The sequence below is a fragment of the Ranitomeya imitator genome, chromosome 1, assembly GCF_032444005.1.
Source record: "Ranitomeya imitator isolate aRanImi1 chromosome 1, aRanImi1.pri, whole genome shotgun sequence".
Classification (NCBI taxonomy): Eukaryota; Metazoa; Chordata; class Amphibia; order Anura; family Dendrobatidae; genus Ranitomeya; species Ranitomeya imitator.
In genome coordinates this window covers 335,422,303-335,566,481 of record NC_091282.1, presented here as the reverse complement: position 1 = coordinate 335,566,481, position 144,179 = coordinate 335,422,303, and the positions used below count along the sequence as shown (strand labels likewise).

Here is a 144,179-nt window from a genome sequence, read left to right as displayed (position 1 = left end):
TCCTTCTCACAGGTGGACTACCGCGTGTTTTCACACTGGCAAATCTTCTGGGCCCAGGCATAAGAAGTCGTCGAGGTAATGGATAATATGTGCCGCCTTACAAACGTCCATGACGACACATTCGAGGAAGCAACTAAATGCCTCAAATAGTGAGCAGGATATGGAGCACCCCATGGGCAAACAGCGATCTATGTAGTATGCTCCTTCACAGAAGCAGCCCAATGGTAGGGCACTATTCGGAGGCACAGGTAGTAACCGGAACGCCCCCTCAATGTCTGTTTTGGCCATTAGGGTGCCCCTTACCAACTTCTTGACCCACCTTATTGCCTCGTCAAAGGAGGTACAGTACATAGTACTGTACTTGGTTCCACGTCGATGTTGTCGTTTACTGACCTGACCCTTGGATATGACAAATGGTGGATTAGTCTGAATGTATTGGGTTCATTTTTTGGCACAACTCCCAACGGGGGTACCACTACGTCTTCTAAGGAAAGTGTTCTGAATGGACCCTAATTCTACCTAAAGATATTTCTTTTTTTATTTTTTTTGTCAAGACGTCTGGGTGTTGGTAGAGTGAGTTTAGATTTTTACTCCAGCCTTTCTTGATTTTAGAAGGGCATGACATGCCTATATCTGTGTCTCCTCCTCCACCTCTTTTCTTTTCGCATGACTATATGTAGTTGTGACTTTTCCATGTTTGTTGTGTCTTCTGAGCAGTTTGTCAGCTTTTGGACACCTTTTAAGGTGTTTTCTATGTGTTTTCCATGTGTTTGTATGTGTTTGTGTTTGCCTGCCATTGGTTTCAATGGGGTTCGATGAACAATTCGGCGAACACCTCCCTGTTCGACGAACCAAACTGAACCTGAACACTAGGGAGGTGGCTCAACACTATGCATTACCTATAACATTGCTACACACTATACAAAAACACATTCAATTTCACATGGCACATTAGATCACAATATTGAAAAATACACAGGACACTGTTCACAATATACAACTTTGAGGCGATTGGTGTCTTCAGGGTTAGGAAAGAGACAGCCATAGTCAACCACACAAATAGTCAACAGGGTTGAAAAAAACACATTCGGAAAATAAGACACACATTAACTACCAAAGATGTGAGAATAATCAAACTTGAAGGGACCAAGAACCCATCATCCTCCAGTGATGTAATATTCCAGGACTGCAACCTCCCTGGAGTGCCCAGAAGTACAAGGTGCTCAGTGCTCAGGCCAAGGTAAGGGAGGCTGAAACCTGACCACCACTGTAGCAGACACATTAGTTGAAACATCATGACTGGGTCAAGACATTTCCAAAGACAGATTTTTCAAAGGCTTTATGGACTGATGAGATGAGAGTGACTCTTGACAGACCAGATGGATGGACTGTGACTTGACCAGCAATGGGTACAGACCAACACTTCAACTCAGATGCCAGCAAAGTAGAGGTGGGGTTTTGGTATGGGCTTTTATTATTAAAGATGAAACAGTTGGACCTTTCAAGTTTAAGATGGACTCAAAATCATCTCCCAATCCTACTGCTAGCTTTTAGAAGATACTTTTTTAAAGCATTGGTACAGGACAAAAGCTGCATCTTTTAAGAAAGCAATGATTTTTATGCAGGACAATGCACCATCTCTTGCATCGCAGTACTCCACTCCTGTAATAGCTGGAAAATGCCTTGAAGATAAAAGAATAATGACAAGACCCTCTTCTTCATCTGAGCTAAGCCCTATTGAGAATTATGGACCTTCTTAGTGAGAGATTTCCAGTGAGGAAAAAACCTACAAAAAGTTGATAATTAACAGATTAAAACAGTGACAGGCAGCATGAATTTAAGGCTTATGACTGTTATTGAAAAGAAGATTGGCAATAATGAACACTAAACATTCTTCTCAAATGTCAGAAATGTATTTTTGTCCATTTTGAGTTGTTTGGTTATTATTGTCACTGTAGCAGATGAAAATAAATAATTGAAATGGAAAAATGCATGTTTTTCATTTAGTTGTATAATAACTCTCACACTAAAAGTTGCCAAATAATTCTGCACATATATATTCTCCTAAGAAAGGTAAAACTTCACCTTTAGTTACTTAAATATTCAGGTTTCAGATTTCCTAACCTTTTTGATTTACCGACAGCACATACAAATTACCTAATAATTGTACACACAGAGTACAACCACACTGGTATGATTTAAAAACTGATTATAACAGAACCTACCATATATACTCGAGTATAAGCCGACCCGAGTATAAGCCGACCTCCCTAATTTTGCCACAAAAAACTGGGAAAACTTATTGCCTCGAGTATAAGCCTAGGGTGGAAAATGCAGCAGCTACCGGTGAATTTCAAAAACAAAAATAGATGCTCCATACCATTCATTATTGCCCCATAAGATGCTCCATATAAAGCTGTGCCACATATAATGCTCTGCACCGTTCATTATTGGCCCATAGATGCTCTGTATAAAGCTGTGCCACATATAATGCTCCATATTGTTCATTATTGCCCCATAGATGTGCCATAGAAAGCTCTGCCATATAGTGCTCTGCACCGTTCATTATTGCCCCATAGATGTGCCATATAGTGCTCTGCACTGTTCATTATTGCCCCATAGCTGTGCCATATAGTGCTCTGCACCGTTCATTCCTGCCCCATAGCTGTGCCATATAGTGCTCTGTACCGCTCATTATTGCCCCATAGCTGCCATATAGTGCTCTGTGCCATTCATTATTGCCCCATAGCTGCCATATAGTGCTCTGCACCGTTCATTATTGCCCCATAGCTGCCATATAGTGCTCTGCGACGTTCATTATTGCCCCATAGCTGCCATATAGTGCTCTGCGACGTTCATTATTGCCCCATAACTGCCATATAGTGCTCTGCGATGTTCATTATTGCCCCATAGCTGCCATATAGTGCTCTGCGCCGTTCATTATTGCCCCATAGCTGCCATATAGTGCTCTGCACCGTTCATTATTGCCCCATAGCTGCCATATAGTGCTTTGCGCTGTTCATTATTGCCCCATAGCTGCCATATAGTGCTCTGCACCGTTCTTTATTGCCCCATAGCTGTGCCATAGAAAGCTGTGCCATTGCTGCTGCTGCTGCTACTGCAATAAAAAAAAAATGCCATACTCACCTCGCTGCTTGCAGCTCCCAGCGTCCGGTCCCAGCGTCTCTCTGCACTGACTGATCAGGCAGAGGGCGCCGCACACACTATACGCGTCATCGCGCCCTCTGACCTGAACAGTCAGTGCAAGAGGACGCGAAGACAGAGCGGCGCCCGGCGTGTGGAACGTGGACAGGTAAATATTACATACTTACCTGCTCCCGGCGTCCCGCTCCCTCTGCCTGTCACACGGTCTTTGGTGCCGCAGCCTCTTCCTCTATCAGCGGTCACCGGCACCGCTGATTAGAGAAATGAATATGCGGCTCCACCCCTATGGGAGGTGGAGCCGCATATTCATTTCTCTAATCAGCGGTCCCACGTGACCGCTGAAGAGGAGAAGAGCTGCAGCACCGAAGACCGTGTGACGGGCAGGGGGAGCGTCAGGATCGCTGGGACTAGGTGAGTATGCCTCAGCGCCCTCACCCGCTGACCCCACCGCCGACCGTGACTCGAGTATAAGCCGAGAGGGGCACTTTCAGCCCAAACAAATACTGTCAATCTGCATCAGATTGCAATAAAGCATAAAGCATATTAGACTCAAGATTATTGTAGATGTGCCCTTAAAGGAATTCTGTAAAGATGTAGTGCTCCAAAAAAAAGGCTGCGCATGACAGAAAAGATCCGTTCTGCCTGATTGTTAAGAGGGAAGGTGTTCAAAGATCGCCACATAAAGTAATAGGTGCCATAGAATAGAAATTACTGCATAGTTTATGAGCAAATATTGCTAAGGAATTTAACAGCTTTTCTTAGACTGACCCTTTTATTTATATTGAAGCATTTCCACCTAGACTAATCATAGTGTAAAAACCTATTTTCGGCATTTTCCTAATAACATTTTTGTTCCTATTAAAGCTATAACATTTTCACTACTTCTTATGAAGTAACTTTTATGATGAAATATGATTGCGCTGTAAAACTGACATTTGACAGCTCTACGATTATGAATAATCAATACTGGAACTGCCTGCTGTTCTTGTAACAACATAGAAGAAATTCTTGGCTTGGTAATTTTTTTAATGTCGGCCTGGTTGTGAAAAATATCAAATGAAAATATATAGAGTCATTTATTGATGTAAGGAAAATAGAAAAGTAACACACGCACATATAGCTTGATGATATCAAGAAAAAGTAGCTTCTACGCAAGTCATATACAGTAGAGCAAAATCTATCATATATTGTTTCCTTACCGCTCACATTGAGATCCTAAACAGAGGCTGGAATAATTTAAATCAGGAATCAACTTTAGAGCAGCAGTATACATCTTCATTTCATTGATTGGCTTTTCAACAAGTTCAGGCCATAGTACATTGAATAATTAAGCAGATTTTATTAACCAATAAAGCCCTGGCAATTTTCCAATTTTAGGCTGTGGACACACGTTTAGGATTTTTCGCATTTTTTCACAGTTTTTCGCTATAAAAACGCGATTAAACTGTGAAAAAAACACGTACATTAAGCATCCTATTATTACAATGCAGTCCGCAATTTTTGTGCACATGTTGCATTTTTTTCCGCGGCAGAATCGCATTCCGAAAAAAACCGCAGCATGTTCACTCTTTGTGCGGATTCCGCACACATAGGAATGCATTGATCCGTTTACTTTACGCATGTGGCTATGTAAGTAAGCGGATCATGTGAGGTACCCAGGGTGGAAAAGAATTAAAATAAAAAATCTTGATTTTCTCACCTTTCCGGCATCCCCGGCAGTCTTCCCGCTACTCGCGATGCTTCCGTTCCCAATAATGCATTGCGAAAATTACCTGTGATGACGTAGCGGTCTCCTATGTGATGTATATACACTAGTTTCAGTGTTTCCTATGTGATGTATGTACAGCACTCCTAATGTATCATATGTCATGTAAGCACTGCAGCAGTGTCAGTGTTTCCTATACTATATATGCCGTGGTCTCGCTGTCTCCTATGTGATGCATGTACTGCAGCCTCAGTCTCTACTACATTGGGGAAAATAAGTATTTGATATACTGATGATTTTGCAAGATTTCCCACCTACAAAGAATGGAGAGGTCTGTAATTTTTATCCTAGGTACAGTACACTTCATATGTGAGAGACAGAATCTTACAAAAAATCCATAAAATCACATTTTTAACCCCTTCACCCCAAAGCCTGTTTTCACCTAAGTGACAGGGCCAATTTTTACAATTCTGACCACTGTCACTTTATGAGGTCATAACTCTGAAACGCTTCAACGGATCCTGGTGATTGTGACACTCTTTTCTCGTGACATATTGTACTTCATGATAGTGGTAAAACTTCTTCGATATGACTTGCATTTATTTGTGAAAAAAACAAAAATTTGTCGGAAATTATGAAAATTTAGCAATTTTCAAACTCTTAGTTTTTATGCCCTTAAATTAGAGAGTTATATCACATAATTTAGTTAATAAACAACATTTCCCACATGTCTGCTTTACATCAGCACAATTTTGGAAACATAATTTTTTTTTGTTAGGACGTTATAAGGGTTAAAAGTTGACCAGCGATTTCTCATTTTTGCAACAAAATTTGCAAAACCATTTTTTTACGGACCACCTCACACTTGAAGTGACTTTGAGGGGTCTATATGACAGAAAATGCCCAAAAATGACACCATTCTAAAAACTGCACCCCTCAAGGTACTCAAAACCACATTCAAAAAGTTTATTAACCCTTCAGGTGCTTCACAGGAATTTTTTGAATGTTTAAAAAAATTGAACATTTAACTTTTTTTTCACAAAATTTTTACTTCAGGTCCAATTTGTTTCATTTTACCAAGGGTAACAGGAGAAATTGGACCACAAAAGTCGTTGTACAATTTGTCCTGAGTACGCCGATACCCCATATGTGGGGGTACACCACTGTTTGGGCACATGGCAGAGCTCGGAAGGGAAGAAGCGCCATTTGACTTTTCAATGCAAGATTTGCTGGAATTGAGATCAGAGCCCATGTCACGATTGGAGAGCCCCTGATGTGCCTAAACAGTGGAAACCCCCACAAGTGACACCATTTTGGAAAGTAGACCCCCTAAGGAACTAATCTAGATGTGTGGTGAGCACTTTGAACCTCCAAGTGCTTCACAGAAGTTTATAATGTAGAGCCGTAAAAAAAATTTTATATTAATTTTCACAAAAAATGATCTTTTTGCCCCAAATTTTTTATTTTCCCAAGGGTAACAGGATAAATTGGACCCCAAAAGTTGTTGTGCAATTTGTCCTGAGTACGTCAATACTTCATATATGGGGATAAACCACTGTTTGAGCGCATGGCAGAGCTCGGAAGGGAAGGAGTGCCATTTGACTTTTCAATGCAAAATTGGCTGGAATTGAGATCGGACGCCATGTCGCATTTGGAGAGCCCCTGACGTGCCTTAACAGTGGAAACCCCCCACAAGTGACACCATTTTGGAAAGAAGACCCCCTAAGGAACTTATCTAGATGTGTGGTGAGCACTTTTAACCCCCAATTGTTTCACTAAAGTTTAGAATGTAGCATTGTGAAAATTAAAAAATCATTTTTTCTTTCCACAAAATGATGTTTTAGCCCGCAATTTTTTTTCCCAAGGGTAACAGGAGAAATTGGACCACAAATGTTATTGTCCAATTTGTCCTGAGTACGCTGATACCCCACATGTGGGGGGGAACCACCGTTTGAGTGCATGGCAGAGCTCGGAAGGGAAGGAGCACCGTTTGAAATGCAGACTTAGATGGATTGGTCTGCAGGCGTCACGTTGCATTTGCAGAGCCCCTGATGTACCTAAACAGTAGAAACCCACCACAAGTGACCCCATATTGGAAACTAGACCCCCAAAGGAACTTATCTAGATGTGTTGTGAGAGCTTTGAACCAACAAGTGTTTCACTACAGTTTATAACACAGAGCCGTGAAAATAAAAAATATTTTTTTTTCCACGAAAATGATATTTTATCCCCTATGTTTTTATTTTCCCAAGGGTAACAGGACAAATTGGACCCCAAAAGTTGTTGTCCAACTTGTCCTGAGAACGCTGATACCCCATATGTTGGGGGAACCACTGTTTGGGTGCACGGCAGAGCTCGGAAGGGAAGGAGCGCCATTTGAAATGCAGACTTAGATGGATTGGTCTGCAGGCGTCATGTTGCATTTGCAGAGCCCCTGATGTACCTAAACAGTAGAAACCCCCCACAAGTGACCCCATATTGGAAACTAGACCCCCCAAGGAACTTATCTAGATGTGTTGTGAGAGCTTTGAACCAACAAGTGTTTCACTACAGTTTATAACGCAGAGCCGTGAAAATAAAAAATATTTTTTTTTCCACGAAAATGATATTTTATCCCCTATGTTTTTATTTTCCCCAAGGGTAACAGGACAAATTGGACCCCAAAAGTTGTTGTCCAACTTGTCCTGAGAACGCTGATACCCCATATGTTGGGGGGAACCACTGTTTGGGCACACAGGAGAACTCGGAAGGGAAGGAGCCCTGTTTTACTTTTTCAAAGCAGAATTGGCTGGAATTGAGATCGGACGCCATGTCCCATTTGGAGAGCCCCTGATGTGCCTAAACAGTGGAAACCCCCAATTATAACTGAAACCCTAACCCCAACCCTAGCCCTAACCCTAGCCCTAGCCCTAACCCCAGCCCTAACCCTAGCCCTAACCCTAACCCTAGCCCTAACCCTAACCCTAATGGGAAAATGGAAATAAATACATTTTTTTACATTTTATTATTTTTCCCTAATTAAGGGGGTGATGAAGGGGGGTTTGATTTACTTTTATAACGTTTTTTTGGCGGATTTTTAGGGTTGGCTGCTGTCACACACTAAAAGACGCTTTTTATTGCAAAAAATAGTTTTTGCATCACCACATTTTGAGAGCTATAATTTATCCATATTTTGGCCCACAGAGTCATATCAGGTCTTGTTTTTTGCGGGACGAGTTGACGTTTTTATTGGAAACATTTTCGGGCAGATGACATTTTTTTATCGCTTTTTATTCCGATTTTTGGGAGGCGGAATGAACAAAAACCAGCAATTCCTGAATTTCTTTTAGGGGGGGCGTTTATACCGTTCCACGTGTGGTAAAATGGATAAAGCAGTTTTATTCTTCAGGTCAGTACGATTACAGCGATACCTCATTTATGTAATTTTTTTTATGTTTTGGCGCTTTTACACAATAAAAACTATTTTATATTAAAAAATAATTGTTTTTGCATCGCATTATTCTGAGAGCCATAACTTTTTTATTTTTCTGCTGATGATGCTGTATGGCGGCTTTTTTTTTTGCGGGACAAGATGACGTTTTCAGCGGTACCATGGTTATTTATATCCGTTGTTTTGATCGCGTGTTATTCCACTTTTTGTTCGCCTGTATGATAATAAAGCAATGTTTTTTGCTTTGTTTTTTTTTTTTTGCGGTGTTCACTGAAGGGGTTAACTAGTGGGATAGTTTTATAGAGCGGGTCGTTACGGACGCGGCGATACCAAATATGTGTACATTTATTGTTTTTTTTTACATAAATAAATGGATTTATTGGGAAATGTTTTTTTTTTTTAATTTGGGGATTTTTTTTTTTTACACATTCTATTTTTTTTTTTTAACTTTCTAACATTGTCCCAGGGTGGGACATCTCTGTATTAGATCAGATCGTTGATCTGACAGGCAGTTTAGCTGGCTTTCCAGCGCCTGCTCTCAGCAGGCGCCGGCTAGCCAGGTCACTTCATGACCCGGAAGGAGTCCGGCGGCCATCTTGGATCCGGGGACTCCTTCCGGGTCACCGGAGCAACGCGATCTCATTGCGTTGCTCCGGTGGGAGAGCGCAGGGAGCCCCCGTCCCTGCGCGATCCCCCTCTATGCCGCTGTCACTACTGACAGCGGCATCAGAGGGGTTAACCCCTTTACCCCCAAGGGTGGTTTGCACGTTAATGACCAGGCCAATTTTTACAATTCTGACCACTGTCCCTTTATGAGGTTATAACTCTGGAACGATTCAATGGATCCTGGTGATTCTGACATTGTTTTCTTGTGACATATTGTACTTCATGACAATGGTAAAAATTCTTTGATAGTACCTGCGTTTATTTGTGAAAAAAACGGAAATTTGGCGAAAATTATGAAAATTTCGCAATTTTCCAACTTTGAATTTTTATGCAATTAAATCACAGAGATATGTCACACAAAATACTTAATAAGTAACATTTTCCACATGTCTACTTTACATCAGCACAATTTTGGAACCCACATTTTTTTTTGTTAGGGAGTTATAAGGGTTAAAAGTTGACCAGCAATTTCTCATTTCTACAACACCATTTTATTTTAGGGACCACATCTTATTTGAAGTCATTTTGAGGGGTCTATATGATAGAAAACACCCAAGTGTGACACCATTCTAAAAACTACACCCCTCAAGGTGCTCAAAACCATATTCAAGAAGTTTATTAACCCTTCTGGTGCTTCACAGGAATTTTTTGAATGTTTAAATAAAAATGAACATTTAACTTTTTTTCACAAAAAATTTAATTCAGCTCCAATTTGTTTTATTTTACCAAGGGTAACAGGAGAAAATGGACCCCAAACATTGTTGTACAATTTGTCCTGAGTATGCCAATATCCCCACATGTGGGGGTAAACCACTGTTTGGGCGCATGGCAGAGCTCGGAAGCGAAGGAGTGCCATTTGACTTTTCAATGCAAAATTGACTGGAATTGAGATGGGACGCCATGTTTCGTTTGGAGAGCCCCTGATGTGGCTAAACATTGAAACCCCCCACAAGTGACACCATTTTGGAAAGTAGACCCCCTAAGGAACCTATCTAGAGGTGTGGTGAGCACTTTGACTCACCAAGTGCTTCACAGAAGTTTATAATGTAGAACTGTAAAAATAAAAAATCATATTTTTTCACAAAAATTATCTTTTCGCCCCCAATTTTTTATTTTCCCAAGGGTAAGAGAAGAAATTGGACCCCAAAAGTTGTTGTACAATTTGTCCTGAGTACGCTGATACCCCATATGTGGGGGTAAACCACTGTTTGGGCGGATGGGAGAGCTCGGAAGGGAAGGAGCGCCGTTTGACTTTTCAAAGCAATATTGACAGGAATTGAGATAGAACGCCATGTTGCGTTTGAAGAGCCACTGATGTGCCTAAACATTGAAACCCCCCACAAATGACACCATTTTGGAAAGTAGACCCCCTAAGGAACTTATCTAGAGGTGTGGTGAGCACTTTGACCCACCAAGTGCTTCACAGAAGTTTATAATGCAGAGCCGTAAAAATAAAACAAAATTTTTTTCCCACAAAAATTATTTTTTTAGCCCCCAGTTTTGTATTTTCCTGAGGGTAACAGGAGAAATTGGACCCCAAAATTTGTTGCCCAATTTGTCCTGAGTGCGATGATACACCATATGTGGGGGGAACCACTGTTTGGGCACATGGGAGGGCTCAGAAGGGAAGGAGTGCCATTTGAATGCAGACTTAGATGGAATGGTCTGCAGGTGTCACATTGCGTTTGCAGAGCCCCTAATGTACCTAAACAGTAGAAACCCCCCACAAATGACACCATTTTGGAAAGTAGACCCCCTTAGGAACTTATCTAGATGTGTGCTGAGCGCTTTGACCCACCAATGGCTTCACAGAAGTTTATAATGGAGAGCCGTAAAAATAAAACAAAAATTTTTTCCCACAAAAATTATTTTTTAGCCCCCAGTTTTGTATTTTCCCGAGGGTAACAGGAGAAATTCGACCCCACAATTTGTTGTCCAATTCGTCCTGAGTGCGCTGATACCCCATATGTGGGGGGGAACCACTGTTTGGGCGCATGGGAGGGCTCGGAAGGGAAGGAGCTCCATTTGGAATGAGGACTTAGATGGAATGGTCTGCAGGTGTCACATTGCATTTGCAGAGCCCCTAATGTACCTAAACAGTAGAAACCTCCCACAAGTGACACCATTTTGGAAACTAGACCCCCTAAGGAACTCATCTAGATGTGTTGTGATAGCTTTGAACCCCCAAGTGTTTCACTACAGTTTGTAACGCAGAGCCGTGAAAATTAAAAAAAAAAATCTTTCCCCCCAAAATTATTTTTTAGCCCCCAGTTTTGTATTTTCCCGAGGGTAAGAGGAGAAATTCGACCCCAAAAGTTGTTGTCCAATTTGTCCTGAGTACGCTGATACCCCGTATGTTGGGGGAAACCACCGTTTGAGCGCATGGCAGAGCTCGGAAGGGAAGGAGCGCCATTTGGAATGCAGACTTAGATGGAATGGTCTGCAGACGTCACATTGCGTTTGCAGAACCCCTAATGTACCTAAACAGTAGAAACCCCCCACAAGTGACCCCATATTGGAAACTAGACCCCCCAGGGAACTAATCTAGATGGGTTGTGAGAACTTTGAACCCCCAAGTGTTTCACTACAGTTTATAACGCAGAGCCGTGAAAATAAAAAATCTTTTTTTTTCCCACAAAAAATATGTTTTAGCCCCGAGTTTTGTATTTTCCCAAGGGTAACAGGAGAAATTGGACCCCAAAAGTTGTTGTCCTATTTGTCCTGAGTACGCTGATACCCCATATGTTGGGGTAAACCCCTGTTTGGGCACACGGGAGAGCTCGGAAGGGAAGAAGCACTGTTTTACTTTTTCAACGCAGAATTGGCTGGAATTGAGATCGGACACCATGTCGCGTTTGGAGAGCCCCTGATGTGCCTAAACAGTGGAAACCCCACAATTATAACTGAAACCCTAATCCAAACACATCCCTAACCCTAATCCCAACAGTAACCCTAACCACACCTCTAACCCAGACACACCCCTAACCCTAATCCCAATCCTATTCCCAACCGTAAATGTAATCTAAACCCTAACTGTAACTTTAGCCCCAACCCAAACTGTAGCCCTAGCCCTAACCCTAGCCCTAACCCTAGCCCTAACCCTAGCCCTAGCCCTAACCCTAACCCTAGCCCTAACCCTAGCCCTAGCCCTAACCCTAGCCCTAACCCTAGCCCTAACCCTAACCCTAACCCTAGCCCTAACCCTAGCCCTAACCCTAACCCTAGCCCTAGCCCTAACCCTAGCCCTAACCCTAGCCCTAACTCTAACCCTAGCCCTAATGGGAAAATGGAAATAAATACATTTTTTTAATTTTTCCCTAACTAAGGGGGTGATGAAGGGGGGTTTGATTTACTTTTATAGCGGGTTTTTTAGCGGATTTTTATGATTGGCAGCCGTCACACACTGAAAGACGCTTTTTATTGCAAAAAATATTTTTTGCGTTACCACATTTTGAGAGCTATAATTTTTCTATATTTTGGTCCACAGAGTCATGTGAGGTCTTGTTTTTTGAGGAACGAGTTGACATTTTTATTGGTAACATTTTCGGGCACGTGACATTTTTTGATCGCTTTTTATTCCGATTTTTGTGAGGCAGAATGACCAAAAACCAGCTATTCATGAATTTCTTTTGGGGGAGGCGTTTATACCGTTCCGCGTTTGGTAAAATTGATAAAGCAGTTTTATTCTTCGGGTCAGTACGATTACAGCGACACCTCATTTATATCATTTTTTTATGTTTTGGCACTTTTATACGATAAAAACTATTTTATAGAAAAAATAATTATTTTGGCATCGCTTTATTCTCAGGACTATAACTTTTTTATTTTTTTGCTGATGATGCTGTATGGCGGCTCGTTTTTTGCGGGACAAGATGTCGTTTTCAGCGGTACCATGGTTATTTATATCTGTCTTTTTGATCGCGTGTTATTCCACTTTTTGTTCGGCTGTATGATAATAAAGCGTTGTTTTTTGCCTCGTTTTTTTGTTTTTTTTCTTACGGTGTTTACTGAAGGGGTTAACTAGTGGGCCAGTTTTATAGGTCGGGCCGTTACGGACGCGGCGATACTAAATATGTGTACTTTTATTGTTTTTTTTTTTTATTTAGATAAAGAAATGTATTTATGGGAATAATATATATATTTTTTTTCATTATTTTGGAATATTTTTTTTTATTTTTTTTTACACATTTGAAAATTTTTTTTTTTACTTTTTTACTTTGTCCCAGGGGGGGACATCACAGATCAGTGATCTGACAGTTTGCACAGCACTCTGTCAGATCACTGATCTGACATGCAGCGCTGCAAGCCTTCACAGTGCCTGCTCTAAGCAGGCTCTGTGAAGCCACCTCCCTCCCTGCAGGACCCGGATCCGCAGCCATCTTGGATCCGGGGCTCGAGCAGGGAGGGAGGGAGGTAAGACCCTCGCAGCAACGCGATCACATCGCGTTGCTGCGGGGGGCTCAGGGAAGCCCGCAGGGAGCCCCCTCCCTGCGCGGTGCTTCCCTGCACCGCCGGCACATCGCGATCATCTTTGATCGCGGTGTGCCAGGGGTTAATGTGCCAGGGGTTAATGTGCCGGGGGCGGTCCGTGACCGCTCCTGGCACATAGTGCCGGATGTCAGCTGCGATAGGCAGCTGACACCCGGCCGCGATCGGCGGCGCTCCCCCCGTGAGCGCCGCCGATCGCGCTGGACGTACTATCCCGTCCATGGTCATAGGGGCCCACCCCACATGGACGGGATAGTACGTCCGATGTCAGAAAGGGGTTAAATGCCCGCGATCGGCGATAGCGCCGATCGTGGGCATTGCTGCGGGGTGTCAGCTGTCATATACAGCTGACCCCCGCACCCGATCACCGCGGCGCTCAGCGCGAGACCGCGGTGATCGGTGCGCCGTACTAGTACTGCTGCTGGCACTAATGCAGTGCCGGCAGCGCAGTACTAGTACGGCGCATGGCGCAAAGGGGTTAAATATTTAATGAAACATGTTGTTAGGGGTCGAGTTCCTGCCTATGCACAGGGGGAATCTTAGGCCATCTCCGCTGCGGTCTCCCATTCGTCTCCTGCCGCAGTGGAGCTTGCTCAGCGGAGACGGCAATCCCAGCATCTCGCTGAGTCTGGCTCTGTGCTAAGAGTTAATGCTGCATTTCCTGCTTCTGCCATTGAAGTCAGTACTGGGCAGCGGCGAGCAGACGCTTCTGGGACTAAGTCCTGCTTTTCACGTTCTGAGCATGCCCAGAGTAAGATCTCTCAGTGGAGATCGAGGGTCACATGATCAGATACTGCAGCTAAGGTCATTGGTCATTCTTGGAAGGTCCTTTAAGTGAAAGGTCTAAGTCCTGCTTTGCACACACTGAGCATGCCTTGGGCAATATCTCTCAGTGGGGATTTAGGGTCACATGCTCAGGTATGGCAGTCTCTCATTGGTCCTTCTTGGAAGGTCTTTTACTTGCTGCAGCTATATAAGGCTCGCATGCGCTAGTATCAAATGTGTTTTGGCTTATGCCAGTGGATACTATACCACTCAATTCTTATGTGGTGTGAAGCTGTTAGCATTGGGACTGTACACTCAGGCAGGCAGCTAGCGTCAGTGGGGGCAATTAGCCTAGTTAGGGTATTAGTTATTGCGTACAGCGCGACTCTGTGAGGCAACAGAGTTCGCTACCAGTTCACACGAGGTGAAGCCTAACCCACGTGTGAGCTCAGAGTCCATCCGCCATTACTTAGCAGCAGATATCTCTGCACGGTGGACCCTGGGCTGCGAACGCACTTTGTAGCTACCTACTCATTACTCGGTGCGTTCAGCTAGCCCTAACATAATACTAGCACCAGGGTCTGGCTAGTAAATGGTGGACATTCAGCAATCTTTGAGGTATATCCAGCAGCTGGAGGGTAGGTTGGCGGCTTTCGAGAGCTCAACCTCAGCTGTGGATGTTACCGCAGTTGCTGTACAGGCTGCTAGCGTGGCTGCAGCAACCTTGTCCACTGCCACCCCTTTTCCGACATTATCTCGCCTCCCGCTGCCAGAAAAATTTTATGGAGATAGCAAATCTTGTAGGGGATTCATAAGTCAGTGCTCTATTCACCTCGAGCTCCTGGCTGCACGTTTTCCTACAGAGTGGGCTAAGGTGGGATTTATTGTGTCTCTCTTGTCGGACAGGGCATTGGAATAGGCTACGCCGCTGTGGGAGCGTGGTGATCATGTGGTGCAGAGTGCTCCGCTGTTCCTGAGCACTCTGAAAAAGGTCTTTTTAGGACCTCAAGTCACCCATGACACAGCGCTCCAACTACTGGCACTAACTTAGGGTGAGTCCTTGGTCAGCCTTTTTTCCGTCTGCTTTCATACTTTAGCTTCTGAGCTGGAGTGGTCAGAGGGGCCTGGCTGATCATGTTAAGGACACTCTGGCCACTAGGGAGATTCCTGCCACACTGGAGGAGTTAATAACTGTCTCTACTCGAATTGACCTCCGTTTTAACAAGCGGAGGTTAGAGCGAGCCCAGTGTAGGCAGAGGTTTCGGCTGGCTCCCACCATCACCAAACCTCTGGAATCTCCGGTCCAGGTTACTGAGTCACATGAGGCCATGGAAGTGTCACAAGCGGGATCTAAGTCCCGAACCGCTAGTGCACTCAAGGTCTGTCATGTTTGCCAGCAGTCAGGACATCTTGCCACCAGATGTTCCCAGCGGTCGAGGAAATGTCAGCATCTAGTGGTAGTAGGTGAAGATACATTAGACACGGCGACGTTTGCCTCCAAATTGTCATTTAAAGGAACAATTATAGGCTCATCCTCCCACTTGGTAGTGCTCTGCGTTGATTCTGGGGTGGAGGGCAATTTTATGTCTTCTGCCTTCGCCCAACGGCACGCAATACCCCTGGTTATGCTAGCTCAACCAGTAACAGTTCGAGTGGTGAATGGGTCGACACTGCCCTCACAGATAACACACCAGATAACATACCAGACCATCCCTTCTACTCTGTCCATGTCGCCATCCCATCAGGAGATTATATCTCTGCTCATCATTCCTGAGGGAATTGATGATTAGGGACTCTATAGCGACGGGGTCTGTTCCGCAGGACTGGCGCATAGCAAATGTGGTGCCAATATTCAAAAAGGGCTCTAAAAGTGAACCTGGAAATTATAGGCCAGTAAGTCTAACCTCTATTGTTGGTAAAATATTTGAAGGGTTTCTGAGGGATGTTATTCTGGATTATCTCAATGAGAATAACTGTTTAACTCCATATCAGCATGGGTTTATGAGAAATCACTCCTGTCAAACCAATCTAATCAGTTTTTATGAAGAGGTAAGCTATAGGCTGGACAACGGTGAGTCATTGGACGTGGTATATCTCGATTTTTCCAAAGCGTTTGATACCGTGCCGCACAAGAGGTTGGTACACAAAATGAGAATGCTTGGTCTGGGGGAAAATGTGTGTAAATGGGTTAGTAACTGGCTTAGTGATAGAAAGCAGAGGGTGGGTATAAATGGTATAGTCTCTAACTGGGTCGCTGTGACCAGTGGGGTACCGCAGGGGTCGGTATTGGGACCTGTTCTCTTCAACATATTCATTAATGATCTGGTAGAAGGTTTACACAGTAAAATATCGATATTTGCAGATGATACAAAATTATGTAAAGCAGTTAATACAAGAGAAGATAGTATTCTGCTACAGATGGATCTGGATAGGTTGGAAACTTGGGCTGAAAGGTGGCAGATGAGGTTTAACAATGATAAATGTAAGGTTATACACATGGGAAGAAGGAATCAATATCACCATTACACACTGAACGGGAAACCACTGGGTAAATCTGACAGGGAGAAGGACTTGGGGATCCTAGTTAATGATAAACTTACCTGGAGCAGCCAGTGCCAGGCAGCAGCTGCCAAGGCAAACAGGATCATGGGGTGCATTAAAAGAGGTCTGGATACACATGATGAGAGCATTATACTGCCTCTGTACAAATCCCTAGTTAGACCGCACATGGAGTACTGTGTCCAGTTTTGGGCACCGGTGCTCAGGAAGGATATAATGGAACTAGAGGGAGTACAAAGGAGGGCAACAAAATTAATAAAGGGGATGGGAGAACTACAATACCTAGATAGATTAGCGAAATTAGGATTATTTAGTCTAGAAAAAAGACGATTGAGGGGTGATCTAATAACCATGTATAAGTATATAAGGGGACAATACAAATATCTCGCTGAAGATTTGTGTATACCAAGGAAGGTGACGGGCACAAGGGGGCATTCTTTGCGTCTGGAGGAGAGAAGGTTTTTCCACCAACATAGAAGAGGATTCTTTACTGTTAGGGCAGTGAGAATCTGGAATTGCTTGCCTGAGGAGGTGGTGATGGCGAACTCAGTCGAGGGGTTCAAGAGAGGCCTGGATGTCTTCCTGGAGCAGAACAATAAATATTGTATCATACAATTATTAGGTTCTGTAGAAGGACGTAAAACTGGGGATTTATTATGATGGAATATAGGCTGAACTGGATGGACAAATGTCTTTTTTCCGCCTTACTAACTATGTTACTATGTTACTATGTTACTATGATGAGGTCCTGTTGGGGATACCTTGGCTACGGTACCACTCTCCTCATATCGAGTGGTCCTCAGGCAGAATTCTGGGATGGGGTGAATCTTTTGGGGGTAGGTGTCAGAGGGAGTGTGTTCAGGTTGCTACTACAGAGGTACCCGCAGATCTATCTTCTCTTCCCAAGCAATATTGGTCTTATGCAGACGTGTTCTCCAAAAAGGCGGCGGAGACCCTTCTGCCCCATCGCCCTTATGACTATCCTATTGATCTCTTGCCTGGTGCTGAGCCTCCCGGGGGTCGAGTTTATCCGTTATCTCTCCCGGAGATGGAGGCAATGTCTCAGTACATTCAAGAGAATCTGGCAAGAGGGTTCATCAGGAAGTCAGTGTCACCTGCTGGGGCTGGGTTCTTCTTCTTGCAGAAGAAGAATGGAGAACTGCATCCATGGATAGACTACAGGGGTCTTAATGCCATCACCGTTAAGAATAAGTATCCTTTGGCCCTGATATTTGAGCTCTTCGATAGGCTTCGGGGAGCAAGGGTGTTTACTAAACTAGATCTGCGGGGTGCTTACAACCTGATTCGCATCCGTGAGGGGGACGAATGGAAGACAGCTTTTAACACCAGGGATGGGCACTATGAATATCTGGTGATGCCCTTCGGGCTCTGTAATGCCCCAGCCATTTTCCAAGACTTTGTGAACAACATCTTCCGGGATATGCTTTCCACCTTGGTCATCGTCTATCTGGATGATATTCTCATCTACTCTCCAGATATTGACTCCCCCCGGAGAGATGTTTGCAAAGTCTTTGACATCCTGCGGGCAAACTCCCACTATGCCAATTTGGAGAAGTGTATGTTTGAGCAGGAGTCCTTACCTTTCCTCGGCTATATCATCTCCGCCCAGGGATGGGCTATGGATCCTGCCAAACTACAGGCTGTGATGGACTGGCAGGAACCCCATTCTCTTAAAGCGGTGCAGCGCTTTATGGGGTTCATAAGTTGTTATCGCCAGTTCATTCCGCACTTCTCAACTTTCGTAGCTCCCTTGGTTGCTCTCACCAAGAAGGGGGCAAATCCCAAATTGTGGTCTGAGGAGATCTCCAAGGCCTTTGTCTCCATAAAGTCACACTTCACAAGCGCTCCCATCCTACATCACCCTGATGTAGATAAGCCATTTATCATGGAGGTGGATGCCTCATCTGTTGGTGCTGGAGCAGTCCTCTTCCAAAAGGATGCTCAAAGTTGGAAGCATCCTTGCTTCTTCTTTTCTAAGACCTTTTCATCAGCAGAGAGGAATTATTCCATCGGGACAGGGAGTTGCTAGCCATGAAGTTGGCTTTTTCGGAGTGGAGACATCTCTTGGAGGGAGCTCGTTTTCCCTTCCAAGTCTTCACAGATCATAAAAATTTGGTGTACCTGCAGACAGCCCAGCGGTTAAATTCTCGCCAGGCCAGATGGTCCTTGTTCTTCTCCCGGTTCCATTTCACCCTTCATTTTCTTTCTGGGGAGAAGAACATTCATGCCGATGCTCTCTCTCGCTCCGTTGTGTCATCTGTGGAGGAGGAAGAGGAGCCTCGGCTTATTGTCCCCACCGAGAGCCTGAGAACTGTGGCCCCGATTTCGCTAGAGTCTGTGCTTCCGGGCAAGGCTTTTGTACCACCCAGTTTGCGACCGGAGGTTCTCTCTTGGGCACACTCGTCCAGGGTGGGTTGGACATTTTGGTTCCAAAAGGACATCTGAGTTACTGGCGAGGACATACTGGTGGCTGCATATGGCTCGTGATGTCGCAGACTATGTTCAGGCATGTGTCTCTTGCACCAAGAACAAGTCCCCTCGGTAATGGCCAGCTGGTTTGCTTTATCCTCTGCCGGTGGCGGACAGGCCCTGGGAGATGGTCGGGATGGACTTTGTGGTGGGCTTACCCAAGTCTCGTAGTTGCACCATTATCTGGGTGATCACCGACCATTTTTCCAAAATGGTTCATTTGGTGCCTCTTCCACGGCTACCATCTGCACGGGCTCTGGCAGCCTTGTTCATCAAACATATCTTTCGCTTACACGGTATGCTGGACAAGATTGTCAGTGACCGGGGTCCCCAGTTTGCATCTCGATTCTGGAGGGAGCTTTGTCGTCTACTCAGTATTGAGTTAAATCTCTCTTCGGCTTATCACCCTGAGACGAATGGGTTGGTTGAGAGAGCCAATCAGACTCTGGTCATATATTTGCGACATTTTGTTTCTGCTAGGCAGGATGACTGGGCATCCTTGTTACCGTGGGCAGAGTTTGCCCTTAACAACGCTGTAGCCAACTCCACCGGTCAGACTCCTTTCCTCCTTAATTACGGCCAGCATCCGCTGGTTCCTGTGCCTATGCCCGTGTCCTCTGCTGACTCCAGGGTGGCAGACTGGGCTGTGGAGGCACGGGACATTTGGGACTGCACTCAGGATGCCATCCGAGCCTCCAAGGAGAGAATGAGGTCCTCCGCCGATGCACATCGGCGCCCTGCCCTGACCTTTGCTCCTGGCGATTTGGTGTGGCTCTCCGCCCATAACATCAGGCTGCGTGTAGAGTCCACTAAGTTTGCACCTCGTTACTTGGGTCCCTTCAAGGTCCTCGAACAGGTTAATCCTGTGGTCTACCGTCTAGCTCTTCCTCCACGCCTAGGTATCACCGACACCTTTCATGTGTCCCTCCTTAAACCCATATACATGTCCCGGTTTTCTGAGTCATCGGCAGGGACATCGGGTTCGTCTACGGACGATTATGAGGTGAACGCTATTTTGGGGTGCAAGGTGGTTCGTGGCAAAAAATTTTATTTGGTGGGCTGGAGGGGTTACGGCCCTGAGGATAGATCCTGGGAGCCTGCTGAGCACATTCGGGCTCCGCAGCTCATTGCTGCCTTCGAGCGTAGCGAGGCCCAAGGAGGGGGGGTAATGTTAGGGGTCAAGTTCCTGCCTCTGCACAGGGGGAATCTCGGGCCATCTTCGCTGCGGTCTCCCATTCTTCTCCTGCCGCAGCGATCCCAGCATCTCGCTCAGTCTGACTCTGTGCTAAGAGTTACTGCTACATTTCCTGCTTCTGCCATTGAAGTCAGTACTGGGCAGCGGCGAGCAGACGCTTCTGGGACTAAGTCCTGCTTTTCACGTTCTGAGCATGCCCAGAGTAAGATCTCTCAGTGGAGATCGAGGGTCACATGATCAGATACTGCAGCTAAGGTCATTGGTCATTCTTGGAAGGTCCTTTAAGTGCTAGGTCTAAGTCCTGCTTTGCACACACTGAGCATGCCCAGGGCAAGATCTCTCAGTGGAGATTTAGGGTCACATGCTCAGGTATGGCAGTCTCTCATTGGTCCTTCTTGGAAGGTCTTTTACTTGCTGCAGCTATATAAGGCTCGCATGGCCGCATGGCCATGCGCTAGTATCAAATGTGTTTTGGCTTATGCCAGTGGATACTATACCACTCAATTCTTATGTGGTGTGAAGCTGTTAGCATTGGGACTGTACACTCAGGCAGGCAGCTAGCGTCAGTGGGGGCAATTAGCCTAGTTAGGGTATTAGTTATTGTGTACAGCGCGACTCTGTGAGGCAACAGAGTTCGCTACCAGTTCACACGGGGTGAAGCCTAATCCACGTGTGAGCTCAGAGTCCATCCACCATTACTTAGCAGCAGATATCTCTGCACGGTGGACCCCGGGCTGCGAGCGCACTTTGTAGCTACCTACTCATTACTCGGTGCGTTCCGCTAGCCCTAACACATGTATATGATACAATAGAAAAAGAGAATGTAATATTCAGTACAGAAACCTTTGTTTTACAAATTACAGAGGTCAGACATTTCCTGTAGTTCTTGACCAAGTTTGCACATACTGCAGCAAGGATTTTGGCCTACTCTTCCATACAGATCTCCAGATCTTTCAGGTTTCAGGGCTGTTTGCTGGGCAACATTGAGTTTCAGATCCCTCCAATGTTTTTCTATTGGGTTAAGGTATGGACACTGGCTTAGCCACTCCAGGACGTTGAAATGATTCTTAAAGAGCCACTTCTTAGTTGCTCTTGCTGTGTTGGTCGAGTCATTAAAAAGCTGGAAGACCCAGCCACAACCCATCTTCAATGCTCTTACTGAGAAAGGAGGTTCTTGGCCACAATTTTGTGATATATGATCCCAACCATCCTCCCTTCAATACAGTGCAGTCATCCTGTTCCCTTTGCAGAAAAGCAGCCTTAAAGTATGATGTTTTCCACACCTTGCATTTAAACATTTGTGACGTGTTCTCTGGGTTGTACTCATACTTCTTCCGCCAAACATGGCGAGTGGAATTGATTTCAATAAGATCTATTTTGGTATCATCTGACTACATGGCCTCCTCCTATGCCTCCTCTGGATTATCCACATGGTTATTGACGAACTTTAATTGGGCCTGGACACGTGCTGGCATGAGCAGGGGGACTTTGCTTGCATTGCAGGATTTTAATCCATGATGACATGTTGTGTAGCTATAACTTACAGTAATGTTTGAGACTGTGGTTCCAACTCTCTTCAGGTCATTGACCAGGTCCTCCCATATAGTTCTAGGCTAATTGCTGACCTTTCTCAGAATTATCGTTACCCCGCGAGGCGAGATCCTGCATGGAGCCCCAAATGAAGGAAGATTGACAGTCATCTTCTGTTTCTTCCATTTTCTAATAATTGTGCCAACAGTTGTTGCCTTCTCACCAAGCTGCTTGCATATTGTACTGTAACCCATCCCAGTCTTATCCAGATGTAGAATTTTTTCCCTGGTGTCCTAAGACAGCTCTTTGGTCTTGGCCTTGGTGGATAGGTAATGAGTGCAGAGAAGGAGAGCTTCTATAAAGAAAAACTAACAGATCTGTGAGAGGCAGAGTTCTTGCTAGTTGGTATGTGACCAAATACTTATTTCATGCAATAAAATGCAATTTAATTATTTAAAAATCATATAATGTGATTTTCTGTTTCTTATATTTAGATTCTGTCTCTCACGTTGAAGTGTACCTATGATAAAAAAATTAAAATTACAGACCTCTTCATTCTTTGTAGGTAGGAAAACTTGCAAAACCAGCAGTGTGTCAAATACTTATTATCCACACTGAATTTTATATATACAGGTGCTTCTCACAAAGTTAGAATATCATCAAAAAGTTAATTTACTTCAGTTCTTCAATGCAATGAATGAAGCTCATATATTATATAGATTCATTGCAAGCAGAGTGATTAATTTCAAGTGTTTATTTCTGTTAATGTTCATGATTATGGCTTCCAGCCAATGAAAACCCAAAAGTCATTATCTCAGTAAATTAGAATAAGTTATAACAGCAGTTTGAAAAATGATTTTAAAATCCAAAATGTTGACCTACTGAAATATTTGTTGAGTAAATGCACTCAATACTTGGCCGGGTCTCTTTCTGCATCAATTACTGCATCAATGCAGCGTGGCATGGAGGTGATCAGCCTGTGGCACTGCTGATGTGTTATGGAAGCCCAGTTTGCTTTGATAGCAGTATTCAGCTCGTTTGCATTGCTGAGTCTGGTGTCTCTCATCTTCCTCTTGAAAATACCCCATAGATTCTCTATGGGGTTAAGGTCAGGTGAGTTTGCTGACCAATCAAGAACAGTGATACTGGTGTTTTTAAACCAGGTATTGGTACTTTTGGCAGTGTGGACAGGTGTCAAGTCCTGCTGGAGAATGAAATTTCTGTCTCCAAAAAGCTTGTCAGCAGAGGGAAGCATGAAGTGCTCCAAAATTTCCTGGTAGACGGCTGCGCTGACTGTAGTCTTGATAAAACACAGTGGTCCTAGACCAGCAGATTATGTAGCTCCCCAAATCATCACTGATTGTGGAAACTTCCCACTATACTTCAAGCAGCTTGGATTGTGTGCCTCTCCACTCTTCCTCCAGACTCTGGGACCTTGATTTCCAAATGAAATGCAAAATTTACTGTCATCTGAAAACAACACATTGGACCACTGAGCAACAGTCCAGTTCTTTTTCTCCTTGGCCCAGGTAAGATGCTTCAGGCGTTGTCTATTGGTCATGACAGAAATAAACACTTGAAATAGATCACTCTATAATGACTCTATATAATATATGAGTTTTACTTTTTGTATTGAAGAACTGAAATAAATTAACTTTGTGATGATACTCTAATTTTGTAAGGCGCACCTGTATATATTTATACACCAAGTTTAATGTATTCTATGTGATATATACATCATTCATAGTGTTTCCTGTGTGATGCATACATAGCAGTCTATGTGTCCAATATGTGATGTATATACTGCTGTCTCAGCTTCTCCAATATGATGCATATAGTAGTCTCAGTATATGTGACATTATCTCGCCAGTCGCCACTCATTGTATCCTCATTGAACTGCCCTGACAAAAATTACTAATGACTTGCAGCCAAAGCTAACAGACAGTTCTCCATCCTCCTCCTTCTCGATCTGTCCTCTGCTTTCGACACAGTCGATCACTGCCTACTGCTACAGATTCTTTCTTCCCTTGGCATCAAAGACCTTGCCCTGTCCTGGATTGCCTCATTCATTTCCGACCGCACATTTAGCGTTTCCCACTCCCACACCATCTCCTCATCCCGCCCTCTCTCTGTTGGAGTCCCTCAAGGCTCTGTCCTAGGGCCCCTACTTTTTTCCATCTATACTCTTGGCCTAGGACAACTCATAAAGTCCCACGGCTTCCAGTACCTCCTGTATGTGGACGACACTCAGATCTACCTCTCTGGCCCAGATGTCACCTCTCTGCTGTCCAGTATCACAAAGTGTCTGTCAGCCATATCCTCCTTCACCTCTCGCTTCCTAAAACTCAAGTTAGACAAAACCAAACTCATCATCTTTCCCCCATCTCACGTATCCCCCCCTACATGACCTATCTATTATGGTAAACGGCATCACGCTCTCTCCCGCACCTGAAATCCGCTGCCTCGGGGTAACTCTCGACTCTGCCCTGTCCTTCAAACCGCACGTCCAAACTCTTGCCATCTCCTGTCGCCTCCAACTCAAAAATATTGCCAAAATCTGTTCCTTCCTCAGCCCACAATCTACCAAAACTCTTGTGCATGCCCTCATCATCTCCCGCCTCGACTACTGCAACACCCTCCTGTGTGGTCTCCCCGCTAACTCTCTTGCACCACTCCAGTCTGTCCTCAACTCTGCTGCCCAGCTAATCCACCTCTCTCCTCGCTACTCCCCTGCTTCTCCCCTCTGCAAATCCCTCCACTGGCTCCCAATTCCCCAACTAATCCAGTTCAAACTACTAACACTGATCTACAAAGCCATCCACAACCTGTCCCCTCCCTATATCTCTGAACTAATCTCCCAATATCTTCCCTCACGTAATCTCCGATCCTTCCAAGACCTCCTACTCTCCTCCACACTTATTCGTTCCTCACACAACCGCCTCCAAGATTTCTCCCGAATATCCCCCATCCTCTGGAATTCCATGCCTCAACACGTCCGACTATCGACCACCCTCTGCTCCTTCAGACGGAACCTGAAAACCCATCTCTTCAAGAAAGCCTACAGCTTGCAATAACCATTCTGCCGCTTTGCCATCGCCAGAGCCGCTGCCTCGCCATCGCCAGAGCCGCTGCCTCGCCCCTACCTTCTGCCTCTTCCCCACTATCCCATAGAATGTAAGTCTGCAAGGACAGGGTCCTCTCCCCTCTGTACCAGTCTGTCACTGTAAATTTGTTTACTGTAAACGATATCTATAACTCTGTATGTAACCCCTTTCTCATGTACAGCACCATGGAATTATTGGTGCTATATAAATAAATAATAATAATAATAATAGGGATGCAGTGAGTGACAACTCAGCCATCCTATGGATTGCAGGCACATGCCGGGATGTCAGTACTGTGAGTAACAGCTCAGCTGTCATATGGTATACAGAGGTGTGCTGGGCTGTCAAATTTGTGTATGGGATTTCCCTGCAGCCCAATTAGGCCTGGCCTGCTGGAAGTTCTCCAAGTGTCACCCTTTCAGGATGATTGTCCAGCTATTTAGCTGTATGGTTATGCTTGGACCATTGTCAATTGTAAGTCTTGCACGGTGGTTGGTGTGTGCTTTGTGCTCTGAATTCTCTAACTCTGATTTTTGCTGCCAGACCTCAGATTTACCCTCTTTGACCATTTTCTCGGATTGCCCCTTTGCCTTGACATTCTCTGACCATCGGGCTCACTTCTGGCTTTGATTTTTGGTTCTTCTCTGTCCTCATGCTTGCTGTGACCTCTGGTACTTCATCTCACTGTTTGTTGTTGACTTTGGCCTGTCTGACTACTCTGCCGCCTCCTGGTGGTGCCCTGCACTTCTGCACCGAAGTGCTACACAGTAAGTGCAACCCTTTTTCCAGCAACAGCGCCCCCTGGTGGTGGCTGAGCACAACTGTTCCAGAGTTGCATTACATTATCACTGTCCAACTAGATTTTAAAGGGGATTTCGCACTTTTTTTTCTCTTGTATGGATCCGCTCTGTACTTTGGCATACCAGGTGGCTGACCTTACTCAGATAATGAAGGAGTTATCTGTGGAGCACAGGGCATTTGTTACTTCTTAGAAGCAGGTGCAAAAGGAGATTGCTGAGACAGTTAAGTTAACCCGGGGGACCTCCTCTATCAGTAAGTCTGGTGGGGTGACTGACGTGTCTCTGCACTCTCCTGAACCTTCAGTGAAACTCCCTAATACCTTCTCTGGCAAGAGGGACAAGTTCTGCATGTTCAGGGAGGGTTGCAGATTATTATTTTCCCTTAGACCCCGATCTTAAGGGGATGAGAGTCAGCGGGTGGGGATAATTATATCTTTACTGAGGGAGGGTCCGCAGTCTTGGGCTTTTTCCTTACCCCCGACTGCTCCTGAGAGAATGTCTGTGGATCATTTCTTTGAGTCTCTGGGCCTCATCTATGACAAACCGGACCGAGTCAGACTGGCAGAGGACACTATTATGGGTCTCTCTCTCTCAAGGAAAGCTCTCTGCTGAATGGTACAGTTCGTAATTCTGGTGATATTCTCCAGAGGTGTCCTGGAACGATTCAGCACTCAGGTGTCAGTTCCGCAGGTGTCCAACTCTCTGGAAGAAGCCATAGATCCGCATAGTTCGCATAGATCGGAGGTTACGGGAAAGAGGAGTCCTGCAACGGGAGGCTCCTTTCCTTCTGGTTAAACCAGAGCCCTCACAAACTGCTGAGCCCATGGAAGTGGGGGCCATTACCTTCAAGGAAAGGGAGAGGAGACATCGACAGGAAGGCAAACTTTGTTTTTGCTGTGGTGCTCCAGGACATTGGAAGAAGGACTGTCCCTCCTGTCCTCCTACTCCTAAGGTGTCGGGAAACGCCTAAGTCTGGTGACTGCTACGACTCATGACCGTTTACTCCCATTAAGTGACACACGACAGTTATCAGAACTTTTAAAACTTTTATTGGGAAATATAATCATAACATTTCCATCTTTTACTTTGGGTAAATATTTTGGTCGCAGCTTAAAACAGGCGATATCTGCCAACAAATGGGGTGTAGGGAGATTAACTGCCTTCCAGTCTCCCGGGCAGGTATCTTCACCACCAACAAAACTCCACCCTTCCGCAGCTGCAACTGAACCAACGTCTAACCAAAAGGGGAGGGAGGGCGTTAAACAGGTCTGGGTCCTGGGATCCGGATGTGGCTTTAGCACTTCCCAGTGCCAAGAGCAGGGGATAAGCCCCGCCCCCTCCACGGGGAGTTAACCCCATATTCAATTTGGACTCACTCAATGGGAGATCTCTATCCCAAACAAGGGGGGGGGGAGGCGCAGCAGTCAGGGGACAGCGGCATAAGCCGCAGTGTCCCAAAAACTGCCGAGGAGGTTGTCCAGACTCATACGTACCATTTTCCTCATTCCTTGAAGTACTGTTAAAAGTGGAACTTGGTGTTGATAACTGCTTCACTCCCACTTTGGCCTTTGTGGACTGTGGGTCATCCATGAACCTGACTGATTCTAAATTGGTGGCCAACTGTAAGTTAGGGACAGTTAGGTTGGGGACTCATATTAAGATCATGGCCATTGACTCTACACCCCTTATCAAGGGTGGGGTTAATTTCAAATCTAAAGAGTTCACCCTAGTGGTGGGGGCCCTACACCAGGAGCACATTTCATGTTTTGTCTTGGATAATATCCCTGCTGGCCTGGTGTTGGGGTTTCCTTGGTTGCAACTTCATAACCCGGTGATTGACTGGGGGTCCAGGGATATTGTGAAGTGGGGACCTAATTGTTCAGAAGCTTGTCTCACTACTATGTATATGTCATCTGTCAGTCTTGAGGTATTCTGGAGTACCTGAAGTACTTTACAGATGCATTCTCTGAAAAAGAGGCTGAGGTTTTGCCACCACACCTCCATTTGATTGTACCATTGATCTTGTTCCTGATGCTAAATTGCCCAAGGCCCGTTTGTATAATTTATCCGGTCACAAGCGTACGGCCATGAAGGAATACTTCTCTGAGAGTCTTCGCAAAGGTCACATTCACCCTTCCATGTCCCCTGTGATGGCTGGGTTCTTTTTTGTGAAGTAGAAAGATGGTGGTTTGCTCCCATGCCTCGATTTCCGAGAGTTGAATAACATCACTGTGAGAAATACTTACTCGCTCCCACTGATCCCTGATTTATACAACAAACTGTCTGGGGCTAAGTTGTTTTCTAAATTGAATCTTCTGTGGACATACAATCTCATCCGTATATGAGAGGGGGATGAGTGGAAAACTGCGTTTATCACCTCTGAGGGGCTGTTCAAAAATTTGGTTATGCCTTTTGGGTTGACTAATGCGCCGGCTGTTTTTCAAAATTTTATCAACCATGTCTTTTCTGACATTATTGGGCGGCTTTTGGTAGTGTATCTTGATGATATTCTGGTGTAGTCTGTGGAGAAGCAGGCCCACATAGGTCATCTCTGTGTGGTTCTCCAGAGACTCTGGGAGAACTGTATCTTTGCTAAACCAGAGAAATGTCTGTTTTTGGTTCAGGAATTGTCCTTTCTGGGGTTTACCTTGTCGGCTGAAGGGTTTTGCATGGACCCATAAAGGTTCAGGCCATTGTGGACTGGGTGCCACCCAGAGATCTTAAGGGTCTTCAGCGGTTCGCAAATTATTATAGGAAATTTATAAGGTGGTTTTCTCAGATTGTTAAACTTCTCACTGACTTGACTCAAAAGGGGTCGGATACCAAGAATTGGCCAGATTCAGCCGTAGCAACATTTTCTACGTTGAAAAAATGTTTCATGTCCGCCTCCGTATTAATTCAACCAGACCCATCTGAACCATTTATTGTGGAGGTTGACGTTTCGGAGGTGGGGGCAGTATTGTCTCAGGGACCGTCCACTTTAACCAATTAACTAAGACCTTGTGCTTTCTTTTACAAAAAGTTCTCTTCTGCTGCGAAGAACTATGATGTGGGTAACAGGGAGTTACTAGTCATTAAATTGGCGTTTGAAGAATGGAGGCATTTTTTGGAAGGGGCAGTCCATTGTATCACTGTGGTTACAGACCACAAAAATCTGGCTTACATTGAGTCTGCCAAAAGGTTGACATCGAGACAGGTGAGATGGTCACTTTTTTTCCTCACGGTTTCAGTTTTTACTTTCCGGCCCGGTTCTAAAAATACCAAGGCCGATGCCTTGTCACATAGTCTGGACCCAATATTCTCCTCCCAAACCTCCTTCCTCCATTCTTCAGCACAGTGTGGTTCTGGCTGGGGTTTCTTCAGTATTGGAGCGGAAGGTGTGTGAGGCTTAGTCCCTGACCGCTCCGTCTTTGCCAGTTAATAAACTTTTTGTGCTTATTCATTTGCATCTCAGAATACTCAGAGAGTTTCATGACTCGGCCGTGAGTGGGCATCTTGGGATCTCGGCTACCCGCAGAGCTATCTCTAGGTTGTTTTGGTGGTCTTTGTTGGCCTCGGATGTGGTGAAGTTCGTATCGTCCTGTGATGTATGTGCTCATTCGAAAAACTCTCATAATAGGCCGGCCGGGGAATTGGTGCCATTGCCAATTCCTGATAGACCATGGATGCATTTGTCCATGGATTTTATCACCGATCTTCCTTCTAATGGGAAAACGGTAATTTGGGTGTTGGTGGACAGATTTAGTAAGTAGGTACATTTTGTACCTTTGACAGCTGTGCCTAATGCAGAGACGTTAGCTAAATTTTTTGTTGAACATGTGGTACGGTTGCATGGTGTGCCTGTGGGTGTGGTTTCTGACAGGGGAGTGCAGTTTGTATCCAAGTTTTGGAGGGCCTTTTGTTAAAGGTTATTTGACCTGTTCTTCAGCATATCATCCTGAGACTAATGGTCAGACAGAAAGTACCAATCAGTCCTTGAAACAAATCTTGCATTGTTTGACCACTACCCGGTCAGACGATTGGTATTCCTCTTTAACTGTGGCTGAATTTGCTTTTAACAATCGCATTAATCAGTCCACGGGTGCCTCCCCTTTCTTCTGCAATTATGGGTGTCACCCTCATTTTTTGGAGTTTTCCTGACTGGATTCTGGGTGCTCTGAGGCTGATCTAGCTGTGTAACCTTTGGGGGAGGTGTGGCAGGAGGTTCAGAGGCATATTGGGGAGGTTCAGGGGAGGTATAAATTCTTTGCTGACAAAAGGCGGTCTGTGGGGCCAGTGTATCGGGTTGGGGATAAGGTTTGGTTGGCCACCAGGAATATTAAGCTTAAAGTTCCTTCTGCAAAATTGAGGCCCAGGTTCATTGGCCCTTACGAGATTGTGGAGGTGGTCAATCCTGTGGTCGTCCATTTGCACCTACCCCCGTCTTTACGGTTTCCCAACGCATTTCATAAGGCCCTTTTGAAACTTTTTGGGTCTTCCTTTGGAGAATCTCCATCTCCTCTGCCACCCATTTCAGTATATGTCCAGAATGAGTATGAGGAAGAACAGATTGTAGACTCTCACATGGTCCATCGCTCACTCCAGTATCTGGTCCATTGGAGGGGCTATGGTCCGGAGGACTGGTTCTGGGTTCATCCATGCAGATTGGTTGGTCCAGGCCTTTCATGCTCTGTATCCTGGGAAGCCTTGGGGTCCGGTGACCCCCCTTGAGAGGAGGATACTGTCATGATCCAGGTCCGGGTTTGCTTCTTGCTTCTCTTTCCCCGGCCTGGTAATGGAGGGCTTAGCTTTTCCTGCCTCTCTTTGGTTCTTGGGTGGCTATTCATTGGTGCTATTTTTGGGTAGCCCTAGTCAGTGATAGTTCTGGTCCTTGGCTGGAGCAGCTGATCCATATACCCTAGTGATCCTTCTGCCTCTGACTTCCCATGTGTGTGTCTGCCATGTTCCCTATCCCTGACACTGTGTATGTTTGGTGATTTCCCTACAGTGTATGACTCAGCTTGAACTCTGAACTCTGCCTCCGTTTTTTTTGTCTCTGATACTACGTTCCCCAACCAGCTTTTGACCCTCTGCTGGGTTTCACCTTGAATCTTCTTCCTTCTCAAGTTTTGGATATCAAAGTCCCTTCTGGCATTGACTTTTGGTTCAGCTCTGACCTCGTGCTTGCTGTGACCTGTGGTACTTCATCTCCGTGTTTGTTGGTGACTTCGGCCTGTCTGATTACTCTGCCACCTCCTAGTGGCACCCTGCACTTCTGCACCAAAGTGCTACACAGTAAGTGCAACCCTTTTTCCCATAACAGCGCCCCCTGGGGGTGGCTGAGCGGAACTGCTCCGCATTTGCATTACATGCACGTTAAACAGTACTTTTGAAAGAGAGAGACGGATAATAGCAAGTAATATAGTGAGCAAAATAGACAGGAGTACACTATTGGATAGTAATAAAAATAATCCTGAGCTCCTCTCAACTGTGTTATGTAGAAAACATGCTACTAAAAAAAAACAAAAACCATACTTTGCTCTCATTCAATTTTACCACTGAATTCAGTCCACAATATAACGATATCAAAATATATTCCTATTTTGCCACAAAAAACGGGGTGATGCCGTGCTCAGGGGTTAGATGCTGCCCGAATGGGCAGCTGCATCAGGAGGTACAAGAGTAGGGCCACGTCCCTATGGCAGGTACCTCCACCTATTTAAGATTTTAAATATTTTAGTCCTCATATAGCTATATAATATGGTTTTTAATCATTAGTTTTTATGTCTGCATACATGCAGTGTCCATTTAGATATCAATACATTTTTTACCTTTTACATATAAATGTTTTTAGTGTCATGGTAACTTTATGAGTTCGGACATACAAGAAGGTCCCAGATACAAGTAGGTTCTTCTATTCCCTGCATACGCCACAACAGCCAATAGCGGTTTCCGGATCGGACAGCATTTCGGGCTGAAACAGTGGGATTACAGGCACATTTATATGTCGGGTAAGCACCTTCCCGCAACACAGTATTTATACTTCATTGTTATCCAGGTACTTACAGTATATATATATGCACGCATGTTTCAGACATTCCACTAAGTATTTATTCACTCCAGGCAAAGGGTGTATATTTATATCTTCATTCTGGGCACTAGTAAGGACCCGGATACCGGCCACATGCCATCCAGCATCACGTAGCATCTAACCCCTGAGCGCGGCATCACCCCGTTTTTTGTGGAAAATCTTTATTCTCTTCAAGGATAGGCACAGATCCTGTATAGTGATCCCAGCAGCTAGGGGCGTACAATCCATCATCTAATCTCACTGTCACCAGCCTCTCGGCCCACAAGTGTGGTGAGCGCCAGTGTGTGTTGTTTTTCTTTTATCCAGTTACAATATTCCCATTTTGCATAGAGATGCCAAACTTGCACTACTACTAAAAGATGCTAATCTAGGTTTTGCGGTCAAAAGGGCTCCTTCTTTTGGAGACATTTTATCCCCCAGTTTATTTTTGAGCATTGCAAGAGGTGTTAAAACAAAACTTAGTTAACTTATACTGTAAAGGTTTCTACAAATGTGGACAACTGTTCAGAATTCTGCTTTTGGGTTCCCTCTAGTGGTTGTAGGTGGAAATGCAGTTGTCTCTGAGTCGCAGTCCTGGCCAGATGTATCTACTGATTGCAGTTCTGACTGGGATACTTAGGTGTGCAGGATTCATTAGTCCTTTCCAGTTGTCAATGTTTCTTGTGAAGAGTTGGATCTCGTTCTGGCTTCTCCTGCTTAGCTGCCAATTCAGCAAAGATAAGTGTCTGTTTCTTTCTCTGTGGCACACATGCAGTGTGCTTATATTCTGTGCTATTCATTTGTTTTTTCTTGTCCAGCTTAGACCGTGTCAGTGTTTTCTCAGTCTTGTTGGATTCTCTGGAGTTGCAGATATACACTCCACATCTTTAGTTAGATGGTGGAGTTTTTGTATTTTCTGCTGTGGATATTTTTGGGAAGGATTTTAATACTGACCGCTTAGTATCCTTTCCTATTTAGCTAGAAGTGGCCTCTTTTGCTAAATCCTTTTCCTGCCTGAGTGTCTTTTCCTCTACTACCCACAGTCATTATTTGTGGGGGGCTGCCTATTCTTTGGGGTTCTGCTCTGAGGCAAGATAGAATTCCTATTTCCATCTATAGGGGTATTTAGTCCTCCGGCTGTGTCGAGGTGTCTAGGTTTTGTTAGGCACACCCCACGGCTACTTCTAGTTGCGGTGTTAAGATCAGGGTTTGCGGTCAGTATAGTTACCACCTACTCCAGTGAAAGTTTTCATGCAATGTGTAATTATGTGCAAAATAACAGATGAATTTTCATAAACTGTGTCTGGGATTTCTTACCCTATAAAATTGTATATAAATTGTAACTCAGAGGGTATGATTTACCTCATAGAGTGTAATGCATGTGGTTTACAATATATGGGGTGTACTATTGGACCATTAAAAAGGAGAATCAGAAAACATCTTTCTGAAGTGGCTAATGGGCCTTCCCACGGTATTTCAGCCGTGTCCAAGCATTGCAGATTAGTGCATGCAGTTAATACTAACACCCTAAGGGTCATTGCCATAGAAAAAGAATTTAAATCGCACAGAGGGGGTGATTTTAGATGCAAAGTACTTAATTGTGAGTCTTTCTGGATCTTCAAACTGCAGACCATTACACCGCTAGGTTTAAATAAATGATGGCGCATATAGATGCGCCAATTCTGGCATAAAGCCCATGGCTTAGTAATGGAGAGGTGTCTACAAGACAACTATCCATTACTAATCCTACAGTTATATGGTAAATAAAAACACAGCCAGAATAAAGCCCTTTATTTGAAATAATCACACAGACTCCTTTATTGAATCTTAGTTAACCATACTTACTGAACGCCTAATGCCCGACGCCTTCGTCTCCTGCAACAAAAATCTATAATATAACTCTGGGAGCGTCACTCTGTCCGAAGCCTTTATAGACTGCGCAGGCGCAAGCGCCGGCGCAGTCTGGCCCCCACAGAGTGACGCTCCCAGGAGATCGCGGTATGCGTTAACACTGAACGCATACCGCGATCTCCACCGGAGAGTCAGGGACCGCCAGGAGGGTAAGTATATTCACCTTTCCCCGTTCCAGCGCTGCGTGCGGCTCCGTCTCCCGGCTCCTCTGCTGTGACAGTTCAGAGGGCGCAATGACGCGCTTAATGCGCGCCGGCGCCGCCCTCTGACTTACCAGTCACAGGCAGAGGAGCCGGAGTGTGTCTTCAAGAAAATGGCGCCGGAAAGCGCGGACTGCGCAGGCGCCGATTCCTGCTGCCGGAATCGGCGCCTGCGCAGTCCGCGCTTTCCAGCGCCATTTTCTTGAAGACACACTCCGGCTCCACTGCAGGTGTGTCTTCAAGAAAATGGCGCCGGAAAGCGCGGACTGCGCAGGCGCTGATTCCTGCTGCCGGAATCGGCGCTTGCTCAGTCCGCGCTTTCCGGCGCCATTTTCTTGAAGACACACCTGCAGTGGAGCCGGACTATAGGTGAGTATGGTATTTTTTTTTTTTTTTATATGGCAGCAGCATACGGGGGCATACACACTGGAGCGTCTTATGGGGGGCATATCATACAATGGTGGCGCAGGATGGGAGCAGCACATGACAGAACGGGGGCAGGATGGCAGCAGCACATGACAGAACGGGCGCAGGATGGCAGCAGCACATGACAGAACGGGCGCAGGATGGCAGCAGCACATGACAGAACGGGCCCAGGATGGCAGCAGCACATGACAGAACGGGTGCAGGATGGCAGCAGCACATGACAGAACGGGCGCAGGATGGCAGCAGCACATGACAGAACGGGTGCAGGATGGCAGCAGCACATGACAGAACGGGCGCAGGATGGCAGCAGCACATGACAGAACGGGCGCAGGATGGGAGCAGCACATGACAGAACGGGCGCAGGATGGGAGCAGCACATGACAGAACGGGCGCAGGATGGGAGCAGCACATGACAGAACGGGGGCAGGATGGCAGCAGCACATGACAGAACAGGCGCAGGATGGGAGCAGCACATGACAGAACAGGCGCAGGATGGCAGCAGCACGTGACAGAACGGGCGCAGGATGGGAGCAGCACATGACAGAACGGGCGCAGGATGGGAGCAGCACATGACAGAACGGGCGCAGGATGGCAGCAGCACATGACAGAACGGGGGCGCAGGATGGGAGCAGCACATGACAGAACGGGGGCGCAGGATGGGAGCAGCACATGACAGGATGGGAGCAGCACATGACAGGATGGGAGCAGCAAATGACAGAATGGAGGCGCAGGATGGGAGCAGCACATGACAGAATGGGGGTGCAGGATGGGAGCAGCACATGACAGAATGGGGCGCAGGATGGAGCAGCACATGACAGAATGGGGGCGCAGGATGGAGCAGCACATGACAGGATGGGGACGCAGGATGGAGCAGCACATGTCAGGATGGGGATGCAGGATGGAGCAGCACATGACAGGATGGGGGCGCAGGATGGGAGCAGCACATGACAGGATGGGGACACAGGATGGAGCAGCACATGACAGGATGGGGACACAGGATGGAGCAGCACATACCAGGATGGAGACCATATACCAATGTAAATGCTCACCACCCGGGCGTAGAACGGGTTCAATAGCTAGTAAAATAATAAACCAACATATAATACTATCCTGTCCAACGTAGTCCACAATAACGAGTGTCCCATGGCGATCTCATGAGTAGAACAGTCACATCAAGAGATGTGAACACTCTACCCGGCCGCTGGCGATACACTGACAAGAGGTAATTGCTCCTGCAGTGTATCACTGCGCTACCGCTGTGTGAATGTGTTCCCACGCAGTGGTGCCGTAAGTGAGAACTGATGAACTCCAATGAACTCTCACTGCAGCTCAGTGATACACTGTGGGAGTGATCACCTCCTGTCAGTGTATCACCGGCGGCCGGGTGAGATCGACATGGGACACTCAGTATTAAATGGACTACGGTGGAAAGGTGAGTGTATATTGGTTTATTATTTTTGATTGCATACAGGAGACATGGGCATTGGGGATTAGGTGTTCGATGAGTATGTATTGTGTATATGAATAAGTAAATATTTAGATTTTTTTTCACAATTGAGCTCAGGTGCCGAGTGATGGGACTATTCTTCCATCATCGACTCATGCTGTCTCTGTTATATGTGACAGCAGACATAGCCGGATGGGAGTAGTAGTCCCATCAGACGACGCCTAATTACAATCACTATGGGCTGTTTGTTGCATGGGTACACACACCCGCAGAAAACCACAGACACCCGCACACACCCGCAGACCGCTGCCGACACACAGACAGACACACACAGATAGACACACACACACATTCTCCGCTCGCACATATTCTCTGCTCACACATATTCTCCGCTCACACATATTCTGTGCCCACTCACTCTTCCTCCTTCTGACAATTTCCCTTTGACAATTCTGCAGCATTTTTGGCAGCAAATCTGCAGGAAATACGCCACAAATCCGCAAACCTTTTTACAAGTGCGGATTTTACTGACTCAATGGAAGTCAATGGGTGCAGAAACGCTGCAGATCCGCAAACAGAATTAACATGCTGCAGAAAATAAAATGCTGCGAATAAGGATGGAAATTTTCGGATCATGTACACAAAACTTTAGGAATGTCATTGAGTAACATTGCTTCGGTAATCACTTTCGTTTTTGGAGCAAAAATGCTGCAGAAATGCGACAAATCTGCATCGTGTGCATATAGCCTAATAGTTGGTGAATCCAAGAAAATGTTGTAAAGCTTTAAGGTCACAAGGTTGAACCAAATCAATTATGGCCCGCACCTTCCCAGTGTCCATCATAAACCTTTCTGCTGACAAGATAAATCCCAAGAACGAAATTTCCGGAACAGAAAAAAAACATGTATCTAGTTTTGCAAATGGTTCTCTCTCAGCCTTTGTAATATCATATGGGCATGTTATTGGTGGGAGTTCAAATCGGGCAAGAAAATTAGATCGCTATCCAGGTAAATCACAACAAATCTTCCAATGCAATTTGAAAAATTATTATTCATAAATCATAACATTTTTAAAAACATTAGGTGCATTGGAAAACTCAAACATCATGATAAGATTTTCAAATAGACCCTCATAATTGATTGGGTTTAACCTCGTGATCTTAAGGCATTGTAGCGTTTTCTGAAATTCACCAACTATTGTAGGAAATTTATCAAGGGGTTTTTGCAGACTGCTAAACCACTTACTGACCTTACATGTTAGGGGGAGAACCTCAAGGTTTGGTCGCCAGGTGCTATCAGGGTTTTTAAAAGATTAAAAGAGTGTTTTATGTCTGCTCCCATTCTGATCCAGCCTGATCTCCAAGGACCGTTCATTGTGGAGGTGGATGCTCGGAGATCAAAGTGGGGGCAGTTTTATCGTAGGGGCCTAAAACTCTGACTAACCTGAGTCCATATGCTTTTTTCTAAAAAGAAAAAAATACCAGTGGAAACAAATTATGATGTTGGGAATCGGGAGTTACTTGCTGTCAAATTGGCCTTTGAGGAATGGAGACATTTTTTGGAGGGAGTGGTTCATCCAGTTACGGTGGTCACTGATCACAAGAATCTAGCTTACATTGAATCAGCTATAAAGTTAACTCCTAGATAGGCCAGATGGTCCTTGTTTTTCTCTAGGTTTAGTTTTTCACTAACATTCAAGCTGGGGTCCAAGAATGTGAAAGTTGATGCATTATCTCAAAGTCTCAATTCAGTTTGTCCTCCAGAACCTCCATCCTTCATTATTCCTCAGGGTATTGTGATTTCTATTTTAACCTCAGAATTGGAAGAGGAGATTCGCAAAGTCCAGTTGTTGGCTCCTTCCGCTACTCCAAGGTCCAAATTATTTGTGCGTGTGTACATAAGATTGCAGATGTTACAGCAATTTCATGATTCTGTCTTGACTGGTCATCCTGGGGTTAGTGCTATATGGGAAGCCATTGCTAAACTTTTTTGTTGGCCGTCTATGCATAATGGTATTAAAGTTTTTCTATCTGTTTGTGAAGTCTGCACACGTGCTAAAGTCAGTAATAGCCGGACAGCTGGGGAATTGACTCTATTGCCAATTCCAAAAAGACCATGGACTCATTTGTCTATGGATTTCATTACGGATTTGCCTTTGTCTAGTGGAAAAACTTATATCTGGGTAGTAGTTGACCGATTCAGGAAATAAGCTATTTTTTTTCCTTTTTCAGGATTAACTGGGGGTCCGGTGGCCTTCCCTAGAAGAGGAAGTACTGTCACAGTTCCACCCCTCAATGTATTTGGGATGCAGTTACTGACAGCTCAGCCGTCCAATCTGGTGCAGGGGCATGGTGAAGCTGTCAGTACTTTGATAGCACAGTCATCCTGTCTGGTGCAGGGGAGTGCTGAGATGTCAGTGGACCTAGTTCTGACCATCCATCTGTTAACCCCTTCAGCTCTGATCCACTATCCTCCTGGTATTCTGATCTCAAAACGTTACCTGACTAAGTAACGCTGGTATAGTTGAATGCGGCGGTGCTGGCGTGAGGGTGAGTCGGCGCTGGCGCCGCTTAAAGTGGCACAGCATGCACGGATCGAGTGGCCCACTACTGGCACCAGCCCTTCTGGCATTTGCCAGAAGTTGCCCGACGGCCAGTCCGGCCCTGTCAGTGCAGTTCTTCTGAGGCTTAGGGAGAACTCACTATTTGCTAAACCAGAGAAGTGTTAATTTTTTGCTCAGGAACTGTCCTTTCTAGAGGTCATTTTGTCCACTAATGGGTTTCTTATGGACCCTAGGAAGGTACAGGCTATTGTGGATTGGGTTCAACCCACAGATCTCAAGGGTCTTCAGCGTTTTCTGGGTTTCGCCAATTATTATAGAAAATTCATTAAGGGGTTTTCTCAGGTGGTCAAACCCCTCATGGATTTAAATCGTAAGGGGGTTGATCTCAAAAACTGGTCAGCTCCAGGTGGCGTTTTCTTCTTTGAAAACTGTTTCATGACTGCTCCTGTACTTGTTCAACCTGATTTCTCTATACCATTTATCGTAGAGGTGGACGCCTTGGAGGTGGGAGTGGGGGTTGTGTTGTCCCAAGAGCCCACCATGTTAACTAATGTAAGACCTTGTGCCTTCTTTTCAAGGAAATTTTCCTCTGTTGAGAGGAATTATGATGTGGGTAACCGGGAGCTGTTGGCCATTAAATTGGCATTTGAAGAAAGGAGGCATTTTTTGGAGGGGGCTGCCCATCATATCACTGTCATTACGGATCACAAGAATCTGTCTTACATCAAATCTGCCAAACATTTGACCCAGAGACAGGCTAGGTGGTCACTTTTTTCCCGATTTCAGTTTTCTATTACTTTCAGACCAGGGTCCAAGAAAGTGAAGGCTGATGCTTTATCTCGTAGCCTGGATCCAGTTTCACCTCATGAATCTCCTTCCTCCATTCTTCAGCGCGGAGTGGTGGTGGCTGCAGTGTCCTCAGCATTGGAATGAGAGATTCGTGAGGCCCAATTTCTTGCTCCTTCATCTGTACCCGATAATAAGCTCTTTGTACCTGTCCAGTTTTGGTTAAGGGTGCTTCAGGAGTTCCATGACTTAGCTCTTAGTGGGCATCCTGGAATCTCGGCCACACGCAAAGCCATCACTAGGCGGTTTTGGTGGCCTTCGTTGGCTTCTGACATCATTGGGTTTGTGTCTTCTTGTGAAACTTGTGCTCGCTCTAAAACCTCCCGTAACCGGCCGGCCGTGGAATTGGTGCCACTGCCAATTCCAGATAGACCGTGGACTCACCAGTCCATGGATTTTATCACTGATCTTCCCCCCTCTATTGGCAAAACCGTGATCTGGGTAGTTGTTGAAAGGTTCAGTAAGCAGGCGCATTTTGTACCTTTGGTGGGGCTCCCTAATGCTGAGACTATCAAAACTATTCATTGAGCATGTGGTCTGATTGCATGGTGTGCCTGTCAGTGTGGTGTCTGATAGAGGGGTGTAATTTGTGGCAAAAATCAGGAGGGCCTTTTGTAAAAGGCTGGGTATCAGTCTGTCCTTTTCATCGGCCTACCATCCCCAGACCAACTGTCAGACTGAAAGGACTAATCTGTCTCTGGAGCAGATATTGCGATGTCTTGCTACGTCCAGACAGGATGATTGGTGTTCTGCGGTACCCATGGTGGAATTTGCTTTCAATAATCATGTCAATCAGTCCACTGGTACTTCCCCATTTTTCTGCAACTAGGGGTTTCACCCTCACTTTGGTGAGTTTTCTCGGCTGGATTTGGGGTGTCCAGGGGCTGATTCAGCCTTTCTGCAGTTGGGGGAGATCTGGAGGGAGGTTCAGAGAAACATTGGGGAGGCTAAGGGCAAGTATAAATTTTTTGCTGATAAACAACGTTCTGTGGGGCCAGCTTACCAGCTGGGGGATAAGATATGGATATCTACTAAGAATATTAGATTGAGGATTCCCTCTGCTAAGTTGGGTCCCATGTTTATTGGCCCTTATTAAATTTTGGAGGTGGTTAATCCTGTGGCCTTCCGTCTGCGCTTTCCTCCTTTGTTGCGGATCCCCAGTGTATTCCATAAGGCACTTCTTAAGACATCGGTGCCTTCCTCAGGTGAGTCTCCCGCGCACCCGCCGCCTGTTGTAGTAGATGGCCAGACCGAGTATGAGGTGGAATGGGTGGTGGTGGATTCTTGTATGCTCTGCCCTTCACTGCAGTACTTGGTCCATTGGAAAGGTTACGGTACTGAGGGCGGTTGTGGGTGCCGGCACGTTCGGTCCATGCAGATCGGCTGGTCCGGGCCTTTCACGTTCGTTATCCAGGGAAGCCTGGGGGTCCGGTGGCCCCTCATTGAGAGGAGGGGTACTGTCATGATCCACTCCTGAGTTTGCTTTCAGCTGCCTTGTCTCTGGACTGGTCATGCGGGAGTTAATCCCCTCTGCCTTGCTTTGAAGCTGGCTGGGCTATTTCAGTCCTCTGCAGCCTGTGGGCCAGTGTCAGCTATAGTACATGCTCCCCGGCTTGAGCCCTTGACCTGTATACTTGTATTAGTGATCCTTGTGCCCCTGACTGCCTGTACCCGTGTATGGCTCGATCTGATCTCTGGACTTTGCCCCTTGTTTCCCATCTCTGATACCACGCTCCCCGACTGGCTTTGACTCTGGCTTGTACCCCGACTTCATCTTATGTCTCATGTTTTGGTTACCACATTCCCGGTAGTCTCTGATTTCTTGCTTGTCCCTGACTATTCTTCTGACTGCCTCTGTGTACTGTGCTGACCTCTCTGTGTATGACCTTGGCTTATCTGACTTCTCTTTCGTTACCTGTGGCACCTTTGCTGCTGTTCAGTGTTGCTACGCTGTGTGTGTAAAACCTCTCTTCCCTCACCAGTACCCCCTGGTGGAGGTTGCACTATCCTGCACTGCAGCACATTACATATCCCCTACACCTAATTACTGGTTGGGCCACCCTTAGCAGCAACAACTGCAATCAAGCATTTGCAATAACTGGCAATGAGTCTTTTGCAACGCTCTGGAGAAATTTTGGCCCACTTATCTTTGCAGAATTGTTGTAATTCAGTCACATTGGAGGGTTTCTGAGCATGAACCACATTTTTAAGGTCATGCCACTGCATCTCAATCAGATTAAGGTCAGGTGTTTGACTAGGCCACTCCAAAGTCTTAATATTGTTTTTCTTAAGCCGTTCAGAGTTGGACTTGAGGTCATGAACAGATAGATGGTTGAACATTTTCCTTCAGGATATTTTGGTAGACAGCAGAATTCATTAATCCAGTTACCACAGCAAGTCTTACAGGTCCTGAAGTAGCAAAAGATCCCTAGACCATCACACTACCAACACCATATTTTAATGTTGGTATGATGTTCCTTTTCTTAAATGCTGTGTTACTTCTATGCCAGATGTAATGGGACATACACCTTCCAAAAAGTTCAACTTTTGTCTCCTCAGTCCACATAGTATGCTCCCAAACATCTTGGGGATCATCAAGATGTTTTCTGGCATAACTGAGATGTTAATGTTGTTATTGCTCAGTAGTGGTTTTTGCCTTTGAACTCTGCCATACAGGCCATTTTTGCCCAGTCTCTTTCTTAGGGTAGAGGTATGAACACTGAACTTAAATGAGGCAAGTGAGGCTTTGTGGATAATGGGTCTCACTGAGGTTTGCTGGAGTCCCAAAGCTTTAGAAATAGTTTTATAACCTTTTCCAACTGATAGATCTCAATTACACATTTGTTCCAGAATTTCTTTGGATTATAGCATAATGTCTAGCTTTTGAGGAACGTTTGGTCTACTCCACTTTTTCAGGCAGGTCCTATTTAAGTGAATTCTTGATTGAGAACAGGTGTGGCAGTAATCAGGCTTGAGTGTGGCTAGGAAATTTTAACTCAGATTCCCAAAGATGTGATAAACGAGTTAATTTATGTTTTAGAGTGGTGGGGGCAATCACTTTTTCCACAGGGTCCTGTAGATTTGCATTTATTTTTCCTTAATAATAAAAACCTTCATTTAAAAGCTGCATTTTGGATCTACAGTCATGAATATATGTGTAAATATGGTGTTTCTGTTGAGGTGCATATCTTTTTATGCATTTTGTATTTGAGTGTATGCAATTACCAGTGTACACATAGTTGTGTCCATTGTCTGTTTCTCATGGTCATAAAACATCAATAGAATGTTACTATAGCTAACCATGTGGGCCTTCTTTGTGCAAGCACCTTTCAAAAACTTCAATATGATGTTTGTAACCATTGTTATCTTAGATTTATGTTTTTAGTGACAGTGAAATGGTTAGACACTCAATAAATAATCAGACCATTTACACTTGCTTCCAATATTTGTGTTGCTGTACAAAAGAATTAATTAACCAGGAATATGAAATTAGCTAAGTGTGTGATATGAGCTTTAATCGGCTGATTAGAAGGGAAGAATTGGGGAATAAAGAAGTGAACTCCTCATAAATTAATCAGATCTTGTACAAAACAAATATTCTGCTTATTAATCATAAATAAAGGATGAGACGATTTTTTTAAATCTTATCCTTCTTTAAACTCACATTTCCGTGCTGCTCCAAACATGATACATAAGGTTTTTTTCCTGTTTGGATAAAAATCTACTCATTCTTTTTTCAGGGCAATACACCCAGTGCAATAAGAAAACTATCCATGTACATTCATTAGTGAGAAGAAACTATGTTCAATCCATTGGATGATTAACTATTTGTTTCCCTTTATAACTAAATACAAACAAACAAAAACTGTTTGCTTCGTCCACTGTGCTGCGGACCTACACCTCTACAACATCTCGTGCCCGTACCAGGAGACCACATGCTGAAGGACTTGGAGGCTTCACCACCGCGAGGAGACAGTGCATCGCCTTTCTGCAGGACCGGATCGGTGACATCTTGCGCTGCCTGAGGTACCACCGAGGGATCTTCCAGCCACCTTCCACCAAGGCCCAGACACTGATAAGTTAAACAGTTGTTACCTTTATAATAGTACCACCTGCTTGACCTACTATTGCTTTTACATAAAATACTTGTTAACCCTTGCTCTGCCTCCTATGTGTCACTGCATCCTAAGTACCTGCTAGTATCCTACAAGTGTGTCCTCAATCCCTCTCTCCTGTCTGCTGCGGCCACTCGCTGCATGTAGAATCATAAATCGACAGCGTCCATGCTGACAGCACAGGGAGATAAAAGCGCGCCCACACTGATGCCAATGGTGCACCGAGGACCCCTCATTTGCATATGTAATAAATACCATATTTTTCCGACCATAAGATGCACTTTTTTCCTCCAAATTTGGGAGGAAAGTGTGGGTGCGTCTTATGGTCGGAATGTAGCATGTCTGGAGGGGGGGCAGCGGCTAGTGGGATCACACTGTGATCCCACTTGCAGGAGGTAGAAAAATGTCCCAGCTGCCCGGAATCCAGTGCTGGGGAAACCACCTGGTCCGGATGATTAAAGTGCAGTGAATATTCATTAGCCGCTTCCCCGCCCACCTATCACCTGAGCAGTCAGAGGGGAGCAGCCATTGAATAGTCCTTCACTTAAGCAGGGACGCACATGGGGAGATCTATGTCCAGTGGAGGAGGAGGCAGCAGCAGGGGCCAGAGGGGACAAGATCGTCGCATACCTGCCTGGCTGTGCTGGATGCTGAGGCATAAGGACATGTGTGATGTCAGGAAGTGGGCGGGCTGGAGCACCACATGACGGCACAGAGCCCTCCCTCTTCTGATGTCATCACAGGTCCTTCAGACTCCCCACTAGAATCTGCTGGCTTCCTCTTATGACCTGTGCTGTTGAACGGCAGGGAGAGCTCTGTGTGTGCAGTCATGGGATGCTCCATGTGGCTGGCTGGGTGGCACAATTAAAAGGTTAGTCTTTACAACACACAATAAAGCACTCTGCCACTCCTGTGTTGAACTATAACTTCCAGCATGCCATAGGATCTGAAGGACATGCTGGGAGTTATAGTTCTCCCAATGAGATCTTAAAGCAGCACTCCAGTGTTATTTTTCAGTGCTGGAGTGGTGCTTTAAATATAAGCCCTGTGCCCCCATTCTTATACTCACCCTCCAGCGTCTTCATATAGTACTGTACAGACACCACACTGGTCCCGCAGCACCATCTTCTACCCTTCCAATAAAATAACATACTATTATATATAATAACACCACATATAATAGTATGTTATTCAATTTTACAAAAAATTTTTTTTTTGCTTCAAATATTTTTTTCACTATTTTCCACCTCTAAAACCTGGGTGCATCTTATAGTCCGAAAAATACGGTATTTGTTTCATATAAAACAAAAGTAGGGAAATCTATCCTATAGGCAATATTTTCACAAGGGCTAAGTCACCTTTATGAATGAGTGTTTTAATTTGAGTTTCAGTCTTAACAGACTCCCTTTAAACATGTCAATATATTCTACCATTTAACAAAGTTTTAACCCTTTTCTGCCATCGGACGGAATAGTACATCTAATAGCAGATCCCCTGCTTTGATGCGGTGAGCCCGCATCAAAGCCGGACATGTCAGCTGTTTTGTACAGCTGACATGTGCCCGCAATAGCAGCGGGTGGAATCGTGATCCACCTGCCACTATTAACCAGTTAAATGCCGCTGACAGTGACATTTAGCAAGCGCTTCCGGCCATCGGGCTGGAAATGCGCGCACCAGTGACCCCTGTCAGGCTTGGACTGGCCCACCGGAGAACCGGAGGATCCTCCGGTGGGCCCAGGCACTGACACCTGCTGGCATACTGGCCAGCAGCTGCCTAGGGCCCCCACTGCTCTAGAGGCCACCAGCCAGTGGCTATGCTAGTAGCAGCAGCTGGAGACAGGATCCTGTCCCCGCTGCTAAAGCAAAATGAATATTCACGCTTCCCCTTGCCCCTATGGGCGTGGAGAGGCGTGAATGCCATTTCTCTTTAATAGCAGGCAGCGTTAGCCGCAGGCTGCAGCTAACACTGCCCGCATGTAAAGCCCCACCACCGCACCACACACATGCACAAAGCACCGCACACATACACACACATCACCGCACACATACACACACACACAGACTCACAGAGCAGCTCACCTCTCGGCGTCCTGCTTCCTATCTGAGACAGCCCAGCTGGATGACATCATTATCCAGCGTGCTGTCTCAGACAGAAAGCTTGCAGCGAGGAAGAGGCTGCTGGGATGGGCTGCTGCTGCGGGGAGGTGAGCTGTGCTGTGTGTCTGCATGTGTGTGTGTGTGATGAGCTGTTGTGGGGAGGTGAGCTATTCTGTGTGTGTGTGTGTGTGTGTGTGTGTGATGAGCTGCTGCTGCGGTAAGCTGTGCTGTGTGTGTGTGTGTGTGTGTGTGTGTGTGTGTGTGTGTGTGTGTGGTGATGGGCAATCTATCAATAAAAAAGAATTAACCTGATCACTAAACGAAACGGTAAAAAAAAATGCCAGAATTAAGTTTTTTTGGTCACAACGACATTGCACTAAAATGCAATAACGGGCGATCAAAAGAACGTATTTGCACCAAATTGTATCATTAAAAACATAAGCTCGGTGCGCAAAAAGTAATCCCTCACCCAACTCAAGATCCCCAAAAATGGAGAACCTAGACATGTTTGGTGTCTATGAACTTTTAATGACCTGGAGAATCATAAAGGCAGGTCAGTTTTAGCATTTAGTAAACCTAGCAAAGAAGCCAAATAAAAAACCAGCGTGGGATTGCACTTTGTTTGCAATTTCACCGCACTTAGAATTTTTTTCCTGTTTTCTAATACACGACTTGGTAAAACCAATGATGTTATTCAAAAGTACAACTTGTCCGGCAAAAAATAAGCTCTCACATGGCCATATTGACGGAAAAATAAAAAAGTTATGGTACTGGGAAGGAGGGGAGAGAAAAACTAAAATGCAAAGCAAAAAAAGCTCCAGGCGTTAAAGGGTTAAGCAAAGTTTTAAAATACGCCTAATTAATTTAAGTAATACCCAAATAATAATAATGCTAAAAAAGAGCTGAAATATCACTGAATAGAACTGAAGTAATACTTTATAATAACCACAGACACATACAAGACCTTATGACTTGGGTTCGAGTGATAGAAGCCCTTCACCTTTAGTCCCCTACTGAACCCCTGACTTCATCTTTAAGGGGGGAAAACACATTGGGATGCGGTGTTATTCACCCCAAGATAAGTGATACCAACTTATTTCACTAGTTTATTATAATTCCCACTGTGACTATGTCTGCTTTATATTTGGAACATTGAACCTGCATTTTCTGAGCTCAGAAGTGTCTTGTCCTGTTATACTGATTCCTGTATTCTTTGAATATATTCAGTATCATTATACTTTAGCCTCATTGGACCTATATGGGCTATGGTATTAGTATTCCTAGTTTTTTACTATGGGAAGTAGCGCACAATACTATCTTCAGTTTTTAATGTTTGCATGTTATTTGAGCACACAGAACTCATTTGTGAGTCCCACTATACCATACTTAAGCCTACATATGAGATATATATATATATATATATATATATATATATATATATATATATTTTGACAGCAGTAACGAGAGGGGGGGATCCGCCCTTCAGGGACAGGAAACCTACAGAGATAAAAGGGCGGCACCTCTCTCCCGCATCAGTTGGATTACAGAACATGAGAGGACCTCCTTGGTTAGTAGCACATAAATAATTTACACATTTCACCCTGTGATTAAACTTATTAATTTATATCAATAAGTGGTGATAAGCCATGTCAGCATAAAGGGAGGGAATATAGGAGTGCTGTGATGGGCTCCTGAAAAACACCGCTACCGGTAAGTAGCTTAAGTATTTATTCAGTCGCCATGACAGCACTAACGAGAGAATTACAGAGAAAAGAATCTTAGGGAGGGACTACTGCTTCCAGCACCTTTCTACCAAACGTGAGATCGTTGGAGCCACCCAGATCTAATCTATAATGCTTAAAGAAAGTAGATGGAGATGACCATGTGGCCGCCTTACATATATCCTCAATCGACACCTCAGACCTTTCTGCCCAGGAAGTAACCATGGCCCAAGTGGAATGAGCTCTTATACCTTCCGGGACTTCTAGGCCACCTGCTGAATAAGCCAAAGAAATTGCTTCCCTAATCCATCTACCTAATGTGTTTTGGACACCCTAAACCCTTTCCTGACTCCCTGAAAGGATATGAATAAAGAACTATCTTTTTTCCAGGCGTCTGTTAAAGATATATACCTAAGTAGACATCTTTTGACATCTAATGAATGGAGTTTGAGTTCTTTTTGATTATTAGGATTAGGACAAAAAGTGGAGAGATTGATTTCCTGAAGTCTGTGGAATTTTGATGCTACCTTCGGAAGATAAAGGGGATCAGTTCTTAATACTACCCTATCTTCTCTAAACTGAATGTATGGAGGCTGTCTAGAGAGGGCCTGTAAGTCACTAACTCTCCTCGCAGATGTGAGAGCGACCAAAAGAGCTGTTTTCAAGGACAGGACTTTTATAGGAGCAGATTCTATAGGCTCAAAGGGGGCTTCCATCAAAGCTGTAAGTACCAAGTTTATGTCCCACGGGGCTAGCTTTTTCTTAACCATTGGCCTTGATCTAGCCGCTGCCTTGATAAATCTAGCAATCCAATAATTGTTAGCTAAATTACAATTATATAATGCCCCTAAAGCTGACACATGGACTCTAAGGGTACTTGTAGCTAGCCCCATCTCTAGACCTTTCAGCAGGAACTCCAGAACCTTAGTAATACTGACTTTTTGACGCATTTCTGATCCTGATAGTCAAGAACTTTCTCCAGACTCTAACATAAATATTTGTTGTGGAAATCTTCCTGCTTTTTAATATAAGTATTAATTAGTCCTTGTGAAAAATCACCTTTTCTTTAGTAATGACCCCTCAAATTCCATGCCGTCAGATGTAAATTGGACACTCGTGGATGGAGAATTGGACCCTGGGAGAGAAGGTCTGGGAGTTCTGGGAGAATCCAAGGCTGAGAAATGGACATTTTTCTCAGCCACAGAAACCACGGCCTCCTGGGCCAGAATGGCGCTATTAGTATTACCCAAGCTCTGTCCTCCCGAATCTTCCTCAGAACAATTGGGGATCAAGTTCAATGAGGGAAATGCATAGGCCATATTGAAATGCCATGGAATTAGGAGGGCATCCACCGCGTACAGATTGTCTCTGGGGTTTAGAGAGCAAAACCGGTGACTTTTTTTGTTCTCTTTGCTGGCGAAGAGGTCTATATCTGGGCACCCTCAAAGAAGAGTGATCTGGTCGTAGACGGTCTGATTGAGAACCCAATCTCCTTGTCCGAGTTTTCTGCGACTTAGGTAATCGGCCATGATGTTGTGTTTTCCCGTTATATGAAGAGATGTGAGCGACCGTAGATGAGTTTCGGCTATCTGCAAGATACGACCCGCCACTTCTATTAAAGATCTGGATCAGGTTCCTCCCTGATGATTAATATAAGCTACAGTTACCTGATTGTCTGAGAATAGCCTGACGTGATGGCCCTGTAAGGACATAAGGAAATAACTCAGAGCTCGCTCTACTGCCAATAACTCTTTAAGGTAAGAGGACAAACTTTGTTCGGAATGTGACCAAACTCCCTGGACCCACATATCACCCATATGTGCTCCCCATCCCCTGGGGCTATCATCTGTGGTGACTACACGAGATATATGGTTTATCCAGGGAACCCCAGTCCGTAAGTTTTGTGTGTGTAACCACCAACGTAAGGACTGAATAGAGACATCCGACAAGGAAAAGGTACTATCCAGGTGGCCCTCTAACAGACGAGTATTGCACAATACATCCCACTGTAGGACTCTGGTGTGGTATTGGGCCCAAAGAACCGTCGGGATACCTTTGTATCCGGTAGACGGCATTCCTGCAACCTTGAGTCTAATATGAGACCCAGGAATTCTTGAACCTTTAGAGGCTGCAAACGTGATTTTTTAAAATTAATAATCCAACCTAACCTTTGTAAGGCTGCAATTACTTTTGCTAGTTGGGCCGAGCAGTGTGATTCTGAGTTACCTATTATCAATAGGTCATCCAGATATGGAACCACTAGAATATCCTGCTCATGAAGATGTGCCATGACCTCCACCATTATCTTCGTGAACACACGAGGAGCAACTGCAACACCAAAAGGGAGTGCCAAGTATTGGAAGTGTTTAACCGTCCTGCCTAGTAAGACTGCTACCCTTAAATACCGCTGGTGGTCTGCGTGTATAGGGACATGATAATAGGCATCTTTAAGATCTAAGACGACCATGAAACACTTGTCAAACAATAGCTTTATTGCTGTTTTCACAGACTCCATTTTAAATGATTGGACCCATAGGAATTTATTCAGGCCTTTAAGGTTGATGATGGTGCGAAAAGAATTATCTGGCTTTTTAATCAAGAAGAGGGGGGAATAAAACCCCTTACCCCTTTGTGCTTCAGGAACCTCCACCAATACACCCTTTTGTTGAACTTCCCGGACCTCAGACTCTAATGCCAGTTGTTCTGTAGGTGAAGAACGTACAGGAGTTACCAGAAATTTATCATTAGGAATGTTCTGAAAAATCAAACTTTAGTCCTGATTTAATAATGCTCAGGACCCATGGGCTACTGGAAATATTAAGCCAAGCCGGATAGAAGGCCAGTAGCCTGCCTCTCACCCGATCCAGCAGTCATTGTGGCTTTCTGTTGTCCCGAAAGGAATTGAACATGTAGCCTCTACCTTTCTTCTTACTGGTGTCATATCTGGGTTTTTCTCTTTTTGACTGGTCAAACCATCTTCTGTTAGTGCCCCGCCTGTAGGTGGGTCTTCCTAGGTAAGGGAATCGTTTTTTACTATCCCCCGCCTTTTCCAATAGTTCATCTAGAACTGGACCGAATAGATGCGCCCCTTCACATGGAATGCTGCACAGTTTTGATCTGACATCATGTCCCCCTGCCAACATTTTAGCCTGATGGCTCTACGGGCCGAATTCGAAAGTGCCGCCGCCAGTTTCACCAAATCAGCTGATGCATCAGCCAGATAAGCTGCAGCTCCCTGAATCTTAGGAAGGGAGGATAAGATTTCACTTCTCGGAGTTTTATTTTTAACTTGATCCTCTAGGCTATCCAGCCATACCATCATAGAGCGTGCTGTACAGGTGGCTGCAATTGACGGTCTGAGAGCCCCTGCTGAAGTTTCCCAAGCTCCTTTAAGAAACACATCGGCTCTCCTGTCTAGCAGGTCCTTCAAGGTTCGCAAATCCTCAAACGGCAGCGAGGATTTCTTGGTAGCCTTAGCCATGGCCGCATCATGTTTTGGGGCTTTATCCCATGTCGTAGATGCTGTCTCCTCAAACGGATATTTTCTCTTAAATGATGGTGGGAGAGAACCTTTCCTTTCTGTCTTTTTCCACTCTCATGTGATGAGGGAGCTTACTTACTTTGTCCACTACAGAAAAACATCTACGAGATTTACGGTCTAATCCTTTAAACATGACATCCTGCATAGATTTCTGATGATGTAAGAGAAACATCTGATTTCAGCTCCTCTAAGTCACTGTCCTCAAATGATCACTGTCTCCTTCTCTAGATCCTCTATTTTGAGATAGGGATTTTGCTGAACCCCTGACCTCTTGTCTGACCATTTGTCTTAGGCTGGTAGCGAAATCTGGTGTCTCCTCTGCTATTAAAAGTTGAATACATGATCCACATAATTTCCTTATGTGGTCATCCGGGAGAGGAACTACACACTCAGCACATTCTTTGTGTTTAGATTTAGAGGACCGTTTTTTTCTTTTTTTCCCTGATAGACATGGAGAGAGGGAATATAAGGGGAGAAACACATCACTAAGTAAACCTTCTTGGTGATCACTTAACCCTATAGTGACTGAATGGTACCATAGATTGCGGGGGGACCCTCTCAGCTTTAGAACTTTTATCAGCTCTATCACCTCCAGGACGACTACTGCCACTAGATCGCCGCTGGGTGCTCACTGTTTGGGGCTTCTCCAAGGATTGACACTGGTGCTCAGACTGCAACGGTTCCTACTCCTGAGACTCCATTGTAAAATGGATAGGAAGCATGTTGTAGCCCATACGGAATCCTTAAATAGCCGGCCCCTTTAGGTACCTCTCCCGGATGCGGTCAGCAGATTAATCCAGGTGAACTGCCTGGTACATCGTATATGGGAGGCCCCTCCCCCAGAAGTTTGCCCGCCTATCAGAACCTTCCCCACAGCTGTGCCGTATGTCATCTTTAATGGCCTCACCTGGCCCCGGAACTGCCAAGCGCCCGCATTCCCCTGTGTGTTGCAGGGCGTCACCATATTCATTGCCGTGGCCCACCCGTGTATGTGTCGCGCGCCATCAGCCCTCGCCGATCACCAACTACAAGGTGCCACCATAATCACCGCCGCGGCCCTACTGCACATGCGCCACGCGTCATCAGCCCTCACCAGTCACCAACTACAGGGTGCCGTCATAATCACCACCGCGACTCTACTGCGCATGTGCCGCGCATCATCAGCCATCGCCGATCACCCTCTACAGCACGCACATGGCGCCAAAACTCCTCAGGCTCCTGCTATGTCTGGAACACTGATCGCGCCGCTACATGTGCTGCACACCGCCGCTAGCTCCGCCACAGGACTTCAGGATACAGGGCCTCCCATAACATACATACCTGTACCTGCGGCGATGGGACACTCCAAAGTCAGCACTCCCCCTGAAGGCTGCTTTCATCTGCTGTTGCCTACCCCCACAGCCCTCTGTGGTGTGGCACCTCCAGCGCACTGGACCCGACCGTGGAAGGGGAACCCCCACTTCCAGAACCGGCCTGCCGAGCCTGGGTACTGTCTTCAGTCTTCACCTTCTTCTTAAGGCAAGTCTGTAGGGTCCCCTGTCATGGACAGGAAACCAACTGATGCGGGAGAGAGGTGCGGCCCTTTTATCTCTGTAGGTTTCCTGTCCCTGAAGGGCAGATCCCCTCTCTTGTTAGTGCTGTTATGGTGACTGAATAAAAAAGTATTTAGTCAGCCACCAATTGTGCAAATTCTCCCACTGAAAAAGCTTTGGAGGGAGTTGCAAGTCTATGTTGCCCAGTGACAGGCCCAAAACATCACTGCTCTAGAGGAGATCTGCATGGAGGAATGGGCCAACATACCTCCAACAGTGTGTGCCAACCTTGTGAAGACTTACCGAAAACGTTTGACCTCTGTTATTGCCAACAAAGGATAAATAACAAAATATTGAGATGAACTTTTGTTAATGACCAAATACTTATATTCCACCATAATTTGCAAAATAAATCTTGCCAAATCAGGCAATTTTCTGGATTTGTTTTCTCATTTTGACTCTCATAGTTGTGGTCTACCTATGATGTCAATTACAGGCTTCTCTCATCTTTTTAAGTGGGAGAACTTGCACAATTGGTTGCCGACTAAATACGGTACTTTTTTTTCCCACAGTACATGCTACAAGTACCTCGGCATCCCACAGGGATATGGTAACCATACTGAGGAGGCAAGTAAAACAGCAACATCCAAATACCATTAAATGGTAAGACAAGGTATAAAAGGTCCTGAAGAGCCAACTCAATGGGAAGGATAAAATCCATGCCATCAATACATATGCCCAGCCAGTTATCAGATACCCTGCTGGCATAGTGTGCTGACCAAAAGAAGAGATGGAAGCTGCAGATGTGAAGACACGAAAGCTCCTCACAATGCATGGTGGTCTCCACCCTAAGTCTAACACCCAAAGATTGTATACCAACAGTGGTGGTCAAGGCTTGATAAGCATCCAAGCCACCATCACGGATGAAACAAGGAGCATTCAGGAATACATCAGAAAACTGGTAACAAAAGATGAGATGCTGAGAGAAAGTAAGACAGCAACAACAGATCTGGAAGGAAGAACAGGAACATGAAGTGCCATAGCAAGACAAGCCGCTGCATGGGATGTACCATCGACAGATAATCGAAGTGGCTGACATGGAGAAATCGTTTTGACTGGCATGATTGGAATTCTTCTTTTTCTAGAACACCCAGATCCATTCTGAGACACACTAATTACAAGAAAAAATATAACAAGCGTTTTGTTAGTTTTAGTTCTCAAGAGAGTGATTCTGGTGATATTGGTCTCAGCACATCAGATATTTCTTTAAATGAATCCGCATGTTGCAGTTCCATCACACAGGTCAATAAATCAAAAAACGCAAAAGGCGTGGTGGCCGGAAACACAGTAAGCAATTCCGTCATGCAGACACGCCTAAAGAAATTCACGCAGAAGTAAACTTTGAAAATGTGCTTAATTTGTCCTCTCGTATTTTTTCAGCAGAGCAATCAAAAGGACTAAATTTTGCTCCTGACCATGATTTCAACCTTTTTTCTACTATATTAGACATCAACAAATTTGTTTGAAATCTAACAATAAGAAAACATTTTTGGTCTGATGAAACATTCGACAATAACAATCAATATGAAACCAAAGTAAATGAGTTTCATTTAGTGGATTTTCATGAACAGGTTGTTTTGTTATCTTTACAGAATTTACAAGATCATACTAATTCATCTCAGGACCGTGTTAACCAATTGGAACAGTTTAAACCAAAAAATACTATTTTTAATCCCATCCAGTCCAGGGCGGATTGCATTAATAAATTCCAAGAAGTCCTTGAGCGTGAACTTAAAACTCTGAAATTCACTGAACCAGTCACCAATGTATCTCATAATGTGACCAGACACCAACGACGTATTATCAAGCAAATTCAAGACATGAAGGACATAGTCATAAAAATGAGTGACAAGGGAGGAGTAGTTGTTTTCATTGATTCTTCGCAATATAGAAATTAAATCTTGAACCTATTATCCGATGAAACCACTTATAAAAGATTAAGATCAGGTCCCACTATCATGTTCAAAAACAAGTTGGACAATATTATAGATGAGGGTTTCTCTTTGGGTGTTAAGAAACAAGCTGATTTTTTGAAAGTTCCTCATCCTGTCACGCCCATCTTACATGGACTACCTAAGATCCACAAAAAAAGTACATTTCCACCCATGCGTCCCATTGTGTCCAGTATAGGTTCTACTAATGAATTCATGGGACAATTGCTGGACTCTTTGTTGCAGCCCTTAGTTCTTAGAGTACCTGGCCACATTAAGGACAGGTTATTCTCGGGATTTAATTGAGTACATTTTACAAGTCACATTTTTTATGTTAACTCATAATTTTTTTTCCTTTGATCGTGATTATTATTATTTCCAGCACACAGGTGTGGAGATGGGGGCCAAATTTTCACCATTTTTAGCCAATCTGGTTATGGCTTTTTGGGAATATCGGTATTTGTTTACAGCTTCCAACACTTTTTTACCTTTTATTTCATGGTATAGCAGATACATCGACGATATGCTTATCATTTGGAAGGGCGATGTGTCTGCCATACAAGATTTCATTATTTATATCAACGACAACAATTACAACATCAAATTTACTTTTGTTCATGAAATTTCTAAAATCCTTTGTGGATTTAGAACTGTCGGGATTTGTCAATCAATTGATCTCCACACGGACTTTTTCTAAACCACTAGCAGGGAATACCATTTTCCACGCGAACAGCAGCCATCCAAAACATACTGTGCAATCAATTCCTGTTGGAGAATTTACAAGGTTGAAATGCAACTGTAATGATAATGTTGCTCTGAAACAGGATTTGATTAAGTCGTGCACTAAGTTTAAACAGCGTGGCTATCCCAACTGGATGTTAAATAGAGCTTTAAATATAGTGTCCAAAAGAAAGCATAATGATCTAAGGGGCAGCACGGTGGGGCAGAGGTTAGCACAGCAGCGTTGCAGCGCTGGAGTCCTGGGTTCAAACCCCACCAAGGACAACATCTGCAAAGAGTTTGTATGTTCTCTCCGTGTTTGCATGGGTTTCCTCCGGGTTCTCTGGTTTCCTCCCACATTCCAAAGACATACTGATAGGGAATTTAGATTGTGAGCCCCAACTGGGACAGTGATGATAATGTGTGCAACCTGTAAAGCGCTGCGGAATATGTTAACGCTATATAAAAATAAAAGATTATTATTATTATCTTATCACACCACCTGTTAGCAACAGTGCTGCAACCAATGCCGGCAATAGCCAATGTGCGGATAAACTGTTTACAGTACAGCCCACAATTTAATAACATCAAAAGCATAATTTATAAATTTATACCGATCTTATATGAGGATCCTATTCTCGCTACCATTTTGCAGAATGATTGCAACATCGTTGGTAGAAAAGCTCCCACTTTAGGCAACATTCTGTCACCCAGCACTTTCATCTCAGAAAGACCGCAAACAACGTGGTTAAAATGCAAAGGCAGCTTTAAATGCAATATATCCAATTGTTCCACATGTAGATACATGATTTTAACAAAGTCTTTTCATGATCACAACAGCACAAATCTATTCTATATAGAAGAATTCATTAATTGTAACACTCGATTTGATAATTAAAATTTATTGTGTTGTATGCAACAAATCTTACATAGGTTGCACTATCCGCAAATTAAAAAATCGTATTGCGGAACATTTATATGACATTTCTAATACAAGGAACAACAATCGCAGCATATCTTCTGCTGCTAAACATTTTATTGATTACCATTCACGGGACATCTCATCTTTCTGGGTCACAGGTGTGGAGAGAATTAAAACACCATATCGAGGTGGGGACATTCATAGACTTTTGCTCACTCGTGAAGCATACTGGATCTTTATTTTGGGCACACGTTTTCCTGATGGTTTAAATCACAGAAATGAAATAATGTTTCATTATTAGGATCCAATTTATTGCAGTATTTGTTTAATTCTGTTAGATTTTGTTATTCATGTAATTCTTTATTTCTTTTTATTTAATTATATTTATGGTTTTCATTTATTTCATTTTATTTTTATTTTCATGTTGTTTCCAGATATTTAGGACCTTTTGACCATGTGATTTGCAGGGTTCTTTTGATTGGTATAAGGGTCCTTTTATACTGGTTTGTGCATAGGATAGATAAGTTTGGAAAAAGACTGCGGTTGCAGTCGAAACGCGTCGCTATCCTCACGAGGTCATGGTGAGGTCCGAGGAGCGTGTATCTTTTAAATTTTTGGATTAGAGATTTATATTTTATCTACATGAAGTTGGAACATTTGCTTTTTCTTTCATGGAGAAATCCTACCAATTGCTGAAGAAAGCTGGACTCCGAGACAGCACATAGGCACTAATCATAGCGGCACAAGAGCAAACACTAAGTACCAGATACATGGAAGCAGGAATCTACCACACAAGACAAGACCCAAGGTGCAGACTATGCAAAGAAGCCTCAGAAACGGTCCAACACATAGTGGCAGGATGCAAGATGCAAGCAGGAACAGCGTATGTCGAACACCACAACCAAGTAGTGGGAATTGTATACAGGAACATCTGCACAGCATATGGGCTAAGTCCCCCTAAGTCCAGGTGGGAGACACCAGAAAAAGTGATGGAGAATAAAAGGGCTAAACTCCTGAGGGACTTCAAGATCCAGACGGATAAGCAGGTGTTGGCTAACAAGCCAGACATTGTGAGGGTATGTGTGCACGTTCAGGTTTTTTTGCATTTTTTTTTCACGTTTTTCCGCGATAAAAATGCATTACAAACTGCAGACATATGCATCCTATCATTTAGAATGCATTCTGCAATTTTTGTGCACATGATGCGTTTTTTTTCCGCAAAAAAATGCATTGCGGTAAAAAAAGCAGCATGTTCATTAATTTTACAGATTTTCTGCGTTTTTCCCGCTATTATGTGCATTTGGGAAAAACGCACAAAAAACGCACCAAAAACGCGAAAAAAATGTATGCGGATTTCTGGCAGCAATGTCCGTTTTTTGTCAGGAAATTTCTGCTAGAAAATCCTGACGTTTGCACATACCCTAATAGTAGACAAGGATCAGAAGACAGCAATGATAGTAGATGTAATAGATGTGGCAGTGCCAAGTGACAGCAACATCAGAAAGAAGGAATATGAGAAGCTGGAGAAATACCAGGGCCTCAAAGGAGAACTGAAGAAGATGTGGAAGGTGAAGACAACAGTGATTCCAGTGGTGATAGAGCAGTGACCCCTAAGTTGGAAGTATGGCTACAACAGATCCCAGGAGCAACATTTGAGCTCTCTGTCCAGAAAAGTGCAATCCTTGGAACAACTAAGATCCTGCACAGAACCCTCAAACTTCCAGGCCTCTGGTAGAGGACCCAAGAATGAGAAAGGACAACCAAAAGACCACCCCCATTGGGGGTGAGAAGGAAGTTTTTTTTCATATTTATTCTGGACTGGTCTGCAAACTATACAGCTACCTAGGAACCATATTCTCTTAAAAATGAAGTTCCAACCAGGAAGAGAGCACTTTATTTTAACGTGTACTATCCCAGCACCCACTGATCAAAGAGGATAGACCCAGGTTCATCAATTAGTAAGCATTTAAACACTTTATGGGTGTTGGTGATGGCTTGTTGAAGGATTCCCTTCAGGGTCAGACAGGTTTAGACTACGTGGAGCGGGGATGTCAATTTGTTTCCCTATAGGGTGCCAACCTCCACTGCGAGGTAGGGAAAGAAAGTATCAGTTCTATTCCCTAGATATATGTCCTTTCTGTACCTAATGTAATTTTTTCCCTGGTTTATGACTACTATGTACTCTTACATACCTATGTCTGATCCTCTCACTAAATTGTGTTTATTTAGTTTTGAGGAGCTTTTTAGAGGAATATATGATTAATAGCTATTATTTAGGTCTGATTTGGTTTGGTTTTTATACATTTATGCCAGACCTGTTATACCCGTTTTGGTTTTCTACTTTCCTACTTATAATAACCACCAGAATATTACTTTGTTATTATATGAAACATGCACACTCACTGTACATATTCTCACAAAAATATTTAGAATTGAGAGTCCTCAGTGGTTGATACCTTTTAATGGCTAACTGAAAATATGGTAGCAAATTGCAAGCTTTCGAGACTACACAGGTCTCTTCATTAGGCATAGACCAATAGGAATTCTGAAGAATCATAAATGTATGCACAACATAGCACAGATAAGACAGGTGACGTTAAGCAGAATTACCATTATGTGAGTGATAAACAGTCATGTCCATAAATATTGTAACAGTTCATAGATAAGGAGTGTGAATGTTTTATTGTCCTCTGATTGGGGTCTGGTTCTATGTTATGGTGACCCCACATGGTCTGAGGAGCAAATTCCTTAGTTGATGTAAAAAGGCATAAACCCATGCGACACATTCATTCCTGCACGGAGAGTGTCAAAGGTCATCATCAACTCATATTCCCAGACTCTTCTGTCTCGCTGAGATTTGAAATTACCTTTTAATACAAGTAATTTCATGTCCATAATGCTATGACTGAGGAGACAAAAATGTATTGCCATAGGTAGATCCATTCTTTTTTCTCTTATTGTATGGCGATGAGAATTCATCCTTGTTCTTAGTTTCTGCCCTGTCTCCCCCACATACAGACCCCCAGTTGGACATTTAGTACAAATAATTAGGTACACCACATTAGAAGTGACGCAGCTGAAAGTACCTGGTATCTTGTAGTCCTGATGTGAATTGGGGATCTTTATCTTGTCCGTGGTCATTATAAATGGACAGGTTTTACATCTTTTCTGGTTGCAAGGAAAGGTTCCTGCAGCTGTTGGAGAGGAAAGCAAGCTTCTGGCAATGATGCTTCTTAGATCTGGGGGCTGCCTAAAACACAGTAGTGGAGGGTCTGGAAAAATTGATTGTAAGCGGACATCTTTTTGTAGTAAAGGTTGTAATTTCCGTGCAGCTCCCCTTAGCACCTCCAGATTTGGATTGTAGATGAATACTAGAAGCACCCAATTACTTTCTTCTTTAGATATATATCTTTCCTGTATATTCTCACAGACACTCACATTATGTCTATATCTACACACAGGCACACATATTAGATAAATGTACAAACATATAAACAAGTTTATTACACATATGCTCCCATTACATACATGCATAAGTAGAATTACACATCCAACTCATACATATGGTATATTCACTTCATATATTAATGCACACATATGCATATAAACATGAAAGATACAAGCACACACAGGCACTATAAATTCATAATATATACACCGGCACTACTTCCATAGATTAAATGCAAGCACCAATAGTTACACACAATGGTCCTTGCCTAGAAGGATAGGACTGGGGCTTAAGATCACCAGACACATTAAATAAAAGTCAGCTAAACCCACCAATTTCGGTGGGACCAGCCAACTACCTCATATATGTGGGGCCTCCTGACTATCCCCTGACATACGTTGTCAGGAAGAGAATAATCGGACATTTGAATTTATTTTTTTCACAGGTTATCTTCTCTCCTATTCTCTTGAAAGCACATGAATGATTTCACTTCATTGATGTCCACATATACAGTAGGCCTTAATATGCCAGTTATTACAAGTCCCATAGCATTGTTACTCTGCTTTCCTTGAATTCTTACTGAAAATCTTGATTATTTATGCAATGAAGCAAGAACCAGAGAAGTATTACTGCATAATCAGACAAGTTTGCCATGTTTCTCAAGACCAGAAATAAGCAAGAGACATGAATACATTTTTTACTACTTAGCAGAGGAGGAAACCTGAAATACCAACATTTGAATGTTATTTTGTTTTAGTTAAAATGCATTAAAGTCTTTAAATATAACAAAACAAAATAAAACTAAAGGAAATTTTCATAAAAGGAGATACACTAGGTTTTGATGTGAAAATAGGAAGTTAAAATGTACATTTCTCACCACAAAAATTATTTATGTATTCTGATACCACCATAAAAATAAATAATAGTCAGCAAAGCATTGCACTGCAGGTTTTATTACTAGAACTAGTAAATGAATTATGGGAATGCTTTGCAGAAAAGAGCAAAGTAACCTGGGACTTTCTAGGCTGACAAGCCATACCAGGACTCTGGAGGAACATGTTCTCTAGTCTGCAATAGGTCATCAATAGATACAATAGATATGGCTGCTCTACCTTGTACTGTACTGCAGCAAATTCATATGAACACAGCTAGCAATTATATTTTTTAACGTTTGTTGCATTTTAATACAGAAATATACTGTATTATGCATTCTACATAGTTAGCAATTTATTAATAAAATGTTAATGTCAATATCACTAGAGATTTGAATTTTTTTTACTGATGCCCTTCAAGACCCTTCAACGAAATCCAGGGCAGTGTACAGTGACCAATACTTTCGGTGCATATAGTTACGATGTGTGGGTGGGATTATAACCTTCTTATACAAGTAAAAAATGAAGGGTTTCACCATGTCGCCGTGTCACATGCTGCTGTCTGGATAAAGGTGCTCCAGTAGATATGCCAAAAATATGTGAGATGGCAGAAGTGTAGCTAGGTTTTCTGGCACCCTTGGTAAGAATTCTGTTTAGTGCCCCTCCCCACCCCTCAAGGCGGTTTGAGTAGTCTTCATCTTACCAAGTATTCATATGCGATTTGAACACTAACTGTCATGTGCCGACTAGCTGCTTTTCCTAATTCTCTCAAAGTTCAGTGAAATACTGAAAGAACCAGGAAGAAAAACTAGTTGTCACATGACCGAAAGTATGAAAATGTATATGAGTAAAGTGGCCATGTGATGACTGCTGGAGCTAGCAAGCAGAGCTGTATCCTGATAGTGATTATATTACACGCTGTTAGGATTAGAATGCTATAGTGCTTTATTTTATAATGGAAGGGCTGGTCCAAGTTTGAGGTGAAAGACTGCATTCACTCTAGGTAACTGTAGGCTTCTGAATTCTCACAGCACATGCAGTGCATACTTTTAGGATTCTCCCTTGCTGGTGGCAAGATTGGACGGTCATGTGAACACAAGTATGTGATTTGTATACTTCTGCCCACATTCTGACTAGAAGTGTCTGGCCTCATGCAATCCTATTCGGCACGTCAATGCGTGTATGAAAATTGCATACTTGCGGTCTTGACCTCCCATTCTCACTGCTGGCACCAGAGAATCCTGACAGCGTGCAATGTGTTCTGTTAGAATTCAGAGGTCTGGAGTCACAGAGAATGACTGCTGAATCATCACAAGCTTGGACAACCCCCTTTAATGCTCCTAACGTAAATAAAAACATAGTAACCCTTAACTTGTCAGATGGCACAATACATTATTAACATAGTCATGTATCAAATAATCTTGCAAGTTATGACATGATGGGGGAACACATTAAAATACTAAGTTGGAATGTTAGAGGCCTAGCAGACAAGACCAGAAGAGCGGCGGATCTTCAATATGCTCGTGATCAAAGGGCCTCCTTGATATGTCTGTTGGAAATGCACTTGGTAGGCGAGAGGGTCGATGTCTTGAGAAGGCGATGGTTGCAGAGGTCATATCACTCCACCTTCTCTACGTACGCAAGAGAAGTATCTGTGCTGGTCCCAGCAGGAGTGCGTTATGAAGAGGTAAAGGTGTATGTTGATGTGGAAGGGCAACATGTGATAGTGAAATGTAGACTGCTTGGGGTTTTGATGTATGTAGTGGCTATGTACATTCCTCCTCCCTATTCTAGCAAAAAAATTAGAGACGTTTTGGAATTGATTGGACGGGGAGATCCGTTGCCGCTTTTAATTATAGGAGACCTCAATGCGATGATTTTTGGGATAGAAGTAAAAACATACAACGTAGGACAGAAAGTCATATTAAGGCACTTGGAAAATATGTGCAAAAGATCGGTATGATTGATCTGTGGAGAGTACGACACGTGGGGCAGAGGGGATTCTCTTGCTAGTCACCGGCTCATGATCGTAGAATAGAATAGACATGGCGCTCGGGAATAACATGTTTGACACTTTGGTGGGGGAAGTAAGGTATTTGCCGCGGGCGTTCTCGGATCATAATCCGTTGGATGTGGAGTTGAGGCCAGTGGGGACATGGGCGTGACAAAGGGGAGAGTGGAAAATTTATCCTAACTGGTTGCATAGTGTGAGCTTGGAGACCATACAGCGAGAGGTAGAGGAGGTCTTTGAGATTAATGAGGGTAGTACGGATAAACTTACCATTTGGCAGACTATGAAGGCATTTTTGAGAGGGCTGCTGTTTAGGGATATTAGTAGATGTAAACGTAGGTCAAAACAGGCGGAGATTGACGCGAGGGAAAGGCTGAGAATTGCTGAAAATGATTTGATTACACTGGATACTCCTGAGGCTGGGAAACGGCTAAAAGAAGCCCAGAACCGCATAGAAAAAATTCTAGTGGAGAGGGCAGAGAGGAAGGGAGAGTTCCAACATCTGGCGTTTTACTAGGAGGGGGAGGTAGTTAGACATATGTTGTCATTGGTGGCTTCTGCTCAGAGTAGTACATCATTCGTGCATTCATTGGAACTTGACAATGGTATGAAAGTATCGGAGACCTCTGAGATCTTAAGGGACTTTATGGAATTCTATGTGGATCTGTACTCCTCTGGTGTGGTCCCATCAGAGGGAGACAATATGGCATTTCTAGAGGGCAGGGGCGGATTATCAGAGGGTCAATATGGGCGGTAGCCCAGGGCCCAGTGGTCTGGGGGGCCCTGGGCTACCACACAGATTGACCCTCCGCTAATCGTCTGTGAATGCCCGCCGGCAGTTATGTGCCCCCGGATCCGGTGGGCAGAGAGAGGGGGCCCGCATCGGGCCCCTTCTCATCTGCTCACCGGGCCCCTTCTGGTGCTGCGGCGGTTTCCTATTGACGTGCGGGCGTGCGCCCGCACGTCAATAGTTAACAACAGCCGCCAGCCAATTGGAGGCTGGCAGCTGAAGTCGGCCGCAGCGCACACGTCGCCGGCGTCTGACGTCATTGTCAGTCGCCAGCGAGTGTACGCTGCTGCAGGGAGCTCGCCGCCTGGAGCGCGGACAGGTGAGGAGACTGTTTGTTTTCTTTGTTTTTTTTTTATAAGCTAACGGTGGACACACTGGGGGGCAATGCTGGAGGACACACTGGGGCAATGCTGGAGACACTGGGGCAGATTGCTGGAGGACACACTTGGGGCAATGCTGGAGACACTGGGGCAGATTGCTAGAGACACTGGGGCAATGCTGGAGACACTGGGGCAATGCTGGAGACACTGGGGCAGATTGCTGGAGACACTGGGGCAGATTCCTGGAGGACACACTGGGGCAATGCTGCAGGACACACTGGGGCAATGCTGGAGGACACACTGGGGTAATGCTGGAGGACACACTGGGGCAATGCTGGAGGACACACTGGGGCAATGCTGGAGGACACACTGGGGCAATGCTGGAGGACACACTGGGGCAATGCTGGAGGACACACTGGGGCAATGCTGGAGGACACACTGGGGCAATGCTGGAGGACACACTGGGGCAATGCTGGAGGACACACTGGGGCAGATTGCTGGAGACACTGGGGCAATGCTGGAGACACTGGGGCAATGCTGGAGACACTGGGGCAATGCTGGAGGACACACTGGGGCAGATTGCTGGAGACACAGGGGCAGATTGCTGGAGACACTGGGGCAGATTGCTGGAGACACTGGGGCAGATTGCTGGACACACTGGTGGTAATATGCTGGACACACTGGGGCAGATTGCTGGACACACTGTCTGGGGGCAATGCTGGACACACTGGGGCAATATGCTGGACATACTGGGGAAGATTGCTGGACACACTGGGAGTAATATGCTGGACACACTGGGGCAGATTGCTGGACACACTGGGGGCAGGACTGGAGGCATGGGCAGAATGTAGACACGGGGCATGATTGGAGACACGGGGCAGAATGAAAGACATGGGGCAGGATTGGATCATGGGGCAGGGTGGATACGATGGAGACAGATGGGGCAGGATGGGGAGATCATATGGTGTAGAATGGATACTCATGAGTAAGGATGGGAGAACATATGGCTGGAGCCAGGAATGAGACACACGGGCCAGGGTGGGAAATATTATTACCATAGGGGCTAATTAAGGGATATTATTATTGCAGTGATGTATTTATTTTATTTTTTGAGTATACTGTTTTAAATGGGGAGGCGGTCCTGTTACTGTGCAGAGTGACACTATATCGCCTTTTTTTCTTCATGTGGTGTAATGTAGAAGTTGTGAAAAATTAAGTAATGTGTTCTGCAAGCGGAGCTCGAGATAACTGTTATTTCCTGCAGAAACGAGTCCTGGCTGGAAGAAATGATGGCGGTCTGTGCTGGATGAAAGATGAAGGACTTCACCTAGAGACGTCACTGGTGAGTCAGTGTTACCTATACACTGACACTATACACTGTATACTATATACAGAGGTCCTGTGTACAATGTCACCAGTGATCACTGTATTACCTATACATTATATACAGAGCTCCTGTGTATAATACCACCAGTGATCTCTGTATTACCTCTACACAGACACTGCATACTAAGTACAGATCTCCTGTGAATACTGGCACTTATGGTGATAGTATTGTGTTTGTTTGTTTTTTATTACTGATCAGTATTGTAGTATTCAGTCACTATGTGGTGGTAATATGTGGTCTTGACATGGTGCGGTGGTATTTGTTACTTGTATGTGATATTATTTGATCACTGTGGTTGTAATTTGTGGTCTGGTCATGGTGCGGTGGTATTTGCTCCTTGTATGTGATATTATTGGTCAAAATATACCTAAATTGTATTGCAGATTTTAACAAATATTTAATAGGTTACAGTAGAGTAGGGCCCGGCCATTTTTCTGGAATAATCTGGTTCGGGTATATCATGACCCCCGTCACATGACCCCCATCACATGACCCCCGTCACATGACCCCCGTCACATGACCCCCGTCACATGACCCCCGTCACATGACCGGGGGGGCCCACAGTGTCTGAACAGCCCGGGGCCCTGGCTACCCTTAATCCACCCCTGCTAGAGGGCATCGCCTTGCCTAGACTGAGTGAGGAGGATAGGGAAAGTTTGGAGGGCCCTATTACTGATGAAGAACTAAGTCAAGTTTTAATGGCAATGGCAAGAGGTAGGGTGGCAGGAGTAGATGGGCTACCAGCCGAAATATATAAAGAGATGGAAGAGGTGTTAATACCCAGATTAAGAGTGCCGAGAGGCCCGCACAGACCCCCGGCAGGCCGCACAGACCCCCGGCAGCCGTACAGACCCCCGAGAGGCCCGTTCAGACCCCTGGCAGGCCGCACAGATCCCCGGGCAGGCTGTACAGACCCCCGAGAGGCCCGTACAAACCCCCGGCAGGCCGTACAGACCCCCGGCAGGCCATACAGACAACCAGGCAGGCTGTACAGACCCCTGGCAGGCTGCACAGACCCCATGCAGGCTGCACAGACCCCCGAGAGGCCCGAACAGACCTCCGGCAGGCCATACAGACTCCCGGCAGGCTGCACAGACCCCCAAGAGGCCTGCACAGACCCCCGGCAGGCCGCACAGACACCCGTCAAGCCGCACAGATCCCTGGCAGGCTGTACAGACCCCCAAGAGGCCCATACAGACCCCCGGCAGGTCACACAGACCCCCCGAGATGCCCGTACAGACCCCCGGCTGGCTGCACAGACCCCCATGGTCCCACACAGACACACAGTCTTCTCACCGCCCACGCACCGCCCACACTCTTCCCCCCTCCGGAACAGGATGTACAAGGAAATAAAGGGCTTATTTTCATTCCGATATTTGTGTCCCATTGACTTGCATTGGTTTCCGGTATCGGTATCAGCGATATCCGATATTTTTTGGATAATGGCCGATATAATCTGATACCGATATTTCCCGAATATCGGAAGGTATCTCTCAACACTAGTGACCACGAGAATGAGACTGCAGAAGTTATGAAGGTCATTTCTCAACAATAGTGTTGAGCATTCCGATACCGCAAGTATCGGGTATCGGCCGATACTTGCGGTATCGGAATTCCGATACCGAATTCCGATACTTCCTGCGTATCGGATACCGGAATCGGAAGTTTCCAGAATTCAAACTGTACGCAGCAGCCAATGAGGAATGAATGGAAGTGTGGGCACATCCTGTTTAGCATGGTGGGCATGTAAGTACTGGCAAGGCTGTGATTGGCTGCTGAAATGATGTCACTCTGCACTATAAAAAACGCTGCCGCCATTTTGCGCTCACTCTGCTGTGATTTCAGTTAGGGACAGGACGCTGTGTTCTAACTGAGGGCCAGTTGAGATAGCTAATTGCTTTATTTTGCTTTTCCAAGGCTAATTTAGCAAACGCTGTGTTCACTGTTCAGTTCACCTTGCTCTTGCCTTGCAGCGCTGTTTTAACAGCGTTCTGCAAGGTCTGTGTGTGTGTGTGTGTGCAGCTCACTCTGTAGTCTGTGTGCAGCCATATACCAGGTTGTATTCAGCTCAGGGGGGGTTCACACTGCCTCGCACAGTTCTATCCATTGTCCTTTTTTGCTCATAGTGCAGTCTGCTGCACATTTTTTCTAAAATTTCCTATTAGTGTCTTTCCACCCGCCTCCAGCCAAATAGTGGAAAAACACTACATAGGATAACCTAGAGGGGGGTTTTTGGGCCTTGCAGCGGCGTTTACGGCTGTCTGCACGGTCTCCGTGTGAGCGCAGCTCGCCCTGTAGTCTGTGTGCAGCCACAGCCGGTTGTATTCAGCTCAGGGTTTGTCACTGCCTCATACTGTAAAATAACTTGGCCTTTTTTCAAATAGTGCAGCCTGTTTAAAATTTTTTTAAAAATTTCCTATTAGTGTCTTTCCACCCGTCTCCAGCAAAATAGTGGAAAAACACTAGATAGGATAACCTAGAGGAGGGTTTTTGGGCCTTGCAGCGCCGTTTACGGCTGTCTGCACGGTCTCCGTGTGAGCGCAGCTCGCCCTGTAGTCTGTGTGCAGCCACAGCCGGTTGTATTCAGCTCAGGGTTTGTCACTGCCTCATACTGTAAAATAACTTGGCCTTTTTTCAAATAGTGCAGCCTGTTTAAAATTTTTTTAAAAATTTCCTATTAGTGTCTTTCCACCCGTCTCCAGCTAAATAGTGGAAAAACACTAGATAGGATAACCTAGAGGAGGGTTTTTGGGCCTTGCAGCGCCGTTTACGGCTGTCTGCACGGTCTCCGTGTGAGCGCAGCTCGCCCTGTAGTCTGTGTGCAGCCACAGCCGGTTGTATTCAGCTCAGGGTTTGTCACTGCCTCATACCGTTAAATAACTTGTCCTTTTTTTTCAACTAGTGCAGCCTGTTGAAAATTTTGTAAACAATTTCCTATTAGTGTCTTTCCACCCGTCTCCAGCAAAATAGTGGAAAAACACTAGATAGGATAACCTAGAGGAGGGTTTTTGGGCCTTGCAGCGCCGTTTACGGCTGTCTGCACGGTCTCCGTGTGAGCACAGCTCGCCCTGTAGTCTGTGTGCAGCCACAGCCGGTTGTATTCAGCTCAGGGTTTGTCACTGCCTCATACCGTTAAATAACTTGTCCTTTTTTTCAACTAGTGCAGCCTGTTTAAAAAATTTTTAAAAAATTCCTAATAGTGTCTTTCCACCCATCTCCAGCAAAATAGTGGAAAAACACTACATAGGATAACCTAGAGGAGGGTTTTTGGGCCTTGCAGCGCCGTTTACGGCTGTCTGCACGGTCCCCGTGTGAGTTAAACTCGCTCTGTAGCCCGATCTGCACAAAAAAAAAAGTAAAGTTCACCAAACACCACTTAACACTTGTGTAGGCCACATTTTATCAATAATAAAGTCTAGTCCACACTTTACAACATTAGTGTTTCTTACACCTGTTCGGAGGAGCATTTCAGGAATAAGCACACTAAGGCCTTAGTACTTTCCTGCTTATCTTTATCTGTCAACCAAGATGAAGAGGGCAGGGAGTAAGGGTCGTGGGCGTGGGCGCGGAGCAGGGAGAGGAGCAGGGAGAGGACGTGGTGATTCTGTGCCTGCTGCGGGCGCCGGTGACTCGTCGTCACTCAGTTTCAGCAGGGAACAGTCCTTCATGCGCAGCTTTGTCGGAGAGCGCCGTGCACCGCTGCTACGTGAAGACCAAATTGAAGCCGTTGTCGGGTGGATGGCAGCTAACGCATCGGTATCGACTTCAATTAGTGCCACATCCTCTCAGGCACAGACCACTGGAGAGCAGCCATCTGTCTCTTCACCACCTGCCAAATTGGCCAGGCAGTCAGAGAGCCCAGGACAGGAGCCGTCTCTACTTCTGTTCTCTGAATCTCTTGGCTTGGAAACAGGGGGCCAGCCAAGCAGCATTGGAGAAATGGAAGAAGAGGCAGTGTGCAGTGATGCACAACACCTTTGTCTCTCTGACTCTGAAGAGGCGGGTGGGCCAGTGCCTCCGGTGACCACAGCACAGTACGCATCTGATGATGAAACTCAGGTGCCGCTTTCTGGTGCGTACTGTGCTGCCGAGACTACCCAGGAGGAGCAGTTGGTGACAGAGGGTAGTGGAGATGATGAGGTCCTTGACCCATCGTGGCATGAGGAACAGGAAGGTGGTGGGAGCAGCTCTGAGGAAGAGATTCCCCAAACGGGCCAAAGAGGGAGAGGGAGGGGGAAGACTGCGGAGCCTGTAGCCTCCACTTTGGCACCCGTTAGGAGCCTGTCTCTTCCACAAGCCAAAAAGGGCGCTCCCAAGACTTGCAGTGCCTGGTCCTTTTTTGACACAGTTGCAGATGACATTTGTTTTGTCAAATGCAAGCTGTGTCATCAGAAAGTCAAAAGAGGGAAAAGTGTCAGCAACCTCAATACCACAAATATGTGGAAACATGTGCGGACCAGGCACGCGGTGGAGTTACAAAAACACACTGAAGACCTAGGCCAACCAACAGCGGCAGCTACCACCTCTTCAGCTTGTGTTGCTTCTTCCTCCAGCTCACGCACAGCTGGTTCGGCTTCCTCCTTGGATCGCCATGGAAGACCCTCTGGCACTGTTGTCCAGAGAGCTAGTGTAATTCCACCCACAGCACCACGTTCCCAGTCATCCTTACACTCCCAGCCTAGTCTACAGCCATCGATAGTACAGGCATGGGAGAAAAGGCGGGCATTCTCGGCCAACCACCCCCGAGCACAGGCTCTGAATGCAGGCATTGCCAAACTTCTGTCGCTGGAAATGCTCTCATTCAGGCTGGTGGAGACTGAAAGCTTCCGTGACTTGATGGCATTGGCAATCCCACAGTACAAGGTGCCCAGCCGCTTTTACTTCAGCAGGCAAGCCGTCCCTGCCTTGCATAAGCATGTGGAGGGACACATAAAACACGCGCTACTGAACGCCGTCAGTAGCAAGGTCCACCTCACCACCGATGCGTGGACCAGTCAACATGTACAGGGGCGATACCTTTCCGTCACTGCCCATTGGGTTAATGTTGTTGAGCCGGGTACAGACCGTGCGAGTGGCGCAGGACGTGTCCTGCCCACTCCAAGGATTGCAGGAATCCAGTCTGTACGCATTGACTCCTCCTCTTACACAAGTTCCTCAGATTCATCGCTGCAGGATCCGTCACAGTCCACCTCCACATGGACCCGTGAACGTTTACCTGTTACAACTGACATGAGCACAGCCGTGGCCAAACGTCAGCAGGCCGTCTTGAAATTAGTTTCTTTGGGGAATCGAAGCCACACAGCGCAGGAGCTCTGGAATGCCCTAAAGCAGGAGAGCGATGTGTGGTTTGTGCCAGCGAATCTCCAGCCAGGCATGGTAGTGTGTGACAATGGCCGAAATCTGGTGGCAGCTTTAGCCCTTGGCAACCTCACTCACATCCCATGTCTGGCACATGTGCTCAATTTGGTTGTGCAGAGTTTTCTGAGGGACTATCCGGATCTTGATGCACTTCTGCACAAGGCCCCCCTAGAGTGTGCTCACTTGCGGCGTTCCAGCTTGGCAAGATCCCGCATTGCTGCTCTGCAGCGTCGGTTTCGCCTTCCTGAACATCGCATCATATGTGACCTACCTACCAGGTGGAATTCCACGTTACATATGTTGGAGCGGTTGTGTGAGCAGCAGCAAGCAGTAATGGAGTACCAGCTGCATCAGGCGCAAAGAAGTCGCAGTCAGCGCCGATCAGACTTCACAACCACAGAGTGGGCCACTATGAAGGACGTCTGCAAGGTTTTGCGTCCTTTCGATTATTCCACACGGATGGCAAGTGCAGATGATGCACTCGTCAGCATGACTGTCCTCCTTATCTGCTTGCTTCAAGAAACCCTGCAAGGGATAAGGGATGATGTGGAAGAGGTGGAGGATGAGGAGTCACCTTTTCCATCAGCTTCTGGACAGTCAGCGCCACGTGGTTCCTCACAAAGGGGTCGGCATACCCTTTGTGAGGAGGATGAGGAGGAGTCAATGGACGAGGAAGAGCTACGTCCAGAGGAGGGAGTTACACCATTGTCCAGTGGTCAGTGTGTACAGCGAGGGTGGGGTGATGAAGAGCGGGCAGAGATCATGTCTCAAGCAGGGGACAGCGTTTCTGGGCCAGTTGGCAGTCTGCAGCACATGGCTGATTTCATGTTGCAGTGCCTGAGAGACGACCGCCGCATCGACCAAATTCTCAACGTGCCTGATTATTGGGTGTATGCCCTCCTCGATCCTCGCTACCGTGACAATGTCCAAAACCTCATCCCTGCATTGACACGCGAGCGTAAAATGCGGGAGTACCACGACACACTGGTGAATTCCATCATCTTCTCCAGTCCAACTGAGAGGAGTGCTGCTAGTGCTTTACAAAGCAGCTCAGTGCGTCGAGGCAGTGGAGGAGGCTCTGCACAAAGAGGGAGCAGAAGCAGTGCCTCTGCCCAAGGCAAGCCCAGTATGGCACAACTGTGGAAAACTTTTGTGTGCCCGCCCCAAATGTCTACACCATCACCGGCGGCTCCAGTCAGCAGGAGGCAACGGTTCCGTCAGATGGTGACAGACTACATGGCTTGCCCTCTTACTGTACTCCCAGACGGCTCTTCTCCATTCAAGTTTTGGGTCTCTAAGCTGGATACATGGCCAGAGCTAAGCCAGTATGCATTGGAGGTGCTGGCTTGCCCTGCGGCTAGTGTCTTATCGGAACGTGTCTTTAGTGCCGCAGGTGGTGTACTAACAGAACGTTGCATGCGACTATCCTCCGATAACGTTGACCGGCTTACTTTCCTGAAAATGAACCAGGCCTGGATCTCGCAGGAATTTGCCACTCCTCTGCCTGATTAAGTAATTGGGTGTCATCCAGGTCTCCTGATGTGTTCATCTTTCTACCACCTGAACTGCTATTCCTGGGCTCCAACACCGCCAGTTGCGGCTCAGAAGTGCAGGCTGCACAGTCAAAACATACGACCCAGTGTTATTGGGTTTCAGTAACGTCAGCTGATCCCCAGCTGTGTAGCCGGCAATGTGTCCTGCGACCGCCACGCTGGCACAACAACCTAAATGTAAGGGAACCTGTCCCCCCCCTCGGCGTTTGTTACTGAAAGAGCCATCTTGTGCAGCAGTAATGTTGCACAAGGAAAAGGTAGCTCTTTTAGTTTAGCTCCTTGCACATGCAGAACTTAACACTTATAAAATGTGTTCACTGATACTGTTATATCGTCCCGGCTGGGACTTTCCTTCATAATGTGACGCAGCACAGCCGTCATTCCTACCCCCTTGGTGCCATGCGCTGCCTCCTCAGCGTTGTTTTAAGCTGTCACGGAGCCTGCACTGTTCTGTTATCCCTTGGCCATGGCCAGTTTGCGCTGCCTGTCTTCTGACATAATTTGGTGTCAGGATGGCTGCGCCTGTGCGCCCGCGCTGCCCGAGAATCCGCCTCGCAGTGTCTTCTGATTGAATCACACTGCGAGCCTGGGATCCATGGGCATGCGCAGTGCATATCTTCACCTCGGGCTCTCGCCCATCTCCCTCCGCCTTCTTTAGACTGTGCGCCGTCAGCTGATCCCTAATAGCATGCCACGGCCGTGACGCCGCACAGTCTTAAGAAGAGGGAAGGAGGGGAGTGAGAGGCGAGGATATGCACTGTGCATGCCCATGGATCCAAGGCCCGCAGTGGGATTACATTAGACGACACTGCGAGGTGAGATCTGGAGCAGCGTGGACGCACAGGCACTGACAGCCTGACACCAAATTATGTCAGAAGACAGGCAGCGCAAATTGGGCATGGCCAAGGGATAACAGACCAGCGCAGGCTCCGTGACAGCTTAAAACAACGCTGAGGAGGCAGGGCACGGCACCAAGGGGATAGGAATGACAGCTGTGCTGCGTCCCACCTCCGGGACGGTTTTACGGTATAAGGGGACACATTTTTAGTGTTTACTTCTGTGTTTGCAAGGAGCATAATTAAAAGAGCAACCTTTTCCTTTTGCATCCTTAGTGCTGCACAAGATGGCTCTTTCAGCTATAAACGTCTTGGGGGGGGGGTTAAAGGTTCCCTTTCAACTTGCTCCAATCAGGCTTCGGCCTACACTCTGTTCCTCTGCTCCTCCTGCTGTCCCTGGGCTCTAACACTGCCAGTTGGTGCCTGGAAGTGCTGTCTGCACAGTCAACAGTCGCTCCTCTGTTATTGGGGTTCAGTAACGTCAGCTGATCCCCAGCTGTGTGTGCGGCAATACCTCCAATCTGCTCCTCCTGCTGTCCCTGGGCTCTAACACCGCCAGTTGGTGCCTGGAAGTGCTGTCTGCACAGTCAACAGTCACTCCTCTGTTATTGGGGTTCAGTAACGTCAGCTGATCCCCAGCTGTGTGTGTGGCAATACCTCCAATCTGCTCCTCCTGCTGTCCCTGGGCTCTAACACCGTCAGTTGGTGCCTGGAAGTGCTGTCTGCACAGTCAACAGTCGCTCCTCTGTTATTGGGGTTCAGTAACATCAGCTGATCCCCAGCTGTGTATCCGGCAACGTGTCATGCGACCGCCACGCTGGCACAACTAAAATGTAAGGGGACCTGTCCCCCTCCCCTAGGCGTTTGTTACTGAAAGAGCCACCTTGTGCAGCACTAATACTGCACAAGGAAAAGGTCGCTATTGAAATTATGCTCCTTGGAAACGCTGAACTACACACTCATGTAATGTGTCCCCTCACACCGTCCAACCGTCCCGGAGGTAGGACTTTCCTTTGTAATGTGACGCAGCACAGCCGTCATTCCTACCCCCTTGGCACCGTGCACTGCTTCCTTAGCGTTGTTTGATTCCGTCATGGACCCTGCGTGTTGTGAATTCTGTGGCAGAGCTCCCTCCTGTGGTCACAAGTGGTACTTCGGCTGGTTCTCTCTGTGAGCTTCCGTTGGTGGAGGAAAGTGGTACTGCGGCTTCTGAGTTTCCTTCCTCAGGTGATGTGGTGAAGTCGTTAGGTGCTGCTCTATTTAACTCCACCTAGTGCTTTGATCCTGGCCTCCAGTCAATGTTCTAGTATTGGACCTGTTTCCTCCTGGATCGTTCCTGTGGCCTGCTGCTCTGCATAGCTAAGTTCCTCTTTGCTATTTGTTTGCTGTTTTTTTTCTGTCCAGCTTGTCAATTTGTTTTTTTCTGCTTGCTGGAAGCTCTGGGACGCAGAGGGTGTACCTCCGTGCCGTTAGTTCGGTACGGAGGGTCTTTTTGCCCCCTTTGCGTGGTTTTTGTAGGGTTTTGTGTTGACCGCAAAGTTACCTTTCCTATCCTCGCTCTGTTCAGAAAGTTGGGCCTCACTTTGCTAAATCTATTTCATCTCTACGTTTGTCTTTTCATCTTAACTCACAGTCATTATATGTGGGAGCTGCCTTTTCCTTTGGGGTATTTCTCTGAAGCAAGGTAGGCTTATTTTCTATCTTCAGGCTAGCTAGTTTCTCAGGCCGTGCCGAGTTGCATAGGGAGCGTTAGGCGCAATCCACGGCTGCCTTTAGTGTGGTTGGAGAGGATTAGGGATTGCGGTCAACAGAGTTCCCACGTCTCAGAGCTCGTTCTTGTTTTTTGGGTTATTGCCAGGTCACTGTATGTGCGCTGGCCTCTATGTCCATTGTGGTACTGAATTACCTTTCATAACACCTGCGCTGTTATGTTATCCCTTGGCCATGCACAGTTTGCGCTGCCCGTCCTCTGACATCATTTGTTGTCGTCCTGGCTGCGCCTGTGCGTCCACGCTGCCCGAAATCCCACCTCGCAGTGTCGTCCAATGTGATCCCACAGTGGGCCTGGTATCCATGGCCATGCGCATTGCATATACTAGCCTCTCACTCCCCTTCTTCACGCTTCTTCAGACTAGGCGGCGTCAGCTGATCCCTAATAGCATGCCACGGCCGTGACACCGCACAGTCTGAAGAAGCAGGAAGGAGGTGAGTGAGAGGCGATGATATGCACTGCGCATGCCCATGGATCCCTGGCCCGCAGTGGGATTACATTAGATGACACTGCGAGGTTGGATCTCGGGCAGCTTTGACGCACAGGCACTGCCAGCCTGACACCTAAATGATGTCAGAAGACGGGCACCGCTAACTGTGCATGGCCAAGGGATAACATTACAGCGCGGGCTCCATGACACAACCAAACAACGTTGAGGAGGTGGCGCACGGCACCAAGGGGGTTGGAATGACGGCTGTGCTGTGTCACATTACAAAGGAAAGTCCCACTTCCGTGACGGTTTTACGGTGTGAGGGAACACATTATATGAGTGTGTACTTCAGCGTTTGCAAGGAGCATAATTTTCGGAGCCACCATTTTCCATGTGCAGTATTACTGCTGTACAAGATGGCTCTTTCAGCAACAAATGCCTGGGGGGGGGGTTAAAGGTTCCCTTTCAACTTGCTCCACTGCAGGCTTCGGCCTACACTCTGCTCCTCTTTGATTCCCTGGGTTTCAACACTGTCAGTTGCCACCTGGAAGTGTTGTCTACACAGAAAAAACACTAGCTGATGTGTCAGTGGGGTTCAGCACCGTCAGCTGTTCCCCTGCTGTGTAGTCGGCAACGTGTCCAGCACAAGCCATGCTGGCACAACAGAACAAAAGCTGCCACCAGTGCAGGCTTCGGCCTACACTCTGCTCCTCTCCTCCTCCTGCTGACCCTGGGCTCAAACACCGCCAGTTTTTGCCCGGACGTGCTAGCTGCACAGAGAAGAACACCAGCCAATGTGTTAGTGGGGTTCAGCACCGCCAGCTGTTCCCCTGCTGTGTAGCCGGCAACGTGACCTGCAAACGCCACGCAGGCACATGAACTGAAATTAAAGGGACCCTGCCACCCACCCCAAGGTGTTTCTATGTATAACAGCCACCTTGTACAGCAGTAATGCTGCATTTGTACAAGGTGGCTGACTTTTTCTCCTTGCCCACGTGGAACTCAACAGGTACAAAATGTGTCTCATTGAGACCATTCCACTGTCCCTGAGGTGTGACTTTCATTTCTAATGATACGCAGCACCACCCTTGGTAGCGCTGCCCGTCTTCTGACATCATTGGTTGGCTGCCTGTGCCTGTGCGTCCGCCCTGCCCGACACAACCCCCCTCGTTGTCTCATATATTTTGGCTGTGAGGGTGTGATTGATGGGCATGTGCAGTGCATATGTTCGCCTGTCTTAACTCATCTCCTTCCGCCTTCTTCAGACTGTGCAGCCTCATGGCCGTGGTAGGCGATAAGGGATCAGCTGAGGCCACCCAGTCTGAAGCAGGTGTAAGGACATGTGTGAGCGGCAAACATATTTACTGCACAAGGCCACGAATCCCAGCCACGCAGTGTGAATTTTTGAAAACACACTGCGGGTCTGGGATTTGTGCCCATTGCTAACCGCACTGGCCAACATGAAATGAGGTGAGAAGACAGGCAGCGCTCACAGCACATGGCCAAGGGATCACAATAGCGCAGACTCCTGTACAGCAAATAACAACGCTCAGGAGGCTTCGCCCAGCACCAAGGCGTTATTTATGTGCACCTGTGCTGCGTCTCCTTAAAAAGACAAGTCACGCCTCCAATACAGTTCTACTGTACAATGGGCTAAATTGTGTACGTCTTTCATTCTGCGTGTGCAATGAGCAAAACTTAAAGAGCAGCCTTTAACTTGTGGAGCATTACTGCTGCACAAGGTGTGGCTCTTCAACATTGTAACACCTGAGGGTGGGTTAAAGGTTACCTTTGAAATTGGTTCAATTAGGCTTTGGCCTACACTCTGTTCCTCCTGCAGACCCTGGGCTCTAACTACGCCAGTTGGGGCCCGGAAGTGCTGGCTGCACAGAGAAAAACACCCGCCATTGTGTCAGTGGGGTTCAGCACCGCCAGCTGTTCCCCTGCTGTGTAGCCGGCATCGTGTCCAGCACAAGCCACGCTGGCACAACAGACCAAAAGCTGCCACCAGTGCAGGCTTTGGCCTACACTCTGCTCCTCTCCTCCTCCTGCTGACCCTGGGCTCTAACACCGCCAGTTTTTGCCTGGACGTGCTAGCTGCACAGATAAAAACACCAGCCAATGTGTTAGTTGGGTTCAGCACCGCCAGCTGTTCCCCTGCTGTGTAGTCGGCAACGTGTCCAGCACAAGCCACGCTGGCACAACAGACCAAAAGCTGCCACCAGTGCAGGCTTCGGCCTACACTCTGCTCCTCTCCTCCTCCTGCTGACCCTGGGCTCTAACACCGCCAGTTTTTGCCCAGACGTGCTAGCTGCACAGAGAAAAACACCAGCCAATGTGTTAGTGGGGTTCAGCACCGCCAGCTGTTCCCCTGCTGTGTAGCCGGCAACGTGACCTGCAAACGCCATGCAGGCACCTGAACTGAAATTAAAGGGACCCTGACCCCCACCCCCAGGTGTTTCTATGTATAACAGTCACCTTGTACAGCAGTACTGCTGCATTTGTACAAGGTGGCTGACTTTTTCTCCTTGCCCACGTTGAATGTAACACGTACAAAATGTGTCTCATTGAGACCATTCCACTGTCCCTGAGGTGTGACTTTCCTTTCTAATGATACGCAGCACCACCCTTGGTAGCGCTGCCCGTCTTCTGACATCATTGGTTGGCTGCCTGTGCCTGTGCGTCCGCCCTGCCCGACACAACCCACCTCGTTGTCTCATATATTTTGGCTGTGAGGGTGTGATTGATGGGCATGTGCAGTGCATATGTTCGCCTGTCTTAACTCATCTCCTTCCGCCTTCTTCAGACTGTGCGGCCTCTTGGCCGTGGTAGGCGATAAGGGATCAGCTGAGGCCGCCCAGTCTGAAGCAGGTGTAAGGACATGTGTGAGCGGCGAACATATTTACTGCGCAAGGCCACAAATCTCAGCTCTGCAGTGTGACTTTATTGAAAGACACTGCGGGTCTGGGATTCATGCCCATTGCTAACAGCACCGGCCAACATGAAATGAGGTGAGAAGACAGGCAGCGCTCACAGCACATGGCCAAGGGATCACAATAGCGCAGACTCCTGTACAGCAAATAACAACGCTCAGGAGGCTGCGCCCAGCACCAAGGCGTTATTTATGTGCACCTGTGCCGCGTCTCCTTAAAAAGACAAGTCACGCCTCCAATACAGTTCTACTGTACAATGGGTAAAATTGTGTACGTCTTTCATTCTGCGTGTGCAATGAGCAAAATTTAAAGAGCAACCTCTCACTTGTGGAGCATTACTGCTGCACAAGGTGTGGCTCTTCTACATTGTAACACCTGAGGGTGGGTTAAAGGTTACCTTTGAAATTGGTTCAATTAGGCTTCGGCCTACACTCTGCTCCTCTCCTCCTCCTGCTGACCCTGGGCTCAAACACTGCCAGTTTCTGCCCGGACGTGCTAGCTGCACAGAGAAGAACACCAGCCAATGTGTTAGTTGGGTTCAGCACCGCCAGCTGTTCCCCTGCTGTGTAGCCGGCATCTTGTCCAGCACAAGCCACGCTGGCACAACAGACCAAAAGCTGCCACCAGTGCAGGCTTCGGCCTACACTCTGCTCCTCTCCTCCTCCTGCTGACCCTGGGCTCAAACACCACCAGTTTTTGCCCGGACGTGCTAGCTGCACAGAGAAGAACACCCGCCAATGTGTCAGTGGGGTTCAGCACCGCCAGCTGTTCCCCTGCTGTGTAGCCGGCAACGTGACCTGCAAACGCCACGCAGGCACATGAACTGAAATTGAAGGGAGCCTGCCCCCCACCCCCAGGTGTTTCTATGTATAACAGCCACCTTGTACAGCAGTAATGCTGCATTTGTACAAGGTGGCTGACTTTTTCTACTTGCCCACGTGGAACTCACACGTACAAAATGTGTCTCATTGAAACCATTCCACTGTCCCTGAGGTGTGACTTTCATTTCTAATGATACGCAGCACCCCTCTTGGTAGCGCTTCCCGTCTTCTGACATCATTGGTTGACTGGCTGCGCCTGTGCGTCCGCCCTGCTCGACACAACGCCCAACGGTGTCTTACTTATTTTGACAGCGAGGGTGTGATTGATGGGCATGTGCAATGCATATGTTCGCCTGTCTTCACTAATCTCCTTCCGCCTTCTTCACACTGGGCGGCCTCATGGCCAAGGCATGCGCTAAGGGATCAGCTGAGGCCGCCCAGTCTGAAGCAGGTGTAAGGACATGTGTGAGCGGCGAGCATATTTACTGCACAAGGCCACGAATCCCATCCCCGCAGTGTGATTTTTTGAAAACACACTGTGTGTCTGGGATTCATGGCCATCGCTAACCGCACCGGCCTACATGAAATGAGGTCATAAGACGGGCAGCGCTTACAGGGCATTGCCAAGGGATAACGCAAGAGCGCAGACTCATGTACAGCAAATATCAACGCTCAGGAGGATGCGCCCAGCACCTAGGTGTAAATTTTGACACCTGTGCTGGGTCTCCTTAAAAAGACAAGTCACGCCTCCACTACAGTTTGACTGTAGAATGGGCTAAATTGTGTACGTCTTTCATTCAGCGTGTGCAAGTTGAAAAATTCATAGAGCAACCTTTGACTTGTGCAGCATTAATGCTGTACAAGGTGTGGCTCTTGTACTTTGTAACACCTGAGGGGGGGTTAAAGGTTTCCTTTGAAATTGGTTCAAATAGGCTTCGGCCTACACTCTGCTCCTCTCCTCCTCCTTCAGACCCTGGGCTCTAACACCGCCAGTTGGTGCCTGGAAGAGCAGGCTGCACAGAGAAAAACACCCGCCATTGTGTCAGTGGGGTTCAGCAACGCCAGCTGTTCCCCCACTGTGTAGCCGGCAAAGTTTCCTGCAAACGCAACGCAGACACAAAGCTGCCTCCAGTGCAGGCTTCGGCCTACACTCTGCTCCCCCTGCTTACCCTTTGCTCCAACACCACTAGTTGGGGCTGTAGGAAGACAATCTTTAATAGGCAACGCATCCTGGTTCCAGCACCGTCAGCTGGTTCCGGGTAGTGTCAAGGTCACTGAGACGCCTATGCTTGCCCCGTCGTGTTGCGGTTGGGTTAGCCAACTCCAGGGTGCCTCCAGTTTAGGAGCTTCCTATGTGGGCTGCGTGAATTGGTAGTCAAGGCTGGTTCTGTAGTGCCAGTAGGCCAAGCTCCCCCTGTAGGACTGTTGGGGTTCGGTAACTGCGGCTGCCTCGCGGCCTAGCTGTTCTCTCCTCTCCTGTGGACCTTCTGGTCCACCACCTGGTTCCAGCACCGTCAGCTGGTTCCAGGCCGAGCCTTTGGCTTTGGTGCCTCCTCCTGGGTATCCGAGTTCCGCCAACGCCAGGCGGTCCTTGGTAGTGCTTTTAAGCGCAGGCACCTACAGCTTAGTAACCGGGTTCCAGCACCGTCATCTGGTCCTCGGTCGTGCCATTGGCTCTTGCACACTGGGGCAACGCATCCGGGTTCCAGCACCGCCAGCTGGTTCTCGGCAGTGTTTTTGTCACGGGTACTCCCTCGTGCCCAGCCTGGTCCCAGCACCGTCAGCTGTTTCCGGGTAGTGTCAAGCTCACTGAGACGCCTATGCTTGCCCCGTCGTGTTGCGGTCGGGTTAGCCAACTCCAGGGTGCCTCCAGTTTAGGAGCTTCCTATGTGGGCTGCGTGAATTGGTAGTCAAGGCTGGTTCTGTAGTGCCAGTAGGCCAAGCTCCCCCTGTAGGACTGTTGGGGTTCGGTAACTGCGGCTGCCTCGCGGCCTAGCTGTTATCTCCTCTCCTGTGGACCTTCTGGTCCACCACCTGGTTCCAGCACCGTCAGCTGGTTCCTGGCCGAGCCTTTGGCTTAGGTGCCTCCTCCTGGGTATCCGAGTTCCGCCAACGCCAGGCGGTCCTTGGTAGTGCTTTTAAGCGCAGGCACCTACAGCTTAGTAACCGGGTTCCAGCACCGTCAGCTGGTCCTCGGTCGTGCCATTGGCTCTTGCACACTGGGGCAACGCATCCGGGTTCCAGCACCGCCAGCTGGTTCTCGGCAGTGTTTTTGTCACGGGTACTCCCTCGTGCCCAGCCTGGTCCCAGCACCGTCAGCTGTTTCCGGGTAGTGTCAAGCTCACTGAGACGCCTATGCTTGCCCCGTCGTGTTGCGGTCGGGTTAGCCAACTCCAGGGTGCCTCCAGTTTAGGAGCTTCCTATGTGGGCTGCGTGAATTGGTAGTCAAGGCTGGTTCTGTAGTGCCAGTAGGCCAAGCTCCCCCTGTAGGACTGTTGGGGTTCGGTAACTGCGGCTGCCTCGCGGCCTAGCTGTTCTCTCCTCTCCTGTGGACCTTCTGGTCCACCACCTGGTTCCAGCACCGTCAGCTGGTTCCAGGTCGAGCCTTTGGCTTTGGTGCCTCCTCCTGGGTATCCGAGTTCCGCCAACGCCAGGCGGTCCTTGGTAGTGCTTTTAAGCGCAGGCACCTACAGCTTAGTAACCGGGTTCCAGCACCGTCATCTGGTCCTCGGTCGTGCCATTGGCTCTTGCACACTGGGGCAACGCATCCGGGTTCCAGCACCGCCAGCTGGTTCTCGGCAGTGTTTTTGTCACGGGTACTCCCTCGTGCCCAGCCTGGTCCCAGCACCGTCAGCTGTTTCCGGGTAGTGTCAAGCTCACTGAGACGCCTATGCTTGCCCCGTCGTGTTGCGGTCGGGTTAGCCAACTCCAGGGTGCCTCCAGTTTAGGAGCTTCCTATGTGGGCTGCGTGAATTGGTAGTCAAGGCTGGTTCTGTAGTGCCAGTAGGCCAAGCTCCCCCTGTAGGACTGTTGGGGTTCGGTAACTGCGGCTGCCTCGCGGCCTAGCTGTTATCTCCTCTCCTGTGGACCTTCTGGTCCACCACCTGGTTCCAGCACCGTCAGCTGGTTCCTGGCCGAGCCTTAGGCTTAGGTGCCTCCTCCTGGGTATCCGAGTTCCGCCAACGCCAGGCGGTCCTTGGTAGTGCTTTTAAGCGCAGGCACCTACAGCTTAGTAACCGGGTTCCAGCACCGTCAGCTGGTCCTCGGTCGTGCCATTGGCTCTTGCACACTGGGGCAACGCATCCGGGTTCCAGCACCGCCAGCTGGTTCTCGGCAGTGTTTTTGTCACGGGTACTCCCTCGTGCCCAGCCTGGTCCCAGCACCGTCAGCTGTTTCCGGGTAGTGTCAAGCTCACTGAGACGCCTATGCTTGCCCCGTCGTGTTGCGGTCGGGTTAGCCAACTCCAGGGTGCCTCCAGTTTAGGAGCTTCCTATGTGGGCTGCGTGAATTGGTAGTCAAGGCTGGTTCTGTAGTGCCAGTAGGCCAAGCTCCCCCTGTAGGACTGTTGGGGTTCGGTAACTGCGGCTGCCTCGCGGCCTAGCTGTTCTCTCCTCTCCTGTGGACCTTCTGGTCCACCACCTGGTTCCAGCACCGTCAGCTGGTTCCAGGCCGAGCCTTTGGCTTTGGTGCCTCCTCCTGGGTATCCGAGTTCCGCCAACGCCAGGCGGTCCTTGGTAGTGCTTTTAAGCGCAGGCACCTACAGCTTAGTAACCGGGTTCCAGCACCGTCATCTGGTCCTCGGTCGTGCCATTGGCTCTTGCACACTGGGGCAACGCATCCGGGTTCCAGCACCGCCAGCTGGTTCTCGGCAGTGTTTTTGTCACGGGTACTCCCTCGTGCCCAGCCTGGTCCCAGCACCGTCAGCTGTTTCCGGGTAGTGTCAAGCTCACTGAGACGCCTATGCTTGCCCCGTCGTGTTGCGGTCGGGTTAGCCAACTCCAGGGTGCCTCCAGTTTAGGAGCTTCCTATGTGGGCTGCGTGAATTGGTAGTCAAGGCTGGTTCTGTAGTGCCAGTAGGCCAAGCTCCCCCTGTACGACTGTTGGGGTTCGGTAACTGCGGCTGCCTCGCGGCCTAGCTGTTATCTCCTCTCCTGTGGACCTTCTGGTCCACCACCTGGTTCCAGCACCGTCAGCTGGTTCCTGGCCGAGCCTTTGGCTTAGGTGCCTCCTCCTGGGTATCCGAGTTCCGCCAACGCCAGGCGGTCCTTGGTAGTGCTTTTAAGCGCAGGCACCTACAGCTTAGTAACCGGGTTCCAGCACCGTCAGCTGGTCCTCGGTCGTGCCATTGGCTCTTGCACACTGGGGCAACGCATCCGGGTTCCAGCACCGCCAGCTGGTTCTCGGCAGTGTTTTTGTCACGGGTACTCCCTCGTGCCCAGCCTGGTCCCAGCACCGTCAGCTGTTTCCGGGTAGTGTCAAGCTCACTGAGACGCCTATGCTTGCCCCGTCGTGTTGCGGTCGGGTTAGCCAACTCCAGGGTGCCTCCAGTTTAGGAGCTTCCTATGTGGGCTGCGTGAATTGGTAGTCAAGGCTGGTTCTGTAGTGCCAGTAGGCCAAGCTCCCCCTGTAGGACTGTTGGGGTTCGGTAACTGCGGCTGCCTCGCGGCCTAGCTGTTCTCTCCTCTCCCGTGGACCTTCTGGTCCACCACCTGGTTCCAGCACCGTCAGCTGGTTCCAGGTCGAGCCTTTGGCTTTGGTGCCTCCTCCTGGGTATCCGAGTTCCGCCAACGCCAGGCGGTCCTTGGTAGTGCTTTTAAGCGCAGGCACCTACAGCTTAGTAACCGGGTTCCAGCACCGTCATCTGGTCCTCGGTCGTGCCATTGGCTCTTGCACACTGGGGCAACGCATCCGGGTTCCAGCACCGCCAGCTGGTTCTCGGCAGTGTTTTTGTCACGGGTACTCCCTCGTGCCCAGCCTGGTCCCAGCACCGTCAGCTGTTTCCGGGTAGTGTCAAGCTCACTGAGACGCCTATGCTTGCCCCGTCGTGTTGCGGTCGGGTTAGCCAACTCCAGGGTGCCTCCAGTTTAGGAGCTTCCTATGTGGGCTGCGTGAATTGGTAGTCAAGGCTGGTTCTGTAGTGCCAGTAGGCCAAGCTCCCCCTGTAGGACTGTTGGGGTTCGGTAACTGCGGCTGCCTCGCGGCCTAGCTGTTATCTCCTCTCCTGTGGACCTTCTGGTCCACCACCTGGTTCCAGCACCGTCAGCTGGTTCCTGGCCGAGCCTTTGGCTTAGGTGCCTCCTCCTGGGTATCCGAGTTCCGCCAACGCCAGGCGGTCCTTGGTAGTGCTTTTAAGCGCAGGCACCTACAGCTTAGTAACCGGGTTCCAGCACCGTCAGCTGGTCCTCGGTCGTGCCATTGGCTCTTGCACACTGGGGCAACGCATCCGGGTTCTAGCACCGCCAGCTGGTTCTCGGCAGTGTTTTTGTCACGGGTACTCCCTCGTGCCCAGCCTGGTCCCAGCACCGTCAGCTGTTTCCGGGTAGTGTCAAGCTCACTGAGACGCCTATGCTTGCCCCGTCGTGTTGCGGTCGGGTTAGCCAACTCCAGGGTGCCTCCAGTTTAGGAGCTTCCTATGTGGGCTGCGTGAATTGGTAGTCAAGGCTGGTTCTGTAGTGCCAGTAGGCCAAGCTCCCCCTGTAGGACTGTTGGGGTTCGGTAACTGCGGCTGCCTCGCGGCCTAGCTGTTCTCTCCTCTCCTGTGGACCTTCTGGTCCACCACCTGGTTCCAGCACCGTCAGCTGGTTCCAGGTCGAGCCTTTGGCTTTGGTGCCTCCTCCTGGGTATCCGAGTTCCGCCAACGCCAGGCGGTCCTTGGTAGTGCTTTTAAGCGCAGGCACCTACAGCTTAGTAACCGGGTTCCAGCACCGTCATCTGGTCCTCGGTCGTGCCATTGGCTCTTGCACACTGGGGCAACGCATCCGGGTTCCAGCACCGCCAGCTGGTTCTCGGCAGTGTTTTTGTCACGGGTACTCCCTCGTGCCCAGCCTGGTCCCAGCACCGTCAGCTGTTTCCGGGTAGTGTCAAGCTCACTGAGACGCCTATGCTTGCCCCGTCGTGTTGCGGTCGGGTTAGCCAACTCCAGGGTGCCTCCAGTTTAGGAGCTTCCTATGTGGGCTGCGTGAATTGGTAGTCAAGGCTGGTTCTGTAGTGCCAGTAGGCCAAGCTCCCCCTGTAGGACTGTTGGGGTTCGGTAACTGCGGCTGCCTCGCGGCCTAGCTGTTCTCTCCTCTCCTGTGGACCTTCTGGTCCACCACCTGGTTCCAGCACCGTCAGCTGGTTCCTGGCCGAGCCTTTGGCTTAGGTGCCTCCTCCTGGGTATCCGAGTTCCGCCAACGCCAGGCGGTCCTTGGTAGTGCTTTTAAGCGCAGGCACCTACAGCTTAGTAACCGGGTTCCAGCACCGTCAGCTGGTCCTCGGTCGTGCCATTGGCTCTTGCACACTGGGGCAACGCATCCGGGTTCCAGCACCGCCAGCTGGTTCTCGGCAGTGTTTTTGTCACGGGTACTCCCTCGTGCCCAGCCTGGTCCCAGCACCGTCAGCTGTTTCCGGGTAGTGTCAAGCTCACTGAGACGCCTATGCTTGCCCCGTCGTGTTGCGGTCGGGTTAGCCAACTCCAGGGTGCCTCCAGTTTAGGAGCTTCCTATGTGGGCTGCGTGAATTGGTAGTCAAGGCTGGTTCTGTAGTGCCAGTAGGCCAAGCTCCCCCTGTAGGACTGTTGGGGTTCGGTAACTGCGGCTGCCTCGCGGCCTAGCTGTTCTCTCCTCTCCTGTGGACTTTCTGGTCCACCACCTGTTTCCAGCACCGTCAGCTGGTTCCAGGCCGAGCCTTTGGCTTTGGTGCCTCCTCCTGGGTATCCGAGTTCCGCCAACGCCAGGCGGTCCTTGGTAGTGCTTTTAAGAGCAGGCACCTACAGCTTAGTAACCGGGTTCCAGCACCGTCATCTGGTCCTCGGTCGTGCCATTGGCTCTTGCACACTGGGGCAACGCATCCGGGTTCCAGCACCGCCAGCTGGTTCTCGGCAGTGTTTTTGTCACGGGTACTCCCTCGTGCCCAGCCTGGTCCCAGCACCGTCAGCTGTTTCCGGGTAGTGTCAAGCTCACTGAGACGCCTATGCTTGCCCCGTCGTGTTGCGGTCGGGTTAGCCAACTCCAGGGTGCCTCCAGTTTAGGAGCTTCCTATGTGGGCTGCGTGAATTGGTAGTCAAGGCTGGTTCTGTAGTGCCAGTAGGCCAAGCTCCCCCTGTAGGACTGTTGGGGTTCGGTAATTGCGGCTGCCTCGCGGCCTAGCTGTTCTCTCCTCTCCTGTGGACCTTCTGGTCCACCACCTGGTTCCAGCACCGTCAGCTGGTTCCTGGCCGAGCCTTTGGCTTAGGTGCCTCCTCCTGGGTATCCGAGTTCCGCCAACGCCAGGCGGTCCTTGGTAGTGCTTTTAAGCGCAGGCACCTACAGCTTAGTAACCGGGTTCCAGCACCGTCATCTGGTCCTCGGTCGTGCCATTGGCTCTTGCACACTGGGGCAACGCATCCGGGTTCCGGCACCGCCAGCTGGTTCTCGGCAGTGTTTTTGTCACGGGTACTCCCTTGTGCCCAGCCTGGTCCCAGCACCGTCAGCTGTTTCCGGGTAGTGTCAAGCTCACTGAGACGCCTATGCTTGCCCCGTCGTGTTGCGGTCGGGTTAGCCAACTCCAGGGTGCCTCCAGTTTAGGAGCTTCCTATGTGGGCTGCGTGAATTGGTAGTCAAGGCTGGTTCTGTAGTGCCAGTAGGCCAAGCTCCCCCTGTAGGACTGTTGGGGTTCGGTAACTGCGGCTGCCTCGCGGCCTAGCTGTTCTCTCCTCTCCTGTGGACCTTCTGGTCCACCACCTGGTTCCAGCACCGTCAGCTGGTTCCTGGCCGAGCCTTTGGCTTAGGTGCCTCCTCCTGGGTATCCGAGTTCCGCCAACGCCAGACGGTCCTTGGTAGTGCTTTTAAGCGCAGGCACCTACAGCTTAGTAACCGGGTTCCAGCACCGTCAGCTGGTCCTCGGTCGTGCCATTGGCTCTTGCACACTGGGGCAACGCATCCGGGTTCCAGCACCGCCAGCTGGTTCTCGGCAGTGTTTTTGTCATGGGTACTCCCTCGTGCCCAGCCTGGTCCCAGCACCGTCAGCTGTTTCCGGGTAGTGTCAAGCTCACTGAGACGCCTATGCTTGCCCCGTCGTGTTGCGGTCGGGTTAGCCAACTCCAGGGTGCCTCCAGTTTAGGAGCTTCCTATGTGGACTGCGTGAATTGGTATTCAAGGCTGGTTCTGTAGTGCCAGTAGGCCAAGCACCCCCTGTAGGACTGTTGGGGTTCGGTAACTGCGGCTGCCTCGCGGCCTAGCTGTTCTCACCTCTCCTGTGGACCTTCTGGTCCACCACCTGGTTCCAGCACCGCCAGCTGGTTCCTGGCCGAGCCTTTGGCTTTGGTGCCTCCTCCTGGGTATCCTAGTTCTGCCAACGCCAGGCGGTCCTTGGTAGTGCTTTTAAGCGCAGGCACGTACAGCTTAGTAACCGGGTTCCAGCACCGTCAGCTGGTCCTCGGTCGTGCCATTGGCTCTTGCACAGTTGGCCAACGCATCCGGGTTCCAGTACCGTCAGCTGGTTCTCGGCAGTGTCTTTTGCTCTTGTACGTTCTGCTCCCCATCCTGGTTCCAGTACCATCAGCTGGTTCCGGGCAGAGCCTTTGGCTTAGGTGCCTCCTTCTGGGTATCCGAGTTCCACCAACGTCAGGTGGTCCTTGGTTGTGCTTTTTAGCACGGGTACCTCCTGCTTAGTAACCGGGTTCCAGTAACGTCAGCTGGTCCTCGGTAGTTCCATTGGCTCTTGGACCTTCGGCTACCCATCCGGGTTCCAGTACCGTCAGCTGGTTCTCGGCAGTGTCTTTTGCTCTTGTACCTTCTGCTCCCCATCCTGGTTCCAGTAACGTTAGCTGGTTCCGGGCAAAGCCTTTGGCTTAGGTGCCTCCTTCTGGGTATCTGAGTTCCGCCAACGTCAGGCGGTACTTGGTAGTGCTTTTTAGCACGGGTACTTCCTGCTTAGTAACCGGGTTCCAGTAACGTCAGCTGGTCCTCGGTAGTTCCATTGGCTCTTTGACCTTCGGGTAGCCATCCGAGTTCCAGTTCCATCAGCTAGTTCTCAGCATTTTCTCAGCCTTCTTGTACCTTCTGCTACATTTCCAAGTTCAAGACCCTAAAGACGACGCCCCAGAAGACCACCCCTAAGATGACGATGGCGGAGACGACGACGATGGCGGAGACGACGACCCTGGAGACGACGACCCTGGAGATGATGACATGGAAGACCGAGAAGCAGAAGAACAAAAGGCTGCAGAACAAAGAGCAGAAGAACATTAAGCATAACACTTAATATCAGAGCAAAAGATATTATCTAAATTATATGCAGAAGAAGACTAAGCAGTGTATGGGGGTGAGTCCGTTCCTCCTCGTGGTGCCCCTGGATAAAGCCTGATGCTGCAGGCCAAACTGAACGCGGACAAATGTAACTTTTGTGACAGGCAGAACGGAAGGTGTAATCTTCAAACTTTTATAGATAACAACTACGGCAATGCCTGTCACAAATGAGGATATGATGAAGAAGTAGAATAGGAAGAATAATAATAGTTGAATAAAATTAATATGAAGACTGTAATCCAAAAAAATAATAGGTAGAAGATGAAGAAGAAGATGAATAAGGTGAAGAAGAAGTTGATGTCAAAGATGCTGATGATGATGAAGATGAAAGTGTGGGAAAAGTAAAAAAAAAGAACGTCTTTTAAAAAAAAAAATCATGCTATTCTATTTGATTGGGCTAAACCTCTATGCCTTTAATGTCTCCGCCACCTCCTAAAATACATCCTACATTATTCTTAGTTGTTTTCCTTCATGTAGAATGAACCTACAAGGAAAGAAAGGGTTTATTTTAATTCCGATATTTTGGTCCCATTGACTTGCATTGGGATCGGGTATCGGTATCGGCGATATCCGATATTTTTTGAATATCGGCCGATCCAATCCGATACCGATACTTTCCGATATCGGAAGGTATCGCTCAACACTACTCAACAACCCCGTAAATTATTACCCCACTTGCCAGCACACCTGCGCAAGTGGAGAGAGTCGAGGTTAAGCTCCAGAGTTGGCACATCTAATGGATGTGCCATTTCTGGGGTGGCTGAGGGCTAGTGTTATTAGACTGGGAGTGGGCCCCTTCCTATCCATGGCCCCTTCCCAGCCTATTAAGATCAGCCCACAGCTGTCTGGCTAGCCTTTCTTTGTCATTAAAAATAAAGGGGACCCCAAATCATTTTTGGGGGGTCCCTCTTTTTAATAACCAGTAAAGGCTAAACAGACAGCTATTAGCTAATATTAAAAGGTTGGGATACTTTATGGCTATTGGCCTCTTCCCAGAATACTATCACTAGCCCCCAGATATCTGCTTTACTCCAGCTGGTTATTAAAAATAGGGAGGACATAATTGTTTCATTTATTTATTAACAAGTACAGCACAATACACACCCAAGGTAACCTTAGTTCACAGCCTCCAAGTGTTCCAGCAGCTGGAAACTCTAGTAACTTTAAAGTGTCCTTCTAAGGTTTCCATGAGGCTTTCAGATCTCACAGCTGACAGGAGACCTGGTAGCTGCAAACTCTAGTAACATTATCTGAGTTCAAAGACACCAGGTCTAATGGTCACTCAAGTGCCGAACTGTTGAGTGCCGGAGTGCCGAGTGGCGGACTCAGGGTCATTCATCAGTCCGGCACTGTTACTGCACAGCGTGATAACTAGCCGCTATGAACTCTGGTGAGCAGTTCACATGCAAGCTTACACAGAGCTTACCATGAGAACGGCTGCCTCTCACCTGCAGTAATCTTAATTATGTCACCAACTCACCAGTTGTCACTGCAGCTGGGTTCTCACGATACTCTCTGTGTGTTCTAACTGTTGTGCGGAGTGGTCACATTACTGATGTTACCTCTCAGCACTGCATCTGGATGTAGCAAAGTAGGCGATCATCATGGGAACTCATCAATATACAGTGGGTACGGAAAGTATTCAGACCCCTTTAAATTTTTCACTCTTTGTTTCATTGCAGCCATTTAGTAAACTCAAAAAAGTTCATTTTCTCATTAATGTACACTCTGCACCCCATCTTGACTGAAAAAAACTGAAATGTAGACATTTTTGCAAATTTAATAAAAAAGAAAAACTGAAATATCACATGGTCATAAGAATTCAGACCCTTTGCCCAGACACTCATATTTAAGTCACACGCTGTCCATTTCCTTGTGATCCTCCTTGAGATGGTTCTACTCCTTCATTGGAGCTGTGTTTAATTAAACTGATAGGACTTGATTTGGAAAGGCACACACCTGTCTATTTAAGACTTCACAGCTCGCAATGCATGTACAGTTAGGGCCAGAAATATTTGGACAGTGACACAATTTTCGCGAGTTGGGCTCTGCATGCCACCACATTGGATTTGAAATGAAACCTCTACAACAGAATTCAAGTGCAGATTGTAACGTTTAATTTGAAGGGTTGAACAAAAATATCTGATAGAAAATGTAGGAATTGTACACATTTCTTTACAAACACTCCACATTTTAGGAGGTCAAAAGTAATTGGACAAATAAACATAACCCAAACAAAATATTTTTATTTTCAATATTTTGTTGCAAATCCTTTGGAGGCAATCACTGCCTTAAGTCTGGAACCCATGGACATCACCAATCGCTGGGTTTCCTCCTTCTTAATGCTTTGCCAGGCCTTTACAGCCGCAGCCTTCAGGTCTTGCTTGTTTGTGGGTCTTTCCGTCTTAAGTCTGGATTTGAGCAAGTGAAATGCATGCTCAATTGGGTTTAGATCTGGAGATTGACTTGGCCATTGCAGAATGTTCCACTTTTTGGCACTCATGAACTCCTGGGTAGCTTTGGCTGTATGCTTGGGGTCATTGTCCATCTGTACTATGAAGCGCCGTCCAATCAACTTTGCAGCATTTGGCTGAATCTGGGCTGAAAGTATATCCCGGTACACTTCAGAATTCATCCGGCTACTCTTGTCTGCTCTTATGTCATCAATAAACACAAGTGACCCAGTGCCATTGAAAGCCATGCATGCCCATGCCATCACGTTGCCTCCACCATGTTTTACAGAGGATGTGGTGTGCCTTGGATCATGTGCCGTTCCCTTTCTTCTCCAAACTTTTTTCTTCCCATCATTCTGGTACAGGTTGATCTTTGTCTCATCTGTCCATAGAATACTTTTCCAGAACTGAGCTGGCTTCTTGAGGTGTTTTTCTGCAAATTTAACTCTGGCCTGTCTATTTTTGGTATTGATGAATGGTTTGCATCTAGATGTGAACCCTTTGTATTTACTGTCATGGAGTCTTCTCTTTACTGTTGACTTAGAGACAGATACACCTACTTCACTGAGAGTGTTCTGGACTTCAGTTGATGTTGTGAACGGGTTCTTCTTCACCAAATTAAGTATGCGGCGATCATCCACCACTGTTGTCATCCGTGGACGCCCAGGCCTTTTTAAGTTCCCAAGCTCACCAGTCAATTCCTTTTTTCTCAGAATGTACCCAACTGTTGATTTTGCTACTCCAAGCATGTCTGCTATCTCTCTGATGGATTTTTTCTTTTTTTTCAGCCTCAGGATGTTCTGCTTCACCTCAATTAAGAGTTCCTTTGACCGCATGTTGTCTGCTCACAGCAACAGCTTCCAAATGCAAAACCACACACCTGGAATCCACCCCTGACCTTTTAACTACTTCATTGATTACAGGTTAACGAGGGAGACGCCTTCAGAGTTAATTGCAGCCCTTAGAGTCCATTGTCCAATTACTTTTGGTCCCTTGAAAAAGAGGACGCTATGCATTACAGAGCTATGATTCCTAAACCCTTTCTCCGATTTGGATGTGGAAACTATCATATTGCAGCTAGGAGTGTGCACTTTCAGCCCATATTATATATATAATTGTATTTCTGAACATGTTTTTGTAAACAGCTAAAATAACAAAACTTGTGTCACTGTCCAAATATTTCTGGCCCTAACTGTAAGACCAAATAAGAATCAAAGTAATTGGCCATGGAGCTCAGAGACAGAATTGTGGCAAGGCGCAGATCTGGCCAAGGTTACAACAGAATTTCTGCAGTACTCAAGGTTCCAAAGAGCTCAGTGGCCTCCTCAATCCTTAAATGGAAGAAGTTTGGGACCACCAGAAGTTTTCCTAGACCTGTCCGTCCTGCCAAACTGAGCAATCGTGGGAGAAGAGCCTTGGTGAGAGAAGTAAAGAAGATCCCCAAGATCACTGTGGCTGAGCTCCAGAGATGCAGTAGGAAGATGGGAGAAAGTTCCACAAAGTCAACTACCACTGCAGCCCTCCACCAATCAGGCCTTTATGGCAGACTGGACGATGGAAGCCTCTCCTGAGTGCAAGACATATGAAAGCCCGCATAGAGTTTGCTAAAAAAAAACATACAAAGGACTCCCAGACTATGAGAAATAAGATTCTCTGGTCTGATGAGATGAAGATAGCCCTTTTTGGTGATAATTCTAAGCGGTATGTTTGGAGAAAATCAGGAACTGCTCATCACATGAAAACTCACACACCAGAAGACTTGATACACTTCAAATTTATGTTAAAAACCTATAATTCTGCCCTTCACCTCGCCAAACAGACCTACTTCACCACTCTGATCTCCTCACTATCCAACAACCCCAAGAAACTTTTTTACACCTTTCACTCCCTCCTCAAGCCAAAAGCACAAGCCCCTATCACATACATTTCTGCTGATGACCTGGCCTCCCACTTTATAGAGAAAATAGAAAATATCCATCGGGAAATCCGCTCCCAGCCACCAAGTGCAGTGACTCCCATCCCTCGCTGCATTTCCCCTGGCTCACTCTCCACATTCGATCCCATCACAGAAGACAAAGTCTCCAAGCTCTTCTCTTCTTCTCATCCGACCACAGGCACTACTGACCCCATTCCCTCTTATCTCCTCCAGTCTCTCTCTCCAGTCATCGCGACTCACCTAACTACAATCTTTAATCTCTCCCTCTCCTCTGGCATTTTCCTCCTCCTTCAAACACTATCATTACTAAAGAAACCCGCTCTCGACCCATCCTGCACAAAAAACTACAGACCAGTCTCCAATCTCCCCTTCATCTCTAAACTCTTCGAGCGCCTGATCTACTCCCGCCTTACCCATTACCTCTCCTAGACCCTTCACAGTCTAGTTTCCGCCCCCTACATCTGACAGAAACTGCACTCATCAAGGTGACCAATGACTTTCTGACAGCAAAATGTAATGGTGACCACTCTCTGCTCATTCTTCTCGACCTTTCTACAGCTTTTGACACTGTTGACCTCCCTCTCCTACTCTCTAGGCTCCAGTCACTAGGCATTAAGGACGATGCTCTCTCCTGGTTCTCTTCCTATCTTTCTGACCACTCCTTCAGTGTTCTGTTCGCTAGCTCCACTTCATCTCATCCTCCTCTCACTGTCGGGGTACCTCAGGGCTCAGTCCTTGGCCCCCTTCTCTTCTCCCTCTACATGGCCCCAATTGGACAAACCATCAGCAGATTTGGCTTTCATACCATCTTTATGCCGATGACACACAACAATACACGTCATCTGTTACCTTAGCCCCACTGTACAACAGAATGCCAGTGACTGTCTGTCCGCAGTCTCCAACATCATGTCCGCTCTCTATCTGAAACTCACCCTCTCCAAAACTGAACTTCTTCTGCTCCCGCCATCTACTAACCTCCCTAAATCTGACACTTCCCTCTTCGTGGGTGGCACCATAATAACACCCCGGCAGCAGGCACGCTGTATGGGTGTTATGTTTGACTGCGATCTCTCCTTCACATCCCATATACAATCTCTTGCCCACTTGTTCCACTTACACCTAAATAACATCTCTAGAATCTGCCCTTTTCTCACCATGGAAACAACAAAAACCCTCACTGTCACCTTGATTCACTCCCGCCTGGATTACTGTAATGCTCTATCAATTGGCCTCCCCCTTACTCGACTTTCCCCTCTCCAGTTTATCTTAATGCAGCAGCCAGGGCTGTCCATCTAGCTAATCGGTATTCAGACGTGTCCGCTCTTCGCCAGTCATTACACTGGCTGCCCATTCATATAGAATCCAATTCAAAGTACTTATTCTCATCCACAAAGCTCTCCACAGTGCGGCACCCCCTACATCTCCTCCTTCATTTTGGTCTATCGGCCTAACCGACCGTTGCGCTCTGCAAATGACTTTTGACCAACCTCTGTACTAATTCGTACCTCCCACTCCCGACTCCAAGACTTCACCCATGCTGTGCCAATCCTCGGGAATGCTCTACCCCAAGATATTAGGACCATCCACAATTTGCATAGTTTTAGGCGCTCCCTCAAATACATTTGTTCAGAGCGGCCTATCACGTTCACTAATCAAAGTCCTTTTATGTTTGAGTGTGCAGCCCATTCACTACTTCCATCTATCCCCCACCCCCTGAAGATGGCTGGACCATCATTGTAAATACATCATTGTAAATACACACCTGTACTTGTATCTCCCCACCTCATTGCAGATTGCAAGCTCTCACGAGCAGGGTCATCTTATTTTGCTTTAATTATTGTATTGTTAACATTGTTACTTATGACTGTTGTGTTTGAAACTTTTAAACTGTAAAGCACTGTGGAATATGTTGGTGCTATATAAATAAAGATTATTATTATTATCATCACCTGCCCAATATAATCCCAACAGTGAAACATGGTGGTGGCAGCATCATGCTATGGGGGTGTTTTTCAGCTGCAGGGACAGGATGACTGTTTATCATTGAAGGAAACATGAATGCGGCCAAGTTCAGAGATATCCTGGATGAAAACCTCTTCCACATTGCTCTGGACTTCAGACTTGGCCGAAGGTTCACCTTCCAACAAGACAATGACCCTAAGCACACAGCTAAAATAATAAAGGAGTGGCTTCAGAACAACTCTGTGACCATTCTTGACTGACCCAGCCAGAGACCTGACCTAAACCCAATTGAGCATCTCTGGAGAGACCTGAAAATGGCTGTCCACCAACATTCACCATCCAATCTGACGGAACTGGAGAGGATCTGCAAGGAAGAATGGCAGAGAATCCCCAAATCCAGGTGTGAAAAACTTGTTGCATCATTCCTAAGAAGACTCATGGCTGTACTAGCTCAAAAGGGGTGCTTCTACTCAATACTGAGCAAAGGGTCTGAATACTTATGATCATGTGATATTTCAGTTTTTCTTTTTTTAATAAATTTGCAAAAATTAATGCATTTCTGCTTTTTTCAGTCAAGACGGGGTGCAGAGTGAACATTAATGAGAAAAAATGAACTTTTTTGAATTTACCAAATGGCTGCAATGAAACAAAGTGAAAAATTTAAAGGGGTATGAATACTTTCTGTACTGTAATGGATTTGATTTAGTTTTTATTTTTATGTTAATAAATGAGTAAAAGAGGGTGATTGTTAGGGAGTGACTTGTACAATTAAAAGACTTTTCTCTGTGTGTCATTATTACTTTTGACTACAGGCTTAGCAATGGGGGTGTCTGATAGATGCCTCTCCTTTTCTAACCTCTGGGCTTGATGTCAGCAGACATTACATAGTTGAGTGCCGAACTCACGGTCATTCATCAGTCTGGCACTGGTGCTGCACAGCGTGATAATCAGCCGCTATGAACTCAGGTTTCCTTACAGTAAGGCTACTGCAGTTCACAGGCCGGCTTATGAAGAGATTACCATGAGAACCGCTGCCTCTGACCTGCAGTAATCTTAATTACGTCACCACTCTTCACTGCAACTGGGTTCTCACGATACTTTCTGTGTGTTCTAACTGTTGTGTTGAGCTGTCACATTACTGATGTTACCTCTCAGCACTGCATCTGGATGTAGCAAAGTAGGGGATCATCATGGGAACTCATCAATATAGATTAACAAGGGACAGGAGAGGAATGGATTTGATTTATTTTTAATTTTTATGCTAATAAATGAGTAAAAGAGGGTGATTGTTAGTGAGTGATTTGTACAATTAAAAGACTTTTCTCTGTGTGTGTCATTATTACTTTTGACTACGGGCTTAGTAATAGGGGTGTCTGATAGATGCCTCTCCATTGCTAACCTCTGGGCTTGATGTCAGCGGACATTACTCAGTTGACATCAACCCCATAAACTATTACCCCGTTTGCCAATGCAACTGAGCAAGTAGGAAGAGCCGAGGCTAAGCGCCAGAATTTCTGGGGCGGCTGAGGGCTGGTGTTATTAGGCTGGGAGGTGGCCAATATACAGCTCACACCTGTCTGTTTTCCCTTGGTTGCTTTTAAAAATTAAGGGGATTCCAAGGTTTTTTTTTTAATTATTTATTTATTTTAATTGTCCGGCAAATCACAGCCATGCCGTTACTTGACATGACTTTGATGGAGCAGGAAGGGCCCACAGCCTTAAAGCTTTTTACAAGCTTTATTAGACTTTTGGACTCGAAAAGGAAACGACATGCAGTAAGACGTCCATGTTCAGGGCCCGGTAGCGACACTAGAATTCGGACAGGTACATTCATTACAACTCAAATTTCTTCCCCTTGCCCCTAACTACAATAAATATTCAGTGTCTTCAGCTCCATTGAAGCATTTACCACACCAAACTTATGTCATCTATGCTACGCCAAGGAGTGACATCAGCGTGTGATAACCTGACCTGATCATACTGCTGATGTCACATTGACCCAGAAGTGCCAACGGACAGGGCTTCAATGCTTAACAGCCGACTCAGGGAATGGTTGACCCCCCCCTATGGTGGCCGGCAAAATGCCGGCTACGCCCATGGCAAATGCACCATTTGCCTACCTTAGATACACCTTTGAAGATTTACTATTTACTGCTCTTTAATAGTGCATGAGTTTCTGTCTCGAGCAATAGGGTTATAATGCCAGTAAACCATGTGAAGGATCCAAAGAGGATCTGTGATCAACTAATCTCTGTGATCTTATGATCCCAGGTGCACCACAGGTCCCCATAGGGTGCCGTACACTGGTGACAGGAGTCTAGACCTGACCCACTACCAGAAGACTGGTAGAGAAGGATCAAAAAGGTTCAAAGCACTATCTCCCTCAGTAGAGATGATGATCAGATTGTGCATGTATGTAAATGTAAAACTGCAAATGAAATGTGGGAACATAGTAACATAATAACATAGTTAGCAAAGCCGAAAAAAGACATTTGTCCATCCAGTGCAGCCTATATTCCGACTCATGGCTGTACTAGCTCAGAATGGTGCTTCTACTCACTACTGAGCAAAGGGTCTGAATACTTATGAACATGTGATATTTCAGGTTTTCTTTTTTAATAAATTTGCAAAAATTACTACATTTCAGGGTTTTTTTTCAGTCAAGATGGGGTGCAGAGTTTACATTAATGAGAAAAAAATGAACTTTTTTCTGTTTACCAAATGGCTGCAATGAAACAAGGAGTGAAAAATTTAAAGTGGCACGAATACTTTTCGTACCCACTTTAAGTGTGCAACACAATTGTCTGTACTTATACAGGAGTATGGACACTTTCATCTTGTAATACTGGCGTGTCTGAACCTAAATCAAAGAAAAAGAAGACTGTAAAACATGGCTAGGATCACCAATGTATACAAAATGCAAATATATTTATTTAAAGTACATATACAAGAACGCAGATCAAAACATTTAAAATGCCCAACGACTAAAATATGTTACTACTGGAGGACCATATAAGGACCATCCAGACTCCTCGACTGTGTGTACCGGGTGTATACAGTATAATATATACAATACAGTCTAGCTGTCCTGGAAAATGGCTGTGCAAGTAATATAGCAGACAGTATTGCACAAGATCACAGACTTCAAATACGAACAGATACAGGAATAATCTTACAAATAAACTCCAGAGAAATATTAAGGGGAACATAGGAAAATCTTGTGGTATTCCAAAATGAGAGATACAGCAAATACCATAAGAGAACAGAGAAGTCCCAAGAGAGCAAGACTGTAAAAGCTCTGTTGGTAGAAAAGTCAAATGAAGACTGTTATGTTTGCTAATGACAGGTGTTATGAAGGCAATCCAGAAACACAGTGTGCTTAGCGATCAGAGCGCACACAGTGATCTGACAAATACCCAAAAATACAAGAACGAGCTCTGAGACGTGGAAACTCTGTAGACTGCACACCTGATCCTATCCTAAACACAACTAAAAGCGGCTGTGGATTGCGCCTAACAACTACTTAGGCAACTCGGCACAGCCTAAGAAACTAGCTAGCCTGAAGATAGAAAAATAGGCCTGACTTGCCCCAGAGAAATTCCCCAAAGGAAAAGGCAGCCCCCCACATATAATGACTGTGAGTAAGATGAAAAGACAAAACGTAGGGATGAAATAGATTCAGCAAAGTGGGGCCCGATATTCTAGGACAGAGCGAGGACAGTAAAGCGAACTTTGCAGTCTACAAAAAACCCTAAAGCAAAACCACGCAAAGGGGGCAAAAAAAACCCACCGTGCCGAAATAACGGCACGGCGGTACACCCTTTGCGTCTCAGAGCTTCCAGCAAAACAAAAGACAAGCTGGACAGAAAAAAAAGCAACAAAAAAAAAGCAAAAAGCACTTAGCTATACAGAGCAGCAGGTCACAGGAACAATCAGGAGAAGCTCAGATCCAACACTGAAACATTGACAAGGAGCAAGGATAGCAGCATCAGGCGGAGTCAAGTAATGAAGCAGTTAACGAGCTCACCAGAACACCTGAGGGAGGAAGCTCAGAAGCTGCAGTACCACTTGTGACCACAGGAGTGAATTCAGCCACAGAATTCACAACAGTACCCCCCCCTTGAGGAGGGGTCACCGAACCCTCACCAGAGCCCCCAGGCCGACCAGGATGAGCCGCATGAAAGGCACGAACAAGATCGGAAGCATGAACATCAGAGGCAAAAACCCAGGAATTATCTTCCTGAGCATAACCCTTCCATTTAACCAGATACTGGAGTTTCCGTCTAGAAACACGAGAATCCAAAATCTTCTCCACAATATACTCCAATTCCCCCTCCACCAAAACCGGGGCAGGAGGCTCAACAGATGGAACCATAGGTGCCACGTATCTCTGCACGACCTATGGAATACATTATGTATGGAAAAGGAGTCTGGGAGGGTCAAACGAAAAGACACAGGATTGAGAACCTCAGAAATCCTATACGGACCAATAAAACGAGGTTTAAATTTAGGAGAGGAAACCTTCATAGGAATATGACGAGAAGATAACCAAACCAGATCCCCAACACGAAGTCGGGGACCCACACGGCGTCTGCGATTAGCGAAAAGTTGAGCTTTCTCCTGGGACAAGATCAAATTGTCCACTACCTGAGTCCAGATCTGCTGCAACCTATCCACCACAGAATCCACACCAGGACAGTCCGAAGACTCAACCTGTCCTGAAGAGAAACGAGGATGGAACCCAGAATTGCAAAAAAATGGAGAAACCAAGGTAGCCGAGCTGGCCCGATTATTAAGGGCGAACTCAGCCAACGGCAAAAAGGACACCCAATCATCCTGGTCTGCAGAAACAAAACATCTCAGATATGTTTCCAAGGTCTGATTGGTTCGTTCGGTCTGGCCATTAGTCTGAGGATGGAAAGCCGAGGAAAAGGATAGGTCAATGCCCATCCTACCACAAAAGGCTCGCCAAAACCTTGAAACAAACTGGGAACCTCTGTCAGAAACAATATTCTCAGGAATGCCATGCAACCGAACCACATGCTGAAAGAACAAAGGTACCAAATCAGAGGAGGAAGGCAATTTAGCCAAGGGCACCAGATGGACCATTTTAGAAAAGCGATCACAGACCACCCAAATGACTGACATCTTTTGAGAAACGGGAAGGTCAGAAATGAAATCCATCGAAATATGTGTCCAAGGCCTCTTTGGGACCGGCAAGGGCAAAAGCAACCCACTGGCACGAGAACAGCAGGGCTTAGCCCTAGCACAAATCCCACAGGACTGCACAAAAGTACGTACATCCCGTGACAGAGATGGCCACCAGAAGGATCTAGCCACTAACTCTCTGGTACCAAAGATTCCAGGATGACCAGCCAACACCGAACAATGAAGTTCAGAGATAAGTTTATTAGTCCACCTATCAGGGACGAACAGTTTCTCTGCTGGACAACGATCAGGTTTATTCGCCTGAAATTTTTGCAGCACCCGCCGCAAATCAGGGGAGATGGCAGACACAATGACTCCTTCCTTGAGGATACCCGCTGGCTCAGATAAACCCGGAGAGTCGGGCACAAAACTCCTAGACAGAGCATCCGCCTTCACATTTTTAGAGCCCGGAAGGTACGAAATCACAAAGTCGAAGCGGGCAAAAAATAACGACCAACGGGCCTGTCTAGGATTCAAGCGCTTGGCAGACTCGAGATAAGTCAAGTTCTTATGATCAGTCAATACCACCACGCGATGCTTAGCTCCTTCAAGCCAATGACGCCACTCCTCGAATGCCCACTTCATGGCCAGCAACTCTCGATTGCCCACATCATAATTACGCTCAGCGGGCGAAAACTTCCTGGAAAAGAAAGCACATGGTTTCATCACTGAGCAATCAGAACCTCTCTGTGACAAAACCGCCCCTGCTCCAATCTCAGAAGCATCAACCTCGACCTGGAACGGAAGAGAAACATCTGGCTGACACAACACAGGGGCAGAACAAAAACGACGCTTCAACTCCTGAAAAGCTTCCACAGCAGCAGAAGACCAATTAACCAAATCAGCACCCTTCTTGGTCAAATCGGTCAATGGTTTGGCAATGCTAGAAAAATTACAGATGAAGCGACGATAAAAATTAGCAAAGCCCAGGAACTTTTGCAGAATTTTCAGAGATGTCGGCTGAATCCAATCCTGGATGGCTTGGACCTTAACTGGATCCATCTCGATAGTAGAAGGGGTAAAGATGAACCCCAAAAATGAAACTTTCTGCACACCGAAGAGACACTTTGATCCCTTCACAAACAAAGAGTTAGCACGCAGGACCTGAAAAACCATTCTGACCTGCTTCACATGAGACTCCCAATCATCTGAGAAGATCAAAATGTCATCCAAGTAAACAATCAGGAATTTATCCAGATACTCACGGAAGATGTCATGCAATAAAGACTGAAACACAGATGGAGCATTGGCAAGTCCGAACGGCATCACTAGATACTCAAAATGACCCTCGGGCGTATTGAATGCAGTTTTCCATTCATCTCCTTGCCTGATTCTCACCAGATTATACGCACCACGAAGATCTATCTTAGTGAACCAACTAGCCCCCTTAATCCGAGCAAACAAGTCAGATAACAATGGCAAGGGATACTGAAATTTAACAGTGATCTTATTAAGAAGGCGGTAATCAATACACGGTCTCAGCGAACCATCCTTCTTGGCTACAAAGAAGAACCCTGCTCCCAGTGGTGATGACGATGGGCGAATATGTCCCTTCTCCAGGGATTCCTTCACATAACTGCGCATAGCGGCGTGTTCGGGCACGGATAAATTAAATAATCGACCTTTAGGGAATTTACTACCAGGAATCAAATTGATAGCACAATCACAATCCCTATGCGGAGGTAGAGCATCGGACTTGGGCTCTTCAAATACATCCTGATAATCAGACAAGAACTCTGGGACCTCAGAAGGGGTGGATGACGAAATCGACAAAAATGGAACATCACCATGTACCCCCTGACAACCCCAGCTGGATACCGACATGGAATTCCAATCCAATACTGGATTATGGGTTTGTAGCCATGGCAACCCCAACACGACCACATCATGCAGATTATGCAACACCAGAAAGCGAATAACTTCCTGATGTGCAGGAGCCATGCACATGGTCAGCTGGGCCCAGTACTGAGGTTTATTCTTGGCCAAAGGTGTAGCATCAATTCCTCTCAATGGAATAGGACACCGCAAAGGCTCCAAGAAAAACCCACAACGTTTAGCATAATCCAAATCCATCAGATTCAGGGCAGCGCCCGAATCCACAAACGCCATGACAGAAAACGACGACAAAGAGCATATCAAGGTAATGGACAGAAGGAATTTGGACTGTACAGTACCAATGACGGCAGACCTAGCGGACCGCTTAGTGCGCTTAGGACAATCAGAAATAGCATGAGTGGAATCACCACAGTAGAAACACAGACCATTCAGACGTCTGTATTCCTGCCGTTCAACTCTAGTCATAGTCCTATCGCACTGCATAGGCTCAGGTTTAACCTCAGGCAGTACCGCCAAATGGTGCACAGATTTACGCTCGCGCAAGCGTCGACCGATCTGCATGGCCAAAGACAAAGACTCATTCAAACCAGCAGGCATAGGAAATCCCACCATGACATCCTTAAGAGCCTCAGAGAGACCTTTTCTGAACAAAGCTGCCAGCGCAGATTCATTCCACTGAGTGAGTACTGACCATTTCCTAAATTTCTGACAATATACTTCTATATCATCCTGACCCTGGCACAAAGCCAGCAAATTTTTCTCAGCCTGATCCACTGAATTAGGCTCATCGTACAGCAATCCGAGCGCCAGGAAAAACGCATCGACACTACTCAATGCAGGGTCTCCTGGCGCAAGAGAAAATGCCCAGTCTTGAGGGTCGCCGCGCAAAAAAGAAATAATAATCAAAACCTGTTGAATAGGATTACCAGAAGAATGAGGTTTCAAGGCCAGAAATAGCTTACAATTATTTTTGAAACTTAGAAACTTAGTTCTATCTCCAAAAAACAAATCAGGAATAGGAATTCTTGGTTCTAACATAGATTTCTGATCAATAGTATCTTGAATTTTTTGTACATTTATAACGAGATTATCCATTGAAGAGCACAGACCCTGAATATCCATGTCCACACCTGTGTCCAGAATCACCCAAATGTCTAGAGGGAAAAAAAAAGTGAACACAGAGCAGAAAAAAAAAAAAAAATGATGTCAGAACTTTTTCTCTCCCTCTATTGAGAATCATTAGTTAGGCTCCTTGTACTGTTATGTTTGCTAATGACAGGTGTTATGAAGGCAATCCAGAAACACAGTGTGCTTAGCGATCAGAGCGCACACAGTGATCTGACAAATACCCAAAAATACAAGAACGAGCTCTGAGACGTGGAAACTCTGTAGACTGCACACCTGATCCTATCCTAAACACAACTAAAAGCGGCTGTGGATTGCGCCTAACAACTACCTAGGCAACTCGGCACAGCCTAAGAAACTAGCTAGCCTGAAGATAGAAAAATAGGCCTGACTTGCCCCAGAGAAATTCCCCAAAGGAAAAGGCAGCCCCCCACATATAATGACTGTGAGTAAGATGAAAAGACAAAACGTAGGGATGAAATAGATTCAGCAAAGTGGGGCCCGATATTCTAGGACAGAGCGAGGACAGTAAAGCGAACTTTGCAGTCTACAAAAAACCCTAAAGCAAAACCACGCAAAGGGGGCAAAAAAAACCCACCGTGCCGAAATAACGGCACGGCGGTACACCCTTTGCGTCTCAGAGCTTCCAGCAAAACAAAAGACAAGCTGGACAGAAAAAAAAGCAACAAAAAAAAAGCAAAAAGCACTTAGCTATACAGAGCAGCAGGTCACAGGAACAATCAGGAGAAGCTCAGATCCAACACTGAAACATTGACAAGGAGCAAGGATAGCAGCATCAGGCGGAGTTAAGTAATGAAGCAGTTAACGAGCTCACCAGAACACCTGAGGGAGGAAGCTCAGAAGCTGCAGTACCACTTGTGACCACAGGAGTGAATTCAGCCACAGAATTCACAACAGAAGACCACCCAGTCACAGCATGATGCGTGGAGAAAAGAGCCCCATGCGTATCGTCACAGAGCGTGGCTTCTTCAAGGGAGAGTAGAGAGGGAAGAGTTATTGTCAATCATATATAGTAAGGTATAATTACCTATATGCAGGTGTGCAGAGGCAAAGTGGTGTCCGAATGAAACAGATGCATATGCGCACACTCAAAAAGAAGTCACTTCCTATTTCGAATTGGACAATGTATATATGCATGCGTGCCAACAATGTCCTGATCATAGAATGTCTATTGGGACATGGTAGAGACCAGTTGGCGCATGCGCCGAGCAATAAAGCTTATAGGACCTGGTGGTCATGTGTTATCGCATGCGCAATAGAAATGTCTTAGAGTGAGTTTTTTCAAGATAGAAGCACCTGTGTGTCAGTGGTCATGTGGTTATCGCATGCGTAATAGAGAAACCTTACGTCAAGTTTTTGCAAAGTAAAAGGACCTGTATGTCAGGACCTTATGGTCACATGGTGGCATATTACCAATAGTCCACGCTCATTAAAAAAAAGGAGCACATACCCAACGCGAGCCCAGATGTAAGAGGACAGAGCCAATGGAAAAGTAGATGGCAAATGCAGAAGAGCAGGTGACCACTTACAAGAGATATTTGTAAGACTTACACAGAAAATATATCCATCCACACAATATGGGCTAGGAAAGGTGGCACATACATGCCTAATGGGTATAGGCAACCACAGTCTGGACAATAAGACGAAAACTATGGAAAGAAGATACCTAGCTTTTACATAAGATTTACCAAAGATGCGCTCAAACAAATGATGTAAGCTTAAGCATGACGACAGATATGTACCAAAAATATTTTTATAAATGAAAAAGATAAGCAAAAAAGTAAAAATAAAGTAGATAGAGATAAGTTAGTGCCTAACCCATGAATAAAAACGTGGTAAGGTGGCAAGTAAGCTAAAAAATAATATACTGTATATACTGGAGTATAAGCTAAGATTTTCAGCCCATTTTTTTAGGCAGCTGTCACATCATACTCACCCCTTCCTTTCGCGGTCTCTGCTTCTCCAATAGTCTCTGGCGTCGACAGCTCTGTTCAGCGGTCACATGGTACCGCTCATTAAAGTGATGAATATGGACACGACTCCACTCCCATAGGCGTGGAGTGCATATTCATTACTTTTGATGAGTGGTGCCACATTCCCGCTCAGCACTAGAAGGACCTGCAGGCCCCGGACAAAGCAGGGAAATGCAGAAACCGCACCAGGAGGGAGAGTATAGGATAGGGTGAGCCATGTGATATTCACCTGTCCCCGTTCCACCGCCGGGCTCTGTCTTCCACATCCTCTGGCTGTGACGTTCACGTCAGAGGGTGCGATGGTGTGGTTAATGCGCGCTCTCTGCAGAGACCCGGAAGACACAGTGGCATGCAGCAGTGACAGATGAATATCGCAAGTGCCGGGGGCCTGAGCCAGCAGCGACTCCGGCATCTGGTCCCGGTGAGTATGTCATTTTTTTTTAATCACAGCAGCAGCATATGGGGCATATTATTCTATGGAGCATCTTAAGGAGCCATCAAACTTTATGGAGAAGCATACGGGGCATATTATTGTATGGAGTATCTTATGAGGCCATCAACCTATATTGAGCAGCATATGGGGCATACTATGGCACATCTTATGGGGCCATTATTAACCTTTTGTACAGCATTATATGGGGCACATTATTATATGGAGCATCTTATGGGTCCATCAACCTTTATGGAGCAGCATATAGGGCATATTATTCTATGGAGCAGCATATGGGGCCATCAACCTTTATGGGGCCATCAATAACCTTTTACGTAGCATTATATGGGGCATATTTTAATATGGAGCATCTGATGGGGCCTTTATTAACCTTTGTGCAGAATTATATGGGGCATATTTTTTGAATGGAGCATCCTATGGGGCCCATCATCAACTTTATAGAGCATTATATGGGGCATATTTTGTATGTAGCATCTTATGGGGCCCATTATGAACTGTATGGAGCATTATATGGGGCTCCTGATTCAATATGGATATTCAAAAATATTTAACCTACTGATATCTCAAATAATTTTACTTTTATTGGTATCTATTTTTATTTTTGAAATATACCATTAGCTGCTGCATTTCCCACCCTAGGCTTATACTCAAGTCAATAGGTTTTCCCAGTTTTTTGTGGCAAAATTAGGGGTCTCAGTTTATACTTGGGATGGCTTATACTCGAGTATATACACCAGAGGGGAATTAATTTATGAATATTTATTCTAAATAAGGTAACACACAGGGTAGGAAGGGTGGTTAAAGACAAAATTAGGAAAATATCTAGTCACAAATAATTTTTCATACGAGAATAGAAAGGAATGTTTTGTTGATATCAGGTACCTAAGAAACAGGGTGAAGAACCAGACGGTCCAGGAGCTCAAACATATCAGGCAAAAAAGATATATCAGTGGTGACTAATGCACAAATTGTCAAGTTGATGGATAAAGATAATAATAATAATAATAATAATAATAAAAAACGTACATAGTAAAGGAGTGAAAATGAATGTCCTTCCCCAGCAGAGACGCTAACGCTCTCACTTTTCCTGATTTCCCTGCCATGGCGTTGGTGTCTCTGCACTCTGCCTCCTTTCTCCAGTAGAGATGCCAACATACTCACCGCCATGGTCTCATGCTTCATCCTCATCCTCCTGCAGCTGCCTGGGATCTGCGCACGGCTTGCAGATCTGTGGGCACTGTGCTTAGGACGCGTGGTCCCATCTTATTAATAAAATTTTTAATCTTTTACTTTTATATAGTGTTAACATATTCCGCAGCGCTTTACAGTTTGCACACATTATCATTGCTGTCCCCATTGGGGCTCACAATCTAAATTCCTTATCAGTATGTCTTTGGAATGTGGGAGGAAACTGGAGTACTCAGAATAAACCCACGCAAACGCGGAGAGAACATACAAACTCTTTGCAGATGTTGTCCTTGGTTGGGTTTGAACCCAGGACTCCAGCGCTGCAAGGCTGCAGTGCTAACCACTGCGTCACCGTGCTGCCCATCATCTTAAAGAGACTGCATGTGATGTCCTATAGTGTCCCCAGCCTATGGTTGGGGAACACTTACTATTGAAGGCACCTCCATCAGTTGGTCCCAGTGCTGTTATTCCTGTATATCTGCCTATCAGCCATGTCCGCCAGCCTGTCTATCAGCAGTGTCTGCCTGACTGTCTCTCAATTGTACCAATCTACCTATCAGACATGCCTGCCTGTCTATCAGTTGTGCACGCCTGCCTGTTGATAAGCCGTGTCCGCCTTTGCTTGATAAGTCTACCATGCCTGGCAGTTCCTGCTTCCTGGTTCTTGGGGGGTCATCTGCCATCTACATGAGGTCAGTCTTGGTGTAGCACCTGATCCCGTCTCCCTCGTTCCTCCTAGATTACGGGTGTCAGCTGCTGTGCATCCAAGGTCAGAATTGGTGAGGCTCCTAGTCACAGCCCTCCAGACTTACATCGGATAATGGCAACCACACTATAGGCTTTTCAGCAGCCAGCCTTCAACTCCACACTGTTCATTACTTCCTTTCAGACCTTAGTCCCATTTGACCCCAGCAGATCTAGTAGTTGCCTCTCTCAGGATTTAGGTTAACACAACCTAATTTCCTGTAGGTTTTTGTAGCCGACAATTCTGCAGAGATCTCAGAACTGGAACTTCCAGAGGCTTGGAAGCACACAAAACCTCTGGAGTTTCAGTGACACCTCGCTAAAAGCTCTGAAACTAGGTCAAATTCCTGTGACTAAAGTTATCTCAGTGTTACTACTCTAAAATGGTGTTAATTCTCTCAGTATTAAAGTCTGCTACTTAGTGACGTCCTAAGGACTTGCTTGGCAGAATAGTATACTTTTCACCAAAAAGTCTTCTAAGTACATATAAAGTGACCCCTTAGGTAGTGTTTACATGGTCCACTAATCTCTTGCTCCATTATTCAGCCCACTAGTCATATTTTTTGATAAATGATCCACTCCAGCATTCAGCTCATCAATGTTCCCACATTGAACAACCTGATCTGGTCCCCAGCTTAGGCTGGTTTCACACTTGCGTTTCAAAACGCATGCGTTTTAAAAAAAAAAAACGCATGGTGAAAAAACGCATGTAAACACGTGCAAACGCTGCGTTTTTTTGACGCATGCATTTTTGCATGTGCTGAAAAAAACGCAGCGTTTTCACGCGTTTACATGCGTTTTTTTCATGCGTTTGCGTTTTTTAAACGCATGCTGAGAAATGTGTGACAGCTGCCAATCATCAAAATAAAGTAAAAAACCCACTATAAACAGAAATAGTTAGGGTTAGGGTTAGGGGTAGGGTTAGGGGTAGGAATCATAACCCTAACCCTAAAGGGATCCTAACCCTAACCCTACCCCTAACCCTAAGCCTAAAGGGATCCTAACCCTAACCCTAAAGGGATTAGGGTTAGGGTTAGGGTTAGGGGTAGGGTTAGGGATAGGGTTAGGATCCCTTTAGGGTTAGGGTTAGGATCCCTTTAGGGTTAGGCTTAGGGTTAGGATCCCTTTAGGGTTAGGGTTAGGATCCCTTTATCACCTTTATGGTGGGGGGTGGCATATCAGAGTGTTTTCTGTTTTTTTTTTAATAAAAACGCATGCGTTTTTAAAGCAAACAAACGCATGTGCTTAAAAACGCATGCGTTTCCATTGACTCCAATGTATTTTTTGACACAAAAAAACGCATGAAAACGCATGCGTTTTTGTGTCAAAAAACGCCTCTCAAAAATACTACAAGTTGTATTTCTGAAAAAGAACGCATGCAGCAAAAAAACGCATGCGTTTCAAAACGCGACCAAACGCGTGCAACAAAAAACGCATGCGTTTTCAATGTTAAATATAGGAAAAAAAACGCATGCTTTTTTTTGTGCAAAAAACGCTGCAGACAAAAACGCAAGTGTGAAACCACCCTTACCGATGCACTACCAATGGACAAACCAAGGGCCAAATACTTTCATAGACCAATTATACTGTAAGTCCCCTTAATACCACATGTGGAACATCCTCACTCAGCATCAATGCAATAGTGTCACAATGCACACTCTCACACCAGCATCAGTTCTAGGGTTGAGCGACCTTTACTTTTATAGGATCGGGTCGGGTTTCACGAAACCCGACTTTTTCAAAGTCGGGTCGAGTGAAATCGGCCGATCCTATAAAAAAGTCGGGGTTGGGGTCGGCCGAAACTTGAAACCCAATGCAGTGCATTGGGTTTCCAATGGTTCCCAGGGTCTGAAGGAGAGGAAACTCTCCTTCAGGCCCTGCGATCCATATTTAAGTGTAAAATAAAGAATAAAAATAAAAAATATCGCTATACTTACCCTCTGACGCGCCCTGGTACTAACCGGGAACCTTCCTTCCTTCGAATCAGCGCTTCCAGGACCTTGCGGTGACGTCGCGGCTTGTGATTGGTCGCGCGACCGCCCATGTGACCGCCATGCGACCAATCAGAAGCCGTGACGTCACCGAAGGTCCTGGAAGCGCTGATTCTTAGGAAGGAAGGCTGCCGGAAAGAAGCAGGGCGCGTCCGAGGGTGAGTATATACCTAATAGGAATATACTCACCCTCGGACGCGCCCTGCTTCTTTCCGGCAGCCTTCCTTCCTAAGAATCAGCGCACGTCGCGGTGATGTCGCGGCTTGTGATTGGTCGCGCGACCGCCCATGTGACCGCCGTGCGACCAATCAGAAGCCGTGACGTCACCGCGACGTCACCGAAGGTCCTGGAAGCGCTGATTCTTAGGAAGGAAGGCTGCCGGAAAGAAGCAGGGCGCGTCCGAGGGTAAGTATATACCTAATAGGAATATACTCACCCTCGGACGCGCCCTGCTTCTTTCCGGCAGCCTTCCTTCCTAAGAATCAGCGCTTCCAGGACTTTCGGTGACGTCGCGGTGACGTCACGGTGACGTCACGGCTTCTGATTGGTCACGCGGCGGTCACATGGGCGGTCGCGCGACCAATCACAAGCCGCGACGTCACCGCAAGGTCCTGGAAGCGCTGATTCGAAGGAAGGAAGGTTCCCGGTTAGTACCGGGCGCGTCAGAGGGTAAGTATAGCGATATTTTTTATTTTTATTCTTTATTTTACACTTAAATCTGAATTCCGATACCAATTCCCGATATCTTAAACATATCGGGAATCGGTATCGGAATTCCGATTCCAGATTCAGAAGATCGCCGACTTCATGGCCGACCCCACACAGGGGTCGGGTCGGGTTTCATGAAACCCGACTTTACCAAAAGTCGGCGACTTCTGAAAGTGGCCGACCCGTTTCGCTCAACCCTAATCAGTTCTATTCCAAAATTGGCACTTCTTGCTGTTTGCTGACAGCTATGAAACAAGTACATTAAATACCCCATTGATGGAGTAAGTTACTACATGAAGAGAACTTTTGATTCCTTCCTTCACAGAAATCAAATAAGTATAAAGCCAATGTGCAGCTTAGTGTACAACGGTTGCTCTGATGCTTCATCATTTTGGACCCACAAATGGGTTTAGAATTTTATGGGATTTAAAGCTCTACATCATAAATTAAAGTGCAAACACTGTGCTCCTCTGTTAACAGCTAATGGAAGCGATTATTATTTCCTCGGCTGGCACTGAGCAGTCATCATTCTTCCACATCTGACTGGTTACTCAGCATCATGTGAGTGACGTCACCATGCGGACATTCTGACATGCCAACTCGTTGAGGTCATCGATCATAAGCAGAGTAGTAAAGTGCAGTGAGAAAAATGCATTGCCTCTTTTGCTACTTCTATAAAATTCATACAAAGCAGAGGAATTAACTCTGGTTTTAAGTACATAGCTAGTTTTTTTAGCACCTTCTATTTATCTTTCTTTCTCCTGACTGATTGTAGCTGCTAGAAAATAAACTATATTAAAAAGCGCGAGTACTTTATGTGTCAGCACAATTAAAGGGGATCTTGTTTGGCTGGGTGAGAGGCATCTGACCGGGATACATGGGGTAATGTTTCTCCTTGAGGAGACTGACATATCAAGCCCGACATGCCAAGGTGAGGAGACTGATAAGCCGCAATTCTCCACTGGGAAATATGCAAATTGTACACCAAAGCCCTAGTTCCCCAGGAAGCCCCTCTGCTACATAAGAAGACACCAGTATTATAAATAACACATGGAGGGACTGTAACATCTTTCACATTGGGACTTCAGCGCTTCAAGTTACATTTCTGCTTTTATTGACATGTCTTCCTTAATGTTCACATTGTATTCCTGTTTCTAAAAGTGTTAAAGCACCACTCCATTTTGTTTCCTTTCAATACCTGAGTGGTGCTACTCATGCAAGTTCCCTAAGCTCAGTCTTATACTTACCAACCTCTGTCTTCAGCTCTTCCCAGCACCGCTCCGGTCCCGCGCCACCATTTTATGACTGCAACTTCTGACTTACTGTAAATCAGAGATAGTAGATGCAATCTCATAGTGTAAGTCTATGAGAGCCCTGTTCTGGTCTCACAGACTTGAATTGTGACTTCCATGTAGCTCCAGCAAACACTGGAGCAATCCGGCCGGTCTCAAACTCAAGCTGGAGCGGAACTGGGAACAGCTGAAGACGACGACTAGTAAGAATAAGACTGGGGGCAGGGATCTTAGATTAGTAGCACCACTCTAGCGCTGCAATACAAAAAAAACTGCTGGAGTGGTGCTTTAAAAAAAATGAAGTTGCGAATTTTTCTCTAATACTATAGCTCTAAGGAAAACATTTACAAACAATGAAGAGGCTATGAAGACAGTGTATGGCTCAGAAGCAACAATTTTATCACCGGGCTATAACTAAACTCTCTCCTGATCCTAGATAGGTCATAGCAGCAGAAACATAATTTATATTCTTTTTTTGGAGTCATACATAGGGAATTGTGCAGTTTCTCAGGTGTTAGTAACTGCTCTGTATAATAAAGCACTGCAGATCACACAGGTTTCAGGGTTAAATGCCTTTTTGGAGATCAGTACAATGTTAGATATGATTCATGGAAGGAAGTGAGGAGAGAGAGACAGATTGCAGAGCAGACGGAGGAAGCAGGGTAGGGTATAAAAAATAAATCATACACAACATTCGCCAGGAACGAAGGCCTGACCGGAGAAAATCCCATTACATTTTCAGACCCGTTTTACCATGTGTTGTGTATTTCCTTCTTTTTTTTTCTGGTGCTGGATATTTCGCAGAGAATTCTTTATGGCATAAAACAGGCTCACTTGGTGCACCTCATCTGGTCTGTTCTATTTTGCTATAAATCATCTGCCTTTATCATAGCTTTTTATAGAGCCCATACCAATGACATCAGGTGCTGTCCATGATTCTACAATGGTAGATTTGTTATCTATTGCAGGGCTTACAAGCTTTCTCTTTTTCATTGCTACATGCAATATTTATTTATATGGATATATGGTTATAGCTTTAAAATTTCTCTTTATAAAGAGGCTAATTTATTATACTCTTTTTTTAATACTTATACAGGCTAAAGCAAAAGTTGTAGCTGTGTGAGTATTATTTGCAGTTTTTATAAATGTACTGATGGGGCTTTTATACTAAGCCAATATGTTATTGTAAGAGGTGAAAGTTAATAAATCTAGACACAACCTAAATCTTTTTTTCTGACTCAACTGAGAATGACAAAATTAAGATTTGAGGTAGGGGATGGGATTCTGCAACTGTATTTTTGCAGCATCATAACTATAAAATCAAGTTGTCATATTTATATCATTTACGTCACTCAGTTGCTGAGGTGAAGCCAAACCCAATTTTCTCTACTGTTTACTTTTTAGCTATAATCTAGTTACTTTACTATACTTATATAGCTAGGCTTTATTTCACATAATCGCCTTTTCTGTTTAGGAAAGAAAAGATTCCACACAGCATTTTAATGACCATTGTTAAAGTGTCTGTATCAACAATATTTGGTCTTAGCACTGAGATACTATCTAATAATGACATATTAAAGTATTTAAAGGGAATCTGTCAACAGTTTTTTGCTATGTAGTCTGAGAGAGGCATTATGTAGGAACAGAGATCTCAATTTTAGAGAACTGTCACTTAATGGGCTGCTTGTTGTAGCTGCAAAAAAAAATCTGTGTTTTACCAGCAGTAGATTTTCTGCAGAGGACAAGCCATTGTGCCATGTAGTCTTCCTGCTCTGTGTAACCCCGCCCCAATCACTGATTGGCAGCTCTCTCCCAATGTACAGTGTACACAGAAAGCTGGCAATCAGTGCAGATGGGGTTATACAGAGCTCAGCATTCAAAGAACTGGAAGATCCTGCAGCAGGGAAAACAGTGATGTTATCAAAACTGCACGTTAGTCCAGTAAATGCTGTTCTCAGATTACATATAAAAAAATTTCACTTTAAATTGAAGTATGAAAAAAAAATCGGCAAATGGAAGGATCTGAGCAATTTTACTAACGATTATGAAGCTGATAATATTAGTAAATGGGTGGTTCATTCCTTGCATCTGGCCATGTGACTGATTTTAGTCACATGATCGCAATCCTATATTGCTGAGTCTATAGCTGATAGTAGCAGGTATGTACTATCTCTATCATGTGTCTATCAGTCCCATGATCGGAATCCCACTATGATGTCAGCCTAGGTCAGGAAGCACCAATGCAAATTGGTAACCTGACCAGTTGCCGGGACAACGGAGTTAACAACAGGAAGCGTGTGCCACAGATACCAGACACGTGGTTTTGCCTGATCTTGTTTTCTATTGGCTAGAGCTACTTTAAATAGCTCTCTCTCCAGTGCTATACCACCTCTGGATGAAGCATTTCTTGGCGAAACATATGTCAAGTCGGGTGGGCGCCTGAGTTATTCCAAGGTGTATATGTGCTCTAGTCACGAAAACACTCTATGTTCTGTTTTGACATATGCATATTGAAGAGACTGTGCCCTATTCATACATTTATTGTTGGTTATAAATGCAGGTGATACACTCTCATTATAATCACTTTGGTCCCTAACCCTTACCTTATATACAGTGGGGCAAAAAAGTATTTAGTCAGTCAGCAATAGTTCAAGTTCCACCACTTAAAAAGATGAGAGGCGTCTGTAATTTACATCATAGGTAGACCTCAACTATGGGAGACAAACTGAGAAAAAAAAATCCAGAAAATCACATTGTCTGTTTTTTTATCATTTTATTTGCATATTATGGTGGAAAATAAGTATTTGGTCAGAAACAAACAATCAAGATTTCTGGCTCTCACAGACCTGTAACTTCTTCTATAAGAGTCTCCTCTTTCCTCCACTAATTACCTGTAATAATGGCACCTGTTTAAACTTGTTATCAGTATAAAAAGACACCTGTGCACACCCTCAAACAGTCTGACTCCAAATTCCACTATGGTGAAGACCAAAGAGCTGTCAAAGGACACCAGAAACAAAATTGTAGCCTTGCACCAGGTTGGGAAGACTGAATCTGTAATAGCCAACCAGCTTGGAGTGAAGAAATCAACAGTGGGAGCAATAATTAGAAAATGGAAGACATACAAGACCACTGATAATCTCCCTCGATCTGGGGCTCCACGCAAAATCCCACCCCGTGGGGTCAGAATGATCACAAGAACGGTGAGCAAAAATCCCAGAACCACGCGGGGGGACCTAGTGAATGAACTGCAGAGAGCTGGGACCAATGTAACAAGGCCTACCATAAGTAACACACTACGCCACCATGGACTCAGATACTGCAGTGCCAGACGTGTCCCACTGCTTAAGCCAGTACATGTCCGGGTCCGTCTGAAGTTTGCTAGAGAGCATTTGGATGATCCAGAGGAGTTTTGGGAGAATGTCCTATGGTCTGATGAAACCAAACTGGAACTGTTTGGTAGAAACACAACTTGTCGTGTTTGGAGGAAAAAGAATACTGAGTTGCATCCATCAAACACCATACCTACTGTAAAGCATGGTGGTGGAAACATCATGCTTTGGGGCTGTTTCTCTGCAAAGGGGCCAGGACGATTGATCTGGGTACATGAAAGAATGAATGGGGCCATGTATCGTGAGATTTTGAGTGCAAACCTCCTTCCATCAGCAAGGGCATTGAAGATGAAACGTGGCTGGGTCTTTCAACATGACAATGATCCAAAGCACACAGCCAGGGCAACGAAGGAGTGGCTTCGTAAGAAGCATTTCAAGGTTCTGGAGTGGCCTAGCCAGTCTCCAGATCTCAACCCTATAGAAAACCTTTGGAGGGAGTTGAAAGTCCGTGTTGCCAAGCGAAAAGGCTAAAACATTACTGCTCTAGAGGAGATCTGCATGGAGGAATGGGCCAACATACCAACAACAGTGTGTGGCAACCTTGTGAAGACTTACAGAAAACGTTTGACCTCTGTCATTGCCAACAAAGGATATATTACAAAGTATTGAGATTAAATTTTGTTTCTGACCAAATACTTATTTTCCACCATAATATGCAAATAAAATGATAAAAAAACAGACAATGTGATTTTCTGGATTTTTATTTCTCAGTTTGTCTCCCATAGTTGAGGTCTACCTATGATGTAAATTACAGACGCCTCTCATCTTTTTAAGTGGTGGAACTTGCACTATTGCTGACTGACTAAATACTTTTTTGCCCCACTGTATTGGGACTCACAGTTGATACATTTTAATATGACCATAAATGCATATTTTTGACAAGCGTATGTATAGATGCAATTTGTTAGCACATATGGAATGTTAGTACCTGTTCCTTTTTTTTTTGCTGCTATACAATTGAACAACATGAAGAATTGCATATTTAAGTTCTCAGCTTGCCTGCAGACTTACGTATAATACTTGATTTTTTCTGATGCGGCGCAATTGAAATATATGCACTTTATGTAGACACAAAGTTTTTTATGTACTAATTGTGTATTCATCTTGTGCTTCTAAATTTTCTCATTGGGTCACTGTAGTCATTGCCTTACATACAGTACATTTTTACCATTGAGTATACACTATTATCCAGGTATACACCAATTGTTTTTTCTGTGGTTTTTCAGTTTTTTTTTATGTATTCATAGATGTTTTTAACACTCTGTATGCTTAGTAAAACATTTTTTATATATAGTCTTTGTTCAAAGTTTTTCCTTCTTGATGTATTTATTAGTGATTAGTTAGTGTGCTCGTCACTGCTCGTAACTCACTCGAGCATCAGTGTGCTTGCAATACTCTTTACTTGCTGAGCATTTTTGAATGCTTGCGTGCAAGCTCGAGTCCCTGCCCCACATGTTTGGCGCTTCTCAGACAGCCAATAAACATGCGGAGATTGCCTGCCAGTCACTGTAATACCATTGCCATCTTGCCTGTGGCATTACTGTGATTTGGCTGGTCGTATAGTATCATTGGGTCTATAAAAGACCCATGATGCCATGCTTGTCACAGTGTACCAACGAACACAGGCAGAGTAGGGAGAGGTGCTGCGCTGCTGGGTTAGGGGCAGAGTTCTAGCTGTGTATAGTCATGGATTAGACACCTGTAATCTTTCTTTCAACTGCAACAACAGCCCTTATTAGGGCTAATTATAATCAATATTCATACTACTGATAGCAGCGTTTAGGGAGAGATTGTGCTGAAGGGATAGTGTAGGACAAGATAGGGCAAATTGCACATCTTTTCTGCTGCAACTCATACCAAAAGCCCTGTAATTCTCAGAGCTAATAATATACTTTTTGCTCTTTATCATGCAAATTATTCTGAGCAGAGAAAATATTATACTGCGCCAGTTGTCTGTCAAAATCATACAGGCAGACTTCGTTGGTTTTCACTAGCATCGCTATATTGCCTCTGCACTGGGACCAGTCCTTCTGAGGTGAGCAATTTTTCCTGCTCTAGTAATCCTGCAAATTCTTTTCAGCAGAGAAATATTATGTGCCATTTATACTGCACCAGTTGTGCATAAAAAAGTGAGACTTGCTTGGTTATTATCAATAGCATTGCTATATTGCTCCTGCACTGCAACAAGTCCATCTGAGATGGGAACATTTTCCTGCTCTAATATTCCTGCAAAGTTTTTTCATCAGATAAATATTATACTGCATTTATAGTACACCAGTTGTGCGTCAAAAGCATACAACCAGACCTTGTTGGTTAGCAATATAATCGCTATATTGCTCCTGCACTATAACAAGTCCATCTGAGGTGGGCAGATTTTCCTGCGATACTAATCCTACAAAGTTTTCTCAACAGTGATATATCATAAGTAATTTAAAATGGGCAAGGCGCGTGGTAAGGGACAGGGAAGTGGATGGGATGCCGATGGTGAGCGCAGAGGCCGAGACTATGGGCAAGGTGAAACTGTGCCTGCTGCTGGAGCACAACAAACACACACATCATGTCGACCTGGCTTCCTGTCCAAGGGGGCATGGACCACCATTCTTGAAGCCAGACCAGTGTGAAAAGGTTGTTGGATGATAGCAGATAATTCCAACAAAGTGTTAATCCGCACAGCGGGGAAGCCAACTCAGTGCACAGGTAATTGCATGAACTGATGCTGCAAGCATGTATACAGCAGTAAGTGCTCCGTGAGCCGGGGTGCCACTCCAAAGAAAATAGCCACAATGGATACAAAAATTTAAAGGAACGGATGGCACTCACCGGTTAAAAAACTTCTTTATTCCAATACTTTAAAACATCAGCGTCGGGAGGATGGGAGCAGGAGTGGAATGGACGACAGCCATTTCACTCTGCAGTGGCGCATCTATTGGTCACACAGGTAAGTGAGACTGACATCACCTCTTAACAGAGGGAGGCAGCTAAACCCCACCCCCGGTGCTTGAACACATGCGCAGCAGCTATACATAACAATTAAAATGCATTTGGAAAACAAATGAAAACAATACAAAAACACAATAAAACCGGCTTATTACAGGAAAATGGACATATCCAATCTCTCATTCAGACCAGCGGATTCTTGCACTCGAGTGCACATAATCCATATGGCTTCTCTTTTTAGTAGAAGCTTGTGCAGATCTCCTCCTTGCACTGGAAGAGACAACCTTTCAAGGCCAGCAAAAGAAAGCACCTCTGGGTTTCCTCCATGGAATTCCCTAACATGTTTGATCATACATGGAATCCCCTTGCCTGAACCGATCGAGTTGTAATGCTCTCTGAACCTCACATAGAAGGGGCAAATGGTCTTGCCAATATAGAAGGACTTACAGCAACATAAATCCACATAACCCACATGGTTCGTTTTGCACGTGATGAAATCTTTGACAGGATGAGACACACCTCCAATGCACAGTGTTTGGCTTACATCATGGTAATTACAAAAAGGACAATGTCCACACTTAAAATTACCATGAGGAACACTTTTACTTATTCAATCTGACAGAAAAAAAGGCTAGATTGTTTTGGACTAACAACTCTCTCAAATCATATTTGGAAGCTGGCAGAGTGATGCCCAAATATTTGTGTAGCCATGCTCACAAGAAGGCAATGGTGGGAAAAAGCAATTTCTGTTGCAAGCGATGGATGATAATGAGATAAAATTGGCAACAAGTGATGTTGTTACGTCAGCAAGTCAGGAGGAGGACCAGGGTGTGAAAGTGGAAGATAGGGTGTGTTGGACAATGAAGTTACTGACCCAACCTGTCAAGGTGATATGCAGAGCGAGGACAGCAGCACACAGGAGGAGGTGGTATCCACAGCACCACAACAGGCAGGAAGTGTCAGTGGGGTCACCAGAGACACAAGGCGGGCAACTATTCCCCAGAGCACAAACACGGTGTTAGGCTTGGTGGATTGCACTAAATAAAATAAATAATAAAGAGCAATTGCAACCCGGGGTCCACTGTGCAAAGATGTTGAACTGCTGCTAGTGGGCAATGACGGAACACACGGCAACCGATTACTTGTACACACAGAGTTGCCGCCACTCAGTGTGAACAGGAGGTTGAGTTCCAAGCTCAGTTACCCCACAGAGAGGAGCAGTACAAACCAGAACAGAGTGCTATGTCCAGTTAAATGTCACAGGAAAAGCACAAGGACTGACCTCGCATTGCAACTGAACCGTGTCACTCGCACACAGAAACAAAAGAGCTGCTCTGAAACTGAGCTGTGTCACTCGCACACAGAAATGAAAAAGCTGCTCTGAAACTGAGCTGTGTCACTCGCACACAGAAATTAAAGTGCTGTTCTGCAACTAAGCTGTGTCACTCACACACAGAAACGAAAGAGCTGCTCTGAATCTGAGCTGTGTCACTCGCACACAGAAATGAAAGAGCTGCTCTGAAACTGAGCTGTGTCACTCGCACACAGAAATTAAAGAGCTGCTCTGAAACTGAGCAGTGTCACTCGCACACAGAAACAAAAGAAATGCTCTGCAATTGAGCTGTGTCACTCACATATGGAAACAAAAGAGCTGCTGTGAAACTGAGCTGTGTCTCTCGCACACAGAAACAAAATGAAAGAGATGTTCTGCAACTTAGCTGTGTCACTTGCACACAGAAACAAAAGAGCTGCTGTGAAACTGAGCTGTGTCTCTCGCACACAGAAACAAAATGAAAGAGATGTTCTGCTACTTAGCTGTGTCACTTGCACACAGAAACAAAAGAGATGCTCTGCAACTGAGCTGTGTCATTCGCACACAGAAATAGAACAGATGTTCTGAGCTTAATACCATGACTAGGGTTGTGCTTGCTCTGGAACTCTACTGTGCTAACCGCACACATGTAGGAACCAGATGTTAAGCCAACGGCTAATTGCCCCCACTGATGCTAGCTGCCTTCCTACATGTACAGTACCAAGCTAGACAAATACACAGCACTTGCAGACAGAGTGGTAGGGCCTCCACTCACATAGCCACACATAAATGATACTAGCGCACCCACGGGCACCATTGGAAGTCTTTGAAACCCAAACCTCCACCCCAAACACTCACACTCAGCCAGCCGTAACATCGCCCGAGGGCCAATCCGGAGCTGCCACATTACCAGAGCTGGAGACATCCGACCACCAATAGGAAGACGCCACATCACGGATATGCTCAGTAAGGTGATTTCTGGACATAGACTCCAGAGTGTCAGGTCACCGCTGCCTATCACTGGATACCATAGGCTTGGCTGGAGCGCCTGCAGTAACCAAACAAACACCATGAGCCTGAGCAAGATGCTGGGACCGACGTCTATGCTCAGCAGCACATGCAGCAGCCGAACCTGACCACAGAGGCACATAAGGCTTAGGATCTATCCCGTGCAGTGGGAGAATCCCGTCGCCTAATATTACTCCCCTCCTAACATCCCCCCGGCGACATTTGCCATGCTTGAAAGTTGCCACAAGCTGGGAGGCAAGGATGTGCTTTTGTGCTTTTGCTCATCAGCCGAAGCTCTCATTTGCTCCCACCGTACAGTGGCTCTTTTAGTACAGAAGAGACCACCCTTTACAGATATGTGCCCCAGAGAGACCCGCTGGATGATCAGATGGTACATAGATCTCGCCCAGGGGTACCTGGACCTTAAGACACAGACTGTCACAGAAACTGCCCCATTTCTGTATGCTCCCCGTCACCCAATCAATCTGGGGAGAATGGAGGTGCAGCAAAGGCATCCCCAGAAATGCCTCATCCATACCCTCAGGGATAATGAAAAAAGAGACTATCTCATGATGTTTTGGAGACATACTGTGAGTAAGAGGTATAGTTGGATGGGAAATCGGGGCTGGTAAAATGGACACATTAGTTACCCGAATGGACATCGGCTTAGGAAGCTTCGCTAATGGAATTGCATGTCGTTGGGCAAAGGAAGCAGACATGGAATTGCCCTCAGCCTCGGAGTACACGTAAGCCTCAGCATAGAGAGTAACCGACTCAAACGTTAAAGAGACCATAAAGGCCAATTTGGAAGTAACACCTACTGGTACTAGTGAGCTTCTTCCTAAAGTCACTAGACACTGTGACTTCTTCTGACGCTTGGGGCATTTATTGGCAAAATGGCTGGTTTGTCTGCAGGCAAAACAAATCAGTTTCAAGGTTTGGTTCAATTCCCCGAATGGTTTGATGCATGTACCCTGTAACGCTCGCACCATTCGGGGAATTGAAGCGGCACGCAATCCCATTAGCGAAGCTTCCTAAGCCAATGTCCATTCGGGTAGCTAATGGGTCCGTTTTACCAACCCCAATTTCACATCAGACTAGTCCTGGAGTGCCAAGTTTCCCTGTGCCCATCAGGGTCAGCTTCCATCTTGGTATATTCATCAACTGGCCATATGGAAGGAGAAGGTACACTCTCAGGATCCGTCTTGTGCCCATTATCCAGAGGAAAAAATTCTAGAAGTAGGGATGTTAATGGAAACAGGTTTCTGGTATAGTCGTTGGGGATGTGTGGAGAGAATGCCTCCAGGATGACCCACGGGCATACCAGACAGCATATGGAAGATAAACTACTTTGAGTATAAAGCTCCGACTTGGAGCTGTAAATGTCTTTGCAGGACTAGACTGCTCTTAAGTAGGGCTTGGCCATCATTAGACAATACCCTTACCGGGTTCTGGAGCTGTAGAACAGAGATCATACAACGACTCTGTATGGCTAGCGGGCTTACTACGCCAAAGCTCCCAGCAGACAAAGAGACAGTCATTGAGTTCAGTAGAGAGGAAGAACTCACACCAAGGTAAGCCTCTCCTACAGGCCCAAGGATCTGGAGTAAAGGCTTCTCAGGACAGAATCGGTTAGTATATTCCTCATAGCCACAGTGATACCACATTTGTAACACCCCAGGTAACCAGTTGTTACAGTGATGTTGCCTTCCTTTTGGGGAGGGTGATGTCATGCCTGGAGGCAAGGAGGATTCCTTTTAACAGATAATACATCTACATGTATTATTATTATTATTATATGCAACACATTCTGAATCCAGGCAAGAAGGGGGAGCTCTGAACCCGGATTCAGGGAGCCCCAGATATACTGTATATATTCTGGTCTGGAGGAGGAGTTAGCTAGTTGGAGTTAGGAGTTGGAGAGAGACAGTGGAGGAGAAAGGAGTGTGAGCATGTGATTGGGCACTCTCTGAGCTGAAGCACATAAACCGGGCACCGGAAACCCAAGGCTGTGTCGGAACATGGAGACGGCAGCAGACAGAACTCAAAGCATGGCCTGGAGCATTGAGTAAGTGTAAGGCAGTGGGGGCTGAAAGGCCATGCAGTGATGCCTGCAGGGTTGTTACATACCCGAACCCCATTATATCCAAAGGGAGGCCAAACCAAACATATGCACAGCACCTTAAGGCCCCTTTCCCACATCAGTTTTTTGCTATCAGTCGCAATCCGTCGAATTTTGAAAAAAATGGATCCATGATGACGCCAGATCCGTTTTTTCTCATAGACTTGTATTAGCGACGGATTGCAAAGAATGGCCTCACGTTTCATCCATCATTTGTCGAAAATTGTTTGTCCGGCGGCCGGAGACAACGGACAAAGTAACGTTTTTTGTCTCCGTCGAAAAAACGGACGGCGATGGATCTGTTGCCGTCTGTTGTTTGCTAGAATGGAAGCCTATGGCGCCGGATTCGTCAAATGACAGAATCCGGCATCAGATTCCTTTTTTTTAACTGAGCATGCTCTGCTTTTTTCGGATCCAATTAGCCAGCCTTCCTAGTCGGATCCATCGAAAAAATGGATCCGTCACATCAGTTTTTCACAATCTGCGATGGATCTGTCAAGCCAACGGATTGTGACTGAGGGCAAAACACTGATGTGTGAAAGGGGCCAAGAGGTGAAAAAAGCTTCCCAAACAGCTAAAATTAGGGGTGGACACCATGAAAAGTGCCATCAATTGAACCACAGTAAAAATTGGGATATGGCACAGCAGCAATCAGCCATGGGCCATGCATGTCTGCAGGGTCTGGGCCAACATTTACATCTTGGAATTGAAGTTTCAATGAGGACCTGGTGGTTAAGGGAGTGGTGTAAGCCTCTTTAGCTGGGAGCGCTTTACCTTATGCAAGATTGCCATTTTTTTTTATTTCAGCCACACTCAGATAGCACAAACATCAGTTTCATACAGTAATATTGGTTGAAAAATGTAAGGAAAGTAACAGGTAGTTGACGGAAAGTAAATGCAGACCTGTCTGGGAACCCTATTTACACAGGCAACACGCCAGATGGAGACCCAACTTGGAGTCTCTACATTTCAAAAAATATTGTCACATACCACTAAAGTGGCATCAGAAACAGTATAATAGGCATCTGACACACCTTCTACTACAGGCAACCCACCAGATAGAAACGCAACTTGGAGTCTCCACATTTCAAAAAATTGTATGTAACATCAGCAACAGTAACAACAGAAGACACCACAAAGGTGGCAGAGACTGCAATAATGCGAGATCAATGCATGACACTAAAAATTACATCATCATCTAGTCTGCAAGTCTGCGACTGGGGTGCAAAAGTCATTGGAGATCCATGACTTGTTCATTTTGATGAAAGTTAGGCAATCTATATTTTAGGGGAGAACCAGATGCGCTTATCTGTCAGGACACCTCCAGCAACACTGAAGACACGTTCTGAGAGAACCCTGGCTGCCGGGCATGACAAAACTTCCTGTTACGCTAGGGGGCAAGAGAGGAGTGGATCCACTAGACCGTTATACCGAACCTCCCTTGAGCGATCGAACCAGATGGGCCAACCCCTATACAGGGATAGTTAGGGAGCAAGCTCAAAGGTAACTAGTACTACGGATGCCAGTACCAGGGATCGGCTCCAGAGGAGAAGATAGGGAATCTACGAGAGAGGGAATACAGGGGAATGTAGGAGAGAAGCACGGAAACGGTAGCAGCAGGATAGAGAGCTCCTAGGATAAGGAGATAAGGTACACAGGATAGGTAGGCAGAGAACCTGGACTAGGCTGGGAAAGAAAAGAGACAGGCCTGGGAGCAGACCAAAGCACAGAGGAACTCTGATAAGTTTAACTTAACAATCACGCGCCTTCATAAAGGAGGGGCGGCCTGAAATACTAAGTGGCTGCTTCCTATTGGCCCAGCAATGCTGCCGGGTCAGGTCGCAGCCGGGAATGAAGTGGAGGAGTGTTTGAGCGCCCGATCCCTAAGGAGAAGATGAGAGGAGACCGGGCGCATGACATGCAGAAGAGAGGAGGCGCGCCGACGCGCATGCAGAGACACACGCCGGGACCCGGCCCAGGAAGGAGCCGGGAGAGACGCGGGTGCGCCGGCCGAAGAGGAGGGAAAAGGTGTGACCACGGCGCCGACGGTGGTAAGTATAGATGTAACACCTCCAAGGCATGACAAGCGAGCTCAGGCCACTCTTTCAGTGTTGAAGATTACTCTGTCGCCTTATCTGTGTTTTTTCCTAATTTTTAACAAATTAAATTACCGTATATACTCGAGTATAAGCTGACCCGAGTATAAGCCGACCCCCCTAATTTTGCCACAAAAAACTGGGAAAACTTATTGACTCGAGTATAAGCCTAGGATGGAAATGCAGCATTTACCGGTGAATTTCAAAAATAAAAATAGATCATTATTTCCCCATAGCTGTGCCATATAGTGCTCTGCACCATTCATTATTTCCCCATAGCTGTGCCATATAGTGCTCTGCACCGTTCATTATTTCCCCATAGCTGTGCCATATAGTGCTCTGCACCGTTCATTATTTCCCCATATCTGTGCCATATAGTGCTCTGCACCGTTCATACTGCCCCATAGCTGTGCCATATAGTGCTCTGCACCATTCATATTGCCCCATATCTGTGCCCCATATAGTGCTCTGCACCGTTCATATTGCCCCATATCTGTGCCCCATATATGCTCTGCACCGTTCATATTGCCCCATATCTGTGCCATATAGTGCTCTGCACCGTCCATATTGCCCCATATCTGTGCCCCATATATGCTCTGCACCGTTCATTTTTGTCCCATAGCTGTGCCCCATACAGTGCTCTGCACCATTCATATTTCCCCATAGATGCTCCACATAAATCTGTGCTGCTGCTGCTGCAATAAAAAAAAAAAAGCCATACTCACCTCTCTTGATTGCAGCTCCCAGCGTCCGGTCCCGGCGTCTCTCCGCTCTGACTGATCAGGCAGAGGGCGCCGCGCACACTATATGCGTCATCGCGCCCTCTGACCTGAACAGTCAGAGCGGGGCGACGCTGGGAAGATGGAGCAGCGCCGGGAAGATGGAGCGGTGCCCGGCGGCTGGAACGTGGACAGGTAAATATGCGATACTTACCTAGTCCCAGCGATCCTGGCGCTCCCCGCCTGTCCCACGGTCTTCTGTGCTGCAGCCTCTTCCTCTATCAGCGGTCACCGGCACCGCTGATTAGAGAAATGAATAGGCGGCTCCACCCCTATGGGAGGTGGAGCTGCCTATTCATTTCTCTAATGAGCGGTCCCACGTGACCGCTGAAGAGGGGAAGAGCTGCAGCACAGAAGACCGTTGGACGGCAGGGGGAGCGCCAGGATCGCTGGGACTAGGTAAGTATGCCTCAGCGCCCTCTCCCCCTCACCCGCTGACCCCACCACTACCATGACTCGAGTATAAGCCGAGAGGGGCACTTTCAGCCCCAAAATTTGGGCTGAAAATCTCGGCTTATACTCGAGTATATACGGTATGTCAGTTACCTGTTTTAATGGTTTGTTTAATAAAATGTGATATTATTCTTTCTTGGTGTGTATATCAATCACACGTTAAGGCCTCTAATTATAGGATTTTCTTTATAGGTGTTTCTAACTGTTTTTAAGTGGAAATCTGGCCTTCAGATTTGTCAACGAAACAGTTTTATCACAAATGATTTGGATTAGCAAATTGGGCCTCCGGAGACTGTCACACAGTTTTTGCACAATCTAGTTAGATGCTGGTGATCGATTTCACACAGGACAGAATCCCTTCAGGAGTGGCTTCTGTGCACTATGACACTGAGAAAATGGCACCAGTAAACCAAGATGTCTGCTTTTTATATGACCTGGGACATGTGACTTCGATAGCCAATCACATAAGACCTTGTGTCATGACGTCGTGGATGGTTTATGCGCCCTGATTGGCTGCCTGAATCAACACACAAAGTTAAGGGGGAAAAAAGAGAGCCCCACTGCTCTCACCTCTCCACCCCCCACCTCCCCTTATCACACACTTCCCCCGTCCCTCCCCCCCCTCATCATACAGCATCACTGTCCTAGCCAAAGTAATACCAAAAGCATTAGTGGAAACGCGATGTTTTACTGAACTGTGACCGAATTTTGCCGACCTTGAGTAAAAATGCTTGTGAAGCCAAATACGAATCTGAAATTGCTACATTCGTGCTGAATTTGAGATTTGCGACCATTTTCCGAATAAGTTCTCTCATCTCTAAAACTAATAGCTTTTTCACAGGCTAATTTAAATAGATTCCATTCTATAATAATACGGCTCTTATCTACAATTTATCTACAGTGACTTGTCGCAGTAGGGATGGCATATTAAAGGCATCTAGTCAGAGATTATTGCTTAGAAATTATAATATATATATAGAATTGCACAGGGACCCTTTTTTGTCTGTGTCCCCCATGGTGCCACCCTATAGTATGTATGGGATTGAATATGTGTGGGATATGCTGGAAAAGCAAGTCATATCCATTGAGACCCCACCTCACCACTTATAATTGGTCCTTTCACTGGTCAGAGCTGTTTTGGTGGCACGAGATGGACATGTACATTATTAGATAGGTGTTTTAATGTTATGGTTGAATGGTGAAAATGTAGGTATAACAGTAGAATTGCTTCATTAACCAGCTAGAATGATTAACCCCTTTCTGACATTAGACGTACTATCCCGTCGAGGTGGGGTGGGCCCCTATGACCACCGACGGGATAGTACGTCATATGCGATCGGCAGCGCTCACGGGGGGGAGCGCCGCCGATCGCGGCCTGGTGTCAGCTGCCTATCGAAGCTGACATCCGGCACTATGTGCCAGGAGCGGTCACGGACCGCCCCCGGCACATTAACCCCCGGCACACCGCGATCAAAGATGATCACGATGTGCCGGCGGTACAGGGAAGCATCGCGCAGGGAGGGGGCTCCCTGCAGGCTTCCCTGAGCCCCCCGCAGCAACGCGATGTGATCGCGTTGCTGCGAGGGTCTGCTCACCTCCCTCCCTGCTCCAGGCCCGGATCCAAGATGGCCGCGGATCCGGGTCCTGCAGGGAGGGAGGTGGCTTCACAGAGCCTGCTCAGAGCAGGCACTGTGAAGCCTGCAGTGCTGCATGTCAGATCGGTGATCTGTCAGAGTGCTGTGCAAACTGTCAGATCACCGATCTGTGATGTCCCCCCCTGGGACAAAATAAAAAAGTTAAAAAAATTTTTTCCAAATGTGTAAAAAAAAAATGAAAAAAAATATTCCTAAATAATGAAAAAAAATATATATATTATTCCCATAAATACATTTCTTCATCTAAATAAAAAAAAAACAATAAAAGTACACATATTCAGTATCGCCGCGTCCGTAACGACCCCACCTATAAAACTGGCCCACTAGTTAACCCCTTCAGTAAACACCGTAAGAAAAAAAAAAAAACGAGGCAAAAAACAACGCTTTATTATCATACTGCCGAACAAAAAGTGGAATAACACGCGATCAAAAAGACAGATATAAATAACCGTGGTACCACTGAAAACGTCATCTTGACCCGTAAAAAACGAGCTGCCATACAGCATCATCAGCAAAAAAATAAAAAAGTTATAGTCCTGAGAATAAAACGATGCAAAAATAATTATTTTTTCTATAAAATAGTTTTTATTGTATAAAAGCGCCAAAACATAAAAAAATGATATAAATGAGGTATCGCTGTAATCGTACTGACCCGAAGAATAAAACTGCTTCATCCATTTTACCAAACGCGGAACGGTATAAACGCCTCCCCCAAAAGAAATTCATGAATAGCTGGTTTTTGGTCATTTTTCCTCACAAAAATCGGAATAAAAAACGATCAAAAAATGTCACGAGCCAGAAAATGTTACCAATAAAAACATCAACTCGTCCCGCAAAAAACAAGACCTCATATGACTCTGTGGACCAAAATATGGAAAAATTATAGCTCTCAAAATGTGGTAATGCTCAAAAAAATATTTTTGCAATAAAAAGCGTCTTTCAGTGTGTGACGGCTGCCAATCATAAAAATCCGCTAAAAAACTCGCTATAAAAGTAAATCAAACCCCCCTTCATCACCCCCTTAGTTAGGGAAAAATTAAAAAATTTATTTATTTCCATTTTCCCATTAGGGCTAGGGTTAGGGCTAGGGTTAGGGTTAGGGCTAGGGTTAGGGCTAGGGTTAGGGCTAGGGTTAGGGTTAGGGTTAGGGCTAGGGTTAGGGCTAGGGCTAGGGTTAGGGCTAGGGCTAGGGCTAGGGTTAGGGCTAGGGTTAGGGCTAGGGTTAGGGTCAGGGCTAGGTTTAGGGTTGGGGCTACAGTTAGGGTTGGGGCTAAAGTTAGGGTTAGGGTTTAGATTACATTTACAGTTGGGAATAGGGTTGGGATTAGGGTTAGGGGTGTGTTTGGATTAGGGTTTCAGTTATAATTGGGGGTTTCCACTGTTTAGGCACATCAGGGGCTCTCCAAACATGACATGGCGTCCGATCTCAATTCCAGCCAATTCTGCGTTGAAATAGTAAAACAGTGCTCCCTCCCTTCCGAGCTCTCCCGTGTGCCCAAACAGGGGTTTACCCCAACATATGCAGTATCAGCGTACTCAGGACAAATAGGACAACAACTTTTGGGGTCCAATTTCTCCTGTTACCCTTGGGAAAATACAAAACTGGGGGCTAAAAAATAATTTATGTGGGAAAAAAAAGATTTTTTATTTTCACGGCTCTGCATTATAAACTGTAGTGAAACACTTGGGGGTTCTAAGTTCTCACAACACATCTAGATGAGTTCCCTGGGGGATCTAGTTTCCAATATGGGGTCACTTGTGGGGGGTTTCTACTGTTTAGGTACATTAGGGGCTCTGCAAACGCAATGTGACGCCTGCAGACTATTCCATCTAAGTCTGCATTCCAAATGGCACTCCTTCCCTTCCGAGCCCTCCCATGCGCCCAAACGGTTGTTCCCCCCACATATGGGGTATCAACATACTCAGGACAAATTGGGCAACACATTTTGGGGTCCAATTTCTCCCGTTACCCTCGGGAAAATACAAAACTGGGGGCTAAAAATAATTTTGGGGGGAAAGTTTTTATAAACTTCTGTGAAGCACTTGGTGGGTCAAAGTGCTCACCACACCTCTAGATAAGTTCCTTAGGGGGTCTACTTTCCAAAATGGTGTCACTTGTGGGGGTTTTTAATGTTTAGGCACATCAGTGGCTCTCCAAACGCAACATGGCGTCCCATCTCAATTCCTGTCAATTTTGCATTGATAAGTCAAACGGCGCTCCTTCGCTTCCGAGCTCTGTCATGCGCGCAAACAGTGGTTTACCCCCACATATGGGGTATCGGTGTACTCAGGACAACTTGTTCAACAACTTTTGGGGTCCATTTTCTCCTGTTACCCTTGGTAAAATAAAACAAATTGGAGCTGAAGTAAATTTTTTGTGAAAAAAAGTTAAATGTTCCTGTGAATCACCAGAAGGGTTAATAAACTTCTTGAATATGGTTTTGAGCACCATGAGGGGTGCAGTTTTTAGAATGGTGTCACACTTGGGTATTTTCTATCATATAGACCCCTCAAAATGACTTCAAATGAGATGTGGTCCCTAAAAAAAAAATGGTGTTGTAAAAATGAGAAATTGCTGGTCAAATTTTAACCCTTATAACTCCCTAACAAAAAAAAATTTTGGTTCCAAAATTGTGCTGATGTAAAGTAGACATGTGGGAAATGTTACTTATTAAGTATTTTGTGTGACATATCTCTGTCATTTAATTGCATAAAAATTCAAAGTTGGAAAATTGCGAAATTTTCATAATTTTCGCCAAATTTCTGTTTCTTTCACAAATAAATTCAGGTACTATCAACGAATTTTTACCACTATCATGAAGTACAATATGTCACGAGAAAACAATGTCAGAATCACTGGGATCCGTTGAAGCGTTCCAGAGTTATAACCTCATAAAGGGACAGTGGTCAGAATTGTAAAAATTGGCCCAGTCATTAACGTGCAAACCACCCTTGGGGGTAAAGGGGTTAAAGAGGCTACAACTACTGTAAATGAAATGTTCAGGGGTTTAATAGATGAAGTGCCATGAATAGCCATTTCCATTTGTATTTTTTTTTATACATTTCCAGGGTAAGAGTAGAGGTTTCATTTTATTCCGTTCCTGCAGTTAATACAGGGATCCTTTCTAAAAGTTTCTCATTATATCTTTGCGATTCTTTGGGTAATAGCTGTTCCCTGATAAACAAGTGACAGGTTTACCAAAGTTGAAAGATTTTATTGGCAAAAGTTTGTCGAGCCGGTATTCCTTATTGAACATGGTGAATGAGCCTATGAAAATTAGCATGTAGTATGAGGGCAAAAAATAATAACAAATTAAGAACAAAGTAGGATCTTATAAGCACATGATACAATAAAGTTAGGTTCCCAGAACAGTAACTATCTTTTCATGTAACTCGGGGGGGTTCTTAAAAACTGCTGAGACACTGTTCCTGACTCTCAATCGTCTTACCTATTATACACAATTTTACTGCTTTCATAAAAATGCTTAGTCATAGTAAGGCTATTAAGAGGCACGCAGATGAGATAACTCTCAATTTATGCCAGTTTCCGCTGGCCCTGATGTCTTGTTGGCAATTATACAAACGGAAAGAACAGAACACCAATTACAGCTAATGTAAAACAACTATAGGCCAAATTGCAATATGCTTTCGATTCTCCTAAATGTGATACACACTTTACAATCTGAGACATCTCACAGTTATCACCCACATTGGCCTACATTTATTTATTACTGCATTAGATTATCTCCACCAGTCATACAGAATTTACAGCACAGCCAGATTACAAAGCATTATCTATACTAAATCACAGCAAGGTTTCTTGCTAGACCTTGTCCTTCATAACAAATATGATAGTGTATCTGTTATCACTTGTGGGGACTTCACAGAGAGTTCAGTCTTCCTAATGTGAACTAAATGTACTCTACAAGACTTTAGTTCAAGGATGTTAATGGTTTTTTTGTGTAAATTACTGACTGCCCTTTGAAAAAAAAAAAACTAATACCTATTCCCTTTTTAATACTAAGAATTTTATAAAGTTATAAACATATAAAGTATGGCAGAAGATTCAGAAGAAGTTGTTAAGTCCTTAATTGCAATTGAAATGAAAACTCTTGTCCAAACAAAGTGCAAAACTACCGATAAAGATCAAATTTACACTACTAGTCAAGAAAGGAAAAATACAACCTGCAGTAACCACCAATCGACCAAACCACTGTACGACCAGCTCTACCCTCGCCTACTGTATTCTCACCCATCCCTTGTAGATTATGAGCCCTCGCGGGCAGGGTCCTCTCTCCTACTGTACCAGTAGTGACTTGTATCTATTAAGATTATTGTACTTGTTTTTTATTATGTATACCCCTCCTCACATGTAAAACGCCATGGAATAAATGGCGCTATAATAATAAATAATACAGTATAATTAGTGATGAGTAGAGTTCAGTGAATTTTTCAATATTCGGTTCGGACTAAGATTGGCAGTGAATATTGTTTTTGCAATATTTGCTGAACATAGCTGAAGGCAATTGGAGCCAATGTTAGGTGTCAAGTTCCCGGCGCTGCACAGGGAGAAACTCGAACCATGTCTGCTGCGGTCTCCCATTCTCCTCCAGCCAGAGTGGAGCGTGCTTAGTGGAGACGTCGGTCCCAGGGTCTGGCTCAGGCTGATACTGGATGACTAGTTACTACTGCCCTTCCAGGCTCTCTCATTGTAGCCAGCAATGTTCAGCAGCGAGCAGGTCTTTCTGGGACTAAGTCCCCATTTTCCCATACTGAGCATGCCCACGAGACGACCTCCCATTGGAGATCAGGGGTCACATGCTCAGGTCCTGTAGCAGCTCCTATTGGACCACCAGGAAGGTCCTTGTCTGCTACAGCTATAAAAGATTTGCATGGCCGCACGGCCATGCGCTAGTATCAACCTATGTTGAGTTTGTGTGTTTGGACTTAGGTCTTGGCTGAAATAAGCCCCTAGAATACCAGCACCTCCGGCGAGGAGTTGTCTGTGTGCTATGCTGACTGTATGACCACAGGTTTGCTCTGTTTGGTAGCTGTGTTCCTCTGTGAGGGCACAGCGTTTCCCTATCCTAGCGATTCTGTGAAGTAACAGAGTTTGCTAAAACCGCCATATAGCGCCGCCAATTGCTAGCAGCAGGTTCCTCTCCTGCACGGTGGACCCCGGGTTGCGAACGCACCTATTATTACATATATTTATAATCGTTGCGTTCTGCCAACCCTAACAGTCAATAGGAGTAGAAATGAGCCAATATGTTCAGAAACATTGTCAAACATAAATTCTACAAGAATAGGGTACCAATATGGCACAAATATGGCAAATTCAGATTTGGCCTTGTTTCCGAACAAATTCGCTCATCTCAAGTGACGAGTGCAAGTGCTCATACTCGAGTTTGCCGAGGGTGCTCGGGTATGCAACGAGTATCGTGGGTGCCCAAGTGACATGTTCGAGTCCCCGCGGCCGCATGTTAGACAGCCACAAAGCATGATGGGATTGCCTGTGTTTGCCAGGCAATCCCTGCATACTGTGTGGAGGGTTGAGGGGCTATTGTACTGTATGGAGGTATATTCTACTGTATGAAGGACTGTGTGGGGGACACGGTTTGGGCATCATACTGTGTCACCATACTTTGCTGAGAGTTTGAAAAGGGGTACAGTATACAGGAATTCTCTCAAGGAGTACCATACTGTATTGGGATGAAAGCTATGACTGGGCAGTTAACTTACAGGGTTACAGTCTGTTTAGAAAGGATCGTAAAAATCGGAGAGGAGGAGGGGTTTGTCTCTATGTAAAGTCTTGTCTAAAGTCCACTTTAAGGGAGGATATTAGCGAAGGAAATGAGGATGTCGAGTCCATATGGGTCGAAATTCATGGAGGGAAAAATGGTAACAAAATTCTCATTGGGGTCTGTTACAAACCCCCAAATATAACAGAAACCATGGAAAGTCTACTTCTAAAGCAGATAGATGAAGCTGCAACCCATAATGAGGTCCTGGTTATGGGGGACTTTAACTACCCGGATATTAACTGGGAAACAGAAACCTGTGAAACCCATAAAGGCAACAGGTTTCTGCTAATAACCAAGAAAAATTATCTTTCACAATTGGTGCAGAATCCAACCAGAGGAGCAGCACTTTTAGACCTAATACTATCTAATAGACCTGACAGAATAACAAATCTGCAGGTGGTCGGGCATCTAGGAAATAGCGACCACAATATTGTACAGTTTCACCTGTCTTTCACTAGGGGGACTTGTCAGGGAGTCACAAAAACACTGAACTTTAGGAAGGCAAAGTTTGACCAGCTTAGAGATGCCCTTAATCTGGTAGACTGGGACAATATCCTCAGAAATAAGAATACAGATAATAAATGGGAAATGTTTAAGAACATCCTAAATAGGCAGTGTAAGCGGTTTATACCTTGTGGGAATAAAAGGACTAGAAATAGGAAAAACCCAATGTGGCTAAACAAAGAAGTAAGACAGGCAATTAACAGTAAAAAGAAAGCATTTGCACTACTAAAGCAGGATGGCACCATTGAAGCTCTAAAAAACTATAGGGAGAAAAATACTTTATCTAAAAAACTAATTAAAGCTGCCAAAAAGGAAACAGAGAAGCACATTGCTAAGGAGAGTAAAACTAATCCCAAACTGTTCTTCAACTATATCAATAGTAAAAGAATAAAAACTGAAAATGTAGGCCCCTTAAAAAATAGTGAGGAAAGAATGGTTGTAGATGACGAGGAAAAAGCTAACATATTAAACACCTTCTTCTCCACGGTATTCACGGTGGAAAATGAAATGCTAGGTGAAATCCCAAGAAACACTGAAAACCCTATATTAAGGGTCACCATTCTAACCCAAGAAGAGGTGCGAAACCGGCTAAATAAGATTAAAATAGATAAATCTCCGGGTCCGGATGGCATACACCCACGAGTACTAAGAGAACTAAGTAATGTAATAGATAAACCATTATTTCTTATTTTTAGGGACTCTATAGCGACAGGGTCTGTTCCGCAGGATTGGCGCATAGCAAATGTGGTGCCAATATTCAAAAAGGGCTCTAAAAGTGAACCTGGAAATTATAGGCCAGTAAGTCTAACCTCTATTGTTGGTAAAATATTTGAAGGGTTTCTGAGGGATGTTATTCTGGATTATCTCAATGAGAATAACTGTTTAACTCCATATCAGCATGGGTTTATGAGAAATCGCTCCTGTCAAACCAATCTAATCAGTTTTTATGAAGAGGTAAGCTATAGGCTGGACCACGGTGAGTCATTGGACGTGGTATATCTCGATTTTTCCAAAGCGTTTGATACCGTGCCGCACAAGAGGTTGGTACACAAAATGAGAATGCTTGGTCTGGGGGAAATTGTGTGTAAATGGGTTAGTAACTGGCTTAGTGATAGAAAGCAGAGGGTGGTTATAAATGGTATAGTCTCTAACTGGGTCGCTGTGACCAGTGGGGTACCGCAAGGGTCAGTATTGGGACCTGTTCTCTTCAACATATTCATTAATGATCTGGTAGAAGGTTTACACAGTAAAATATCGATATTTGCAGATGATACAAAACTATGTAAAGCAGTTAATACAAGAGAAGATAGTATTCTGCTACAGATGGATCTGGATAAGTTGGAAACTTGGGCTGAAAGGTGGCAGATGAGGTTTAACAATGATAAATGTAAGGTTATACACATGGGAAGAAGGAATCAATGTCACCATTACACACTGAATGGGAAACCACTGGGTAAATCTGACAGGGAGAAGGACTTGGGGATCCTAGTTAATGATAAACTTACCTGGAGCAGCCAGTGCCAGGCAGCAGCTGCCAAGGCAAACAGGATCATGTGGTGCATTAAAAGAGGTCTGGATACACATGATGAGAGCATTATACTGCCTCTGTACAAATCCCTAGTTAGACCGCACATGGAGTACTGTGTCCAGTTTTGGGCACCGGTGCTCAGGAAGGATATAATGGAACTAGAGAGAGTACAAAGGAGGGCAACAAAATTAATAAAGGGGATGGGAGAACTACAATACCCAGATAGATTAGCGAAATTAGGATTATTTAGTCTAGAAAAAAGATGACTGAGGGGCGATCTAATAACCATGTATAAGTATATAAGGGGACAATACAAATATCTCGCTGAGGATCTGTTTATACCAAGGAAGGTGACGGGCACAAGGGGGCATTCTTTGCGTCTGGAGGAGAGAAGGTTTTTCCACCAACATAGAAGAGGATTCTTTACTGTTAGGGCAGTGAGAATCTGGAATTGCTTGCCTGAGGAGGTGGTGATGGCGAACTCAGTCGAGGGGTTCAAGAGAGGCCTGGATGTCTTCCTGGAGCAGAACAATATTGTATCATACAATTAGGTTCTGTAGAAGGACGTAGATCTGGGGATTTATTATGATGGAATATAGGCTGAACTGGATGGACAAATGTCTTTTTTCGGCCTTACTAACTATGTTACTATGTTACTATGTTACTTTTTTGGCAACATACCTTGTGCAATGAAAGGTGACTCTAAGAGCTTTAAATGGAGGAACATTACTGTGTAAGGGCTCCAAACTTGTGTAATATTGTCTTCTGTGACCCCGACAAATATTTTATTATTTTTTTTAGAGGGAAAAGGGGCCCAATTAAAACTTCTACTATGGGGCCCTGTGATTTTCTATGTATATCCTGTCTGTCAAATACATTGCTTATGTCTGCCAGCCACCAGAGAAAATAATAGCTGATTGTGGTCGAGCCGGATGCTGGATCTGACTTTGATGACATATCTTATGTATAGAGTTAGAGGGAAAAAAGGCGTGCACTCTGTAGAATGGAGCTGGTGCTGGCTGAACCTGGACTGGATCCAGTTCAATCATAAATTCGGACAAACAACCGCACTCAGACAATTTTTTTGCATCAGAGATGTGAAGTATTTATTGAGTAACACCACAGTGGTCAATAGAGTTCTGAGGTAACATTTCGACCCGAAAGGTCTTTCTCAAACCTCACTGTAAAAACATGAAATAGACTATATTAAAGATGGTGTAACCAAAACAATCAAGACAAAATACAGCATAGCAACATATAGAGTATCACAGGAAGCAATAAACACAGTGGATGCAATTAACATCAGCTAGAAGGGGCCAATGCATGCATAGTATGGTAAACATGATGGATGCCACTGTGTTGCCAGATGTATAGAGGGATGCTGTATATGCTTAAAGAGTAAAACAAGGGGGGGGGGAAGGGGGTGGGGGAGGCCTAATACCAGACAAAACAAAATAAAATAAATAACCATATTATGTGAGAAAATTATTTACATATGTACAGTTTTTACAAAATATGTGAACGAGGCCCAGAGGAGTATACACGTAATATGAATACTAGATCAGCGTTCAGGCAGGCAGACAAACGGAGGGCGGTAGGCTTCATAGACAACTGAAAACATATAGATATATATAGAAATACACATTGTAAGCAAGGGGTAGAGCAAAACTGACCTTAGTGAATAGTGATGGAGGAAAGAGGAGGAGGACGATACTTGTCCGATAGATGGAGACAGAGGCACCTATAGAGAATAACAAAGAATGAGGCAAGGCACAAATGCTATGGTGGGGGCCAGAGGCAGAGCCAAATAAACACATACCACAAATGGTCCAGAGAACAGGAGTACGAAGGTCCGGAACGGCACGGACAGGGCGAAGTGTCCCTAAAAGCACTGTGAATGAGAGACCAGGAGTGAGGATGCTGATAATGTGAAAAGAAAGCAGGGAGCTAAACCAGAGGGAAAAGGTACCTGTGGGTCCAGCAGGGAGGGAGGAGGCGGTAGTGTCCGGCATAGTGAACTGTCTGGGGATAAATACCAGCCAGACAGGAAGTGTGGTGGCGTGGAGGTGCGAGAGAGAGGCCAGGAACGCACGCTGGGGAGCTGAAAGAAGCGCGCACGGGGAGGTGCGAGAGAGAGGCCAGGAACGCACGCTGGAGCGCAGAAGACAGTGCGCACGCGCAGGAAGCAGGAGGCGTCAAGAAATCAAGGGCCGGCAAAGGACGAGCAGAGGCGCACTAAGGGCAAAGCGCTATGTCGGCACGTGCGCAGAGTGTGCGGACGTAGTAGGAGAGTGTCAGCACATAGGGCTCTGTGCTGATGGCAAGGGGGGGAGGAGGAAGGGGAACAGAGGAAACAGGCGTGTTGAGCTGAAGGAAAGAGAAAGTGAAAGTGGAGATGGCGGTGTAGAGCCAGAAGATAATATATGAATTAAATGCAATGATGTATAGAGCAAAAAATAGAAAGATGAAAAATAAGGGGAAAAGGAAAGAGATAAGTAAAGAATAAGTAGAGAAATAAAGTAAAAAATGACTAAATAAATAAAAATAAAATAATGAAAAAAGGAAGAGAAAATAAAAAATAAAATAAAAATATGGAAAAAAAATGAGTAAATATGGAAAAGAGAACAATACGTAAGATGGATTAAAAAATGAAGCAAATAAGAATAAAAAGAAACAAATGAAAAAAGTAAAGAAGAAAAGATGAAAAAAAATGAAAAAAATGAAAAAAAATTTAAAAATGAAACAATGAAAAAAATGAAAAAAAAAATGAAAGAAATGAAAAAAATTAGAATAATAAAATCAAAAAATAAAATTAAAAAATAAACATAAATGGGAGGGGGGGTAGGGGGAGTAGGGCGAGTACTTACCCCCAATGGACGTAACAGTATATAGGAATCAGACCGCCTGAAAGTAGGAGATAGGTTAGTGATCCACTGTGTTTATTGCTTCCTGTGATACTCTATATGTTGCTATGCTGTATTTTGTCTTGATTGTTTTGGTTACACCATCTTTAATATAGTCTATTTCATGTTTTTACAGTGAGGTTTGAGAAAGACCTTTCGGATCGAAACGTTACCTCAGAACTCTATTGACCACTGTGGTGTTACTCAATAAATACTTCACATCTCTGATGCAAAAAAATTGTCTGAGTGCGGTTGTTTGTCCGAATTTATGATTGAACTGGATCCAGTCCAGGTTCAGCCAGCACCAGCTCCATTCTACAGAGTGCACGCCTTTTTTCCCTCTAACTCAGTTCTTCTGTTGGCGGCCGCACCTGTGCCCTAGATGTCTATAGATACCTTCGCTTTCGATGATACAGCTGCTACAAGGATTCTTGGCAAAGTAACCAACTCAGGTGTCTTGCTTAAAAACCCAGCTCAGGAACTTCGCACTAAGGATTACGAGCAGGAACGGAGGCGGTTGACTTCATTTGACCTACATTCAATAACGTTGGCTGAGTATCATAGACTGAGCAGGATACCACGTGGCCTCAGATGCCACTTAAGACCTACATTATTCTCTGACAAACCAGACTACTGTGAAAAATTTCAAAGGATCCTTAACAAGTGTTCACTAGACATTATTTTACTTACTATCGATTTCCTTCAGACAGCTATTGGTGAATCCGAAGAAAAACTCTCTGCCATCGAAGAGCAATTGTCCACCTCACTTTCTGCAACTGATTGGAATACCTTGAAGGCCAAAACCGACAAAGCCATAGAAGAACACCGTAAATACCTACAGGACAAGAAGATCCAAATTCCAATGGGACTCTGAAGATTACGCCTCTAATCGAGTATATAGATGGAACGACTCAGCATCCACAAATTCCAGACGAGGAAATACTGGACCTCGACGCTACGGACCCTACAGCTCAGACAGCGACAGCTCCACAAACAGTTCCTTCCAGAACCGTTTTTTAGGACGACCCCACTCGAGACCCAATACCCGCCCAGGAGGAGACCGACAAGGAGGTCCGCCCGGAAATCGAGATCGCATGACTACAAGGTCCCAGGTAAGGCCCCAAACCCTGTCATCAACATCTCCTCCTACACCTTGAGTCCCTCTGAACTATCGGTCCTCCAAAAGGGCTTATCTTTTTGCCCTACCCCACCATGGGACAAGTTCAAATTGTCCCAGGACCTACAACACTTCTACCGCAACCTTCGCCTCAAGACTCACTTTGGACTACAGAAGGACTTGCCAAGGAATAGGATCCCCGCAATCATGGAGAATCCTATCCCTGAACTGAGCATAGTAAGATTAGGTTTACGCACATCCAGTAGCTTCAACCCCCCACACAACTACCATGCAACTGAGGCCTACATTATTCTGATTCAGAGGGACATTGACATCATGCTGGAACAACATCGCCTAGGTAATTTTCCCACCCACAGCAACATATCCGCTGTTGACAGACAGGCTATCGAGTCACTTAAAACCAATAAAAATATTACAATTAAACCTGCTGATAAGGGCGGATCAATTGTTGTGCAGAACACAGCCGACTATTCGGCTGAAATTCTGAGACAATTGTCTGATACGACCACCTACAAAAAGATTCACTCGTATCCAACCCCCAACATCAGACTCCAAATCAGTACGATTCTTCAAAAATACCAATCCCTCAACACAATTGACTCAAAGACCGCTACTTTTCTCACTAATCCACATCCTGTGACCCCGGTCATCTATACCTTACCTAAGGTACACAAATCCCTCAATAATCCACCAGTGCGACCTATAGTCGCGTCCACGGATTCCATTCTGGCCCCTATTTCAGTTTACCTGGAAAAAATCTTTACCCCATTGACCAAAAACATGAAGTCCTACATACTTGACACAGGGCATTTTCTCCAGACCCTCAAGGTACTCCCCACAGTTCCACCAGAATGCATCCTTGCCACATTTGACGTTAAAAGTCTTTATACATCTATTAGACATGACTTGGGCATTCAAGCGGCTGGGGAACTCCTCGAACAATCTACCCTTACACATCACTCGAAAAACCTGTGCCTTGATTTACTTTCTTTAATTTTGCATAACAATTTCTTTCTCTTTGGTGATCAATACTACCTACAGACCCAAGGCACCGCCATGGATGCGAATGTAGCCCCAGCTTATGCCAATAGTTACATGGACTCCTTTGAGCGCAATTATGTATATCCCAATCCCCTGTTCCAATCCCACAACCTATGTTGGCTTCGCTACATAGATGACGTCTTTTGTCTATGGACAGGGCCCCAAGATTCCTTGGATACGTTCACCAACTACCTGAACACCATTCGAGACGAACTGCAGTTTACATTAAACTACGACAACATCCAAATTTCTTTTTTGGACACGCTTGTCATGAGGGGTCCCAATGGGACTCTCAACACTGACCTATTCGTTAAACCTACTGATTCCAACAGTCTTCTCCATTATCACAGCTGTCATCCCACCTCTACCAAACAAAGCCTACCTCGGTCACAATTTAAACGTGTGGCTTGTATAGTCTCAGACCCCAGACTACTACCCGCTCGTCTTGATGACATGTCCCGTAAATTTGAAGTACGGCATTACCCTAGGAATCTACTGGACAGAGAAAAAGTGTTGGCCTTGAATCCATCCCCACGCCCCATTGTTTCTACAAAACCAGAACGTGTTCCCTTCATTCACACTCACCACCCTGTCATGCCTATAGTTTATAACATCATTCGCAAACACTGGCCCCTCCTGAGACGTTCATATCCACAGATCGAGGCTTTCACGACACCTCCTCTCATGTGTAAACGGAGACCTACCAACATCAGAGATCGAGTCGTCAAGGCGGACCTGGGCAGCTCTTCCAGAATACCCAGACAAACCTTTCTTGGTACTATAAAACGCGGCACGTTCACATGTTTGGCCTGTGCATGCTGCTCGGGTAGACAATATCAAATCAAGGGATTTTTCACCTGTGAATCCAACAACGTGGTTTACGTTATTAAATGCCCCTGCGGGTTACTTTATGTCGGTGAGACCACACAACACATCCGTGACCGCATCTCCAGCCACAAGTCTACCATAAGATGTAAGAAAACATGGCTCCCTCTTCCTTACCAATTTGTGTCCGCCAACCACTCAGTCTCTCAGCTTCGCTTCCAGGTTTTAGAACAGGTAGAGCGCCCTAGGAGGGGTGGTGATCACACTAAACTACTTAGGCAACGTGAGTCCTATTGGATTTATACTTTGCAAACCCTCACACCCAAGGGTTTGAATAGGGAACTTGACCTGATTTAATTTAGTCTGATATCTATTCGTCATGGGACCACGTGCTGTCCTGCTTGCTCTGGGTTTTCTTGAATTACATTGTTGTTATGACAGTGCTTGTAGAACTTAAACGCTGCTATATATACTAACAAATTAAAGATCAGTGAAACTATATTAGTTATCATATGTACCATTTTTCCCATTTTTATGTTCGTAGAGCATACTGACCTCTCGTTTTCTTTCCAAAATCACTAACCTATCTCCTACTTTCAGGTGGTCTGATTCCTATATACTGTTACGTCCATTGGGGGTAAGTACTCGCCCTACCCCCCCTCCCATTTATGTTTATTTTTGAATTTTTTTTTTTTATTTTATTATTCTCATTTTTTTCATTTTTTTTCATTTTTTTCATTTTTTTCATTGTTTCATTTTTTTCATTTTTTTCATTGTTTCATTTTTTTCATTTTTTTTCATCTTTTCTTTTTGACCTTTTTCATTTGTTTCTTTTTATTCTTATTTGCTTCATTTTTTAATCCATCTTACGTATTGTTCTCTTTTCCATATTTGCTCATTTTTTTTCCATATTTTTATTTTATTTTTTATTTTCTCTTCCTTTTTTCATTATTTTACTTTTATTTATTTAGTCATTTTTTACTTTATTTCTCTACTTATTCTTTACTTATCTCTTTCCTTTTCCCCTTATTTTTCATCTTTCTATTTTTTGCTCTATACATCATTGCATTTAATTCATATATTATCTTCTGGCTCTACACCGCCATCTCCACTTTCACTTTCTCTTTCCTTCAGCTCAACACGCCTGTTTCCTCTGTTCCCCTTTTCCCCCCCCTTGCCATCAGCACAGAGCCCTATGTGCTGACACGCTCCTACTACGTCCGCACACTCTGCGCACGCGCCGACATAGCGCTTTGCCCTTAGTGCGCCTCTGCTCGTCCTTTGCCGGCCCTTGATTCCTTGACGCCTCCTGCTTCCTGCGCGTGCGCACTGTCTTCTGCGCTCCAGCGTGCGTTCCTGGCCTCTCTCTCGCACCTCCCCGTGCGCGCTTCTTTCAGCTCCCCAGCGTGCGTTCCTGGCCTCTCTCTCGCACCTCCACGCCACCACACTTCCTGTCTGGCTGGTATTTATCCCCAGACAGTTCACTGTGCCGGACACTACCACCTCCTCCCTCCCTGCTGGACCCACAGGTACCTTTTCCCTCTGGTTTAGCTCCCTGCTTTCTTTTCACATTATCAGCATCCTCACTCCTGGTCTCTCATTCACAGTGCTTTTAGGGACACTTCGCCCTGTCCGTGCCGTTCCGGACCTTCGTACTCCTGTTCTCTGGACCATTTGTGGTATGTGTTTATTTGGCTCTGCCTCTGGCCCCCACCATAGCATTTGTGCCTTGCCTCATTCTTTGTTATTCTCTATAGGTGCCTCTGTCTCCATCTATCGGACAAGTATCGTCCTCCTCCTCTTTCCTCCATCACTATTCACTAAGGTCAGTTTTGCTCTACCCCTTGCTTACAATGTGTATTTCTATATATATCTATATGTTTTCAGTTGTCTATGAAGCCTACCGCCCTCCGTTTGTCTGCCTGCCTGAACGCTGATCTAGTATTCATATTACGTGTATACTCCTCTGGGCCTCGTTCACGTATTTTGTAAAATCTGTACATATGTAAATAATTTTCTCACATAATATGGTTATTTATTTTATTTTGTTTTGTCTGGTATTAGGCCTCCCCCACCCCCTCTTTCCCCGCCCCCCTTGTTTTACTCTTTAAGCATATACAGCATCCCTCTATACATCTGGCAACACAGTGGCATCCATCATGTTTACCATACTATGCATGTATTGGCCCCCTCTAGCTGATGTTAATTGCATCCACTGTGTTTATTGCTTCCTGTGATACTCTATATGTTGCTATGCTGTATTTTGTCTTGATTGTTTTGGGTACACCATCTTTAATATAGTCTATTTCATGTTTTTACAGTGAGGTTTGAGAAAGACCTTTCGGGTCGAAACGTTACCTCAGAACTCTATTGACCACTGTGGTGTTACTCAATAAATACTTCACATCTCTGATGCAAAAAAATTGTCTGAGTGCGGTTGTTTGTCCGAATTTATATCTTATGTATAGGTCATCAATAAATCCTGGACAATGCCATTTAACAGGAATGTGTCATCACCAGAAAATGATCAACAGGTGTTTGTGTTACAAGTGATTTTTAAAAAAAAAAATATTGGCAATGTATTTTTTTCATATCTCTATTAAAAAAATAAAAAACTATCTTTCAATTTTCACATTAGTTATGGGGGCTTTTTTAGACTTAGGCCGGCGTCACACTAGAGAGTTTTACGGACGTATGAAAGGCGCAAAAAATACGCACTGCACACGGTCCAATGATTCTCTATGGGGCAGCTCCTATCTGCCGTATATTTCTCAGCAGTATTTTACGGGCTGAGAAAATCGCAGCATGCTGCATTTGTCAGCGTATTGTGCAAAAAATCCACCAATGAAAGTCTATGGGGGCGAGAAAAATACGGACTACACACGGACCATCAGTGTGACTTGCGAGAAATACGCCCTGGTGTTCTAGAGAAAAGCCGGCAATTCAGTGCAGTGTACAGTAAAATCACACTGACAGGTTAGAATAGAATAGATATATACACATAGAATAGGTATATATACATATATATGTAATTGAGACACATATATATATATTTATATTTAAAACAGCGCTAGATAGCATAAAAGCCGGTAATTCAATTACCAGCGTTTGCTATCTCCTTATCAAACCCGACAGGATATGAGACATGGTTTACATACAGTAAACCATTTCATATCCCTTTTTTTTGCATATTCCTCACTATTAATGTTAGTAGCTTGTGTGTGCAAAATTTGGGGGCTCTAGCTGTTAACAACTTCACAGAAAAAAATCCCCAGTGTAAACTAGATAAAAAATACCTTTATTAGTTAATTAAAACCTATAATAATAAGTGCACTTCACACAAACCATCACCATGACAACAACATAAAATAGAAAAGACCAGGATGATGCCTAGCCCTGTAATGCACTACCTGCACCCTACCTACCAGCGGAGGTTGGCACCCTAAAGACCTGCGCAATTGGCGCCCCCGCTCACCGTCGACTATCCCTTCTACCCCTATTGGGCCCTAAATAGGACGGGATGAAAATACATACACAGTCATACAGAAGTGCTATAATATATATGATGGAAAAACAGGGGGAGTCTATATTGCTACCTGCTCTACCCCTACCTATCAGCGGAGGTTGGCACCCTATGATAGTACGTGGCGCCCCCGCTCAACGACGACTGTACACTAAACTGTCCCTTTATAGATGTTTCGGGAGATAAAATACTGTATGTATAATAAAGTGCTGTAGTGCTTGTAAACCATGTCTAAACACACTCAACAGGTTTAAATATACTTGTATGGATTCTCTTTAT

At 45.8% G+C, this 144,179-nt stretch overlaps 1 long non-coding RNA gene across 1 annotated transcript; it reads left to right on the top strand.

The window, feature by feature from the left end:
- Nucleotides 1-44,211: 44,211 nt before the first annotated feature.
- LOC138657756 (uncharacterized) lies at nucleotides 44,212-142,238 on the top strand. Its single transcript, XR_011317171.1, has 4 exons — nucleotides 44,212-44,324; nucleotides 140,978-141,014; nucleotides 141,985-142,056; nucleotides 142,135-142,238. It is a non-coding gene; the product is annotated as an uncharacterized lncRNA (long non-coding RNA).
- The last annotated feature ends 1,941 nt before the right edge of the window (nucleotides 142,239-144,179 follow it).